General features: G+C 41.9%; 3 protein-coding genes across 8 annotated transcripts; all 3 read left to right on the forward strand.

Annotated features, from left to right (window-relative positions):
* The first annotated feature begins 5790 nt into the window (after window positions 1-5790).
* On the forward strand, window positions 5791-36045 carry tp53i11b (tumor protein p53 inducible protein 11b). 4 transcript variants are annotated; one of them, XM_068603965.1, is made up of 8 exons: window positions 5791-5922; window positions 9292-9405; window positions 25329-25472; window positions 29991-30049; window positions 30217-30265; window positions 31064-31160; window positions 32637-32738; window positions 33437-36045. In XM_068603965.1, the coding sequence occupies exons 3-8, from the start codon at window positions 25344-25346 to the stop codon at window positions 33568-33570; spliced, it is 570 nt and encodes a 189-aa protein (XP_068460066.1). In that variant the 5' UTR covers window positions 5791-5922; window positions 9292-9405; window positions 25329-25343; the 3' UTR covers window positions 33571-36045. The 4 variants fall into 4 exon arrangements, with proteins under 4 accessions (XP_068460066.1, XP_068460067.1, XP_068460069.1 ...); XM_068603966.1 differs by having other exon boundaries at window positions 9292-9401; XM_068603968.1 differs by having other exon boundaries at window positions 9292-9355.
* A 1399-nt stretch (window positions 36046-37444) lies between these two features.
* Window positions 37445-57101, forward strand: cd82b (CD82 molecule b). Its single transcript, XM_068603016.1, has 9 exons — window positions 37445-37515; window positions 42579-42651; window positions 43707-43779; window positions 49043-49167; window positions 50124-50198; window positions 51808-51906; window positions 52963-53136; window positions 54190-54273; window positions 55045-57101. The coding sequence occupies exons 2-9, from the start codon at window positions 42589-42591 to the stop codon at window positions 55120-55122; spliced, it is 771 nt and encodes a 256-aa protein (XP_068459117.1). The 5' UTR covers window positions 37445-37515; window positions 42579-42588; the 3' UTR covers window positions 55123-57101.
* A 28125-nt stretch (window positions 57102-85226) lies between these two features.
* On the forward strand, window positions 85227-116813 carry tspan18b (tetraspanin 18b). 3 transcript variants are annotated; one of them, XM_068603162.1, is made up of 10 exons: window positions 85227-85312; window positions 86120-86301; window positions 104054-104137; window positions 111849-111944; window positions 113067-113261; window positions 113554-113628; window positions 113763-113861; window positions 114119-114292; window positions 114994-115077; window positions 115962-116813. In XM_068603162.1, the coding sequence occupies exons 3-10, from the start codon at window positions 104135-104137 to the stop codon at window positions 116007-116009; spliced, it is 774 nt and encodes a 257-aa protein (XP_068459263.1). In that variant the 5' UTR covers window positions 85227-85312; window positions 86120-86301; window positions 104054-104134; the 3' UTR covers window positions 116010-116813. The 3 variants fall into 3 exon arrangements, with proteins under 3 accessions (XP_068459263.1, XP_068459262.1, XP_068459264.1); XM_068603161.1 differs by lacking the exon at window positions 85227-85312 and having other exon boundaries at window positions 86075-86301; XM_068603163.1 differs by lacking the exons at window positions 85227-85312; window positions 86120-86301 and adding an exon at window positions 87479-87576.
* The last annotated feature ends 9200 nt before the right edge of the window (window positions 116814-126013 follow it).

The following is a 126013-nucleotide window of genomic DNA, read 5'->3' on the forward strand; positions in this document are numbered from 1 at the left end:
TGCCAGCAAATGTTATATGTCGAGGGCTTTAGAGTGAAAGGTAAGAATGGAAGGAGTGGATCCGATTCGGCTGACAGGAATTATTAAGTTTGCTGTCTTGGCTCAGACGAGAGCCTCTGTGTTTAGGAGCAACTCAACGCCTTCCTCATTAGTGACTTGCGAGTTAAGAGTGAATCGTTGGAAACAAACAACTGTTCCGAGTTGTTTGTCACAGGTCTTTGCTGAACTTGTGACTTGTGTTGAACTTGTGACTTGTCACAAGCCCTCATTGAAGAGCAATGGCTCTCTCAATGACGACTCGACCCTCCTACCTGCTGCTCGCCCTGCTGTGAGAAAAGCCATCACTTTGCACCTGTTTTCAATTCAATACACGGGTTGCACAAATCACATCTATGAATTCAAATTTGTCCTTTTATAGTCCTTTATTCAGATCAATCATGATATGTTAAAAAAAACATGTTCTTTTCTTTACATCATAGTTGGTTTAAGTTGTTCCTGTGTGTTGGTCAGTCGGTATCTATCTACTAGGCTTTCATAGCAAAGCTCACCCAACTTTTGGTGCGGATCAGCATATATTGATAACAAAATGATACTAGTGTGAAAGTAATAGCACCAGCTTGTTTGCTTGTTGACAGCTCAACCTTTTGATTAGTTTGCTCTTAAAATGATGTATTGATGGAGTGTGCAGCTATAAAGGCCGGGTCAAACCATCGAGTATCTGCTCTTTGCCAGGTGAGCATAGAGGCTCAAGGCAGCTGAAGGGTAAGTTAACTCACTGGTGCTTTGAACTAAATGCTAACATCTGATTGCTGACATGCTCACAATATGCTGCCAGCATGACTAAAAAGGTTGATATAATGACTAATAATTTAGCCATTTAAAATTAAGGCCTTTTTTTATTGTGAGGTATTACATATAATTGTCACTGTAGTGATACAGTCAATTCAAGCCAATTACTATGATCTACCCTGTAATTCTCTTGAGTAAACCTTGGCAGTACATGTAGTTCTATAAAAGGTTTCCTGCTACTTTACATAATAAATATCTCAATATATGCTCCAAGTCTGTGTTGCACCAGCAAAATAAAAGTGTTCCTGTATAAAATATTTAAACAGTGTTCAGTTTCGGTGCTTGCTGCAGTGCTCAAATCAGCGATGAAATGATTTACCTCTTACACTGAGCAGTTGTATTCCTTAAAGATGTATAATTATGTGCATTGCGCAACTGTGTGCAAGAAGTCCTATATCTATCCTAGAGGGGGAAGAATAATTTGATCCCAAGGGAAATATTGAACAGACCTGGCTTCATACCATTCGTGGTATGTAACACAACGACGTTGGTGTAATATAAAAAGGCTTTGAGCAAATATACTTGCATTTATTGATTTCATTTTTTTTTAAAGGAGGATTGGTGTTTTCCAAGAGCACAGTGTGTGTCAAGTCAGCAAAAGCTATACGTTCCACACCTCCTTTAATTTAAAACTTGTTTTAATAAAGTTATTAGCAACTACTCAAGATCAGACCAGTTGGCACTTTATATTACACTTCCATTTTCCTTTATGTTTGTATTTATTCTATAATACCCATGGGAAATCCTTCAACTTATGAAAAATGTCAATCTTGTACATCTCACTAAAACTGATTTTGCTTCTTTTAAATGAACATTTCATCCTCTGTTGTCAAACCTGGGAGGTAAATTGCACCCAAATCTGATTTAAGACTATGTTTGGGTTAATGATTTTCTCCTGCATGGAACAAATAAGGTCCATGTTCCTAAAATAGCTCTTGGCTGAGGCAGAGAGGAAATTGAATTATACTGGAAAGAAGGTGCACACCATTGTTTCCATTAGAGGAACAGCTTAGGTGCTAAATATTTACATGGATCCGACGTAAAAGCACAATGTGTCACAAAGCCTTGAAGAGCCCCTTCATATCAAAAGACTATTTCAATTTGCTTAATTATTTTTAATTTACACATTTATGCAATCTGTAGGCAGTGTTTAGGATGCAGATCTCCCGTGCTTTTCTTACAGACAACACCTCCTTGTTGTGGACCACAAAGACTTTGCTCTGCTCCTGTTTTCTTGTCTCTCATCATTCACTTTTTGTATAAGTTCTTCAGCGGGAAGTTAATTTTGTTTGTGTCGTGATAATTATTAGATTAATGGATCTACTAATTCACTCCAGGATTGGTCAGAGAAAATAAAGATTAATCTCAAAGTAAAGGATGGGCCAAGGAAATGATTAACTGACTTGGCATTTGTCCGGTCTGGTGGAGGCCAGGTCAATAAAACCTTCACGCATACAGAGTTGAGGTCAGAAAAAGACTGCATTTAGCTAATACTTGACCTTTGCCTCATTTTGAGCAACTGTTGTGCTAAAGCTGAGCCTCGTGGGAGATTCTCTGATAAATAAACAGCCAAACCACAGCTGGGTGCAACTCATAGTGCACCCTTCACCCTGCTTCACCCTGCTCCACCTCTCCAACCCCCATCTTTGTGTTTTCACCAGGACAGTTGTACTTTATGCATAGCTGCCATTTTGGACGATGTTTGGTGATGGAAAGCTTTAACCCCCGGGGTAGTATACACCCAACCTCGCTCTCCATTTGCTCCAAAAACTCAACACTCTGCAAAAAACACCCCTCTTCTTCCTGCTGTACAGTGCCCGCTTCAACAAACCCTTTCACCTGGCATTATTGGCTGTGCTCATTATCAGCTGATTCTTTGGCATTTCCAGGAAGCCACTGTCCTCTTTGACTTCCCACAGCCTTCCTGTTGTGATGACTGGTTCCAGTTTGCTCTGCCTGCTGGCAACAAGCCTAAATAATCCATTCCTTCAAATTAAAGAAATATCACAATCTTACTCACAAACAGCATATCCTGCTAAAGTAAGGGAGGATTACGAGGATATGATTTCTTAATAAATTTCTAAGGCCATGTGATTCCCATATGCCAGAGATATCTCAGAAACATCCTGGAATCTCAGGATGTGAAGTGAGATGATGCACAGCGGGAGAATTTAAGACTAATGCCTGAAGGGCTGTCTAACACGATTAGCTGAAGTGGTGGGATGTCTGTAAGAAAGCTGATAAGACCATGGTGTCAGCACGGTTCAATGAGGTGTTTAGTATGAAGAATTGATCTGAGGCTTCTCTTAACTGATATGAACAAAAGCTTTGTATCCTTCTGGAAAAGATCAAGCAGGCATGACTAATTTGGATCTTAGTCAAGCTGTTGAAATGATTGGCCAGGAAACCTTGATTTCCCTGCATTACGGGGCAATTTTGTGTTTTGTATCACATGGAGGAAACGCATTTGTTGCACTTTCATATTGCCTTGTCGACATGACACCTTACATAACAATCCCATGATAGTAGAGAAGATGTTCTAGTACTTCCCTCCATCCACAATAATCAAACACTCGGTCGGTTGCTGCAGGTTGTGGGTGTAAGAAGAGTGTTGTTTGTTTGACAGGTTTGAGTGTGGGTGAAGACAATATGCCTCCCACATACGAGCCCCTTTCGAGCCCATTTTTTCTTGCTCATTTCTCAAATCATACAGCACATGTGAATGTCTCTGTGTCTGCAGGCTGAAAATGGTACACACTGTAAAATTGTATAATAAACTAAATGAAGACATGACTTCCTCTATCCCTCAATGCAGTCTACAATCTTGTCAGTACTGGATGTTGGCGATATGATTTACAGGCACCGCACGCCACCATCTACACTTCACATGTTTTGCAGCGCAGCGCTCTGAGATTCAGATCAGGAGAAGAACTCATCACTGGGACTTGTACAGGAATAGAGGTCTGTCAGTCAGAAAATGCCTGCAATCCTCAGAATACATTTAAAAAGCACTGCCCAAAAAAAACAGGCCATTTATATTCTACAGCAGGCGTGTCTCACTCTGGGCACCCATGTGCACACTGGGCACATCGTTACATCGTTATCTTTTTGTGATACTAGAGATCATCTTAGATTTTGGATCCCGTTATATAGCATAAGTGATACCTTTTCCTGGTTTTAAAGGCTGCATTGCGGTAAAGGGGTTTCATTTTCTGAAAATAAAATCTCTGCTCAACACTATATCATTGCAATTTTTAAATTGAGGCATTTGGTCGAAACATTGTTATATTTGATTGTTTTTCCATATTTGCCCAGTCATACATTAAAAAGGTAAAAAATAAAAATAAATCGTACTTGGATTGGGCTTTGGTAATGTTTAGTAACACTACACCTATTATCTGGTCAAACACAGAATATTGATTTACACTAAGGCTACATTCTAAATCACTGCTCAGTTACATTTTTATTGAGTATAACTGGACTTTGTGTGAAACATATTGTCTAAGTCAATATGAAATACACATTTAATCCAGCCACTTAGGTCTTTCAAGTCTTGATATACAACATATAAGTGTCCCTCCACTGATAACCTTCATCACAGTTGCCCTCTGAGTAAAGAGTCGTATCAAAATTCTGACATGCAAATTAGAAATGTGACGCTATCGCTGTCTGACAGTCTCAATGCATAGGACCATTGGAAAGAAGCCTACACCAGAACATAAAATTACGATTTGGCCATGGTGTCAAAATAGATCAAAGTCACACAGTGGAGGAAAACATTCAGTTTGACCCTTCAGTTTGAATATCCAATGCTTTTCAGAGAACTGTGAGTTACAGTAAAGCTGTGTGCTGCTCCATGCTGCTAACCTCTGTGCACCTTTACTCTCCCACACCTTTCATTTTGCTTCTGCCAGCAAACCCCCGGAGGTCTTATTCTTCAACACCAACTCATCCTCTCTGTTCAAAGCTGGGGAGCTTGTTTTATTAGCACCTACATGAACATCCTTGATGCTGTTACAAAAGCAATTAAAGACAAATAACCCTGCCATATCCACTTGCACTCTAAATACAAAGTGTGAAAATAAATCAGAAGGCTGTTAAATTGTAACTGTTTTGCAGTATTAAGGCTTGATGTTGCATTACCAGGAATACAGAATAAGGAATATAAAATTATGAGTACAGAATAAGGAATACAAAATACGGACTCAGGATCAGCTTATTCCACAAACTGTTAATTCCACGAACTGTTCATTTCAGAAAAGGCAGATAGATGGAAAACAAATGAACAAGGACCATCTCTAACTCTATACATCATAATAGCACCTGCCAGGTAATAATGCATACATTTTGCTGTAAAGGCGCTTAATTGGAATGGCTTAACTGAGGAACGTTAATATGTAACTAATATGTAACTAATCCAACTATACAGGTATGCAAAGGCATCTATATTGAGAAAAAGAGTGAGTACAGATTTAAGCCATTATCTTTGAGTAGAAGCAACTTGCTTAGTGATTGAGGCCTGAAGCGAATCCTATAGAGTTTTTCTTAGTTGCTTTGTCAAAATCGAACGAAGCTCAGGATTCTCAAAACACTGATGAATTCTTAAATACACCTTATTTTCTCACTCTACTTTTTCATCACGTTTATTAAGTTACTGCTCATCAAAAAATGTCACTAAGGTGGTATTGCCTGAAAAGTAATGATAACAGATGGATCTAAAATTCTGTTTTTGAAATAAATCTTAAATTTTTACTGTAATCTGGTGTCAGTTTTAATTTCCAGGTGCAAAATGTGAGTACTTCTTCCATCGCTGCTAGTGAATCTAGACTTTTTGGTAAATTCAAAATCAGATTATTTTTTTTTACGGCTTCGTGCCAGTTCATGTATTACGGTAAAGTCCATATGCGCTCCGGTGAGAGCGCCGGTCATTACGGTAATGTCCAGCTCCTTAAATTGTTTGCTGCTCTGAGCTCTGCGAAAGCACGGAGCGCTGAGACGAGACGCCACACTGTCCACGCGGCTCAATCACGGTTCACGCTGACGCAAACTCTGGAGACCCCTCCACGTCCACCTGTAAGTTACACACGTATTGTGTGCTTTAAAAATATACATACCGTTGTCTTGAACTAAAACAACAATTTCACTTTAACTCGCTTCGAGCTGTTTTGTGACTGTCAACGTCTTGGGAGAGTGGGCTTGAAAAGAAGTCACGTCGCGCTTCGTTCTTCAAGATTTATCTTTTCTTTTTTTTTTCTCCATCAAATCCGGCGGTGAAGTTTCTTTGTTGTATTTAATTGTCGGTCACGTTCACAAAAGCTGGAGAAGGGAAGTTGACAACGGTTAACAGCTCTGTCAAACACGCAAAGAAAAGAACATACAAATATGTATTTTCGTGGCATTCAACGTTAAAATGTTTCTATCTTCAATAGAAGCCCCTTCATTTATCAAAAACACACAAAAAAAACCCGTTTAGCTCAATAACCGTATTAACGGCTGAGCTGCTCCGCCCCACCCTGGAACTGTGAAGTTATTTAGCAGTAAACGGTTAACATTAACTCCCAACGTTACCTTGATTTTTAAGTATTCAAAATAACAGGGCTGAGCTAATTTTATATTTCATTGATACGTCTGTAGTTTGACAACTACCTCACAAAATGAGGTAAACACGTTGAATAAATGTTAAGTTTCCAGAAGGAGGTGGCAGAGTGGACTGGCTTATAGGTGAAAGTGGATTAACCAGCGTGGTAGAACTGAGAGCCAGCATGTCTGTGTATTTCAGCCCATTAGCACTTGATGATGATTTCTTTGGAAAGATAAATGCACCAAACTTACCTGCGGTGTTTATCAAAAGAACGAGAGGAGACATGCACAGCAGTGTGCTGTGATGTTTCTATAAATATGACAGGAGCTTATGTTGGCATACACAGTTCAAATTTCTACTTTCCTTTTTGAAATTGTAATGGAGATCAAGCACAATGGTCAAAGCTGTGGACTGTTTTTTCCCTGAGAGAGATGGGGCTGCAGGGTGTGTGTTGGCGGTGTCGCCATACCTCACGGTTCATGCTGGTGTTTGTGTTAAGACTTGTCCCAAGAGCCTTTCAGCAATGCTGCTGCTGCACTGCCATGTTGTCAGTGTTGTGAGCGACCTATATCTCAATATGGAGCAGTCAGCAGGGAAAGTCTCAATCCAATGGCCTGTGATTCACTGGATTATTTGAATGTAAGCTTCATGTTAACTTCATTTTTTGCCCTCCTACTGAATTTGTTGAATGAAGGCATGAAGAACCGACAGACGACTAATAGTTGTGTTTTTCCTTCTAAATGACACTCGGCTGCACAACGCGTGACCACGTTTGTAAAGCTTAAAACATTTCAACATAAAACAAAAGCCAGTCAAGAAATGCTGGCTTGGGTCAAACAGAAGCCCGCAACATGAGGGATGAGACATCGTGGCTATTACATTCCTTGTAGTTCAAAAATGAAGGGAAAAAAAACAGCAGGAGACCGGTGAGCACTATTATTACCCCTCAGCATGAAGCCTTCTGAATGTCTTATTTAGTCTTTTTCATGAATCAAGCCATATTCCCATGCCAGCACTAGCACCTTTTTTTTTTCTTTTTTTCTTCTAATCGCCTCGCATTCAGGAATCAACATGTCATCCAGGCTCTGTGGGCAGGCGGGGGATTCTAATTGGCCGAGGAAAACAGGAGAGATGAAACAAGGCTTCCTTCTCTTTGTGCACACAGTGACAAAGTTTTCAGCTTTGTGGAGAATAAATAAAATGAATGTGGTTTGGGCTGCGGGTCATGTCTGTTGAAGATTGCTGTGCTGAGGTCGCCATCTTTTGCATTCACATACCAAAGGCATTTGTTCATCATTGCTAACATAAAATAACTCTACTTTCTGGCTGTCGAAGTGGCTCTGGTAAATGGGTCAGATCTGGTCTGATAATGACCTTTTAAGACTGCTTCCTTGCTTGTGACTGCAGGATATTGTCACCTAAGTCGCCTCTAAAGCGGCATGTTTTTCTCACTACACAAAACAGCACGACTCTGTGTTGCCTAGAGGTGGAACAAATTGTCTTACAACTGTCTGACCGATGGAAACATTACATAATGACCTTCCTATTCAAGGGCACAGATTCACTACAGGGCCCTTAGTGGTGGAAATAGTAATGCTATAATTACTACAAAAATGATTGTCATGAAATAATTTGTCTTTTGCACGTGTCCCTCTGCGCACAACCAGACCTGAATGAGAGTTAACCTGGTCTCAATAGAGCTGGTCTGTGAAGCTGAAATGATCCTTGGGGAGTTAAGCTGGAGCGTAATGTTGATGGTTGTGTGTTTCCTAAAGAGGCACCGAGGCAGGCAGCATCACAGAGTACAGCCCCGGGCAGTCCCACAGGTCCTTTACACACTATTGGCATGCTGTGTAGCCAAAGCAGATGGTGATTTTCCCCCCCAACCCCCAACCCCACCACCACCTCCCTCTCCCCATTTTTGTTTTGTTTTAACCCCCTTAGTGATTCATTAACGCTTCCAGTCACAATGCAGTCACCAATTATACAACAAACTGTAAGTATTGTACAGTTGTATGTGCTAAAAATAAAAAGTGTGAGGATAGTATTTATACCGCCTGAGGCACTTGTCCATGACTGATCAGATGGTTTATCTCTGAAGGAAGACTTACAAAAAAAAAAGAATTACCGCTTCCAATGTAGATCTCTTCTAGTGTTGTCTTGGTAGCGGTCACTTGTATGTATTCTTAAAATAGCAAAACATATGAATGTGCTTTTCCTCAGCAAAACGGTGAGAGCTATATTTAGTTTTGTATTTCAATGACTTCTGGTCCGTCTCCAGGGACCGCAGTGAGCCAGCAATACTCTCCTGACAATGAGGATGGCTTTCTTCTTGGCATCTTTGCTTTTCATTTCCTACTGCCTTGTGTGACAGTGGCTATGGCTTTGCCATAGGGTTCAATAATGAGACCCCGGCAGATGCGCCTCCTGTTTATTTCCAGTGGACAAGATTAGGGAAGCCAAGAAGACCATATGTTGCTTTTCAGACCTCAGTGTTAGGCTGCTCAAGTCATTGATTACATCTGCGGAAGACAGAAAAGCAATTCAGTTGTTGAGTGGTGTCAAAAGACAATCTCTGTGTATATTTGGCGAGTCATTTTCCTTAGGCGCTTCCAGCTGTCTGCATAAACTGAGCAAAATCTCATTTTGGATTCATTATCTTCTTTAATGTCTCTGCTTAATATTGTAATGTCTGACGTGTGCTATCTTTTGTTTGACTTGCGTGCATCGTCTATTTTCTGTTCAGAATTATTTCTGTGTCTTATATGGGACTTCTTTGGTCTTTGTAATCTGTGGTTATTTTCAAGAAGAGAAACATTTTTTTCTTTTTTTAAACATGTGCTACTATTTTCAATTGACAGGTACGTTGTAGTGGAGCCTGCAGGACACTTGACAGAGCCAGCAGCATCATCTTCACCACTCGGGGTGAGCAGCAAGGTTTGAACTCCCCATCGAATAGTGTCTGTTTTCAGTAAGTAATAGTTTGTTTCACTGATTTATATTCATTTTTGTTTAGTAATTTTAGTAGTTTGTGGCAAAAGGCCTGCAGTCACCTGAAATGAGGATTATACCAGTCTGTGCTGGTGAGCTCTCCAGAGAGCCATACTGTGTAGACTTGTTGTTTGGCCTGTATGTATTCACGCTCACAGTAGAGCTTTGTGATTATTTTGGGCTGCGTGTGTTTGTTTGTGCACGTGCGCAATTTCATTTCTTTTTATTTTTTATATATGGCTTCACATTTCCCTGTTGACATTTGGACAAAGTCACCTTTCAGTTCTTCTCAGCAGTGCTCGTACATCACGACCAACATGTCCATCCCTTGCATAGTATGTCTGCGTCACTGACCTCCGGGCAACCTCTTACTGCGAGGACTCAACTCTTAGTATGATGAGTGAAATGGAAATGTTTCAGCTGCTTAATGTTGAGCGTTGAGGCGGCAGCATTATCTTTCCATAGCTTCACATAATCTTCTCACAGCCCTCCATATGCAGGTTGATTAATTGTTGTCTAGTAGAAGAACGAGACACAAAGCACAGCCTTATTTTCATCATCAACCAAATAAACACATTTTGCTATCAAATATTTTTCAACAACCATGCAATTACAAAAACTAGTCATATTAAAGTTGTCAGGAAAAAAACATGCTCCTCTTCTAATCCTACAGACGCTTCACTCACTGATTTTTAAAAAAAACAAAAATAAACAGCAGCAGTTCATCGCTGAACTTTTGGTTCACTGTGTGTGCTGCTCGTGCGCTGCAACATTAATCATTTAAGGTTCATCCAGAGATTGCTTCACAAGTCATATTTTCTCTGTGAATTTAATGGAAACTACTGATTTTGGTCTTATCCTATATCTTTAAAAAATATATTTAAATGATCTTGAGCTACAACAAATTTATGATCGTGTTGATTATTTGCTTGGTTAATCATTTGGTCTACAAAATGTCAGCAAAATGGTGAATAATGTCTTCCGGCAAAGCCTAAGTAGATGTATTCAAATTGCTTCTTTTGGCCGATTAACAGTCAACATTGAAACATAATCAATTTGCTGTCATGGAAGACAAAAAAAACGGACAGACAAGTTGAAGCCTGTAGGATGTTGCTATTATGCTGGAAAAAATGACATGATGGCTGATTTATTTAATTTATTTTTTTTGTCAATAAAATAGCTGAATTTCAGATGAGACGTGTAAAGAAGCAGACCAAAAGCAAAATCAGAACTTGTTGTAAACTGTCAAATATTGTTGAATAATACATTCAGTAGCAGCTGTGTTTGTTCAACATTCTGCAGCAATATTTTTACATGGTTTCCCAAAACGATATATAATGGAGGAGCCACAAAGGCCACTTGTTTAATGAGTTTAATGAGTCTAATTTGTCTGACTCATCTCAGCATGTTATTGATCTCTCGCATTGCGTGTGTGCGTTCCTGCAGTGAAAATAAGACACCAGGCTGAAGTTTGCTCACCATCTCTGCAAATCAATTTCCTGTGGGAAACTCTGCTGTCAGACATTTGAGGCATTACAGGGTCCATCACATCCCTTTTTTTCCTACTTATTGGGAATGTAATGGCAGGCCAAGGGACACAGTTTGTACATTTTAGTTTAGAACTGGGCAATAAGTCCATTTTATGTTATGATGTTTTACAAAACTCGGTTGTTCAAATGAATAATTCTTAGTAGTTAATTGCAATTTTAAAAACTCAGAACTTGATTTATTTGTAATCGATAGATAGATAGATATAAAAAGTAAAACAAATAGTTTCACTTGTAATACATTTACAATGCAGTGGAGATAATTAACTAATGAACATGCAGTATATTTGCTAACAGTTGCCAAATGAGTAAATATTTTTGTAGAAATGTTTTTTTTTTAATGTTTTTATTTGGAGGATTTTTTTTTACTTCTGACAGGATGTCTGACATTGAGGCAGGGAACTTAAATTTAAAAAAGTAAAATTTTCTTGTACATAAAGAAAGCGACGCAAACACATTGGGCTCTTGCTGAGCGAATAAACTGACACCAATAGGACCATAAAGACAAACGCAACCTTTTCCCCCCTGATTAGAGATTTACCTCATCATGCTTGATCATCAGCCATCCTTTGCAGCCATTGATCTGCTACTGGCGACGGTTGATTCCCTCATTTGTTTCTGTGTAAACTCGGCTGAGCCCTCATGGCATTTATGGTGCTTGGTTAAAAACCTGATTAGCAAGCTGTGTGGGTGTTTTCACATTTACCAAGTGAGGTAGCTTTGGCATATGTGACGATTAGTTAACAATATAGAGTGTGACATAAATTTGCACTAATGGGCCTTGTAGAAGGAAAAACCTTTTGACGTAAAGTTGGAAATGTCAGTTTTACCTGTGAAAATATCAGCACATGCATACAAACTCATTATTTGCCAACTCTTTTGCTGGCCATGACCTTTCTTTTTATCTATTTTTGTCTCTCTGTAAAAAAAAGAAGATCCAATTAGCTTCAGGCAGGACTTCACAGATTGCTGCTGCTGTGGGCTGTTGAGCAAACTCGGCGCACACTTTATTTATTTTTTTAGTGACAAGCTGTCTGGCTTTTTTTTCTGGTATTCTAACATGGTTTGAATGCGTTTGCGGCAAAAATGTCCTGACATGGAAATCCTTGACAAACCAAGACTTTACTTCCGCCTGTCTGGCTCCTTGATAAGTGGCAAAGTGGTGTGTGTCTACTACTGAGCTGCATGTCACGTCCCGCCCTCTGAACCAGGACATAACGTTTCTAGAAGGGATGTGATGACCTGTCAAAGGAAATGACTGGAATTTTGTTGTTATTTCTGCACAATATGTTGCTGTCCAGCAACAAACTATCGACTACAACTGCTGTGTAACTTGCACAATGTTGAATGGCATGCTGTTTAGATGTACATTGCAATTTTAAAGAATGAATGCTTTGTATTTTCTGGACACCAGAAGAAGGTTTACCTTTTAGTCAGCTTCTACCATGCAATGCTCCACTTCGTGATCTTCTGTGACAGAACCTTTTATTATTTACAGTGCACTTTGTCTGCGGTTTAGGGAAATAAAGGACAAACCAATCCTAGTCTGAATAGTAACAAGACTGCGACGTGCCTGTGTTGTATAGGCAGCTGTGTGTATTGCACTGTTTGTGGAAGGTGCTCTGCTTACTGATGGTGGGTGGGGGGGGGGGGAGAATTGATTCAAATGTCTCTGTCATTGTCATCGTTTGTGAGCTCAACTCTGACCCAGTCTGTCTAAATCAGTGAATCCAATTTCATCGGAGTTGGCTATGAGCTGGAAGACGAGGGTTGCCTCTGATAGACTAGAACTCATGAGAGAAAGGGACGGGATATCAGCAAGAGAGTGCCTGCCTTTCAAAATGATCCAACCGAAAACCCAGCTCAGTGCTACCGACTCTTTTCCAATGAAAGCAGCGCTCGCGCCAACACTAACAGCCCATCCCTTCAGGCCTCCCTACAAAGAGACGCTGCCTGAAAGATTATCATTCTGAACATAAACATAATGACCGTAAACAACAAATGGCTGTTATTGGTACTCACAGCTGTCAACTGAGCAGCTTGTGGAAGACTGTGGTGACTGGCCCAAACAAAATGACTGTACGGGCAAAAAATATATCTAAAATAAATCTACCTACTTTGCACAATGTGAAAGCATTCAATAGAGTAGCTACCGATTTTAGCGATTATCTCTGGCTATGTGATCAGTTTGAACATGATCTAATGCTGGTTTACTTTTTTAATTTTAAGACAATATTTTAGTTCGGCGTTGGTTCTATATTTGACAATGCATTGCACACCTTGGCATATTTTGATCAACAAAGAAAATGATTTTATTCAGTATCGGCACTGATAGACACCTTTCATCCGATACCGAGCTCCAGGTCGTGTGTGTGGAGGGGGCTGGGGGGATTGTCAAAGGGGGTAAAAACAGTTGAGCAATTATGAAGCATTGAGCAAACCTCTGATGTCCAAAGTAGAAGATCATAAACTATCGGCACAACACACCTGCTGCACCAACTGAGGCATAACACCTGCAGAAGGGAGGTGTTATGTTGCTGCTGCAGCACTATTGTCAGCAAAATGATGGCCAAATAGCTTTATTCTGTTTCTCTGCTCGGTGTTCTACACCCTTCTGTCTCTTAAGCTATTAACGTTAAGAACAAAAATATGGCAGATAATTTAGTTGACTCAACCAAAGTCATTACTAACTTTGCTGCTTGGACTGTGTGATGGAGTTAACTCGTCCATGCTAACTATTGTCCCATTTGCTTTATTTTAGCTTTCCTTTTATTGCTCTTCTAGTGTGAGCCGTAGAAGAAAGTGATTTGTCACACTGGCCAACCAGCAAATGAAATGTCAACATCATCAATCCATGTAGCTCTTAAAACTAACAACTTTTTAAATTTATGTAGGTGGAAAAAAGTGTTCGCTGGCTCAATAACGGCAGCCCTGTGAAAATGCCTCTCTGTGACTGTATAAGTTATTGCTACAAGATTACAATAATAATGAAAATATTCCCCCGAGTGAAAATCCTTTGTGTATACACAGTCACTTATCATGAAAAACGGGCAACAATGTGAGCTCACGCTCAAAGTGTGCGACAACAAGATGGAAGTTGTTCTCGGTGTGGTGTACATCTGGCCTAATACCCCTTTTTTTTTTTTTTTTTTTTTTTTAAAACCTGACCGGCACTGACGCACACTAATGTTTTCTGACGTTATCTTGTAACCCTCTTGTTGGCTCATTTGCACTTTATAGCCAGTAGAAGTGTGCTTATTGCTCTGTGATCCCTGTGTGTACGTCTGTGTGCATGATTACCACCGTGCCTGGAATAAAGAGCGTATGATTAGCGGTATACGACAAGCTCTCTTACACGTGTTCAAGGGTGGATGTGAGATAACGGAAAATTAAAATGCAAATACTTAATGAAACTCCATTTCACAAGCTGGCATTACTAATGACATCCTGTAGGCTTTTAAAGACTCTCTTTTTGACCTTTTTTCCTCTAGAATTTCTTCAGGTGAAAGTAATTGCTAAAGAGACACAGATTGAGTACTCTTCGTCATCTGGCTGGGCTGCCTAGCAACCAGGTGGCGCTTCAACAAGAAAGATGAGCTGTGCAAGCAGGAAACGAGTGGAAGGCTTGAAATGGTGTCTTTATGATACCTCTCGAATCAATAATCTGTGCAATCACAATCCGTGCCATTAACATCGCTTAGTTTATTGTGGAAGAGACAAAGATATTTTTCCTTAGTTGCACATATTGAAGTATTAGCTTAAGTATTGCATTATTTTCTAAATGTGTTAATAGAAGGTATTTCTCCTCTGTTGTGGTTTGGCTGGGGGGGCTTCAGGTGGTGGGCAGCCTGAAAGCCGTTTAGCCTGATTAAACACTCACTCATTGACGGGGAGGCAATGTAATTGTCCCCAGCCGTGTGGGTTTCTCAAAGAACACAAAAACATGTCTGCTCCACTCTCCATTGTGCACTACAAATAGCAGATTATCGCACTTTGTTTCTAGTTCAACGCAATGGTTGACAAGATCAGAGAAGCGGAAGAATACAAACAGAAAAGTGAAGATAATGACAGTTTAAGATAATGAGCTTGATGCAGAACTACGATGGTTTTGCATACATTGACTGCTTTAAAACAAAATGTTTAGTGGTTTAAAATGGTGCTGGAGTATTGACATGCATCAAACCCAGAGGTCCACGTTTTAAGATCAGAAACTTGGACCAAGTGTGCAGCTCTTCCCGTAATGTTTCAATCTAAACCTAGTTTACCCATCTGCAGCCCCAATATGTATGCAGGGCTTTCTTTATGCACTTCTTTCATTCATTCTTGGAAAAAAGACTGTCAAAACTGAACTTGATAAGTGTATGATCTCCAAACAGTTTAGTTTCAAAATTAACCATTTTGTACAATCATGGTTTGAGTTTTTCATTTTCGAATCTTGTGTCCTCTGTCTCTACACTTCCTGCCCTGGTGATTGTCTGAGATTGTCTGTTTGTCTACCTGGTGCCTGATTGTGGATTCCCTGCACCTGTGCTGCCCTCATTGTGTCCACCTGTTGCTCGTTACCTCCTCTTGTATTTAAACCCCATTTGTCTCCTTGTTGGTTCGTACTGTGTGGTCCTGTCCCTGTTTTTTTTTTTTCTTCTGTTCTGGTCGGTTTTTGAGAACCCTTTTCCTTTTTGTTGGAATTCAATATTATTTGAACTGTTCAACAGCATTTGGGTCCCATTTCCTCCATCCCATGATCTACACTAATCTTATTTTTGATTTCCCCATTTTTAGGCTCCAATCTACCGCTTGCTTTGTAGTGTTTCCACAAGGAGTTTTGTCAAGCAGCTGTGCATTTTGTCTCTGAGGTATTTAGCACGTTTCACGGACATGAGAAGGGCCCAGTTGTAGATGTTATGTTTGACTAAATGAGCCTTCTTGACTCTCCATCTCCCTCCTGTCCTATTCTGCATCTCTTGCCATAATTTCCTGTCACTCCCGTTTACCGTGTCCTATCTAATGACGTAAAATACTTTCGCAACTTACAAAAAATAACATGACTCAGGTTTGTCATTTTTACATACAGCTGGAAAAAATCCCTGCCTCCCCTAATCCAACTAATCTCAGATTCATCATGACATCCTCTGCCAGCTGCAGATTTACCGAACTCATCCGAGGATTCCAAAAAGTAAAATTTGACTGAGCTCAATGTTCAGAGATTTCAGTGACCGCATTGTTAAAAAAAAATAAATGTTACGTTGGTCTGTCGACATCGGCCTTAAATGACATTCAAATAAACATTGTAAAATAAACACAAGTTGTGTAATTAACTTTATTGTAAAATATAATTTAATATGTATAGGAAATTGAGGAAGTTTAATTGATAACCCTAATGTTAGTTAGTTGATGATCTGAAAAACACTATTTAGAAATGCACCGACACGAGTATTGGGTTAATAAACCATGAATTTGATCCGATCCGCCAACTGCCCTTCTCTATCCATCAATAACGTGCTGCTGGATGGTGTCGAGGGTTTTCTATCTATATCCCGGCTCGTCGACTCTGGCTGCTGAAAGTGGAGATGGCAAGTTTATTTTTGGGGATACATTTTTATTTAGCAGCTGTGCTGTTTAATGCATGTAGGGAAAACATTGCGGTGGCTTCAAAATGTCGTCATTACTGATAATTACCAGTCACAAATTGAACAACTACTTAGATTGTAGACCCAAAATAAACTCATAACCATGATTATAATTCTGTTTGAAGCAAAACATATTTCTCGGCACTATAAAAAAGTTTCACTTTGTCTTTTACACATTTTAAGCAAGTAATGATGCTTATTCTTCGCACAAGTAAAAAAGAACCTTATTATAGCAATATACAATGATTTCTGTAGTTGAATATAATTTGCCTTCAGCAAAGTGCAGTAGAACAACCTGTGGTTGTGTGGTCAAGGGTCTCTGGTTGCCTTTGAGTAGTGCTAAAACAGCTCCTGGATATGCCAGCAGTCTCGGTGGAGAAAATAATTGGGTGCACAATAACTATTTATTCTACATCATTAAAGCCTGCATCAATGATTATTGAACTAGTCTTGGCTAAAAAAAAAAAAAAGACCTGGCACAACAAGTGTTTGACATCTTGTGTTTTCCAGCCACCTGTGACTCTGCTTCTCCATTTCCTCTGACTTGTAACTGTCGATTCTTCTCTACGGTCATTTAAGAGGTTGCCGTTTGTGACGCTGTTGACTTGATGTGCAATATACTGACTGGTGTTTCTATTTCGTCCATCCAATTTATATTGATTTGTATAAAGCAATCCTGCTCACTCCAGCCTCTAGAGTGAGCATGACATTCATGATTTTTTTTACAGCTTGCCTTTAAATATTTATTCAATGTGTCATAATGATGACAACAATGCCTCTGCAGACATATTGACTGCAATAATATGCTGCTGCACAGGTCTTTACAGCAACCTCAATTGGTAGTCACTGCATAGCTGTAATGATTATATATAAGTAGTCATGATTACTTTGTGCACTGCAAGACAAAAGACAGAGACAAACCTTCACGTCACCTTTTGTTGGTCTGTACGTGTGCAAGCGAGACCTCATCTTAGTCCTTTCTTTATTTGTGATAGAGCCCTGCTGAGCTCTGATGGTTTTGCCTCTTTGAGGAGCTTGATTGCTGCGCGTGTGCACTAAGTGTCAGCGCTGCGTTCCCTCACCACTGCTTTGCTGCGTCGGCTTCAGTTGGCCTGCCGCGTCAATATGGCTCTAAAGAAAGAAAAAACAATCACTGGCAGGCTTTATTCTTCATACTACTAAAGCCCCCTGCACCTTCAACACGATGCCCCACACAACATCAATAGAACAGATGGTAAATGTAAGCCACCTGTCATTGTTACATGCCAGTAAGCTATACATTGTCGTCTTGGGATTGAGTACAAATCTGTCAACTCTAGTGTAAGTTGTATTATATTGGATGGCTGGACAGTTCATATTCACAACACTTGATGTGAGTGTGGGCTCCTACTGACGCTGGTGACTGAATCTGTGATTTTAGAGTGTTGCATTATCAGGTTTTGGTATTAAGGGATTAAATACACTGGAGGTAAAAACATGATTGATCATGTACAGGACAATTGTTTTTAATTGAGCGTTGATAACATGTTCTTTTGAAAACACATTGGTGCGATTAACTACTCTATTTGTTCCTTTTTTTTATTTTTATTTTTTTTAGTCTAAATTCAACAAATTAACGTAAGGTAATGCCTCTTTCCTAGTTAAATGTAGAAAAAAATAGTTGCTCAAAAAATGTAATCCTAATGCACACCGAACTTTCCAGGTTCATTCGTTCGAAAGGTTTTTATGTAATGTTTGATCATGTATCAATTGTTTTGATTTATATAACTTTTCTCATTCCTTAAAACATGGCCAAAATTAACAATATTTGTTTTATTTATGGAGTGACGTTCCCTCTGTCAAAACCTTTGACTCTAATATGTTAATGAAATGAAACTAGGATTTTTAACCTGGCTTCATCCTATGTTACAATTTCTGTTCAGGAAATGTATTTGTGGTACGATTTTGCATATTCAAGCATGCATCTCTAGAAACCCTTCTAATACACACTAACAGTGCTCAGACCAGACGCTGCAAATATAATGTATTGGGAGTCCTTTGATTTCTTGTAATTGATTCATGAAGGAGTAGTTGTAGTGCTGTAATTTGAACTGTCGTTATCCACCATCCCTACAGCTGAGTTCATAGGACAATGCTTGAAATTGTTCTTCAGAAATGCACTTTCTTAAGCGGTATCATACTTTTAAAGACTGTAGCTCCAATTCTGATTTGTATATGTAGAAACAGTTTTTCAGTTTAGCCTTGTTGGAGCTTATCCTAACAGATGTAGTCTTGACATCTTTGTACAGTGAGTGACTACTGGGATACTTGGCTTTGTATGTAATTTCAATAAACAAACAAGGATAACTCTTACATAATCACGTTGGAGTCGGTCAACAAGAAGGACATCTTCTTTGCTGCAGTGTAATAACCAAATATTAGGCAGGTAAACTCCAAATCCCAGGGATTCCTTTGGATAAGTTCATTCCACGGTGACTGTGCCCCGATTTTTAAAAGAGCATTAATCTCGTTGATTTTGCACAATAATCCATTGTTGGTAGCTGGCTGAGGAGCTGTTCTCCCCTTTGACTGCATACACAGCTTCTCTAAGTTGTATAGAGTACAGTTTCCAGGGTATGCATTGGAGGCCTGTTCTGACTCAAGATAGGAATTCACTGCCTCCTCCATTGTCCTTTGTTTATCACCAGCTGTCATGAGTAACGCTTTCTGTTTTCGCTGCCCTTTTGCCACAACGGAACCTCATTTGTAATTTCCACCGCATCCGAGCCAGCATCTGTTTGGCAGGGAAACCATTACTTTAGTTGATTTGAAGAAAATTATGAGTTCCAACAACCCTGGATGGCTGGGTACTTCTACAAGATCAATATGTCCACTTAGCCAAATGTAATGTACAGATTGCTGGAAGCGGTGACGATGTCACGGTCAACTAAATGTGTGACTGTGCAGGCCACACGGAGAGAAAAGACACAATCTAAGACTTGTCGTGTGGCAGTTGTTTTGTTTTTTGTTGCCGTGCATAATTTCCTGAGTTTCTATTTCTGGTCTTACAATTCACATCTCCGACACAAGAGGCTGTCACAATATTTTGAACAGTCTCTCAATCTAATGTTCATTAAAATACAATTGGTGACTTTACATTGGAATACTTGCAATTCTCATTTTCATTCTGATTCATCAAATTTGAGGTTGCACTTGCAGACATATTGTAAATTGTGTTATCTCATCCACTCTGGCAGGTAGAAGTTCAATTAAATGTTAACTAATACAAGCTACTCGTACAGACTATTATACACCAGCATTAGGGTTGTCAGGATATAACAGACCAGATGTCAACACCTTGTATTTTCCATGCAGTGTTTTAATCTACTCTCCATAGCAGTGTTTGTTTGGAGCTGCAATGACTCTCTTGTAATGAGGTCGCCATCTAAATTGACTGTTTATTCACACCAGCACACAATAAAAGCCTTCTATTAGCGCTTGTGTAGTGTGTATCAATCTACTGAGTCATTAACTTGGAACCAAAATTCACAATTGAGTTTGGCTTGCATTCACAAACGGGCAACATATCTTGAGGTTAGTGCAACAAGCCAGTTGCCGTGCCAGTCATTCACACTTTAGCGGGTGCAAATGAGCCGCCGGAGCTTGAAGATGCGCCTGCAGGGGCCCGGTCATCTGTAAAAGCAATTGAGAAGGTTATGTGAAGGTGATGTTGGCATTTTGGTGTTGCTCCTCTGCTGCAGGAAAGATGACTAGAAAGTCATCCAACATGTTAATGCTCATGTGAGGGCATCACCCTGATGTGCAGATCACCCAAACATTTAATCTTGCGGTAATCTGCACGTTTTAAATGTAGCCAAGGTGGAGCTAATTGAAAACGCACCTTATTTTGTTGTATGTATTTTCTGTTTTATATCATAACCAGCGTAATAACTCAACCGTGACTTTTTTTTGTACTGTCAAGCTCCTAGTCTCCTGCTCAAATAGGTGAAGAAAGAAAATGATGTAAAACTTTTATCCAAGTGTAGATTGTTTTGGACAATCCTCTAATGCTCAACACAATACCAAAAAAAAAACACTCTAGTTTCTTACGCTGTTCTCGTTCTAGCTAAACACTGACACACTTTTGGTTCTGATCACATTTGGTAATGGTGCTGCGCAACAGAGCTTTCCTGGAGGCTTCAATGGGAGTAAATCCTTTTACTGTAGGTATCCAAGGTTGTTGTGGAAATGCTGAGTACCCACAGGCTTCAAAGGGATGTCCTGCAGTTCCCAACTCTCTTTCCCTCAGCATGAGCTGGTCATTTTGGCCTGCGTCACGGAAAACATGTGCCTAAGTCTTCCCCAGTAATTGGATGTGGTCGCACATAATCAGAGATGCACCAAGACGGCCACAAAAGGTTCTTCAGTTACAAACGCAATAAACGAAAGCTAAACACAAGTTAAAGTACAGGTGTGAAGTACAGAAGTTTTAGTCACTGCATATTAATCAGACATTGGCAATGATAAGGACCATGCATGTTAACCTCAAATGTCAATTTCACGGTGACACTAAATGAAAAGTCAGAGCGTCATCAAAGCCAGCATTGTGCAACGCACTGTGAACCAGGAAGGTCTGCGGCAACATCTGTGCCATTCCTTCGTGCAGATGGCGTGAAATTTGACTGTATAAGTGTGAGGGAATTAACCTGATTGTGAGGAAATATCAAAGAACATCCTCTACGCACCATGGATTATTGTATCAAATTACATGGCAAAATGCTGCGACAAGTAGTTCTTCAGCAGCAGTTGGGGAGCCTTCGTCCGTTTCAGCAGTAAGACAACACAAACAATGGACTTTTGACATCTGGAATACATAACGTTAAATGATCTTCCTGTCTTCCGCTTAAAGTTCTACTATGCTGAAGAGCCAGTATTCCTCAGGGCAATGAGATCCATACCATTAATGCTAACCGTGGGTGGTAATACATTTACGAAGGTCAGTTTTGTTAAGCGTGGGCTCGAGGGACCGGCTTTTCATTGAGCATGAACTGCTCGCACTCGTTTCTACATTCTGGTAGAAGTGTTTTGTGCGATATACATAACCTTTTACGATGCTGTTATATACCCCAAAAAAGGAGTGAGGGATTAAAGAAATGAGTTGAGGCAGCTGTAGTGGCTGCTTTCTTTTGAGTAACATTTGTTCATGGTCGCTCCTCTGGTGTGATAAGATAGATAGATAGATAGATAGATAGATAGATAGATAGATAGATAGATAGATAGATTGATTGATTTCCCACAAGCTCAACAATGATGTTTTTTGTTCATATTGCTCTCGGGCTATGATTCCTTCTTCCCTCCAGGTGGACTAACACGTCCCCACACTTTATTTTATTTTATATTTTCTAATGTGACACGGCCATATTCCATCTTTCTCTGGCTGGGAAGTGAATGCATTGATATTCTGCAAAGACGAGCACAATCACAGAAGGTGGGGACAAATAACCCCCATCTCTTCAGACTGCATCAATAGCAGGCTGTCTAGAGTACATCCCTGATGCCCCTTCCACTTGAGGGCATGTCATTATCAGACATGCAATGCTTTTCGAGGACTCTGCCAATATAGCTTTGTATGTTATTGTAGTCTTGCCATCCTCATATTTTGTTTTTGCATTGTGTGTGTTCATTTTTAGGTAAGTATATCTTAAATAGTTTCAACTAATATAGCATATCTTCATTAAACAAATACTTCAGACCATGTATACTAAAGTATCTTTACTAACATGGCACTGATGCTGAGAAGTCTTCTGGCAGTATATTTGGGATTCTGGCAAAGTTTTAAATGCTTAGTACTTTTCATATAATTGAAGTAGAGCGAGAACACTGTTTTAACAGAAAGCTCTGCTCTGTAATGTATAAAAACAACCTTACTGAGCTCTCGTTGGGTGGAAAAAACACCTTTCCAGGTTTCAGTGGAGAGACAAAACTCCTAGTCCTTTGCTAATCTGCACATATCTATGTACATTGTATTCTTAAGTGACTATAGCTCATACTTCATGTAATCGCTCACTCTTATACTGAAAAGAAGCCACTCATTAGGAAAGCATGTCTTATCTCCAGTTACACCGATCAGACTCTTCCATTACCAAAAAAATGGCACTTCCAGCTGTGAGGAAAATGGCTGCGGAATCACACTGGTGGCTCTGTCAGCAGACACCTCATCATCAAAGGTGGCTTCAATTGTAAAGGTGCTTTCAACAATTAGGAAATGATTGGTCCATCAGTTACTAGGCAACTGCATCCGCATTATCTGGCAAGTCAAAGAGCTGCTATGTAATTTTATGTGTGGAGAATTGTGTGATCTACCATTGCATGCAGTGTGCCGTGTCTTATTTATGGCTTCATCACAGATACAATTGGTACACCAAGATCAACATTCAGGGACCAAAATACTATTGCTGCTAGTTTTTTACATTTACAGTGATATTTTTGTTTTTTGGCAACTAGCTCTATTCTGTGGTTGCAAAAGCAGGAAGGATGATTAACCGGTTTACTTATCTGAGAGTGGAGAGGTTGTAGAAGTGGTGGCTTTCATAGCCATGAAATGAGAAAAGATATGAAGGTGGACAATAGGGCTGAAGAAACCATAGAAGTCTTTTTATATGGAAATGCATGCATAGGCAATGAATAGTTGCATCAAAGGATACCTTTTACATAGCCAAACAAAGCAAGTTTGTGTTTTAATGACTTCTCATCTAGCGTCTTATAACTTTTTTTTTTGTTCCTGTAAGGTTGTTCCACAAGCAAATCAACATGGACTTATTTCTCACAACTAGGAGAGTGCCTGTCTGCATGAGTGCCAAAGATCCCTTTTTACTTTCTTTCCTCTTGCTGCTGGCTAGATAAAAGGGAAAGTCTAGTGCCTCTAATGCATTGTGTGGGAGTGAAAGGTTTGACATTACATGTTTAACCTTTTACGGACCACTCACACGTATGTATGCCACGACTGGGGATGTTGTTGAGCCTTTCTTTACGTACAATAGACATAAATGTGCTCGGATAAGCACACTTTCTAGTCCCATCTTTCTGTTCCAGCCAAAGCAATGTAATGTTGTTCAAGTCTCACTGCAGCATGTCTTTACGTTATAAATTAAGCCAATTTTCACTTCATGATTTAGCTAAGTGATGTCTTCATGTTGCCCAAAGAGAAGCAGCTAATTACATTTGAGACACTTGAAGCATGAAGTGCTTTGTATTTTTTTTTACTTAGTAATTTACTGTATTGAATACTCAGTCAGTTTGATTCATCGTCATATTTCCTACTAATATCGAATCAACAGATTTGCCCAACAGAAGTTCCAAGTGAGCATCCAATGAAACTGCAGCTTCAAAAATTATATTTTTTTTTTTATCAAAACCTCTGACTGAGCCATCACTAAAATGGAATATAGCCCACATAATTTTGTATTGGAGAGCTTTAGCATGTTATACGTGATCTCTGTCGAGCTTGGCCTCTGCAATCAAACCAACGTTTTGTTTATTTACTTGATGCCTAATATGTACCTCTGTGGTGACACACTTTTTGTTGGTGGAAAACTGAGCACTTTGTGTTTTCCTGTTGGTACTGATGTGTTCTTTTTTTTTTACCCCTTTCATGGAGACAACGCTCTGTTCAGTGGTGCCTGCTTCCTTGAAAGACTGATTCAGTTATTATTATAGATGTTTTTACTTCTTTACAGAATTGCCCTTTTAGAGTGACCATGAATATTTTGAAAATCCGCTACATTGTGTGTGTGTGCTCGAGGTTACACTATTTTGTCGATTATTCTCTCTTGATTTGACTTGCTTGTCCCCATTGACTCCACAGGCACTATTCATTAACGCAGATCAATAGGACCACATGCAGCAGCAGATCCTGCCATCTCTGTTGGCAACCAACAAGGGCAGAAAAATAAATGGCATGTTAATGGTCGTCATTTACAGTTCTGTGCATTGAATGGGTTGTCTGACATGTATAGATCAGAAATTTAATGATGATGAGCTGTATTCATTATAAAGCCCTAATGTATTCTGTTAACAGCATTTCTACTATAACGGATTAAGGAGACTTTGTTTTATTGTTACATTTTGTGAACTACATTATATATTGAAAAACTAACAAAGCTAGCTGGCTGTGCAGCAGTGTAGCCTTAGTCCGCTTTAATCATGGCAGCATGCAGGGATAAAAATGAGTCATGCTGAGGGCTTATTGCACAAAACTGCCAAATCAACTTGATTAGATTCTTGGAATAAATGCCATGAAGTATTCATTTCAAATGAAACCTGAATGTATCTAGCAAAGGTTAGTGCATTTAGCCGTGTCAACGACACAAGCCAATATGGAAACGGGGGCACTGGGGCCTAAAAGTCCAGCTCGATATACCCGCGTGAGTGTACGTATCATTGGCCTTTGAGAGGGCACTTGCGTCCTGGTGGGTCGAGGCTGTCTGGCTCCTGCCTCCAGTCTGACTTAAGAGGAAGGCTTCATGGGTTGCCTGTATTTGCTTGACTCATGTTATGTAATTGTGTTGCATAAATCAAGTCCTCAGGGGATTATTGGTAGATGTCTCTTCCAGCCTGTGCTGTAGAGATAATAACAGAGAAAAAGCTCCACTAATTATTCTTTTTTATAAAAGAATAATATTTCTTTTCATATTCCATTTTTTTTTCATATTCACTCAACAATGCTACCATAAACTGTGTGTCTCTCCTTCTCAGGTGTGTGTGTGTACCATGTCGTCTAAGCCTCACCCTCCGCTGATGAAGAAGCACAGCCAGACAGACCTGATAAGCCGCCTGAAGAGCCGGAAGATTCTTGGAGTCGGTGGCGAGGATGACGATGGCGAAGTGCACCGCTCAAAGGTTAGATCCACGTCACAGGATTTTCTAATGTCATTTTTATTCAATATGGGCAGTGATTGTCGACAAAGGCAAATAGCCAGTGCTTTAGCGTGACAATCAACTCGGTCATAAATGTAGCACACATGTCAAACCATCAGTGAAATGGATAATGTTGCAGCAGGGCACAAACACAAATGACACTCAACCCTCGATGCTTTTATCAAGCCTGAGCAGAGCTATGGATTCATTTTTAAAAGCCACTATGTGCTGCTAATTGTCTCATCACTCTCTTGTGTATTTGCTCCGTACGCTTCATTGAATCTAGATCACGTTATCTCATAAGCTGCTGCAGCTCCATTGAGATGTGACTGGCTCCCCTGAGAGATTCATATTGTGTATTATATTCCTGCCTTGCATGTATTTGCACATTTTATATAGACAGTGCCCAATGATGTGTAAACCAAAGCACAACGGCACACATGCAGCAGGATCATGCCAGGAGACACAAAAGCACTTGTAGCTCTACATTCATGCATGTTGAGCTGCACAGTTGCAGACCGACTGTAATGTCTGGTTTTGTTTCAGAGGACTCTGATAAAAAAGAATCACTGAAATCTTTATTAGATTGCGTTTGAATGAGCTCAGGCAGAGCTGACTGTTCCTCACTGAAATATTAATCAGGCAAGTGGGAGAAGGGAACCGAACAGTAGGGAGCAGGCATACGGTGGTGGCTCATAACTTGCGATGAGATCTCGCCCCCCACCCCCTCCTTTTCTCAGTCCTTCTGAGTGTTTGTTTTCTCTCTCAATGTTTTAGCAGGGAGCCTAACCCAGACATCTGCCACTCAGATGTCGTTCAAAAAGCGTACTGATGAACAACATCAAAGGCAATAAAACTCATCTTATTTGAGAAGGATTATCTCGGTTAAATACAAGTTGTAATGATTGCAAGGTGAGCCAGCAAAAGTGTCCTTAACTGTGGAATTGACCCCAATTTAGAGCATTTTACAATGTGCTGCATTGAGTTGTTGTATTTATCCTTGCCACAAGTGTTTGTGGCCAGAGACCCATGGGATCCAACATGTAGCTGTATAGCAGGAGTTGGTTTCAAAGGGAAACGGTTGACTTTATCGCTGGGCTCCCAGTAAACAAAGGAGGGAAATGCTCCTTTCGTCCACTGGCTGTCTCTTCCTGTCTCTTTTACTGCTTGGCGATAAGACTACCGTTCCTATTACTTATCCTTAAGTGAGTGCAACTGTGCCAAGAAATATTATCCATTCTGCCGCGTTAACCCACTGGTTCACTATCCGAGCACCGGAGCCATGAATCAACAACCGAGCGTGAGCCCAGGCCTTCATGGATGAGACCAACAACATTGTTTTGTGTCACAATTGTGATACATTTTGTTGTGTCCCAGAGGATTACCGCTGAGACGTGTGCATTGGTGATCACAATCTAATGTGACTGCATCAACTGTCAACATATTTTGTTTGGTGTATATGTGATTCTTCTTCCTCTTCTAATATATTTTTCACGCTCTCTAGCTGATAAGTTGCCTTTTTTTTCTTCTTTTTTTACTGATTTGTAGCTGCCTGTGTGACTCAAGAGGCCAGACCTTAGCAGCTGTGGAGAGAGATGCTCAATCACAAACTGCATTGTGTATTTCTTCCTTTTCCTGTTTCTCCCTCTCTCCCAAACTCCCTTCCGCTGTATTCCACCCCCTAAGCCAACTCCTTGCCTTCAGTTGATGCTCATTTCCCTCTTGAGTATTTCTCATGCCAGTCATGAATATTTATGTGTTCCTGTCAAAAACGGGCCCTGAAACCGTGGCACAGGAAGGCTGATTCACCTGGTCACGTGATCACAGCTGGCAGAGACTGATCCATGTACAGGCACCTCAATTCAGCGCAAGAGGACTCTAGCTATTTTTTTTTTTTTTTTACTCCTACAGTGTCTTTTCTTAAGGGCTCTGCTCTAAAATCAAAGCAGCATTCATGAGAGACCATGTCTAAGAAAAATGCGGAACAGAGATTCCTTTATTTCCCTCATTCCATATTCGGCACAATGAACTTTTTCATATCTTCTATTTTTGATATCATGGAATGCAAAAATTAGTCTCATTTAATCTGATTGTCACATTTCTGTTAGCCACATTACATATACCAAACGATAACATTGCAACTAACTTATGAAAGTTGTTACAGATATCCAACCTATTTTAGACCTTGAACTCATAAGGATATTTCTCAGGATTTGATGGAGTAACTGAATGCAACAGTCCTGAGTAATACTTTCATTGCCTTGTGAAAGTATTTACACCCTTTGGCATTTTTCCTATTTTGTTGCAATACAACTCCAGAAAAATGAAAATCTGTTTTTGTTTGAATTTTATGCAATGGACTTTTACAAAATAAAAATAAAAATGTTCAAAATAAATGAATGTGGGACTTCTGAATGTAATGGCACCAGGGCATCAAAGTTAAGGGGTAAATACATATGCATACGTCACTTTATTTTTTTTTTTCTTTTTATTATTTCCCTTCATTTTGACTTGTCTGACCATTTCATGAAAATCCAAATAAAAAGCCATTTTAATTCTGGGTGGTTAAGACCTTTGCAAAGCACTGTACAGTGCGTGGTGGGCGAACAGCAGAAGGTAAAGCCATTAAACCTGTGACTGGAGCTTTCTGGTTTGTCATGAATCATAGTTACATTTCATCCTGGCATCAACCAGAAAAATACTTCCCAATTGATTGTAAACAATGCTAGCCAGAAAATAATTCATCTTCTCTGCTTTAGTGGGTTTAGAGGTTCAGTGGCTCACTGAAACACAAGAGCAGGTTTTGAGGGATAAGATGTTTAATGACTAAGGGAACTCATTGATCTTATGAGGGTGATGAGACCTGAAGGCTTTGGATGAAGGAATACAACGATTTAACGAACAATTGTAATTTCTCTGTGGGTTACGGTCTGTTAGTGCCCTCGGTGTGGTTTATCTGAAACTGTTTGTTTACCTCCAGGTCCTTGTGTATTTTAAGAAAAAACAATCTGAATTTGTCAACATTTGAGCGAATAACCACCTCGCGTGCAAAAAGTATCAGTGCTCCTGCTCTCCAAACTACCTTTTTTTTTTTTTCCTTTTTAAAAAATAAATAAATTTACAGACGTATAAACCTTAACCTTTTTAACTTTTTATTATTTGCAGTTATGTGTAGCTGTAACCGACTGATTTTCACTGTCTAGAGCTCACTAGCATACGGCGCAAAATCAAATCGATTACTTCACAATATCTAAAAATTGTGAAACTGGCCATAATGTCCCAGAGCCTCAAGCTGTGTTTACAAATTGCTTGTTTTGTCTAACTGAAGTTGACAAAGCAAGCATGCAGGAAAATCTACAATTTTAGTGTCTGGAACTGGCAAATGTTTTTGATGATTGAAGTCATTTTGTCACAAGAAGTGTCTGTGATTATCTATTTTTTGGTGTATCCACTGACTACGAATTGAAAAAAAAGTCATCACTTAATTATTACAACTCGTAGTAAATGATATGTCAATGATCAGAATGCTGGTAATATCAGACTAAACTGAAAATGAGCCACAGATTATGCCTGAATGTTTCTAGCATCTGTGAGACGTTTCTGCTCACGCAGCAACAGGGAAACACTCGGCTGTGTCTCCTCTAGAATAAATCTCATCATGCAGCAATATTAAAGGGCAGTCATACAAAATATGCATTGTTTTTCGATTCAACATAGTAAACTATTGCTTTCAGTTTGTCAAATTCTTCCACTAAATGCTTCACACTTTTTAGGATTTTTTAATTTATTTAGTTTTGCGTGGTTCTTCATCCAGAATTCACATCAAGATGCTGTGATGACTTGCGTTATGTTTGACTTGCCCTTGTGAAGCTGGCACGAGGTTCACCCACCTGCACGTTGGGTGCTTTGTTGGCTGTACCAACAAAATCTACTGCGAGGAAACAAGAAGTCAACAAGTGTTTCTGTCAACACAACATAAACAGGATGCGTTGGTGGAATTGTAAATAAGCGTAAACTCATATCTGTTATTCATGGTCATACTTCATCGCATTCATCCAAGAAATTAGTCTATTAAATAATTCATACTAAAACAAAGGATGAATAACCTCTAAATGATTCAATTTGACTGGCAGAATATTCTCCCCCCCTCCCGTTTCATTTGAAAATTAATTGGCCAGCTTTGTATACTCAGACATGTTAATTTTGCTCTTAAGGAAGTGAAAAAATGTACAGTCTAATTAACATATGAATAGGTGTTTATTAGTACTAAGCCGCTCTTCCTTTTCGCTCCACTTTGTTTAATGTGCTTCTTTGCAACGGCCAGCTACAGATGTGTTGGCAACATAAATTGCACCTGAATGGAGAGCACTTTGTTCTTGGTTTTGTGGTGCTGCTGTCACATTATGGATCTGTTAAGATGACATGATTTTATATTCAGGTTTTTATATTTCCCTTCTCATGACTGATTTCCTCTCTTTGTTTTGCTTCGTTCGCTCACAGATCAGTCAGATGCTCGGAAATGAGATAAAGTTTGCAGTGCGAGAGCCTATTGGGCTGAGGTGAGATTTCATCTGCTCGGACCAGCTCAGTTAACACAGCAGGCTGTGTCGGGGCATCTGTGTGTCATTTCAAGTAACATTCAACATCTTGTAAAAACAAATGCACAATCCAAATTGCTTTCATAAAGCATACCATAATAGTAGTCATGTAATGTGTTTCTCCTTAGGGTGTGGCTATTTATCTCTGCATTGGGGTTCACTGCTATGGCCTTGATGGTAAGTATCAAATCTTTAGTGTGTGTGTGTTTGCAAGAGAAAAAGAGAATGAGAAACCCTCGTCTATATTGCTGTATTGCTTCTTTTACTTAGCAACACAGAGGAATGCCACATGTCATGCCAATAAATACCAAAGTGTACGAATTTAGGCGGACATGGAGGAATACAGTGAAGTTGCAAAGCAGGAGGAGTCATCCAACCAAGAATAGGAAGCACTCAGGTTACATGATTACCAGACATCTGTTCACTAGTTTATTTAGTGATATGATGTGCAATTTGGAAATGAAGGATTGGCAAATCTGCAGAGAAGTTAGTCCATTATGCTTTTGGGAATAATCAAACGTGATGAAGTAGATTATGGCTATTTCAAACTTATCAATAGAATTTACAGAACAATTACTGTAATGTGTTTATATACTGTTAACATTGTGTAAAATTACATATACCACAATAGATGATTTTAGCCATCGCACCTACCCTATTTCTATAAATAAAGAGACTTCTGTATAATTATTAAAGGAGAAAAAGGCTCTCCTGTCAAAGTACAAGACATAACTTGTGAACCCAGCAGTGCTTCTTTCCCAACTTATCATTGAGAGACATCTGGAGAAACAGCTCCATCTTTGTCGGCTACAGCACCTAAATGCTCAATGTCCTCACTGTTGAGGTCATTCACAGTGACTCTAACTCTCAGACAGGGAGACTTTGTCAATGCTGCTGCATTTTTGGTGCTTTCGGGAAGGACAGACTGCTGTGGATGTGACAGAGTTGTATTGTGCTTGTACTTTTCCTACACAGGCCCTAGTGTTCCCCAACCAGCTATATGAGGTCGTTTTTGAGGAACAGCTCTCCACGACTAGCATCTCTGTTCGCCTTTTTGGAGGAGCACTGCTTAGTAAGTCTTATTCCTATTCATGCTCCCTCATGCATAGCTGCAGTACTGTGAATGTACTGCAGCTATGCACGTGGGTGTTTATTCATTGTGCTGCAATGATGCTGACATCATCTTTTAAGATTTATTTATACGCTCCATTCAAATGAAGTACAAAAAGCTCTGTTCTTGCTGCAATATCCTCCCTGAAGGCTGTATATTTTGATTCGGTTACAGTTAACTATGAGGACTTGACGGGAGTACAGAGTCTAATTCTCCAGACTGCTCATAGCAAAGCCTCCAGTGGCCTCATCAGATGTAGACACAGTGGGAACAAAGTGAGGGATGATGGTGGGGTGGGAGGCCCTGTTTAAAAAGTCAATCATTCCAAAATTAATGAAAAATGTCCACATACGCACACGTGGGAGTTTGCCATGAAAAGTTCAAACAAAAATAAACTTTGGCTGCGCAAGAAACCCTCAGATACATAACTAAGGGTTCATTGTCCATTAATGAGGCAGCATCCTGTCATGCGTCTATTTGTGTAAACAATATCAGAGGGTACTGAAGGCCTGGGTGGAAAATGTACGGCCCACCACTGGTATTGAGCCAAATGGTGATTTTGATAGCTTGCACCATTTTCCTGAAATCAAAGTTTAAGCTTTAAGGAAAAATACTCCTGGTGATATTGGCATATTACAACTTTTTCAAGCAATCACACGATCAGAATAACCTGCAGAATGTTTTTTCCAGGTTGTTACTTTGAGCTAAGTCAGGCCATAACATGGGACCTTTTTATAGACCTAGTATTAGAAGATGCATCATCTCATGTGTTCCCTCGTGCTCCTTCAGATGATTATGTAAATACTAAGCAGACGTCTCATGCTGCACTCAACACATTGTACACATCTTGATAAATCTGATCAAAGGCACATCTGAACAAAAAATGGCTCTGGATGATTACATCGCCTGAGGAGAGATGTAACCTTTAACACAAGGCAGTGGAGGAAGATATGAATGAACCAGCTCGCAATCTCGTAGAGCCAACAAAAGGAGGGCAGTTGAGATTAGCGAAGAAAGAGAGTGACGTCTTCCAAGTCGCGGAGCGGTGAGGAACGATCGGGTCTCATCTGCCACACAGATGGAACCTGGCAGGGAGAGGACACAGTCCATCAGCCCTCCTACTTCTCTGCCCACCCCTGTTGCTTCCATTTCCTCACTAGTGTGGGTGGGAGGAAAATTAACTGGAGGAATGGCAAAGAATGAATTGATTGAGCTCTGAGTCAATGAGTCGGCACATTCAATGGATCATCAAAAGGCCAATTATCACAGTGTGCACATTGCCTCACGGATTACACTTTCAATACTGCTTTGAGTGAAGTGTCCTCATGCGTTGTAGTTTTAGTTGAATCACTCGTACATGTTTAGGAGTCTTTTCTTCAGTTTTACGTTCCCATTCACGTTAACCTATAAATTCCTTTTTCTCGCATCCTTTTCCAGGTCTGTCCCTTATCATGTGGAATGGGCTCTACACAGCAGAGAAGATCATCATCCAGTGGACTCTGCTCAGTGAAGCCTGCTACTTTGCTGTCCAGTTTATTGGTGATTTGATTCCTCCAATACAATATTTTACAGTTTGGTTTATGTCGTTTTGTCACTACCTGTTCATGAGCTTGCTGTGAGTTTTGACCCAATATGCATGTGTGGATACTGCCCTCTTGTGGTTAGAGTGTGGGGTCACAGCCTTGCAATATTTTGAATCATAGCTTCATACATTTTCAAGTCTTAATAATCACATATATGTACAGTCTCTAGAGCCACTGCTCTGGTCTATACTGGGGCTGAAGAGATCCCTTAAGAAAACAATTTTAATGCCAGTAATGGGTGATAAATTCCTTTGTGTAGTTAAATTTTTTTTCGGAAGGTCAGCTGACGCAAATGTGACGCTTCAGCAGTCGGTAACACAAATGAAGTTGGTTTATTTCATAGTTATAGCACTAAAATCCCTCTTTGTGTGACAATCCTTCCAACCCAGCTGTGCATGGAAGCACAGCCCAGGGAAACACAACAAGACAAACTTTGTATTGTAAGAATTCATTTGAAATGATACCCACTTAATTTGTCTTAACACAGACAATTACAGAAACATAACTATTGTACATATGGGCATGTGATTAAACTTGAAATTAAATGGGAACCTACCCTCCTCCTTAAAATCCATTTACCAGAGCCTAATATCAGAAAATCATGTGACGGTGCCTATAGCTTTTAAAGTACTAAATATGGCTCTGTGGTTTCAGTGACATCCATCACCCTAATGGAGATTGGCATCCTGCCCAACGCTGCCATCCTCCTGCTCCTCAGCCGGGTGCTCTTCCTGGTGGTCACCATGGGGTTCTACTACAACCTGGGCCGTAAGGCGAAGAAGATCTGAGCTGACTGGTTGATACTTCCAGGGAGGGGGACAGCTGAGCACAAACAAGGGGTCAGACGGTTGGGAATATTATTTGATTGGGGCTTGGAGCATTGCTTTGCCAGTGGATGCCCCATGCCCTCTTCCACAGGACCTAGCCTACTGTAACCCCCAGTATTCAACAGATGAGCACAGTCTCACATTCCAGACTCTGCAACAAGAACGAGATATCTCATAGTGAATTACTTTCACTGGGCTGTGAGGTCGAGCCCCTAAAGACACACATCCCTCCTTGGCGCCGTTTTAAGAGTGGTTATAAAGGAGCTAGCAGTTTGTTGTGCATTGCTTTCTTGTGTCATGATATGATTTAATTTGTATAGTGCGCCTAAGTTTGTGTACAGCCACGTGATTTCCTGATTCAGTATTTTGTATAAGTGCAGTACAGTTGCATCTTGACACAGCTTTCTAATCGCACTCGAGGACCAAAATGTGTTCTCTGATTTGTTTCCTGGTTTAAGCTGTTTATGTTAACTCGTGCTGTATATTTGCTAAAGCTTGAATATCTTTGCTCTTGCATGCTTCTCTGACAACTCTTCATTGAACCACATTGAAAGGGAAAAGCATCAACTGCTCAGTGTACATTCAAGTGCAGTTATAAGCTAAATGCTGGAAGAGTGGCAATGAACCTTTTCTGATACTGCTGACGGCTTTCTTGGTCAGCACCTAAAGGTCAGTTTTTACTCTCAATCAACCAACCAAATTCAGATTTAGACTACCCAAAAGAAAATGCTGAATCTAAACATTTTTCAGGGACAAAGTGTTTTTTTTTTTTGTATTCCTTGAAGTTCTACCAAAGTAAAAAGGAACTGTATTGGAAGCTTTATGTACATGTCTGAGGTTAACAGAACATTTTTTGCGATGTTGAGAAACAGTCCTGTGAACTGACTGGTAGAAGAGAAATTGTGTAGTTCTCTCCTTGTGTGTGTGTGTGTGTGTGTGTGTGTGTGTGTGTGTGCACTGGTAGGCAGGACTTTAGCCTGAGCGGTCTTACAGAAAGTACTTTAACATGCTGACCTGTAATGTCACAAGCCAAGCATGTCTGTGTGCAGAGCGAACAAACCCACGCTGGTTCCTCTTCGGTAATGTAGCACAGTTTTTTTTTTTAATTTTATTTTTTACATACACCTTATTCTTAGCCTTAAAACTACAACAGTCGTCAACACTGCATCCTACCTGTATATATGTAAATTTAGATATTGGCTATAATGTGGTGTTGTGAACAGGAAACTTGTTCAGTATTGGTTAAATGACTTTCAAACATTGCGCTTTCTTTTGGTGGGTCTTTTCTACCTATTTTTGTGACTTTTTTATTTGTATTTTTTACATCATGCATGCGTTATAATCCAACAAAAGAAATGGCTCAAACTGTAGCAAGTGGCCACCAATTGGAACGCAAAGCTGATGACTGGAGATGTTAATGGCGGTGAATGAATGGATGCATTAGCTAAATATAGACCACGAAGCCTAAAAAAACATTTGTGCATTAAAGCGGATATAACGCAACACATGACAGTTTCCACCCGATCAATATCTCCAATGTGTTTCTACCTCCTACTAGTTGGCTCGCCCTCAGGTACAACCTCCCCAGCTCTGTGTTTCAGAGCCGTGCCAGCAGTGCTAATTTGTCAACTCAATAAGGCCAGTCAAAAAGACGCACTCTCTGGAATGGGGGACTTATTTTGAAATGTATTTCTAGTCGAACAAGAAACCTTCTGTCGGCCTCCTCCCAAAGGTGGTCCATATTGTTGCAAATGACCACATTGAGTCTTGCCCTCGAAGGGAGTGGTCCTGAGGTCGAGGTGATTGTGGGTTTGCAGTTGCGAGTCTGAAGGCAAATGTGCTTGTTACTTGGGTGAGCTTTCAGTTCAGATAGGGCAAACATGAAACATGGGTGAGGTCTCCCGTACTCCTAAAAAGTTATAATTATAGTTTTTCCCAGTGTTTAATTAGATGCAGCGCTCCCGAGTGACATTGTGTGCCCCAACCTACTGCTCTGTCCTGACGAGCATGGTAATTATGGCGTTTGAGAAGAAAAATGTCATTCCATTTCCGGCGATACTACAGGCCTCAAATCATCAGCCCTGTGAAACGTTCAAAGTCCTGAAAAGCAGTTTATTTTAGGAGAGAAGGGCCGATTCGGCGAGACGGGCAGAACGTGTCTCTTTCATCCTCCTGGTTCTTTGACGTAAATTAGTCAAAATATTACATTAGCTTGTTGTGTCAGACGTTTTGAGGAATGGTAAATTAAACTATTCATTCCCTCTGTTGATCATACATGCAGTATATTGTACTTTTTGTGAATAGCAGGTCAAATTGTTTCAAGTTGTAGCATTGTGTTCCTATGTATATATGTGCTATATTATACCTCAAATGAATTGTTAAGGATTTCCACAATTTTAGTTTCAAATAAAGGACACTGGTGTCTATTTTATGAAATCCTCTTTGTTCCCTGGCTTTTCTGATTGAAATATATGTACATGACAAACTATTAGAAATCTCTCCATTAGTCAATAATATTATGACACTTTTGTCTGTCTGAAATGTGGTTTGTTTCTTTCTTCTTACCAATGGTCTAAAACCCAAAGCGATATGATAAAGGATGGAATTGTTTTAGAATATTGAGCCAGAAATTGTTTACCATTTTTGTTTGAATATGAACAAAATACCTTATTTACACATTGGAAATCTTGAGGTTTAGAAACACAAAGTAAAATCATCCTGTGTGACTCCATGTTTTGAGATGATTCTGAGTATGATTCCTTTTAACTTGTGTTATCCTGATGAGCAGCAAGGATGAGACTTTAATTTAAAGGGACACGGATACACAAACTGTACAATCACTAATTTCATAGCCGGCTGTCTCAAACCGGATGGATATCTTCTAGTTTACCTTAAGTAGAGAGCCTTCAACAAAAAGCATCCAAAACACGGCAAACAACTTTGTTCTGACATGTCTCAACAAAGAAAACTCAAGCTGTTGTGTTTTTTACTTGGAAGGTCAAACCTGTTATAACATGATCCACTTCAGGTCTGCATAAAGATCTTCTGTGAATGAATGAATATAACTGGCTGTCCACATACTCCTATTTAACCTCCTCCACAGGGCTCGCTCTTCTTTACCTTGGGCAAAAGGTGAAAAGAGGTATTGTGTCGCACAGAGAGTGTGTGTGTGGGGGGTTGTAGCAAAAAGCTACCATGTCTTCCTGTGTATGCATTCTGACATACCTTACACTTAAAATGGTGAGTCCTGGTTTATTTCTTAGGACATGGTAGTAAATGTTAATTGAGAGTAGCTGGCAATGGATCATTTAAAGGTGGTTTGAAACCATTTTTGTTGGGTTTCACAGCAACCGCTTATTAACAGCACATATATAAAACTTGTTTATCATCTTCTGGTATGATTTGCGTTTTGTTGTGAATGCTACAGCCATTGGGGTCAATTATATTGTATTCACAGGGGAGCTTGTGAATTTACCCGATGGCAATACAGTTTTAACTTGATCTGTAATATGGCGTTGTTTGCCTTACAAATATGATAATTCAAAATAACTAAACAAAAAGTACATTATATATTAGCAGAAAATGTAAATGCTCTCAAGCGTTCCACTTCAGAATGAAACTTTCATGAATGAGAGGATGCTTATTATAGTTTTATAATAGTTTTGTAAAAGTTGCAAATTTGTCATTAGAAAACGCACGTGCGCTTCTCTGGCTTCGCAGGGCAGCACAGGGTTAATGAAACCGCACGGGAGGGGTGTGAACACTTTCCCACGCACACACACACACACACACACACACACGGATAGACACAAGTCTTGTTGCTCACAGGAGACGGTTTAGTCACCCAGCAAGCCAGACAGAAGACGGTCGTCCCGACGTGTGCAACCTTTTGGAGAAGAAGTCAAAGTAAGTTTTAGCTTTGACGTTTTTCCACGTTACGTGTAACGTGTGCAGTCATAATACAACTAAGAGTAACTCTGTCTACCTCTCCTTTTTTAGAAAACTTCGTCTCGCGCCTGCAAAGCCCTTACTGACACACTGTCTTCTGAACGAACAACAAGTTGTGTCAATGTTTAACATGTTGCGGCTGTTAGCTGCGCTAGCTTTGAGGAGACATTCACGGACCTTAACGTTTAGTTTGCCGTCAGAGACTCGCGGACGACGCGCGTGAGACACATGCAAGTAATGTGTCTCACGCAAGTAATGTTCTACAACTTCTACAACTTGTAGAAGTTGTTGCTTTGTCAGTCACGGAGGGAGCGACCTGCCTGGCCTGCCACGGTCGCTACGTTTTGTGACATTAAAGTGAATTATATTGAGATGTTTATTGGTCGTTTTTAAGGAATCTCAGGTAAACCGCTGACGTCACAGCAGGTGTCGCGTGGTCATGACCTCGGAGGATCTCCAGGACGCGCTTTACTTCCACGGGGAAGCTGTGAAACGGTGTTTTTAACTAATTAAGGCCAGTTTTAACCCACGCAGGGACCACAGTTCGTCAGGATAACTCCACGGGGACAGTTGATTCAGATCTGACGTGTATTTAAGCCTCCATACAAAGTGTTTTACTTTCACATTTACTTGATGGAGGCATCAACTTAGATAACGTGTACTGTCCAAATAGTGTCTGCTTCAAATGTTGATAATGTCCTAGTTATGTACAAGGATATATGTATCTTCAGTGACAGTGTAGTTGTATTATTTGTTTACGTCAAAGCTGTCGAAATCAGATGTACAAAGTAACTTTTGTTTATTTATTTTGTGTCTGTATATTAGAGGGGTTGACAAGAAAAAGGTTGTTAGCTGTAGGGAGGCATTACTGAAGCTAAAGAAGCACAGAGTAAGAGGCCTACCCACCACATGCGAGGCAACATCCAGTTGCAACACTGCTCTTGCATTATGTGTAGATATATTTTTGCAATATTGTGGTTCACGATCAGAAATCCATATCTCAGGGGGCACACCTACTGTAGTGGAGCAAATGAATTCCCAACTCTGTTACTGTCTGCTCTTATGCTCTATCCAACCTTCATGTTGTTTTACTTTTTCCTTCAGGAATGTCCATTCTTTAGTTGCCAAGTTTTAAATAGTTAGTTTGTTTTTGACAACTGTGTGCCACGTTTATAAACCGCGGTCTACACTAAATTACAAAGTCTTTAGCAGCTCATATATCCACATGATGCATCTTTAAAAACCACAGTCGAGCAGAGGTGAGTTGTTTGATGCTGTGTAGGACACATTTCCATCACATTTGAAGCTGGCTGTGAAATAAGCCAAACGATTCCCCCTATTGATAGTCTTATTAAGCCACATCGGCATTCTTCATCTCTTTTTTGTGCTCAAATAAATGTGCATTTGCTTGGTTTTAGCTGGTCATACCAAGAAAGCAATTTTCAATAGTTTTGAAAATAGTTTTGTAATTAGCAGATAAGCAGTTGTTTTATTTTGGTCTTCATTGTTTCCACTGGTTCCACTTGGTTTTTGTTTCCACTGGATAGCGGGACATTACCTGGTGCTGAAACCCTGTGATTCAAGTAACTACACATAATTTAGATTGCAGATTTAAAATGAGCCAGAAGAATACAAGCCTTCCCAAAAACAAGATTTTGATCATGAAAAGTCATTGCCACCTCGTAACCACAGAACTGAACCTATGCCACTAATCTCTTTATAGAGATGTATGAATGGGTAGGAGCCGTTTCCTCTTACTCTTTCCTCTTATGCAAATGTTTCTGTCACCAAAATGCTGCAGAGATAATGAGCAACATCCTGTGTGTACTGTGGGACAAACAACGTTGTTGCAGATGTTAAAGCAGGATTTTGGCCTGGTATTAAAGGCTTAATACCAGGCAAGTTCATGCCAGATTGATGGTCTCAGAGATGTGTTAATGGGTCAAATATGAATACAGTAAGGGTAGGTGGTGGATGGAGGTCGGCACGTTGGCTTGTTTTTGGGCTGTAGTTGATCCGTGCTGGGTCCATTACTGACACAGTCGATGCCATCTGTCCCTAATGCTGCCTTCATAATCTTCTCTGGATCCCATGCTTTATTTAAATTTAGTGCACACCAAGCACTGTTAGATGATCACACCTTATGCCGACCCAGTGGGAGCAAAATCTGTGCTACTATAGGGAAAGAAATGTCTGTATGAGGTCACAGAGTTTGAAAAGGTCAGGTCTCTCATTTGCAGCTTTCTTTGAAAGACATTTCTTTCCTGCGTATTGTTTTTGCACCGTAAACTCAAGCTTTAGGGGGTTTCACAGTCGACTTTCAAAACCCCTATAGTTGACACTTTGGCTTGTTACAAACCGATAGTTCATCTGTGGCTTTACCACGGCACAGTAATAAAGTAGTGCCAACACATCTAGTACAGCACTTATGCAGCTGTGGTTAGTCGTTGTCATGTTCATAGCCTCTTTAACACTGTGCAATGTGTTAATTGCCTAATCGACTACTTTTTGGGAGTTGTTGATGACTACAGACTACACTGTCTTGTGATTTGTGCAGCATAACGAATACAAGCCGTTGTTAAGGTTACTGTTTCTTGGAATTGCCGCTTGGCTCTGCTTTGTATTTCCATTGCACTTTCCAGTCCTTATTTTCACCTTGGAACAGATTTGTCATTCACTTTCAGGGAGTCCAGCGTGATTGGTTTTGTCTCAGGCAGGTTCAGCAAAAATAAACCTTCAAAATTGCCACAAAGTTTACAGTATCTACTGCTAATGTGTGTCCTTGCATGTAAGTTCTGCAAAAGAGTGCATTGATGGTTTGGCTTTGCTGCTAACCTCAATATGCTCAGTCAGCCGCTTCAGCATGAAGGTCCTGTTAGCCTATTTAATTTGTTTGAAAAATATAATAAGTAGCATTTAGGCATTGTTGGGAATTGTTTTCAGATGGACAGGGTTCAGTCAACAAACAACGGTTGTCATAACTAAGCCTTTTTTAATCTGCACTGCTGCTCACCATCTAGACATAAAGACCAGCAATCTCCTTTAAGGATTAACTACTTTGCACTCTGCTTTGGGCTTTGTGCTGTGTACGGTTTTGTAAACATGAATTGTGTTATTTAGGTTATCAAGTACATTAATAGTCTAGTATGTGTGGTTAGTAATAGCGAGATCAACCCCAGCCATTTTTTGACAGGCCTTCTCTCCAGATTGTGTCCTTCAGCCAAGCGTGCTGGATCAGAGAGATATACATACATTTTTTAGTTATCCTAAATATCTAGTGCTTTTGTGATGGTTCTCAGCAGCTCAAATTGTATTGCTTAGTGAAACTCAACTTTCTGTCTTTTATTCATCCTACTAACCCCTGAATCTTGAAGATTAGATCAGACAAATCATTTTGTCCCAATGTCTTTTAATTAATAATACTAAAACTGTCATTTGAATCAGCAGACAAAGATAAAAGGAAGACGGTAGTTTTAGAAATAAATAAGGAAACTAACAGTCGTATTTGATAATGTGAGTGATAGATGTCAGCAAAGTTAATATTCTCCAATGTAACTCAAAAGTAATTGAACAGGTAAAAGAGATTATTTGCATCATGAGACATTGCAATATACACTTACCCGGCCAAACTGGTTTTGCATTGATTTTCAGTAGAGATGCGCTGATACGATCGAGTATAGGAAACCAATATTTATATACAAATTTAGTACATTTACGTGTATGTATTTATTTGTTCCATGTTGTTGTACAAAGGGTTTGGTAAGGCAAGCCTGATGTTGCTTTAAACAGAAAGAATGGACCTCGTCTCATCCGCACAAATCCAAGTCATTTCATTGGGACTTAAAAAGGCAAATTCGTGCCTCTTTAATTTTCAGTGCCTATACTTGTCTTTAATCGAATTTCTAAATCTACATCATTACGAAAGCTTTTGGACCAATCAAAAACTAAAGAGTGCAAAACATGGGATATTTTTAAACGATTGTAAGTATACCATATACATATATGTACTACACTCTACACAATAAACTTTAGGTTTTTTTAAGTACACTGTTTAAAATAAAACTAAGTACACACTATTATAGTCCCAGGCATAGGAAAGAACCGACAGGATTGATGTAAAAGAGAGAGTTAGAAGAGGACAGCTTGTCATCCGATACACGGGGAGTTGTCTCTGTATGATATTTTCAGACTCCTCAAATAACCACAATGGCCGGTTATATTTTCGGTGCTCCCAGGGAAGGAGAAGGCCTGGTTGTGGTAAATATATTTTCTTTTGACTCATGTGACCCAGGCTGAATGGTGTTGCTCCAGAGATTCATAAAGTATCCCTATACTGTGCCATATGTGGGGGGCTTTCCCTGGCCCACAGGTGTTTCCTCATAGGAAAATGTTACTCGCTGAAAAGTCACTGAAAGCAGTCATATGTGTAGGTTGTGTACATCGGAAACACAAATAGAGTTGAATGAGAGAATACGGCTGGATAGGGTGTTACAGGCTGCTCTTGTTGGCCCGTAATGGTTGTATGTACTGTTGTAAAACAATGTTTCTAATCAAGCCTGTTGGCTATTGAACACAGTCGCGGATTGGCCAGGTTCCTCTTTGCTTGAAATGACGGTAGCACGTCTAACCACGATACTGTCATGGTCTCCACACAGTCATCCTGACTTTGGTCTTTCCTCACCAGGGTACAAAAACTATATTCTTGAATAAATGTTGCTTTCAAAAGCGTCCGACATTGTCGTAAATATAAGAAAACATTTGTCTTATAGAAAATAGCTGGTTTAAAACCGGAGAAACATCGCTGTTGAAAGGGAATTAGATCCAATGTTGTTGTTTTGAACATCAAACTGTGTTTAACCAGGAATTTACAAGTCTTTGTTTTGGTGCAAGGCTATCTCCAGGCTGTCTTTGTTTTTTTATTCATATCTTTTCTTCCATTTTTTTGTATTTTACCCTTGAACGCAACAATTCTTTCTGATGTTTAACTTCACTCACACATTTTTTGTATTCCTCTCTTCTAGAAGCACAGCCATGGGGAAAGGATGCATCACAGTCACCAAGTACTTTCTATTTCTCTTCAACCTCCTCTTCTTTGTAAGTAATCACATTTCTTCATCACTGCTCGGTGGCATTGCTGCAACAACTGCAAATGCATCGCGTGCACTGTCACATGACTCCACTTTGTCAGCAGCTCTATTTACCTAAACAGAAAGGTGTGCTACAGCTGAATCACACACTCATGACACATTTGAAGCTGTCTAATGCCTTTTAAGTAGAACCTTTTATTTGAATAAGCCTCCTTATCCCAACAGCACCGAAGATTAGTGGAGATACATTGGAAAGTTTCACTAAAACTCTGGCTGGAGCGAGAGACTTTCCAGAGTACCTCAGCACAGCCAGGTCTAAAAAACCAGCAGATGGTTTTTGTTTGTTTCCTCCTCTCTCACACACAGGCCACAACATAAAGTCCAGAGGTTGATAAAACTCCAGACTCCTAAAACTGACTCTGCAAGGATGTCCAGGCCTTTCCAATGAAACTGTGCCTGTAAACCTGCCTTTGATGTGAACACTCGGCTGGTGTCTAATGGGAAGCGTGTGTGTGTTTGTCCATGTAGACAGACTAGTGCAGGCGAGGGGAAGCCAGGAAGTGGTGGGCTAATGATGGCTGCCGGGAGCTCACCAGTACCTATTTAAATGAACAGCTCTTAGGCAGGGCTCTAATGACTGTTGTGTGGGGGTGGGGGGTGGGGGTTTTCTGAGGCCTTCAGTCGCCAGTGACAACATGTTCTTGTCTTCTGGTGATGATTTCTCTCTCTTCTGCATGTCTTGACCCTTTTAGCCTTACTTTACAGTTTGCAGTTCTAATATGGGTGACTATGATTGTTAGATTTGTGACTGGCTTCCTGTTAAATGTGAGAACAATCATCAGAGTGGGTCTCTTGATGCTCTCCATATCCTCTTTCTCTCTGCACATTACTGTGAGAGAAAGACACAAGCAGACGGAGTGAAGCGTTAGGTCATGATGACTTCCAGATGTGACAGACTGAGGAAGCATAATTGTAGCACTCACTTGAAGACACACTAGCACAGATGCTGTGTATTCTCAGATAAGATTTAGTGCCTGATTCTTTTCTCTTTCCTCTCCACAGATCTTTGGAGGGTTGATCATGGGCTTTGGGCTGTGGGTCCTCTTTGATAACCAAAGCTTCATTGCTGTTCTACGTAAGTGTTGTAACACACACACACACACACACACACACACACACGTTGCCACATGCCAGTCCTGCTGCCACGTCCTTAAGTGTAGTGATAACCCTCACATAAGCAAACACTCAGCCCTTTTGACCCATGTCAGTTCAGCTGGTCTGAACTCTGTATACTTGGATATGGAGATTGTGAAATCCTAAAAATTCTGTTCCTACTCTGCAAAGCTTATTGTGAATTTATCCCAAAGGACTCCCAAGGAACAATGTTATTTCATAAAACAAACCAAAAACATGACTCACAAATGAAACTTTATCACTTCCTCTGTGATACAAAAGCTTCTCTGTAGACTAACACTGATAGACACATCTGCGGGGAGTAGGTTAGTCAGGGGAGGTGACAGGCTCACAATTACCATGGCATTTGAAGTTGTTTAATCATATGTCAGTAAATAGCAGGTTCATTTTCCCCACAGTTTCCACAGTTGTTCTTTGAACTTACCCCCAGATAGCAGGGGAGATAGAATGTCCCACCTTCACAGATGTTGTCACAGATCTATTTGTAGACACTGCATAGTGAAAAAGAAACCAAGTCTCTGAATGGCATTCTCCTAAGATGCAAAGTTATCCGTTTTGTCATAGACACCAATATGTTTAATTTAGTTAATCTGCTGTGAAGACAATGAAGAAAGCACAATGGAACCCAGTTCCAGCTGAAAAGAACAAGAAACCACGGATGGAAATTCTTAGTGGCCATAAATCTTGTTATAAATGCTTTCAGTGTGTTCATCCTGGATGGAGCATTGCAGAGAGCAGCGTCGAGGTTTTCTCCCAACATCAGTCTATAAAAAGCAATACAATGTATTATCTGGAACCTTCCTGTGTGTTGGAAGTTAAAATGTTGTGTTTCTTCTAAAGCCACTGATACCCTTTTCCTATTGGAAAGCTACAGGGAATCTGATGATGCGCGTTAGCCCATTCAGATCATCCTCAGATGTGGCATGTGCACTGGGCCAATCTAACAGAACTAGGAGATTGGTTAGATACAGGACAACATTACTAGCTAGACGATAGATATTAGACTCAATATTATGGTACAATTTTCCAACATTTCATCAGCATCAATGGTGAGAATAATGAGTTGCAACCATAACCTTTTTTTTGTTTCGGTTCACAGTCCATAACTATGTGAAGTTGTACGATGAGAAACGCCAATCTCTGAGGATCGAGCAGAGCTGGAGAATGCTATATGTAGGCAGGAGGTCTGTGCTGCTTTGACTAATGAGTTATGAAAAGGCTGAAGTTATGACGAAGACCAGCCGGAACTGACCTTCTGTCCTGAGCCAGTCAGACAGACTCTTGTCTGCCTCCGGCTCATTTTTCAGCTGTTGAGGTCACTCCTGGAGGTATCAATCTAAGGTTATTATTGAGCTGAGTTTGCTTATCTCCAGTGAGACGGCCAGAATATAAAGGCAGTACAGTATCCATCGTCCCTGCCAACCCAAGGCCTATTGTTCTGATATTCCAGCTGTTCCTCTTGCGATAGCAGGAATTTTGCTCCACTGATACCCTGAGGATATCCCTTCCTATGTGGGGCTTGATGATCTTCTCTGCTCCATGTATTTTTGTTCCATGTACCCAGGAGGGGTCGACTTCAACTCCTAACGAGAGGATTTCTAACCTCACTGGAAATCTCTTCCCACTCTGTAGAGGAAAAAACCCCAAGCTGCAGGCAACTCTGTTTATTGACTCTGTGTGTTCTTTTCAGAAGTTGTACCATTGCCTGACCATAAACAGGATCTCTGTGTTTTCAGTTTCCATTCTTTATGAGTTATATTAATAGAGGCCTCTGCAGCTGCCCCAATGGCTTCGGGGAGGGGAACTTTGGGAATGTTTTAGTTTCAGGACCCTCAGTTAAAAGGGCATCTTCCCTCAGTGTACACCCCTCTTTATCAATACAGTGCTGTTAATGGTTTACCTCAGGTACATGATGCCTTTAGTTTATCTTGCTGGCACTTGCCAAAATACAGCTTGCCTTATGTTTAAACAAAAGTCAGCCTTGGAAATTAGGTCTGTGAGCCAGAGACTGTGCCAAAGCACCGTTTGGCAATATGCTGCAGATTATTCAAAAACGTTCCAGTCATGAACATAAAAAAAGAGAACTTGGTTGGAAAATATTTTTTCTTTGGGCTGCTTAAACTCTTGAAAATCAGGCACAGAGGTGATCTACTTCTGTTTACATTTTGAATCCATACATAAAGTCAACCAAGATGTTCTTCACCTCTATACAAGCTGAATTTGTGGCCCTGGTCATGTTTACAGAGTACAGAGAGATGTACAATATCAAGCAGTCTCACATCCTCTTTGCAGCTTTCTCGAAGGGCATCGCAGTTCTGCCTCTTCGAATGGAAAGTTCCATGGAAACTGCCTGAGTAACTATTTCAGAATATCTAGCAGGGTCCTACATGGAAATGTGCCATAGCACACGACAGAACAGGGAGGCCAACACATGCCGACTGCAGAAAAGTAAATGTGAAGTTAACACAGTACACAGATGCTAGCTTCTCAGCAGGAAGTTATACAAAGTACTTTGACACACTTTGACACACCTGACAGAGGCTCAGACTGGAAACACTGTTTTAAACGTTTTGAAACGTTAAGTTTTAAGACTTGGGAATAACAAGTGAAATATGAAGGGCAGCCTGAATATGTTTATACATGATTCTACATGATGTTGGAGGAGAAAGTAAATCCAAAGATTAGATGTATTGCCATAACATGCCAAATATGACAAAACGGCTTCAATTAAAACTTTAGATGTGGTCATGGGGAGAGTCGTTTTTGAGGTTGCATTAGTGTTGCATGACGTTTCCACTAACTCCAGGGTGTATGTTTTTACTGGAACAAGTGTTCGTTTAATCACTGGGCTGCAGGGAAACTACACACAGCATCTTTCGTTTCATCTTTCAATTATAGTTCCCACTTTTAATAACCATAGAAAACTGGCTTATGAGCTACATGAAAAAAACATTTTGAACGTCCACTGACTAAATCTCTATTATGTAAATGTTATGTGCTACTGTGAAATTGTTCTGCTCCACATTGAGGCTAATAACCATCAAAGAAATCATAGTGTCTGGCAGAAACACTCATGGTCATGTATTATGCAGCACCAGTTCAGCACAGAAAGTTGTGTTCCTACTTCCTCTTCCCTATCTCTGCACTAGAGATCAATCTGTTAAATACTCAGTAGTCGCTTGCATGCTTTGTTTTGGCAACGCTCATGTTTCGTGTATCTCAATGGTGTTCTCTCGACATTTGTCGAGGCCTACACTTAAACCTTTTTGTGTCTGTGTTTCTGTGTTCTTGAGAGAGATTGAAATAACATGCTTCAACAGAGTGCTGAATATAGAACATGCAGCATGCTGGTCTCCCTCCCTTTAAATGCTACACTGTAGCCACATAAACAGTCTGCATGCGTTGACTGATGTACTTTTAGCTTTTAATTATTCTTTAACCACCAAGACATGTGTTGCTCTGGTAACCCATGTAAGGTCAGCAATGTACGGGCATGTAATAACATCCATGTGCCAATGTCTGTATTGTAATCTGGGAAAAAATAATAACCTCGTGCTTCAGTATTCTGCACCGTCTATGTACAATTTGTATGTTTGTACATTGGACCTGCAACTAGCAATTGTTGATTGATTGCCATTGTTAATTATTCTCCTGATTATTTTCCTGATTATTTATTCATATTTTGGTCGATAAATTGTAAAAATAAATGCATAAAATAAATGCATAAAAGTAATTTTTTTAATTTATAATTTCGCAAGGTCCAAAGTGACATCCTCGGGTGTCTTGTTTTTGTCTATCAGTACAAAACTCAAAGATAATTAGTAGATATACAACAGAAAAACAATATTCACCAAAGGCAAAAATACTTTAGAAAACACGTATCAACTAGCATGTAAAATATATTACTGTTTTGGGGAATGAGCGGTTAAAAGCAAAAAGTTGAAGCCTGTATTAAAACAATAGGTTTCAAGTCATGATTTGATGTTTACGTCTGTGGTCTAATGTTGCGGTTTATTTCTAAGAATTGGAGCATGTTAGAAAAATGCACTACCGCCCGACTGATTGCTTATTTATCTTTTGTAAGAATGACACATTGTGCATCCTGTGGTAATGAGTATGTGATGAAATATAGAGACTGAGCATGTCTGCAAAATACGGTGGTGCTATTATCATGAAGCAACGCAAGTCTGACCTGGATGCTTGTGAGGACAAGTCTTGGCTCAGTGGATTACGTTCTATATCGTGGAGTTGTACTTGGAAAGACAATTTGTTTTTACAGTCTGTGGGATAATTCAGATTTATATTTATTATGCATGAGTGCATAGTGTACATGGTGATTGCTGCATAAAGCATCAGCAGCTAATGTGCTCAGGGAAGCCAAGAAGCAACATTACTTTTATTCATTGAACAATGGTGGAGGAGCAGCTGTATCTATCAGCTTTTTCACCAAATGGATGGGAGTGAGTTATCTGATAACTCTTTCTAGTTTGCTTGGCCCAGGAATCTATTGGAGTTGAAGCCATTTTACAGAGCTCAGATTCTGGCTTCATCTGCGGACCGAGCTCTGACTCTCTGGAGTACCTCCAGCCCAGATAACAAACGGCCACATGGCTCCAGTTTATCTCCTCTCCAACCTTCCAATCTTCCATTTTTCGTCTCCCCCTTCCTCCTGGAGCTCTCCCGCTCTACATACCAGAGAGGGAAATCAATTAATCTCGCTACGCATTGGTCAGACGCTCTCTGGTGGCCTATTAAAATAATATGTGGGAGAAACGGACCAGGATGCTCTGAATTCAGAAAACTAGAGGGTTTTTTCATTGTGAATATTTTTTGGCTTTGGCTGGTGAACGCGGCCTTCCTCTGAGCTCCATTTGTATGCAGACACGCTGTGGTTAAAGTAGGAAAACAAGAGCGGCGATCTGGGCCCTGTTGCCGTTATTCAATCAAGAAAGAAAACGTGTGCGAGTGCATTTTGTGTGCTAACTGATTCAGTTTTTAGTCAACACAGCTCTTTGTTTGTTTTTATGCTAACCCTAACCCTTAGCACACAAACAAACAAAGAGCTGAGTTGATTAAAAACTGAATTTGTTGCTGTGTAAATATTGTAGCAGGTGTTTAGTTTCTAGCACCCATATAGGTTTCTGTGGTTCTCTGTAAGTTGAACTCTTTCTGTGGTTTCTGTCTGTTTGCATCCGTTTCTACAGAGGAATCATCACACACCGTGAAAGTGGCTTCCTACATTCTCATTGGAGTGGGTTCCTTGTCAATGGCCATGGGCTTCTTCGGCTGCATTGGAGCGATCTATGAAGTCCGCTGTCTGCTCGGTCTGGTGAGGAAAGATATTCCCTTAGCATTAATGCTAATGTGCTACAGCTTGGTCTTGTTTCCTCAGAGGCACTCCCTCCCACCATGGCAGTTTAAAATGAATTGTGCATGTGAAAGTTATGTAAGAATTTACACCTGACCACAGTAATGTTACTATAGTCAGTTACTGTACACATTCAATATTTACCTAAATGCACCTGCTTAAGATCTCAGGTTTGGCTAAGAACCAATGACAGATTCCTGCTGACAGTAAAGCCCTTTCACATTTGTGCTTATGTGTGGGCCGGGGGCCTCGCAGCATGTGTGGATTTACAGAGGGGAGAAGAGTGACAGGGATAAAGCCCGTGAGATGTAGGGGGTACAACCGACGTGGGGATGGGTGCACAACCTCTACAGCGTTAAACCTGCTCGGGGTTAACTGAAGAACTGCTGTGACCTACATATCCCAGAGACCAGCTGGCAATGGATCCCCCCACTCAGGATCTTTAATGGCTTACATTATTCTTGCAGAAGGCTTTGTAGATTAGAGACTCTAAACACAGATTAACAACAGTTTAAATGAAAGGTAAAAAAAAAAGGAGTTTTTTGCTTATTTTGTAATATAATGTTTTTTTTTTAACTGCAATAAAAAATAATCTAGGCCAGAAACTATTTCTGAACTTCATGAATTGTTTTAGATGTGCAACAATAACCAGTTACGGTTTAACATTATAATTTGGGGTTATTTTAGGCCACCTGATGAATGCTAGTCCAATATTCAGTCTCCTTTTAGCTCTCTTTTTGTTCTCTACCTACTCCTATGGAAAATGTCTCTTTAGCTTTTATTATAGTCACTTAGGATGTTTGTTTTTCATGTTCCATAATTTGTAAAAGGAGATTATTGATTTCCTGCAGTATTGACAGTGTTTTAAAAGTTTTGATCATAAATGTTATACTGACATAGCCCGTTATCCCCCACAGTACTTCACCTGCCTCCTACTCATCCTCATCGCTCAGATCACTGCTGGAGTTCTCATCTACTTCCAGAGAGATCGGGTAAGACACTCTAACCATAACCATAACCCTCTTTAAGCACCCCAATCCTCCTCTTACTGATGAAACTAGGTATTACCTGTGACTGGCTGCATGATAGTCTTAGCTCTGTTAGGGAACCCGCCCCCCCGGCCCCAACACACACTCCTTCCTCTTCTGCATCCTGTGATGAAACACAGAGTTTTGTACCTCAACAAATGGAAAGTGATCTAGTATCGGTTCGTGACTAATGTGATGTAGAAAGTGAGATGAAGCAGGTGGAGTCGAGGAAATCTGTGGACAAAAGTACCCAGCAGGCTTTCAAACTGAATCTTTCCATTGTCGTCGTTCTTGGTTTTCCCTCTGGGTATTTTAGTTTTTTGTGTTCGAGGAAGAAGGCAAACAAGTTCATAGTGTGTATTGTTGCTAAAGCTGCTGTCATATATTGATGCTTTAATTGGTATGTCTGACACTACCTCATCTATAACGGCAATTATAAACCCAAGGACAGAAACCACTTACTCCTGAGCTATTTGATAAAACAATGCCCTCTACAGGCGGGATCAGCAAAAAAAAAAAAAAAATCCTCTGATAGACAGATATAAAAGCCCAGGGAGAAAACTTACTTCAATAAAACTCGGGAAAAGCATTTTAGTTTAAAGTGTGAGGAACTTTTAACTTGTTTTGAAACAGTTAATTCATTATGAATCCCAATAAGACCGACATAAATAAAAAAGACTATCATCAAGAAGATTATTATTCTGTTTCTATACAGTTATTCTTAAATTAATCGGTGCCAAGTCTGATTCTGGCAAAATGGGATAAGGGAGATCGGCACCTGAGAACCAGAACTGAGAGGGCAGACTGTCTGATCCTGCAACAGATTGAGTTCTTGTGCATTTTTGTCCACAGGGACAATATTGAATGTGTGTTCCACTCTACATGAAACCAACATTTCAGCCGGACGCACTAGCCTTCATAATAGAACCTGAACCAGCGTGTTTGCATTGTGCACATGAAGGCAGTGTTTTGTCTGAACAAACAGAGCGGCTTCATGCTCTGAGCTTGGCCATTCCTTCCCAGGACACAAGTCTTTCCTCTGATAAGTCTCACATCGGGAGGACTCTGCATAGACGCAGGCTGTTGTAGCCCTTTCATCTGTTCGCCCTCCAGCATGCATGTATGTGTGTGCGCGCACATGTGTGTTTCTGTGTATCTCCGAGAGCACGTGCGTGTCTGCAGCCGTTGGACGCGCTCCCTGTGTTTAAGGCTTACCACAAGGCAGGGTGGTGCCATTTCCCAGAATAGGGAGAGGCCTTCACTCGTCTCCTGTAGCGCTCTGAAGATGCATCGCTGGCCACGCTCTGTGGTCCTTCACATAAACACAGACTTGTGCAACTACCATTTGCACAATGTTTCAGTCCAGCATGGGACTTCACAGGAAAATGCCACCCGAGGTGTTGCCTAAAGAAACATTAAGTTCAGATGTATTTTTAAAAAGATTTAGCGTGGGTGTGTTTGTTTTCTTTTCTTCAACACTGTCTCTCTACTCTGCACCAAAGATTGTTGTTTTTATGTAGTACTAATGGATAGCATGAATCTTGTTGATCGTGTTTTCTTATCTCCTCTCCAGTTAAAGTATGAAATGTCCAACATCATAAATGGCATGATTGTCAACTACAATGGCCAGAATAGGACCACCGAGCACACCTGGGACTACATTCAGAAGACGGTGAGTTAACTCTTGAAAAAGACACACCCGAAAGTCTGAAGTAACAATGAACTAGATGCAGCAAACAATATATATATATATATATATATATATATATATATATATATATATATATATATATATATATATATAGATAGATAGATAGATAGATAGATAGATAGATAGATAGATATATAGATATATAGATATTTCGAGAAGCTGTGTTTCCTCTGTGAATAGAACTCTTTACCCTTCAGTACTCGTCTCCTGTTCTTCTCATTGTAATGCTGTGTCCACACATTGTATGCAAAATGGAAAGACAGGAAACACATAGACACATAGCTTATTTCAGCCCTCGACATATCAACGGTGGACCAGCTGAACTTAACTCCAATATCTTTACATAACAAATAGCTATTTGCTGCTTTATTAATACTCTGACTGTTAAATACAGCTCTTATAAGGTCTTGTTTGTGTGCCACTTACTTTAGAGAACCTACACACCTGCAGTGAACAGTTTTAATTAGATTATGACAATTATTTTTTTACTACAATATTATTTGTGGTTTTTAAGGAGAACAAACCAAATTCCATCCACTTATATTGTTTTGGGCCGGCAATCAAAGTTTCACATCAGCACATAAAACTTAAACAAAAAAACAAAACACTCACGGGAAATGAGTAATGTTTTGTACATTTTTTTTGTTCTTCGGATGAAATGAGTCATTAAACTAATCTGCACATTGCAAATGAAAAACAGGTTTAAATGAAGCTGAGGTCAGAAGGTTTTCCAAGCTCTGATAAAGTTTAGGCATTCTCTTCACTATCTCCCTGCTCTCTTTCTCCTGCCAAGCCTCTTTTTTCCGGATCTTTCTGAAAACAGCAGCCAAGAACAGATTAGTCTCAAACACAACAATAGAAATGCTCAATCACTGAACGGATGCATTTGTTAGTTTTTCTCTTCATCTTATTTATTCGAACATTATTTTCCTTCTCTCCTCATTTTATTTCGCACAATTTCCATCCTTCTGCTTTATCTGCTCATCATTTCCATCGTATCTTCCCCTTTCCCACCAGATGGAGTGCTGTGGATGGACTGGTCCAGGCAACTGGTCTGAGAACATTTTGATCAAGAACAGCTCCCAGAACCTCTACTCATGTTCCTGTCGCAATGCTACCATGCCTGGCACGGACATCAAGGACGTAGGCCTGTGTGAGCAACTGTCTGCAAAAGCACCCATCTATGAAACGGTACATAACACTCACATCTGCAACAGTGTTGAAGCACATGAGGTTGGTTGCAACAATTGTTTAGAAATTGTGAATTTACTAATGAAAACTAACAGTTGTATGTCCGATTTTCAATGTGTCCGGGTCCGGAAAATGTGACGAAACAGGTGAAGTGAATATGTTTTTGTTATCGATGAGCTCAACTCTGTAATTAATTGTAAAATTTTTCCAACTGTATCTCCTTGTTCATTGTTGTAGTCACTCACTCACTCACTCACTCACTCACTCACTCACTCACTCACTCACTCACTCACTCACCGTGTGAAACTTCTGTTTCGAGCAGCTGCGACTCCGGCCGGCAGTCTGCAGGACTTTTTCACTACACATACATGTTGGATTTCACTTAGTTCAGCTGTTTTTGCTTTGATTCTCAATTCACAAATTCAGTGAGGCCTCGATGGTGAATATAACATTCATTTGAATGTATTTTAATGTTTTCCCATTTAATCGGCATGATTACGTCTTAATGTGGGGTTTGCAACTTGGGTTTGCAACAGCACGCCGCCCTGCATTGTTCTGACAGACCTTACACCTTCACTCATTACGGAAGTCGCTTTCACTGGTGTTGTGTAACTCACGGTGGTCGCACTTAATCAGCACAGTGAACTTCAACAGCCGAGGCATGTTGTTTGTGCTCTGTGATTTGATCAAACACAGAGAAACCTCTACTGTTCTGTTGTTTGGTCTGCATGTTCTCAGAAACATTTCTCTCTCTCTCTCTCTCTCTCTCTCTCTCTCTGTCTCTCTCTCTCTCTCTCTCTCTCTCTCTCTCTCTGTCTCTCTCTCTGTCTCTCTGTCTCTCAGCTAAGCCGTGTTATTCTTCCCCTCACTGACTCAGTCCAAAGACAACAGTTGTGCTTTGTAAAGGCTCTGTTCATGTCCGGCTCAGATCACGTAGCCATTAATCTCTCCTCCACACTTTGGCCTGCAACCCCCCTCTTTCCATGTCTTTTTTAACCGTTGCTCTGTCTCTCTCTCTCTCTCTCTCTCTCTCTCTTTCGTTCTCTCCTGTAGGGCTGTGGTACCAGTGTGGAGAAATGGCTCTTGGACAACTGTGGTGTTATTCTGGGATTCTGTGTCACTGTGGCAGTCATTGAGGTATCTATCGCTCCCCCAGACTAACCTTATAGAATAAGTTCTGATCTTAATACCATACTCGCACGCCATGTGCACCATTTGTTGAACCAGTATGTTCATTGTGATCATTCATCTTGCCCACAATCCCTCCATAAAGCAACTCCATCGTAAACAAAAACAAGGCTAAATCTAAAACTTAAGTCAGTAGTTACACGCTCTTCATAATAATAACGTGTTCATTAGTCATCTATAGAAGTGCTGGTGGACAGATTCCAGTCTTTATGCTAAGCTAAGCTAACCTCAGCTAAGGAGACTGGTGGTCTTGGGTTTTAAGTCTCATCAAGAAATTTTATAGACGGATTTCCCACAATGTCTATTTATTCTTCAACAAAACCAAGAGGGTGTTTTCCAGAGTGTAATGTGATGAAGCTTCCTCCCCACTGACGATAAAACGTTTTGCAAATAAAAACATCAAATCTGTGTGGAGCAATAAGGAGCAAATGTATTCACAAAACAAGCATAAATTCCAAATATACATTATATTTTCTAGATGGCTTTCCATCCTTCAATGTTCAACTGATGCTACATAATCTTGTTGCGCCCTCCTGCTCATGGTTAACAGCACTTGTCTGGATCTTCACCTGCTGTTTATCTTCTAATACTCGGACAATGATAGTGAATAGAAACCCACATTAATTCCAATTTTCGTAGCTCATTTTCTTAAAGTTTGGTTCAAATTTGCCCTCGATTTGGATGAAAACCTTGCTGCTCTGTTTTAATTCTTTCCTCCAGCTCCTCGGGATGATCCTCTCCATGTGTCTTTGCAAGAGCGTCGTCCAGGAGGATTATACCAAAGTACCAAAGTACTGAGCTGAAGACAGAGCCAGCTTCACACCACACACAGATGGATGGACTCTTTCCCCTTTTCTCTCTCTCTCTCTCTCTCTCTCTCTCTCTCTCTCTCTCTCTCTCTCTCTCTCTCTCTCTCTCTCTCTCTCTCTCTCTCTCTCTCTCTCTCTCCCCTAGTCTCACATTCTCATGAACACACATAAATTAAGACAGCTGTCTCCAACATTTCAGCTTCTCCTGCTTTGACAGCTGTTTAAAATTCTCACACTTTTTATGTCATACAGAGACACACACACACACACACACCTCTCCATCGAGTTTTGACTCACTTGTCGGACATGCGTCCACAAGTTACCGTGCTTGTCTTATCAATGTAAGTTTTTTTAAGGAGACGTTTATGATGTGATGTTGGTAATATGTTTTGCTGGAAACCTGATCATTTTTCAGTTTGATACGACGCAAATGTTCATTCATGAGTTGTTTTTGTTTTCCTTGACTGACCTCAAAGAATCGCTTAACATAGTTAGTAGAGAGAGCACTTTAGTGACATTTGGTGAGCTGAGAGCCTCTGGGGCATGGAGATGAGAGGGACACCGGGAGGGTGTGGGTGGGTGCGCTGTGGACGTTCTCAAAGGATTAATGCCGCTGTGCGACTGTGCAGATGGTATTTTTGGTGCAGAGGGTGGAGCAGGGCTGCTGTGGTGGAGGTTTTGGCTTCTGTCATGAGCTCCTTGTACCCAGAAGCCCTGATATTAACCTCCATTTACACCCACCACCACTACCAGCGCCTCCTTCCTTCCACCCGTCATCCGTTAGCCTCTCTGTCCTTTACTCGGGTGTGTCTGACTGGTAACCAGTAGCTTTCCAAAATGATTAGTTTTGCATGAAGTAAGTGTGTGTGCATGTTGAGTGAGTATTTTTCTTTTCTAAATGTTATAGTCTCATGTCATCATGTTTTTTTTACAACTGTGTATATATGACTGGTAAAGTATGATTTGTCAGCGTTTCATATGAGAACGCTGTCACCCACATGCTCTTGTTTTAAGAGTCCTATTGTTCTTTATTTCTTCACTATTGTTTATGATGTACAGAATGTCGCTGCCGCAGCGGCTCGTCAGCATTCTTTTGTTCTGAATCTGAGAAATTGGACCCCTCGGAGTGAATCTGCCATCGCTCTTGAAGCTGTATTTTCATTCCTGTATCGCGTGAGTTTGTGAACAGACGACGTAGCTTCCCGTGTCCATCAGCTCATGCTCTTTGAAAAAGTAATATTTTTCACCAATGTTGCTTTGAGTTTCTCCACCCAACTTCTCGTCATCTCAATTCCTCCACTTTGTTTTAAACATGCTGTTATTGCTGAATTTAGGAGATGGATTGCACTTTTCCGTGGTTTATTTCCAACATGAGACATTTTAAATCATGTTCATGATGCAGCAATGACACAAGGGCAGAAAATGTTACAAAACAAGGTCAGAATTACAGTGCACCTCTATTTTATGACCTGCCAAATTGAAACGTTAATTTATCTTAATAATGGATGAAGGCTTTTTATTGTGTGTTTAAGATATTTTTACACTTTTACAAAGAAATGTTTAGTAGAATAAATATAGTAAGACATGTTTAAAAAGAAATGTTTTTTATTATTATTGAGGATTATTAATAAACCTGAACCCACTAGAATCCATTGTACATTTCTTTCATTTTGTGTTTTTTAAAACCAAGTTATTAGTCGCTAACAGAACTTGACTGGTTTATTTTCTCAGGCAGCTTTCTCTTGGCAGATGCTGTGCCTAAACCAACCACACGGTGGCAGTATATATCAATCAGGGCCACAAGATCAGACAGAAATGCATTTTAAAAGAGCTGAGCAAAATTAGTATGTTGTAGTGTTTGAAGTGTAAAGGGTTATTCTTGATCAGTGGATGGATTATGTTTATAAAAGCTTGATTTGTGGAAGCTGCAGGTTTAATTATGCGCTTCATTCAAAAGAAACTACTTATTTCACTACCTTCCCAATTTTACACCATCGGCCTATTAATTTCTTTCATTTGTAGATTATTTCCCAGTGTAGTCTTGTCTTGATTGTATTTTCTTGTTCATTTCGTTTGATCACCCTCTGGCTGAGCAGAACAAAGAGCTCCACATCCGTTCATGTCTCTACGCTAACAGTATTTTATTTTTTATGGTTTTACAAAGGAGCTCCTCCTGTGAGATGTAAGTTCAATGACTCTTATCAAGGAACAGGAAGCCTCATGATGTCATGCCAGAAGCTATAGCTCACCACTGTCCCATCAGTACTGCTTTTAAGCAGAATCACACAATCACGGCACCGACCTTGCTGCTCTGACCCTCTATTGTCTCAGACACTTAACCTCCGTGTAATAAGTACAGCTTAGTATTCTCTCAGGGGACGCTTTCAAATAACTCAACAGAGCCACATCTTATTATGGAGCTTTGGCCCTGCCGAGGGCTCCAAGCGCCAAATATCAACTTCTCATTTAAACGCAATATTGGACTTTAGAACAACAATTGTGGGCTCAATGAAGAGAGTATCCACAGTCTGGATTAAAGAAAGGATCTTCAAATGGACAACTTGAAGAAGAACAAGGTTTATTTGTGATCGGTATTTTGTTTAGATATATTCCATTTTTTTTATTTCTGGAAAATTTACAAAATTGGTAAATTGGGATGGGCAATTAACTCTTTTATTTTACCATTCAGATGTTATATTGTATGCTTCCTCTGTCTATTCACGCAAGTAATAGGAGGAAAAAAAAGTTGCTGCCCCAGTGCACGCCATATATTTGAATGCAAGCTGTGGAAAACTATGTGGGACCACAGGCAGGATGGTGTGCTGTTGAACTCGACACACACACACACACACACACACACACACACATCCAGTCCAAACGCAATGAGGAAGAAACTCTTCCTCTGTTTCTTTCCACCCAACTGTCAGTCGGTGAGTCCAGGCCAGAGGAAGATGATAATCCCTTGGAGATGCAATGAAATAAAAGGATGAATAATAAAGATGTCAGATGTCAGTGAAAATAATATGCTGATTTGGAAAATGTCTCTCTCTTTTGTAGACTTTCTTTCCAACTACTGAGCATTTTATACCACTGCACAGAGCTCATGCATACAGATGAGATGTATGTTTACCAGGATGTCCTCTGTAACTATTTGTCTCTCCACCAGTGTGTTTTTTTTGTTGTTCTCTGCTCCATTGGTGCTCATCCAACACCGATGGTGGTGGTGATGAGGGGGTGGGGGGGGGGGGGGTCTCTCTTCTCCTCCGCTTCCTGTTCACATTGTCTCCTAAACGTGTTCAGGCAGCACCCCCACATTCCCCTCAGTCACCCCACAATGGACGCCACCTCCACCTGCGGACTGACCCGTCTGCCTGGTCCCTTCCTCCCGCTCTGGCTTTTCCTGTTTTGAATCTCTCTCAGGGATCACACAAAAACAAACTGCGTGCACTGCACTCTCACACAAATCTGCTTGATAGATATGTATAACAACATAACTTTCTGGGTCCATCCCTTGTCTGCTGCAGATTGCCTCAAGCCTGAGGAGCTCTAATCAGAAATGAGCAGTATGAGTCACAGTGCCCCTGTATGAGATGGAAAGACAATCAGCCTAGTTCCATTAGCTGTTTAAATTGTTTCTGTGATAGGCTGAGCGGCAGCAAGTGGCTGCAGGTCAGTGGGTGTCCTCCGCCTCATTTCCTGCCCAGCGGCTTGTGGGCTCCAGACAAGAATTATACCCTGACTCTTACTCAGACCCACCTTCCTTTCTCTCTCTTCCTCTTTATACCTCGCTCTCCCTCTCTTTCCTCCTGTGGGCTACTCCAGTATGATAAGCACAAGCTCTTCTCTCCATGTGGCCTCTTTGGCCTGCAGAGTGCAAAGACCTCTGAAATCACTCTGCTGCAGCTGCACTGCCCGGTCAAACGCCGGTGAACATCAGCAATATGAGTTTGTGAAAACATACTGTTTCCACTCCAGCCTGGAGAAATGGAGGGAGAGAGAGAGGGAGGGAGGGAGAGAGAGAGATAGAGACTATATTGGTGCCAAGTGTGTACTGAAAGAGCAAACTATGGACTGCTGGTCTTATGAAAAAAAGACATTTAAATTCGTCACTATTAGTTCTTGGAAACTGTGACGGACGTTTTTCACTACTTTATGACACATTACTGAAATATAAATGAGGAATAATTGGCAGATTAATTGATAATGAAAGACCTTATTAGTTGCAGCTGAAGAATTTAGAAAAAAAAACATAGTAAGTTAATTAAAACCTCGGCTACCAACTCATCCGGACTGAGTGGATGTGGCTTGATCAGATTTGATTGACAGTTGTCCGTCAACTTCTCAGGCGATCGCAGTCTCTGTACCCGCTGTAGTTAAGATACTCTGCAGATCACACCTGAGGGCTGTGCTTCAGGTGCTAATCATCTGTCGTGTCCATAATACCTCATAATCGCTGTAATCTTTTGTACCAAATGGAGACCATGATATTGTATCGGTGTACTCCCATGAGCCATGATGAGCTATCTCTGCATTGATTACTGCGGGGTGTTTGTGTGTGTGTGTGTTGGTGCAGTGTCTACTGTACCTTGGTGCTTGAGTGTGAGTTCATGATCTGATTGATGGGGGTGGTATTGGAGGCGGGGCTGCCCTGATTGGAGCTGCGAGCGGCGCGAGGCTTCTCATTAACCTATGATAATGCACCTGTCACCTTGATACGAAAGCCTCGCAGCACATTTGTTGCGGATGGCAGCTTTTGCCTCTTCCTCACTTTATTTCTTCTTCTTCTTCTTCCTTCGCCTCCCTGCTCCATCATGTCCTTCGGGTTCTGTCTTCTCTCTCAATGTCTTCGGCACTCTTGTACACGAGCACGCACGTAAAGTAAGCTCTATCGTTCGGAGAGTCTTGCTGACACCGTGCCAAAGCTGCCCATGGCAGATGGAGGTTTGTGCTGGTGTGTTTCTCCCCCTACCTCTCCTCGCAGCAGCAGCAGCAGCTTCAGCATTTAATAGGATCTGTGTTCTCTAATGCACCGGGACCTCAACTGTTCCACATTTCATGGGTGTGTTTGTGTGTGGACTACAAATGCGAGTGCCTCCGCAACAGCATTTCAATACCCGTACCTCACAAACATCATGCCAAACGGTTCTGTGTGTGTCCCACGACATAGTAAGTCACTACCAGGATGTCCACACTGACCGACTTTGAGCTGAGACTGTCCCGCTGCCATCGAGTGTTTGAGGGCTCTTTCGGAGACATTTTGAGCTCGTTATGAACCTTTTTTGTCTGTCCACATTTTTTAAGGTTTAGCTCAAGGGAATTGCTCAAAATTCATAGCTGATAAACACAGAGTTACCAAAGATAGTAAAGAAAAAAGATGGCACATGGGTGTTCAGCTTGAGAAATTACATTTACTTTGAAACCTTATAAAAGATGGAACATTAAAACACAGACGTATTCATCAAACGCAAAATGTTGTCATTGAAGCCTTTTTGACAAAAACAAGTAATGGATCATTTGAAATGACCTCTCATCTTGTGAGGAAAGAGCCTGGAAGACATTCAAATCAGGGAGGTAATATAAATACTCACAATGGTTCAAAATATTTTTTGGGCCGTTGCCATAGTAACGTGATATGTTGCAGCAAAGTGCTGTCCCATTTGAATGTACACCACTTGAAGCCCTTACAGCCTCTCGCAGTCCACACACCATTTATTTAGCAGGTGACGTCAGAGGTCCCTGAGGGTTCAGGGTTTAGGGGGGGCGTTGGGTTCATGAAGGCCAGCATGCTTTCTGGCTGTTCTGACCAACAATCCTTTGCACAGCAGATGTACCAGGGTCAAAGTTCAAGGTGTCCCCTTGTCCCGAATGATTGCATGCAACAGGACGTACTTTGTAAAGCCAGCTGCTGTATGTGGAAAAAGTATGCGACACGTACCGCAGCTAGTATCACACAACGTAGACAGAGTTGACTCGTTTGCTGGCTGACAGATGTGTGATGTCGCCGTGTTGAAGAATAAGCCTCATGTGACCTTATGAAATGTGTGCAGAGCCAGTACAATAATAAGTTATTAGGAACCGCACATGGGAAAAGTCAATAGAAATAATGTCCTGTTCTATCTCACAACGAGAAGACTAAACTCCAGTTGCAGCAGCAGTTATTAGTGTGTAAAGTCCTCGCTCGCTTAAGTATTGTTTGTGTAGCTCATAGAGGCTAGTCATTGCTAAATTGATTGCTCACATACATTTGTAGCTTGCCGCCATCTAATCAGAAGCTATGAACTGTGCCGATATGCAGTAACTGTTTTGCCCATCATTTTATTTAAAAAAGCTGTCTATAGTCAGTTGTGTTCAAGCAGTTTAGTGTAAGTGTGAGATATCTGATCCTGCTAACGCAGCTGATGTTTGTGGGTGGGGCATCAAGCAAAAATAGTTTCCTCATCATTTAACACCATTCTAGTGTTTCATATTATATATTTTACTCCAGTATCAAATCTAATCCTAACATTAGCTAAATCTGGGATCAGTTTGCTAACAGTTAGCCTATGTCTGTCCATTACTGTAATTTACTCAAAAGTAGCAGTTGTGACAATGTGGTTAGGTAAATATTATAAGGAAAAGGTACTTATGTATAAACATTTTTACTCATAATGCAGAAAAATCACGTATCTTGTTATATACAATACATATTATACTACTACTATTAACTTTACATCGTTGGAGTGTTGTTCTGCTGATGCTTTAATGTGTAAATAGCGTTTAACTGCTGTAGCTGGTCTAGATTGAGCTAAATTTAACTATTGTATATACTGCTGGATTCAATTTCCCTTAAGTACAGTACTTGAGTGAATGTATTTTCACCCCTGGCAGTTACTTGGTGTAAATATTTAGTAACAGCTAATCTTAGCAAACACATTTGAAAGGTTGAACTTTTGAAGAGCTGGTGCTATTGGCTCCAGTAGTCTGCGTCCTTTCATAATATCTTTCTATAAGTCATTTTCTCCTCACTAGAAAGGCTCCACTTCTTCCACCAGATGTCTTCTTTATTCCCCGTAGCTCGTTCCAGTCGGTTTCTCTGCTCTCCAGAGAGCCTGTGTGTGATTTATTTATCCTATCTGCACATTCAGTGCCAGGAACACACCCCGAGAGCACATAGGACTATGGGAACGCTGCCGCGAGCCGCTGGAGAGTGTCGAGTAAGGGAGAGGACTTGGGGGACAGATAGATAGTAAATCAGTCTGGACCCAAAGATGTGTGTCAGAACTGTCGCATGTTAGGTCAAGACTGCTTCAGAGGACGTAAAGAGAGAGGCTGAGAGTCTATGAGGGTGCTTAGTTTGGGGTTTTTTGGGGTGGGGAAGTGGACTGGGGGCGATACTCCAGTAGCTGCCATTAGTCACTCTGTCAGACGTTAGTGAGAAAGACGAGACTGCAGTCGTCCCATTTGGTGCTGAACAGCCTTTGGAATTCAGATTTCCAAATATTGGCAGGGCTTGATCATGATTAAAGAATGAGCCTGTGTGGTGTTGGGAATGTCTCCTGGCACAACGCTCCGCCTCCAACCTCGACTCTAATCTTATGCCACGCAGAATTCTCCAAGGAGAATCAACGGTTACTGTTTTGATGTCTCTGGACAATAGCTGCAGCTTGTTTGCTTTGGATACCAGCTGCTCTCATTAAGGAACAGCACAGGACAAATAAAAGAGAGGAACACCCCTTCATGGGGTCAGACCTTCCTGTTTAACAACCAGCCAGCTTCCTGTTGGGGCCCCATGATGTGACACATGCGACTGACACACCGTTGACACCTCTTTGTCTCTGGGCGTTCATCCTCGACCTTCACAGGGAAAATGCACCACATATTGGACGTGAAAACATCCTGCCACCTTTTTCCCTCTAATCCACACATATATAGATCACATGATGGGAAATAGGTCACAATTAAATTAAATGATGTCCACAAGTCTTGAGGAGTCTTGTCAGCGTCTTTGAAGTTACTGTCACTATCTTCCAGCTACCTTCAGTTATTTACTTCCACCGTGACCGGCGATTGGAAGTAATTCAGCTGTATTTAATGAGCTGTCAGTCGGAAAGGACTGGCTTTCAGCATGAGTGCCCATTTATTTCCACTGCTTATTGAGCGGGACTAAAATGGTGGAAAACAAGCCTCTGCTGATGTGACGGGCACAGAGTGGATATCCCTAACATGGCAGCCTGCTGGGTTTCACATGGAAGGAGAGACCAATGGACGTAATGGGAGCACAGAACAGCAGACGCCTCTTTGTTGGGCAGTTGGAAATGGGCTCCTTTTTAAATAAAAAAAAAAAAAAGTAGATTTATGCATCAGTGTAATCAAAACGAGAGGATGGATGTGGGGAGCAGAGCGGATGGCCTGCAGTGGAATATTCTCGAATGCTGATTAGGGAAGCCCTGTTAATGAGATTCATTGACAGTCTGATACGGAGAACAGCATGCCCCCTGCTGTGTCTGTCTGCGCCGTCCCTTTCTCTCGCTCGCCTTCCTCGTCTCATCTTCTGCTCTTTTTCGCACTCGCCCCTTCCAGTCCCTTCTCCGCAGAGGGATCCATGTTCACACAGCAGGATATCTCGCCCTTTTCCACCAAACTCCGTGACGATCACCGTTGTGGAGTCGTGCCTCTCAACACCACGTGCTTTGCACGGCCGTGCTGCCTCTTCTTCTTGGGGGGGATTTTCAGCAGGAGGAGAGGCCACACTTGCACACAAAGCACCTTGGGATCCAGGGACGGGTGGCGCCACGTGACAGGCAGGCAGCTGGCCCGCATTACCAGCGGTAATGACAAACGGGCCACTGCTGTTGTTTTTCTCGCCTATAAGCAGTGCATCATATCCTGTCAGGTGCTGTCACTCAACACAGTGCTTCGGTATGTGTGTGTGTGTGAGGACACTGTGTATGTGTGTTGACCACTAACCAAGTCCTGAAGGATCCATCGCTGGGCTCAGTGGAGAGCTGTGTATGGCAAGTAGGGGGCCCAGATGTTTCAGCTCAATAAGCTTAAGGATGAGTTCATGGGAAGAACATTTGAGGCTTTCAGCTCTGTTGACCCTAGAAATAAACTCTTAATCCAGCCAGTTTCAGGACACATGTGTACATATCCTTTTCTCAAGAGAGAACACTAGAGATGCAACTATTGCGCAAGTGCTTTTGTTCAGATAAACTGTGACCTAATTACCTTTTTTTGGAATAAGAATATTTACGAACCGAGAGTAAAACATTGTCCAGATGCAGAAACCGAAACAAATGTGTCGCAATGCCTCTTAGTGTGTGTGCACAAGATTATGAGAAAGAGGAGGAGATAAAGAGGAAGAATCGGGGCGAGAGGTTTTTGAGGAAATAGTTAAGACGGTGATTGTGGACAGCAGGAAGGGGGGCGAGAGGTGTTTGCAGCCAGACTAAAGTGGCCCCTATTAAGTAGAAGTGTGTGTGTGTGTGTGTGTGTGTGTGTGTGTGTGTGTGTGTGTGTGTGTGTGTGTGTGTGTGTAGTTGATCCTGTTTCAGAAAGACTGCAAAAAAAGGTCCCCCAGGCCACACACTTCTTCTGCCCTGTTAGATGAGCGGCTGCAGCCTCAGCGCCGTGACAAAAAGGGAGAGGTCGGCAGAGGTCAGATGGAGGGATGGATCCCAGGGTGCTGCGTCTGCACTCTGGTCACAACACACAACGTCCCCCATCAGAGGAGAAACAAAGCCAAACCACAAATATCCAGAGGAGTGGACCCCATATGTTGCTTCTGTCCAGACTGCCCTGCTCCAGACTCAGTGGCCACACTTTGATTATTCTATAAACATTTGATATGCACCATGATTTAGCCCTTTGTAACTGTGTTAACTTTTCTACAACTGTCTTTTTAGATGCACATGTTTTTGCAATGCTGCATGCCAAATGTCCCACTTGGAACGAACAAGAACTGAACTTGACTGAACTGAAATGCTCTCAAGAGTAGCTCAGCTCAAAATACAGTATGCAATTGTTTGTTGTTCCCAGATGGGTGACTGAGGGTTTGTCTATAAGCATACCTAGCTGTGACACTACTGCATAAGACTAAGTTCATTAAACATGTTTTGTCAGCAGCAGAACCTCATCCTTATGTCCACTGCCTGTGTCTTCACTCAGATCACAGTGTCAGGTACTGGCAGCACAGTGGATTGAATTAAAGGGCCTGTACTCGTCTTCAAACATCTCTCTGGGGATATGTATCTCACTGCATATGTGGGGAAAAATTCATAAAACGTTTTGTTCTTCAAGGCAGTGGCTGTTGGCTCTGAAGAGAAAATGTAAAAGAAATCTGGAGGAGAGCAGTCAGAAAGAAGTGATCTTACAGACCCCTGTGGCTTGCTCCTCATCTACATTATTTAGTTTAGCAGTTAATTGTGAGACCAACATGTGTTTTATCATAGGAGTAAAATGTTAAATGTGTGCAGTAATGCTTTTAATATTTTTGAGACTGTATTTTAAACTCATCTTTTTACGTAATAGTCACCCTCCCATGGCTCAGGCCCAGTTAATGTTTGTCATCACGCAGCGTTTCCTCTTCAGACTGACCAGACAGCAGCAGGACAGGATGAGCGCAGCAGTGGTCCACCTTGTCCTTTCCAGTCCTAATCCGTCCAATCACGACGCCATGCTTCTGATGATCCAGCCAATCACTACAGCAGGGGACAGAGGGGCCATGTGAGACCAGTTAAGTCTTTTATGAGGCCATGCCAGACAGACGGGGGACTGGGGCAGAGGAACACGGTCTTTTATGGGCTACTGGGGATAGTGTGCTCCCATCTCAAGGCTAATAAAGGTCTCCCCAGCACGGACACTCTCACAGCCCGGGGGGGGGGGGGGGGGGGACATGCTGCACCTGGGCTCTGGATGGAGACCACAGCTTAACCCCTTCTCTCCTCAACCCTGCTTTTTCCATATATGTTTCCATCTCACCACTTATCCCAGTAATCTTTCACGATGCCCAGAGACCCCGGTATTCCTGAGGACCAAAGGTTTTCAAACTGTGAGGCCGGAGGGGTGAACGGAGGGGCCTTTGCCTTGAGTCACAACTGATAGAAGTAATACTTAGTTTTAGATTCAGAGTGGCTTACATTTGTAATATGTGCAGAGTTAATACACTTTCCGAAACCTGCAAAGAAATGACAGAAAAAAAGACTCTCGTACTCTGAAGCTAAAGTTCATCTTTTGGGTTCATAGTATTCAGACCCTGGCTGAAAAACAGGGCTTGGTTGTAGCCCACAGCTAACTAACCGACGCCGTGGCATCGTTATAATTTCTGTTTACATCCCCCAAAGCCTCAGAGTTGTCTTTATTGTGTCTGCCTTAACGCTCGCGATAGTTCATCCAGTGGCAGAGGAACTCACCAGTGAAGGCGAGCAGTATATATAGACTATACTGTACCCTCTTGAGGTTAGCTTGTGGCTCTGGTTAGTTTTATACTCAACAGCCGGCTGCGGGGAAAAGTGAACTCACTCGACTTTTACTGACCTTCCCTTCTGTGCTGACAGGCCTTCACGATACACATGTGCGCCCACAAGAAGCGAAAGCCTGTATCACTGGGGGGAATACCAGTCCCATAATCCAGGATGCGATTAACTCCACCGCCTCGAAAGAGAGGTGGGGTTGTCGAAGCTGCACAGCTAAATTAATTTTATTTCTTAAACCGAACTCACAATTTTCCTCGCCTGCACTCCTGTACCCACCCATCCAGGGAGTCGAGCAGTTTACTGCCAGCAAGAAAAAATGTTTCGCTAGATTGCCTTTGTCATTTTGATTCATGTGGGGCTCGCTAGCGGGTGCGTTATTGTGCGATCCTGCGCCTGTCCTCCTGCCGCGGCATGCTCTCCTCCTGGTGTTATTAACTTAGCATCTTCTGCGCCCTGTAAGAGACGAGTAGTCACAGGGCGTGACTTGGAAAATGATCAATTGTTCGAGGAAAGTTTCTTTTTGCTGATTGAAATCTCACCATCTTCTCTGCTATTGCACTCTCTGCCGTGAACTGGTGAGTGGGTGAAGGGGCCAACACAAGGGAGGAGAAAGAAGAAAGCGTGCGAGGGAGAAGGTAGAAGGGAAGATATCGAAAAGGCTGGATTTGGTTTGCTGTGCGAGACGGTCGTGAGCAGCCATGATTGTAGATGCAACAGCCTCTTTTTCACCTCTCGCCTTCTCTAAAGTTCCATCATCGGCTGACACATGGGTCCCTCTCACCCAACGCAGAGTTCACACAAAACCAGCTGAGAAATCTGCTTTCTGATTCATCAGCAACATTGTTTTCTCACATGGCGGATGTGCAACTGTAAAGCACGTCGTACAACAACATTCAAAGCGACCGAAGACAACACGTGAAGATATAAGAACAGTTTTGTTGTTTGACCAGACAATATTGAAACATAACTGATAATGAATTGGTTCACGGTTATATTTGTCAAATAAAGCATTTTCAGACAGCAATCCAGCATATTTCGTTAAAAGGAACAGTAACTGCCGGTTAACGTAGCTTAGCATAAAACCCTAGCCTTGCAAATAAATCAGATAAATGTTGAGTCAAAACATCTGCAGCTACCTCCAGCCTTCTGCCAGGTGTCCTGCTTATCTCCCCCCCCCCCCCCACCCCTCCCCTCTTTCCCTCACTGCAGTCTGCACTTGTATGCCATGAGCTTTTCTGGCCTGTGGATCAGAGAGTAAAAGTGACAGGGCGGGACGGTAACTGTCCCTCGAGGGACGTGATGTCCTTCTGCCTCAGCAGTGGGCGAGAGCCAGCCAGTCCTAAATGAAAGCCTCGGCCCAAATTCACCGTGACAGAGAGGATGGAGCCTCCGCTCAGCCCTGATGGCGACTGGACACGCCGTCCGGTCTGATTGGGAGCCACGTTTACACACTGCATCCATGTGTTTAGAAAAAGTACCGAATATACTGGCAGTCCTAATCCACCCTCAAAAAGGGAACGTTATGTCGAACTGCTTTGATACCGCCGCGTGCACAACAGGTGCCGCAAGTCTGGCTTTGAGCCACTGGCCAATAGTCTGTGGTGAGGAGATAGAAGATGGCAGCAGCCATGGAGTGTCACTGTAAATCACTCATAAAGGAGTTTTACTGGCTCGTCCGCTGTAGTGCATATGCAGACGTGCTGGTAAACCTCAGAAGTCTACTCTGTGATTGGAGAGAGAAATGATGGGCCTCTTGGTTAATGGGGAAAGCAACCGGCGGAGGAAGCCTGTGTTTTTCTAGCTCATCTGGCTTAGATTAGAGCACGCCTGCACTCCACTGTCACAGTGCGAGTGGAGAGGAGATAGAGGCATTATGAGACGACGCGAGCAGAGAGAGAGGGAGAGAGGAGGAGAGAGAGAGAGGAGAAAAAAAAACAATAATAAAGACAGAAAGCAGCCAGCGAGGGGAAAACGCATTTGCAGAGGGTTTAAGGATTTGTGATGAGCTCTGACTCTGTCACCCCGAGTGCTTAGCACAAGTCAGAGGCATAAACCCTTTCGATAGGCTTTGTGGAACAATGCAGGAGGAAAAAGCTCTTAAGATGAGAGCATGAATGAAAGCAGAGGGCCTGGGCTCAGGGAACAGAGCCAGCACGCGACTGCTCGCCCCTGGCACGCTGTTGCCCGCTAACTGAGAGGCTGGCACACGGAGGACAACTCTCACCCTCTTCGCGCTCAGAACACCCCACTGCCTCAACGAGCGCCACCACCTCCTCCTCTTCCTCCTCCTCCTCCTCCTCCTCCTTCTCCTCCTCTGCTAATGCACTCGTGACCCCGAAGACTCAGTTCCTCCCTGCACTTAAAATGAAGTTAGGTAAAACACGGAGGCTAAAAGTTGCAGGTATCAGATCCCTCTCTGCGGGTCAATGTGCTTTACGTGGGTTGCCAGCGTCCTCGCAGCATGCAGCACCTGCAGAGACACAGAAACAGGTTACAGACATGCTGGAACTAATTGCCTCTTCTGCTGCTGACAGCTGCGCAGAAATCATTTTCAGAGGCATTACATTAGTAATTGTGTTGGAACTCCTCCGTGTCTGTTTTTTTTTGTTTTTTTGCCCTGCAACCTGCAGTCTGTATGAGCCTCTCTGCAAGTTACTGCGTCTGTAAATCAGTTGTGGGGTGTTTCTTTTTTAAAGTGGCATTTCATGTTTGGGTGTGTGTGTGTGAGTTAATCCAGGCTTCTAGACAGTGAGCTGAGTGGAGGGATTTGGAGTGTTTTGATTCTGTTCCAGCTTGTTGTGTAGCCTTCGTGCAGACAGGCTTTCTGGGTCAGGCCTAATTGACGACCTGTATTAATAACAGTGAGAGGCGTCTGCGTGTGTGTGTGTGTGTGTTCCTGCCCTGGATTTTGCTGTATCACTGTCCTTAGGCACAACGGAGAGCCCCTCCACCCGGCAGACCCCACCCCTTCCCAAAGAAACACACCCTCCTTTCACGCACTCTGGGGTTCCTGCCGCTTTGGGGGATATCTGTGTGTGTGTGTGTGTGTGTGTGTGTGTGTGTGTGTGTGTGTCTGTGTGTGTGCGTGCATATGTGAACGCCCTGCTGTCACTGCAGGCAGGCCAGTCTTCGCACCTCTACATGGGGTCTCTCTCTCTTTCTCTCTCTCTTTCTCTCAGATAGGAGTGGGGGATGTTGTGCCTTCATCTCCAGTATGGTGGACAAGCGCAACTGCATTGAAGTTTGCAGTGGAAAAAACAACGTTAGACCATTTCACATTAAGAAAAGTGCTGCGGCAGATTGAACGAGAACCAGCAGAATTGAGCGCATCTTTCCGGACCGTAGTAATAAAACATTTCTCACCATCTGAAAAAGAAGTCTGATTAACTCTCAGGTTTAAACAATCTGCGTGGTTGCCCAGATTTATTCATAAGACAAAACAAAGGCCAACTGTGACATTATCAACCGAAGCTGCCTGTAATGAACAGCCCCGGCTTCAGCTAACACATCCTGCGATTGTGTGTGCACACACTGTTAAAGACATCACAAGTGAGATGCCCTTTGAGTTCACTTCTCAAATAAAGTGGTTTAGATAATCTGTCCGTGTGTTTACAGTCTGACTGCATGTGTTACTTCCCCCGGTGGACTGTATGTAACCCTGATCTCAACAATTACAAGCTTCACATGACACGAGAAAAGATGGCCAAAACTGTGAAAATAAAGCCCAATTAGTGTTCTTGTAACCTTTGGTTGCTGCTTTCTGAATGTGTTGCAGCTGCCTGATGGTCATTTCACTGATGAGCGGTTTGGGGAAGCTCTACGCTGGCTTCCAGGTAGTTTAGAGAACAACTTTGAACAAACTGCTGCTCATTTATAAACCCCTCTGTTAGTCTTAAATGCAGAATATAAACCGTGTGTAGTCACTTTAAATGTTGAGGAAGCAGTTAAGTAGAAGAGCTTTGAGTTTAAACCAAACACACAACAAATCTGCATTTAGTTACACCACCACGTACAAATGGAATAAACATCCTTATAATATGAAATACACCCAGATTTAACCACTTTAAAATGTAAATAAAAAATGTTTCCTGTATGTTTGATTGACTGGTTTATCCATCCTTTTTGTTGTGTTTTTCAATTCCTCTTCTACTCTGCACATTCTGCTCCCTCTGTGTATGAAAGGTGCTATACAAATAAACTTGCTTTGAATCCCTCACAAGGTCATCAATGTGCTGGAAAGTGAAAGCCTTTGAGGACAGCCTGAGGGACAGACCCGTGTCATCACAAAGGAACTCTCTCATCGTGGGGAAAATGACTAACCGTATGATGCAAGCCTTCAACCTCACCAGCTTTGCTTTTATATGAAACGCAATTTTTCCAGCTCCGTCTTCTGGTGGAAGACATCATGTCTTTTCTCCACACACAATGACCGAATGTCTTTATCATCAGGAACTTTGAGCCGCCTGCGTGTGCGTGCATGCTGATTCTGGAAAGTGAATGCTGTTTCACCTCAGAAGCTGAGACTCAGTAAGTTGTACCCTCTGGAGCTGCTGCTCGTCCTCCTAATCCCTCATGGAGCCGCTGCGTTCAACACACATTCTAATAACCCTCCGCTTCTGTTTTCTGACACACGCCTGGGCTTTATGTGCTTCCTGTCTGTCATTTGTTTCTCATCCACCAGCTGGAGCTGAAAAAAGACCCCCCCCCCTTTCATTCTACATCTACATCCATCTTCCATCCCAGAACCGTCGCTGCTCCCAGAAGAGATGTCAGTGCAAAGAGAAATCATGTCCGTGATCACAAAACCTCAACTCTCTGACAGGCTTTCAGAGCCCAGAGCACCACAAACAGCATGTGTGGGACAGAAACAAATGAGTTAAGGGGGGAATAATTGTTTGTGATAGTGTTCATATGTATAATAATTATTTAAAAAGCCCTCCCTTTAATAGCATCTGACAGCAGGAGGACGATAAATCTTCTGCTCCTTGTTAAGACAATGTTTTGGACTTGGGCTCCGGTGCTCATTGACTGTGGAATGTGAACGTGATAGCTTGTAATTCCTCACATCTGCTTTCCTCATAAGCCGCCACATCTTTATATGGTCAAAGTATTCTGTGACTGCTGCTATTCGGTACCAGCGTCTTGAAATGGCCTGAGATCATCTAATCATGTCCATATCCACAGTCTGACATCTGTGGCGTCAGCCTGTTTGCATATGTAACGTTGAAGCGCGTGGCGCTCGCTCGCTCTCGCTGGAAACTTGTGTCCTTGTGGTGTTTAAGTAACTACAAGTTAACATTAACATGCATGGTGCTGCCGGAGCACTTAACAAGCACATTGTTTCCCCCTCTCTATGAGAATCATGCTACTTTTGTCTCGGCAGACTGATGGGGGGGGGGGAGTCCTGCATGACTCGCTCGCTGAACTCTGTTGTCATGGCGACAGAGACATCATGGCAGTTGGAGTGCATCTCCTTGGAAAGATAAGACCAGTAGAGCATTATGCATCCTCTCGTGCTGCCTCTTTACTATTAATGGGCATAAATATTTATATGGTATGGCAGATATTTTCTCGGTGGAGGCGAGCCGGTGGCCTGTGGTGAGCGGAGACATGAGCTGATGAAGTGCTCCGTGTCACACATCTGTGACTTTGTGCTGGTGTGTGTGGATGCACGAGTGCGTCTCCCTGCAGCCTTTGATCTCAAAATGGTTATAAAAATAATAGCGGAAGCTTTTTATTGTGTCGTATGTTTAAATCTTACTCCTCTCCAGCGAGCCTCTAAATTAGAATCATTAATCTCTTTTACAGAGCCCTGATGCTGCAGGGTACTTACAGCATTGTGTGTGTGTGTGTGTGTGTGCGTGTGTGTGTGTGTGTGTGTGTGTCTGTGTGTGTGTGTGTCTCCATGCTATAGTGCTGTGACGTGTGTTGATTTTAAGTCAACCAAGATTCTTTTTTTGTGACAATAACATGTATAATTTTGGAAGAAGTGAGTTTCAGGGTCGATGCCCAGGATAAAAGAAGCAGAGTCCAAAGTGTTCTCGTAACTTTTGGTTGCTGCTTTCTGGATGTGCTGCAGCCGTCTGATGGTCATTTCAATGAAGAGCGTTTTGGGGAAGCTTTACGCTGGCTTTCAGGTCGTTTATAGAACAATTTGAACAAACTGCTGTTCATTTATGAACCCCTCTGTTAGTCTTGATTGCAGAATATAAACCGTATAGTCACTATAATAGTCATTACATTTTTAGGAAGAAGTTAAGTAGAAGAGCTTTCAGTTACAAAACCCAACAAAGCTGCATTTAGTTACACCCCCACATGCAAATAGAATTATAATAAATCAACAAATAGTAGTTTTTTTTTGGCAATCATTTGAATAATTTTTGAAGAAGTGAGTTTCAGGGTTGATACTCCGGATAAAAAGGGACTGCACCCAAATGCAGACAGTTGGAGGCAGCTGGTGGATGCAGGTTTGATTTGGGCAACTACAAATATGTCTAGAGAGGAGGGGCAGAAAGACAAAGTCTGACAGTTACGTAACGTGTTCGGGAAGAATAAAAAATAGCCAATGACTCAGTCTTCTCAAATGTAATGATTTGCTGTTTTTCTTTTTCTCTTTTAGTGTAAATGTAATATTTGAAAATGTTATTTTACTCTCTTTTTTTTGGATGCAAACAAAACAAGTTTGAATAAAGCATGTTAATCACTGAGTTTTAGAGATGCGTGTTATTTGTTAATTGTTTCTTACCTTTGGACAGAGCCGTAGCTGTTTCCCCTAACTTCCAGTCGTTATGCTAAGCTAAGCTAATCGCCGGCTGGCTCTAGCTGCATATGCATGGCTTATCGCTTACATCTGAGTCTTGGCAAAAGTAAAGCTTATTTCCCAAAACGTTGATCTATTCCTTTAACAAAACCCTGGATGATACAGTTCAGACGTTACTCACTGACACGAAAAGCCGACATTCAAAACCAGACGGGAAAGTCATTTTGCTCTAATTCACCAACTTGCAAAATGCTAAAACCAAACAATGTAAAGACAAACAGAGAGAGAGCAGGATGAGTATTACAGGCTGACATTAAATAAATAGTCTAAACTGACTGCATTGCTCTTCCTTTTCTTAGTTTTACATGAATGGCACTCTCGATTCAAGGTCATCCTGTCACTTCAATGTGAAGTTTGAGATCTATATTTTATTGGCTTCTGTGCCGCCTGTTTCTAATGCTCTGTGCTCCGCTCCTCCATTTTACTCTTCCAAGCTTTGTTCTCTAACACACACATCTTCTTTTGTCTCCGCTCTTTTCTCTTAAGATTCTCTTGAATTTGTAACATTATTTCTGGTAAAAGTGTAGGATCGGGGCTCCTCCTCGAGGGCTCGGCACAGTGGGCTCAGCTTTATAGCAGATTAAATCTGAAGTAGAGAGAGAAGGAAAATCATCCTTTTCTGTATTTCATTTGCATGCTTTCCTCATCTTTCCTCCAGGCCTTTTGGTTAACATGACCCACCTCCCATGGCTGTCTCACAATCTATCCTCTGCATAATGACTGATTTAAATAGCTTTGTTAATCCGTTAGTAGTATGAATTAAATAGCCATTAGACGAGGGTTCACAGGGAATGAGGTGAATGGAGGATGCGGCCTGAGACTCGCCTCTCACTCTGGAGAGATTTTATATATATATATATATATATATATATATATATATATATATATATATATATATATATATATATATATATATATGGAGCTTTGCAAAATGCTCAACTATTGTTTTATCGTTTTATCATTCAAAGCTGAACTCATCCTGAAGTTTATTTTCTATTTTTGAAGACAAAGATAAGACATTAATCAGTGTGAGTTACCACAATCATTGTGTGGACTCCTTCTAGTCTCTAAGAGTACTTTCATTCACTTCACAATTAAAAATGTTTCTGTTGTTTAACAACCAGTAAGAGGACCAGTAAGAGTACTTAATATATATATATATATATATATATATATATATATATATATATATATATATATATATATATATATTATCTGCATTGTTTATACATGATTATTATTATTTATTCCTTAAGTTGGATTTTCATTATTTTTCGCTTCCTCCTTCCCTCATAACTGCACAACCTTTGTAAATATAAGATAAGAAAAGTCTCTTGTCATTCCACACTTCCGCTAACATGCATCTGCTCTAAAACCCTTATTGAATGTAAAATATAAAAAAGCTGTATTTTCAACTTCCAATCAAATTCATTTCATAAACAATGTTCAAGCCTTTGGAGTAACATGCAGATAAATATTATCCTCAATAATTATATCCAATTACAGTTCCCACTTTTCATTCACGGGGATGGCATGAATACAAGGTTAATAATTATGTAACTTTCATTTCTCAATCATTTTTAAGTATAGATGTTCTTCAACCTTGAAGCTGTACGCAATTAAAAAAATGTGGCTATTTTATTTTCTTTGTTTTCAAGAGTTCAATAAGACAATCATCACCACATGACGCTCACTCTCGTCCAGTTACATAAAAGCAAAAAAAACTAATAATGCCCCTAAACATAACTGAGTTGTTTCCTGTGGAGACAGAAGTTTATTTTAAAAAAGACTGCATGCATGTAACGAGAAGAAATTCACACATTCATACACTTTCATAGGCAAACCCACAAAGAAATTAGGCATAACTTCTCCGAATACTGCTATGAAAGTTGCAAGGTGACTGTGATGGTTTAAAGAAGTACTAACAAGCCAAAGTGTATTTCCCCTCACAGCTGAACGTTCAGAGATCATTCTTTAGAGCTCACACTGCTGTGGAGCTGCATATGCATCTACTCTGGTCATAATATTTATTTTCACTCCTGAGTTTGACGTGTGGGTGGTATCTTTCGACCAGCGTTGCCCTGCAAGAAGAAAACACGCAGTAATCTGTTCCATCTTATTACTGTTAGTGTGCAGTTCATCACATCGTTGCCAGGAGAGAGGAAAATGCCGTTATTATAAACAAGGCCCTCCGGCGCCGAACCTTTGTCTCGTTGGCCGTAATTAATGCACGATCCTCCAGGATGAAGCGTTTGTTAAAGAAACAGATAGCAGCTATAGAGTTGCAAACTCTTGACACAAGGTGAGTGGTCTGAGCAGATTCACAAGTCTTCCTGTAAAGCTCAAATGAGAAAAACTGATGGAGGCTTGCAATTTTATATTCGCTGTATTCCCTGAATCCACAGCTCACGTTAAAATTTCATGTATCTGTCACTTTTGGAGTGGTATCACGGAGTCAGAGCAAATTGAACATTCATCCTGAGGGAATATAAATATCACATCAAAGAATCCGATCTCTTTTATTAAGAAAATGTACATTGCCAACTGACAAAGGCATCAATTCTCCCCTGATGGACTTGGCTCATGGATTCATGATTTAAAAATGAGCTTTTGAAACTCGTCAGTCTGGTGTTTCCCCTGAAACCGCATGCTGAGTTTTGACACGAGGAGAAAAATAAGAGTCGACCTGTTCTGCTTTTGCTATTTGCTTTCTTTCCCCTGGTTGCTTTCCTTATTCATTAAGTCCTCTGTCTCATACGATACGTGGCATTTATTCTTTGAAGCTGCAACAAATGGATCTTGAAGTAGGACTTTGATATGGTGATGTTCCACTGCTCATCGGCTGATGGGGACCCATGGTTAAATATCCAATCAGACTCTCCACCTTCTCCCAGTCTTGTCCTTGAAATAATTACACCATTGTGCCTCCATTTCTCACAATAGGTCGATCCCATCCATCACCTGGATTACTCCTGGACACCAATCACATGTTCAAATAATGAGAGTGAGATCCATCAGTAGATTGATGTGTCAAATCACTCAGACATGATGGGGCTCATCTTTGCACTGGTGGACATCTAATTGTCCATTTCTTATCCATCACTCCACTTTCTTTGACAGACTTATGGAGACATGACCTTCCCATTCGAAGTAGATGACCAAACCCCAGTTTCTATCTTAAATTAATTTCAATAATCTTAGAATGATTATTTAGTACACATATATATGTTTTAATGTTTTATTTATTGGTCATAAAGAACGGTGTGGAGGATAAAATGTTCGAATCTTCCGGTGTAAAATAGTAAACCATTAAATTAACTTTATGTGCTTAAAGTTCTGGGTGCACATATTCAAACCTATGAATGTTTGGCCTATTGATTGCAGTGGAAACAAGCTGTAATTGTATATTATCACCTCTTAGCGCGTATATAGGATTTGTGGACTTGAGGTGTGGTTGCAGATTTCAACCAACTGAATATCCCTCACTCACTCCTCTCTTTCCAGGACTGCAGGAATGTGAGCAGCCTCGTGCAAAACTGTTCACTTGGCTCAGACGCCACTCTTACCACCATGACATTAAGTTGATGGCAACCATGCTAACAATCAGCTCATTTACACATCGAGCAAATTTAATGCAACCTCAGCCTCCAAGTCCAATATTCAGTTTCCAGTATTATCTGTTTTTCCGTTACAAGCGAGCCCTTTAGAATAAACCAATGAAAACATACAAAACAGAATCATTTGCTGGGAGGTTTTCTGCGTCTCCCTGTCTCGCTGATTCCAGATGGCCCCATATTAATGAAGGCTGCTATTGAATGCAGGGACTTTGAGGAGATAAAAGCTTGTGCTGCTGACCTTCTGTGACCATTAGGGGCTGGCAGTGGAGCCCACGCATAGGAAGCTCTGTATGGCGAGAGGGGATCAATAAAGAAATACAGTAATGATATTGATTTCTTCTTTTAGATCTCCAGTGACCTATAGACATCCTCTGATATGGAAGTACTGCACCTTGTTTCCTGTCGAACTGAGATATTCAACATGAAATGTCAAGTTGTCTTTTTAAGCATGACATCACCTTTACCCCAGCCTGAGGTGTTTATCGATCCATTCGTGGAAACTGGACCAAAATAAACATCCGTTCAGTGCAGTCGGTTTTGGACACTGATTTTGGGGTATTACCTGTCTTATGTGTTTGTCAATGGACGCGTGGCTGCAGCTTCTCTGCATGTAGAAACAGCTCAGCAAGCACTGCTGTGACAGTCGGAGCACCGGCTTCACCTTTTTATCGTCTCAAATGAAATTATGCATGCGAGTTCGGGCCCTTTGAACATGTTTGAACAATTTTCTTTTTTTTTTTATCCACGACTTGTGTTTACATCCATATCTGATGACATGTGGAGTGTGATGAGAAAGAGATCCCTTGCTGTATGCTCAGCTTTCTGTTCACAGGTGTTTCCAAGGAGCTCCTTATTGGCCACACTGTGCACACACACACACACACACACACACACGTTAGTCCCTGACGGTTGTCTCTGGGCCTGCTGAATCTCACTTGGAGCAGACAGTAATGAGAAAAGGGATAACTGTGTTCCATCAACAGCTGAGCCCCGCAGCTACTGTCAGCATTAAATGCATACATATAGCCACTGGCCATGCAGTTGCTAAGGAAGATGTTGGTATCCAAGCAGGAGTTGGCAGGGAAACATCCCCAAAGTTGATTCAAGAGATTGGATGCCGCTGGAGTTGATTTCGAGCTGCATCCATATTTCATTTATGTATAGCAGCTCCCGACAGGGAAAGAGGAAAATTACCTGGGCATCTGTAAAAAGGCTGCGGCGTGAAGTGTAGCAGGTCCAAAATAAACTCTGTTAACGTCATTATCTGCATGTGGACATAAAGGGAGAGAGAAAAAAAAGCATTCGTGGAGGAAGGGCACCGTAGACACAGCCACGGTTCTGTAAGTCCCCAGCTCAAATTGTAATAACAGGTTTCCACATTCATTTTGGTCAGCGGGTCTCCAGCAGGCCAGAGGTGGAAGAAAGCGTGACCACCGTGACAGCGTTTGTTTCCACACCTGGTTTCTGATCTCCGGTGAAAAGCTGTCAAAAGCATCCAGGCTTCTGCAGATGTGCCACAGATAGTCCGCTGTAAAACATCACGCAGGGACAAAAACTCCTCTTACTTGAGGTATTGTGACATTAAAGGATGTTTTGAATGAATGTACAGCTGAACAACTGAGGAATCATTTGCACATGAGCAGACTTCCCACTATGTTTTTTTTTTTTTTTATGGGTTAGCACTTCTGAGACAAATAGAAGTGATCCAATGCTGTAGATCAGATCTGTGAACTCAGCAGTACAGCAGATGACAGTTTGGAACCAAAAGCCTTTTATTAAGAGTATGCAACTCATAAAGTTTCCCTCAAGGATCTACTTTCTGACCAATTCAGTTGTTTTGGCTTTTCTTATGTTCCCCTTTAATTTGATCTATTTTTGAAATAAGACTGTCTGTCCTGAGGTTATAGTAAGGTATCTTGTTTTGAGGAAATTGTTTTCTTTTTCTTCTGTGTTGTGCTTTGTGTTTTATCTTGTTGTCGATTAGTTCTTGTGAGTGTGTATTTTTTCAGAGCGTCTCAGAAATCAGACGCTACATCTTCAGGGTTTTGTTCTGATTTAATACATTTCTCTGTTTGATGCCCTTCTTTCTTGTAATTTTATGAAAACATAATTGAGACTAGCTGTGTGTATCTCTTATTTATTTATAATGAAACCGATTATTCACTTCAGTCCCAACCTGCATGTACTTACTCAGGTAACAATCACACAGGGAGAAACCTCACATGTTGTTTTTATTCTAGCGCTGGTATAATAGTTTGCTCCAACAGCAACAGCTAAAGCTCTCAGGACTTTGTGTGAAATGAAGAACAGACATGATGTATACAGAGTAGTGGGCACAAAACAAATGTGGACCGAACCGAACAAAACATGTTGAGCTCATTGTAGTTTATTAAGCTTTCTGAACATGGAAATTATAAATCACTTTGCTGATTTGAAATGTTTTATTCAGCACGTTTATTCACTTTCTGTGCTGAGTGATTACATTTCCAAATGCACGTTGGTATGTGCGTGAGTAAGTGCGACTGCAGCGTTCAGTACTGACGCTGACTGTACTTATGTTCAGTTTGTTGCTGGTTCAAGCTGTTACGTTCAGTTCAGTGCAAAACTAGACCTATGAAAGCTGTTCATAGAGGGGTGGTTTCAGCCAGGGAGCAAATCTCAGCTGGTTGCCACAGCAGCTCACAGCTGCCTCTGATATCTGCTGCTCTCCACGTTGTATAATCTCATCACGGAGCTAAATGGAGCGGGTTGTAGCTCAAAATAGAGGACATGGCTAGCAACATGGTATGATTAAAATGCTAACTAATGAACATTGTGATTGGCTCTGACCAGATGAACTAACTCACTTTACTAGTCGGCCTAAGAATTTCCTGGACTATTTCTCTTTATTGCTCTGTTTGTTCTTGACTCTTGCTTTGTGTTGTTTGTGGTTGCCACTCACAGCAAGCCAGTTACTTCATCCACCAGTGAGGGAGCTCCACTGCTAAAAGCTCCTGATTCATTCAGTACTGATTCACTAAAGTCAGGTTGGTCTGAAAATGTGTTCAGTTAAACCTCACACAATATTTTACAGTGCACCAGACCACAACACCTCAATCCACAAATCATAATTCATTCTTTAAAATCTTTTAAATCCCACATTTCCACCTTCCAAGATTCCCAGACCAGAAAATGCATCTGGGCTGGACCAACAACCACAGACCTCCATACTTGTGCTGCACACACAACCACAGTCCTCCGACAGAAGAAGTGGCTAAAACCTGTTTGAATGAAACCAAACAGTGATGTCTTGTCAAAACACACACTGAATGGAAAGTACACCTACAGCAACTGAGTGCATGTGAGACAGAAAAGGGTAAACTAAATCCCTGAATGAAACAAAGAAAATAAATTGTGTGTGACAGACAAATGGATCTCTCCCTCTCGGTGAATCAGATTTCTGGAGGAGGAGGAGGGGATGCAGTGGTGACTCCCCTGGCCTACTTTCCTCCATTCACGAGTCAGTACATCCTCCTGGGAACACTGGAGGTACAATATATGGAGGGAGTTTAGCACGCTTGGCTTGTCACCGCAAGACAGCAAAGAAAAGGCTGCACTCAGGGCGTTGGGAGGAGTGGGGGGAGTCAGTCAGCACACTTACTGTACATAAAGAGGGAACAAGGGCAAAAATGGTCCAGTCAATCCTCATTTCCATCTTTGCACTCTCCGTTTCCTGTTGCTCCACAGCCTCGGTGCCTCCTGTGTGAGTTTCCTCTCTACTTGGTGAAGACCAGACCCAGCAGACGTTTCTGTTGTGTGCATTCCTGAAAGAAGAGGCGTATGAAATGACAGATTGACACACATCTCTTCCCTCTGCCTCCCTCCCACTCTTCCTCCCTCACTCTCTCTTGTCTCCTCAGGCTTCTGTCACTGACTGAGCTGCAGCAGGTAGACATCTGTAATTATTAAGGTGGTGGAAAGCCTCACACTAAAGTGCCTACAGGTGTTTTTCCATGCAGGGGAATGCACACAGCAACAGAGAAAAGGTCTAAATGTAAACCTGTACGGAGTGTTCCCGAAACTGAGAGCGTTAAAGATACTTCTAAAAGCTTTCTTCTTTCAGATTAAGCATGTTAATACTCTAATTTTCTACTTTACGCCTCTTCCTACGGATTTGTCCAATTATTCATCTAAACAGTCGAGGCTTGTTGCTAGGTTACAGCCAGGTAACACGCACCAATACCGAAGAAGTTTCTTAAGATGAAGACGCTTTCTAATAAATAAGATTTGGTATGCTCAAGCTTGAGAGTGGCATTTCTATTGTCACCTTCCTCTCCTCCGACTCCTCCAGCCTGGCAATGTGACAGATGCAGACTGGCTCACTAAGCCAGATGGAGACGCATGAATTCACAGAAGATTTCATGTGAAAGCACACTGGTTTTGCATGGTGTCTCAGACAAATCCTTCAGGGGGGAAATGTTTGCCACTTGACCAGTTCTGCTTAAATATTTACATTAAGGAGAGCATTTTTTTGAAAAGGTTTGCCACAAGACACACTTTAAGTTGCATTCTGGAAAACAGAATTATGACAGCGGCTTGTCAAAATGAAAGACAGAAAAGCCTATTCAGCGGTAGTGTGTGTGGTTCCCCTACAGGGAATCCAGAAGATGAGTCTTGCCCGTCAACACAATGTCTCACAGTTTAATCCTGGTCCTGGAGTGGAGTGGGCAAGAAGCCATGAGTCATGATGGCCCACTTCCCTGGGCGCTGGCTGATGCCCCCGACAGATTGAGGCTGCAATGGAGCGTTCGACGTCTTCTTGTGCACATCTCTGCTTGTGTATGTCTGTGTGCAGATTATGTTCCATTTATCAGAATATTGGCAGGCAAATCACACAGTTTTTAGTTGCCAACTCACTTTTGAATCGCTTTGGTGACTGTGAGCCTAATTGGAAAGCTTAATGTTCAAGCACAGAGTCGGTTTCTGAAGGCCGCAATCAATTTACGTCTCAACACGAGTTATCACTTTACCAGGGGTGTCGTGGTGGGACTATTTCTTGCCGAGTATTAGCGAGAACAAGTGTAGAGTCCAAGAGGTCCCTGCGTCTAGCCAATGACTTTTAAGCTAAACTAAGCTCGTCTTCTTCTGCCTCGATAGCTTCACATTTGACGCCTGAGCTGAAACAATTGATTGACAGAAAATGAATTGTCAACTATTTTGATAATATGTTAATAATTTAAGTGTAAGGCTTGAGCTGTGTGAATATTTACTGCTTTTCACTCTTTTATGATTATAAACTAAATATTTCAAGGTTTTGGGCTACTAGTCAGACCGAAAAAGGCCTCAGGGAAATTGTGAAAGGTATTTTCCACAATTTTCTAACTTTTACACATTACGCTTGTCAGTGTCAACGGAAAAGAAGCTGCACAGAGCTGCACAAAGCTTTCAAAACATGGAAAACATAAACATTTCAACAGGGAGAAGAGGCCGTTTTATTGTTGAGCAACAACCACAGAATGGTAAAATAACATCCTGTGTTTATAGGAATTCAAAATTTACATATTCAAAAAAACATTTGAAGACAAAACAATCCAGCATAAAATACAATATTAGATTACTCCTATGCTGTTGCCAGGGAAATTCCTTAAGACTACATCCCTTGTGTACATCTGTGTGTGCGTGTGTGTGTGTGTGTGTGTGTGTGTGTGTGTGTGTGTGTGTGTGTGTGTGTGTGTGCGTGCGTGTGCTCGACAATGAGGTCTACTTTGTGAGAGCTTGTGAAGCATGTCCACAGCCTGTTTAATGAGATAGCAAGCATGTGGTATGATGCTATGTGTGTGAAATTGAAGCGCGGGCTGTGTAAATTGAATTGAATGGGTTTGTGTGCGATAAGAATGTGTGCGTGAGTAAGCTTGCATAGTCTGCCTATCAGTGTGTGTGCGTATGTGTGTGTGTGTGTGTGTGTGTGTGTGTTATTTGATTAACATGGAAACAAGGGTACATTTTATTGCCGGCAACTTGGATGGAGGAGGAATAAGTAGACAAGTAGACACATTTGTACAACAAATCATGCTATTTTTGCGCATATAATGAAGACAACATTCAATCCAAATTCCTTGCGGTTCAACATCTGCATGGTCTCATTGGACACTTTCACTAAAACAACTGTTTGCTCGGCAAAAGCTTCCGTCACTTCATCTGAATCGCCTCAAATGAACTGAGTTTGAGGAGGGAATGACATCAAGAGATTTCTTATGCATCAATCTCCACTTTTGTAAAATCTTGAGTCGATTTGAAGTGCGTTTATTAAATTCTTGCAAAGTAACTTGGACCATCACTGAAAGGTCAAAACCAGAGACTGTAAACAGATTTTGGAGCTGTGTATATTGACTTGTGCACAACGTCCCGGGGTGCCACAAATCCCCTACATTTGTTGATCAGTCACTGATTAGCTAAGAAAAACAAATAATCTCTGAACTGAACTATTTCCCAGAGAGGACTTCTCCCCAACACCAGTGATCCATGTGAGTGCTCAAAGGGTGGGGGGGGGGGGGGCAGTTCAGTCAGTGATTCACCTCCGCCTTTCTTTCTTTACTCTCTAAGCCCTCTGAAAATACCCAAGGAGCCAAAAAGAAAATACCTCACAGCTGTTCTTTCGGCAGCCAAGCCATTCCTGTGTTACTTTTTTTACACGGGCGGAGGCCTCACGTCTGAACCGAGCTCCCGAGGAGTCTTTGAGTCCAACGTTTCAGTACGAACCTCTGCCTGGTTTTAAACTTTACTCTAAGCCGCTTGTTGTCATTCATTCTTGACTTCAGAAATGCTCTTATAATTGCAGACTTCCTCAGGGCCAATAAGAAAGGGATCAGGAGAAAACACAAGGAGACTGGGGGTTGGAAGTATCACGTATGCCACTGGGAATGTCAGTGTCGCGACCTTAGAGGAGAAGGCAAAAAGATCAGTCTCTGGAGCGTTTATCTTGCTCTCCATCTGTAGTAGATTTTGTGACACGAGGAGCACAGAGGGATAGAAAACACTTCAGCCCCCAACCCGAAACAAAAGCACTCCTCTTGTTCTCTAGCTGTGAGAGAAGCACACAGCATGAATAATTAACAGGGGACAAACAATAACTATCAGCTGCTTATCTGAGATTTGTCACTCATCTGTTGATGGAATCATAAAAAAACAGTGTTGAGCGGTACTCATTACTCCCACAAAGATGATATTAGGCTATTTTATGCTTTATGGTCCTCTCTGGAAGCAGTAAGTTATTGGACTCTAACTGTATAATTAGGCTAATTTCCACACGTGATGTCTCCTCTGTATAAATGAGATGTTGGCTTTCACCACGGCGCTCTGTGCGTTTAAAAGATCATCACGATAAACACAATGACGTGCGCGATTACTTTGTCATACTCTTCCAAAGAAAAGGCATTTCACCACTGAGACTAAATACAATCGGTAGGAAAAGATAAGAGCCACACGAAAAAAAAATGACTGAGATTGTTATCTAAGTCTGAATTCAAAGAAAGATTCAAATCTGCTCCAAAAAGCTATTTTTTTCTACAACTGAAGTGAGAATTTGAATTCTAACACTAACACATTCTGACTTTATTATTTAAGTTTAACTCAAACATAAGCACTCCTGCATTGAAGGGAGCAATATGTGGGATTAAGGGGGATTAATTAGCTGCAATGGAATATGTTGATAACTAGTGTATAAGTGCAGTAAGTATCGATGTGTTTTTGTTACCTTAGAATGAGCCCTCCACGTCTACAAGGGGAGTGGGTCATCTTTACGGAGCCCACCATGTTTCAATAGAACGAACAAACCCATCTTTAGTGCTTTCACGTTAGCTGAACACCATCGTTCTCGATGGAAAGGGATGGGTGAGCGCAGAGGTGTTCAGTTGGTTGCAATTTGAAATCTCCCCGCTAGATGCCACTAAATCTTTCACGCTGCTCATTTACGTCAACGGCTTAGTGAAGACGTATAAACCAGCCCTCGCACCCAGAGATGTCTGAGAGGGTCGACAGGCCACTGCCATGTGTCTGTTTTATATGAAGCTTCAGCGCGCAGCTGGTTAGCTTAGAACAAAAACTGGAAACAGATAGTTTGGCTCTGTGCCTACCAGCTTCTACAGCGCCCTACGTAACAAGTTATATCCTGTTTGTTTAATCCATGAGAAACCAGCAGGTTGTGTCGGCCTACAATTTTGAGTCCATGCAGATGCAGTGATTTACTGAAGTTTCAGCTGGCTGCCCGGCCACCTCTCATGTGAAGACTTGACAAGGGGACAAGACAGGAAGGTAATTAACCCTTCAGACCTGTTGGTAGACATGTTTGTTATTGTTGGATAGAGCTAACTGTTTCCCCTGATTTCAATATGTATGTCGGGTTAATAATACATTACATTACAGTTAGCTACACTTTTATCCAACGCGACTCAAGCGCAATCATCCATGAGCACAAACGCAGAACAACATGAATCAATTTCTTCATGAAAGTCAAATAATTAAGTGCCATTTAAGTGGTACTTTATTTATTCAAGGTATAGTCAAAAAGATGTGTTTTTAGTTTGACGTAGAGACTTTCTGCTGTCCTGATGTGGAGCTAACTCCACCATTGAGGAGCCAGGACAGCAAGCAGTCGTAACTTTGTTGAATGTTGAGCTGCAGTAGCTAATAATATCAATAATAATACATCAGGATAAGATAGCTGATCTTCAAGCATATTGTGCCAAAATGTTGTCCTCCATTATTTTTTTTCAACCCATTCAACGAGGCTCTAGAGTGAAGGAAACAAATCAACATGTTGACAACATTTGGGATAAATTAAAATCAGATTTACATGATCATTTTTTTGTTGCAACATTAATTCTTAATGTAAAACATCCAACGTGAATGCATTCTGTGCCGAGTGTGTGTTTATCATGTACTACTCCAACACCGGAGTGAGAAATAAAGTAAACCTGGTCGGCGTCACGTCGGAGCAGAGTCTCCGCCCTCCGGAGCAGAGCTGCTGCTGAGGAGCAGCGCTGCTTTCACACACTTCACTAACTGTTTGCATACCAATCCCCCCTCCACACTGCGCGCCTGTCCACATCGGGATCGCAGAGCCGTGGATTGTATCCGTTGGACGGCGCCGGGCACATTTCACCTCCGTGGACACTCCAGCTGCTCGGCTCAGTTGTGTTTTAAGACTATTGAAACCTCCAGCAGTCCTCTGCTTTCGTGACATTTCCGCAGGTGAACATCTCGCCACGGACTGAGGTTTCGGCACCGAGCTGCGCATTGAGGTAAGAAACGTGTCGCCGCTACACAACTCCAAGTCTCCAACTTAAACGGAAACTACATGATTAGCTGTTGAATCCGCCGCTTGTTTTCGTGACAGGATTGCAGGATTTACACCAGCGTGTCTGACGAGCGACGCTGTTTGCTGCTTACTTTGTCGCTGCAAATGATACTTGTGCCTTCAGACGAGCAGCAGAAACCAAAAGAACATCTTGAAAGAGAAATCAAATGAGGGATACAAAGCCCCCTGATCGTTTAAGTCGTGTATTAAGCTGTTAAGAGATTTCAACTTGAATTAACTTCTGGACAGACCGGTGTTTTTTCTTCTTCTTCTTCTTCTTCTTCTTCTTCTTCTTCCTTCTGAGAATAAATCAGACAAATGCACAAACTCGAAATCTCCTCGGGTCACCACTGACTGTGCCCTGAATCAGTCTGTGAAATGGGGTAAATGTGCAGTCTGCAGATAATAGTGGGTTAAGTATGAGAAAGCGGACATCGGGGGGGGGAGTCCGGGGTGATGTGTGTCAGTCTCCAAGCTGGCATCCTTCCCACGGGGCTCCAGCCTGAACCGAGGAGGAGGCTGTCTGCAGAGATGTATGGGGTCACCAGATGGATGCCTCTGCCGGCGCTACCTTAGCTGTAGGGCAGGAGTTCACTGTCAGTTTGCATTAATCAGAGGGATACTTCATCCAAAACCACCTCATCCCTAGCTGTCTCATCTCCACTGGAGCGAAAGTGACACATTTAAGAACTCTGAAAGAGAAAAGTCGATATGGGACATTGTAGACATGCCTCTTTTTCTTCTTCTTCTTCTCTTTTTTTTTTGCAGTATACTGAACATGTGATTTTTAAGTGAATTCAGGGTTCTTTCATGGTTGGTTCCCTAAAAAGTTTGGATGCTAACATCTAAAAAGTTGAAGTTCTGCTCACACTGGCGAGAATTTAACACTTCGTCAAGATACAGTTACGGCTGGAAATCCGGTTATAATCAGATTTTGCCCGAAGAGATTGGCTCCAAGGGACCCATTAACACACCATTTTTTTTTGCCTTGAGTTAAAGTCCCAACCATTCACTCTGGCTCTCTATCGCCCCGAGGCTGAAGCAGTGAGTCAGGAAAGAGGAGAGAAGAATCAAATCACGCCCAACAGCTTGGACAGACTGATGAACGAGCTGTGCTGAGATACCGCTGCATCATGTAAAGATCTCTCTTTCTCTGTCTCGTCTTCCTTTTCCTGCCACCCTCTTTTTTTTCCCCCCTCCCAAACCCTAGATGACTTGGGTGAGTTAACAATTTGTTGGGGGAAAAAAGCCCACAAACTGAAAACAGAGTCATGTTTGTTCACCATGTTGTGGGTGAACATTTGTCTTGTCAAAAAAAAAAAAGAAGGAAAGAAACAGTAGTATTGATGCTTTTGGACCAGCTGCCAACACAGATGACTACACTCAGCCTGAAGCTTGTTCTCTTCTCTGCTTGATTCACACGACTGTTGGGAAATAGTTTTGCTGGTCAGACACACAAGTGATGTACAGCAGGAGTACAAATGCAAACAACAGGGTTTGTAAACCTACAGTGTAATTTATACAGGGAATAAAGGTTGGCAGCAACACTGTGCAGAGTAACAATTAGAAGGGAGCATGTTTGAGTGCGTTCAAATCTCCTCTGAGCCAAGCTGCTATTTATTCCGCCTACAGACACAAAACACCTGGTGTGAGACTTGCCACTGGTGATCATCAGCGCACTCATTTTAATAGTCCCTCTGATAATGTGTTGCTCTTAATTACACGTGTACGTTGCCAGCGATGAAACGTATACAGCAAAAACAAGTGAATAGGAGAGGAAGTTTGAGACAGTGTGTGTGTGTGGGTGTGGGTGTGTGTGTGTGGGTGGGTGGTGGGTTCACTGCTCCTCGGCCACCCAGTTCATGGCAGAAATAGTAATGTGTGAATTTCAGTATATGGCAGCTCCTGCTGAGACGGACCGGGTGACTGACTTGATGCCGCCTGGCCTGGCAGAGCAGCGCTCATTAAAGGCTTGAAATTAATCAATCTAGGGATCGACATGGTTGGGTGCCTCTGATTTCTCTCCCTCGTCCCCTTCCCCTTTCACACTTTCCCTCTTTCTCTCTTTCCGTATTAGCGGCTGATGTGCCCGCTGCCTTTTTTTTGGCCGGTCATTTGATCACTGGCCCTGATTTCACGTCCTTGATTCCTCCTGCCTCACCCCAACCTCCTTCCACCTCCTCTCTCTGTCTCTCTTTGTATCGTCCCATCTATTATATTCCTCTCTCTTGTCCCCATCCTTTCTCATCAGCCCTATCTTCTTTCCCGCCTCATCCAGTCTGCGAAGCACGTCTGTATCCGTATCGATGGGTTCAGAGCAGCAAGGCGGAGGGAAAACGAGGCTGGGTCATCACTCTACACTCGCTTTCCCCTGTATCATCCCCACTACGGCAGCAGCGGTCTGTAGAGAGCCCGGAACTAAATGGAGTATCTATTGGCTCAATGAGAAAATTGCTTTTTTCGATTGCTAGAGGACCCTTCATTTAATGTGTGTGATGCAGAGGCCTCCGCTCGTAATGGGTTCAGCATCTTTGTTGTCGGGAGACATGAGAAAATGAAATTTGCTTTTCAGCTGGCAGAAATAATTTACTCTCCGAAAGGTGTGTTTTTCATCAGCTGTTTAAAAGCCATGAAGGTGTGTGTGTGTGTGTGTGTGTGTGTTACAATATGTGTCTGCACTCTACTTTTTCAGCACTGAACCTGTGGTTTGATGTCGTCTGCTGAAATCAGTTTGAGCGTCATATAACATCTACTTGCTTTGACGCTTCCCAAAGCTGGATTTGTATTTGTTTGTTCGGGAGTGATGGTGTACCTGCTGACATGCACTTCCTCAAAAATATGAAAGTTTATGCTTGGCTGGTGTGGACACGTAGGTTATATTGCTAAAAGCAAAATGTGATAATATTCATTAAAGTGGACTTTACGAATCAATCGATCATGATACTGTATTCTTTTCTGAGGAGTGAGAACATCTGATCTTGAGAGATGAGGGAGTCTGACCTCTAATGAATACATGAAACAAACATAAAAGCCATATTCACATTGTGTTTCCACATTGGTTTACCACACCTGAATTGAGATTTAGGTCTACCACTTTATCACGATGCAGCCGACTCCTAATATTTGCAAAGCCTTATTAACAAAGCCAATATTTCTTTTGCTGGTTGAAATTCGGGATCAATTTGAGGTCAAACTTGACTTAACTTAAATTTTCGCGTCCTTGCATGAGTACAAGAGAAAATGTTCAATAATCCAGTAATGTTCACACATTCAGGCATTCCTTTGCTCTTTGCGTGCCTCCATACGGGCCAGGAATTAGTGAATGACCGAAGCGAGTTCACCAAGAGCAGGAAGCTGGGGGGCCTCTCTCGGCTGACGCTTCCTTTTTATCAGGAGGAAGCAGGCCGGCTGTTTGTGCTCAACCCAAGAATTCTTTGTGCTTATCATGCGTTCACCCTATTTCCTTCAATAATGGCTGTGCTGAGCAGGTAATGAGGTAAAACGTATGTATTTGACAAGCTGGGCTCGGCAGATAGCGACTGGCTCACGGCTTGGTAGGCGCTTAGTTGAGGGTACACTCAGCCCCTTCTCGGGATGTTCAAATCACATCTATCTCCAAATCCCCCGAGCCATCTTTTCCTCTGCATAATGTTTTTCAGAACTAATAAACCGTGTCACTCAGGTGTCCATTAAAGGCTGCCGGTGAGAACCCGCTGGTCATTACACAGAGCGAGCACACTCGGTAAATCCCTGTGCGTTTGCCGGAGGGTTTCTCCATCACCTTGTGCTCTTTTCATCCCCACAGATGTAGTCAAAGCTCGGAGAGGGGTTTAGGCTGGCCGGGGAATCTGGCACTGTGAGGTTTTTGACACAGCGGTAACTTGTGGGGGGGATTACCTGCCTGGCTTTAGCACAACTTGGATTTAGTGAATGATGCTAAAAGTTTCGGCACACAGCTCGCCTGAGAGGATGAACAAAAGTTTTGGCAGAGCAGCAGACCGCGTTGTGCTTCATCTGCGGAGGTATTTGTTTTTTGTTTGTGAGATGAACAACCAGTTCTTTGCTAAGTTCACACAATAGTGCTGGGCTGAGTCACGTCGGGTTCAGTGTCGGCACAATGGGCCGGAGGAAGCTGGGTGCTAATCAAGTAGCACCAGGGAGGAAGAGCTCATTTTATGGATGTGTGATTGTTTCCCACACTCACTGACTAACACTGGAGCTTTTCACTAGATTGAACATTTTACAGAGAAAGAACTCTTGTGAGACTTCTTGTTAAATTGCTTGGTTGCTGGTACGGATCTATGCTCAGAGGCATCATTTATCAACTATAATAAATGAAGGATTGTATATTATTTTTGAATCACTGGAGAAAAGATCATGTGTGGGGCATGAAGACAATCACTGTTGTGTTGTGAATGGGTCTGGAACGTGTTGCACGTGTGTCATGTAAGGAGCTGTACTCGTTTATGCAGATTTAGGGTACAATGCTAATATGTCCATTTCTGTTTCAGTTTTCTGTTTTGAACTCGCATGTTATTGAGATTTAAGCCTACTATACACAGGGCTGAGGCAATTAAATAAATACTTGATGAAGATCTTATTTATTTATAGTGTTTTTTTAAATTGTAAATTGAATGTCTGCAGGACAAACCAAACAAGCAATTGGAAGATGTCAGCTTTGGCTTTCAGAAACTGTGATCACCAGTTTCTACTATTTTTCAACCTTTTTTTTTTATGTCAAACGACTAACTGAATAATTGTGAAAATAACCAGCAGATGCAAATATTAGGAAACTAATTATTTGCTGTATCCATCTGAAAACCTCTGTAACCTTTTCTGTGTAGATCTGCAGAGACGTTGAGGTGTACCGTTTCTAAAGATACGCATACCGACATCTAAACTGGCGTATCAGCCGATAACAAGTACAGATCTGAAACAATCTTTTCAAAAGCAAACATGTATTATTGATCTTTAGCTGTATTCTACAAACACTGTATGGATGCGATGCTTTTGCCATCATTGTTTTATGGCCTGGATCTGGTTAAACCTGCTGTAAAACATAAACAAATGCATACAGAGAATGATTGCCATAGAACTTCCTTTTATTATCGAGTTTGACAGTCTTTCCCGTGTTAAATATCTTTTGAAGTGCTGACATTTTAACATCACACTCTCCGCTAGCATCTGCCCGATCGATACTGCGCGTGTGCATCTCTCAATATAGATGAGAAAGAATTGAGACGGCTCCCCCGTCAGCTACTCCCATCATCCGTTTGGTATAGGAAGTAGCTAACGAGTACTTTCTCATCTCCGTTGAGAGTTGCACATGCGCAGCAGCGGTCAGGCGGGATGTACGGGCCAATAGTCATAGTCGAGCATTTTCGGCTGCATCGGAGGCCTTTCTGGGACTGATGTTGCAACAACTGTAGTGTCGGCAGAAATATTTCACATCAGTCTTCATTTTGGGCCACTGTTTCTGCTTCTCATTGGCCATCTTTCTGGGCTCAGCCCAGATCCATTTTTCAATCTCGCCATGTGACTCACTGGGCCTAATGCTTCTCTCGTCTCCTGACTCAGGCATTTTTTTCCTTGATTTAATGGGACTCTCTCCCAGCTTCTGGTCGTCCTCTTTTTCTGTCGCCACAACTGTGTCCCAGCTCTCCACGACTCCACCCCTCGCTCCTTCTCGACTCCCAGGTTCTCCTCCTCGAGTGTTCCTTCTCTTTCCAGCCACGTTTCTGGAATAAGAGAGTGTGGCTTTACGAGAATGCCCTCATTAGTAATCGTGGGCTTTTTTTTTACCGTGGTATTACATATTCAGCTCGTCATTTTTAATTCCTCTGCCTAAAGGAGCCCCTGTAAATATCCTGTTTATTTTTAATCACCGATGATGGGCTACACAGAATAATGTGATATGGTAATTGTTACTCGCGAAAACAAACACACACTTGCTCCCACCACAAATTGATTTGGTAATGTAGAGTGCACGCACGCGATCGTAGGGATGGACAGTAGGTTGATAATGATGACCCAGCTAATTAGCCTATTATCATGTTAAACTAATTAAATGCATGTCGGGCGTCGGAGCTGGATGTTAGCTCATTAACTCACTTTTGCTTGATTGGAAGTTGTGATACGAAGAGATGGTGCGGTTACATCAGATTTATGGACCGTTAGTTGGTCCATAATGACGTAGTCTTGTTTGCCGTCGTGGCTTTCCCAGCGTGGCTGAATTATAGAGTCCCTCCTAAGAGATTTATTTTGAGCGTGATTTGGGTTTGCGTCCCAGTCTGCTAATAACACTTTGCTGTTCCAGTCAGTGATAATCATACGAACCCCAAATACACAAATGTACATGAAGGATTCCCCCACACACACAGCCCTGCAGCCAGAACTCAACTGGAAATGGGGTTATTTCCTATTTACTGTTCACTGATCTCACATCTGCTTGAATCTAGGTTAAAAGTGTTGCGTTGTACTCGACATGGCACAAACCGACCTCAGCAGAAATGACTTAATTTCGGCCTGTAAGTGAAGGTGGTGAACTTCAATAGATATAACTGGGCTAATGTGATTCTCCTTCTTCCTTCTAATAATGATAATGTGCATTTGTACGAAAATACCATGCCAATATAAGACTGGAAGGTGATTACCTTTTTTAACAGCCCCAGTGTTTTTCTTTTCACTCGGTTGGCTGCTTTTTGCTGCCGTTTGAAGCCCACACACCTCGTCCACAGCGCTGCTCCCTGCTGCTCCGGGAGGATAACAGCAGTGTTACAGTCCCTCCCACAGGGCGAGACTCGCCACAGGTCTGTCAGACATATGGGCTCCTTGTCGGCCTCCGCAGCATCAGGGGGACGGATCAGCGTTTGATTAAAAAAAAAAATCCTCAGCAGGGTCCAACTTCTACCTGGGGAAACTTGGGGGATGGGCAGGCTAATGATGTGTCTCCTGCCAGGATCACAAGCCTACTGAGATAGACGCTTGTTTCATTTCAGCTTGTTAAAGAACAGGGAGTGAACAATCTGTAGAGCCGAGCTGTGTCGGCGAGGGCCATCTGTCTGTTTGCATTTAGAGCCTCCACTTGTGGTTTTCTTTGTTTGGGTGATAATGTTATCTCACCTGCAGTTAGGGCTCATTCAGCCATTTCGTGTTAAGAGTTTGACACAGGTGTTTCTTTCTTGGCAGGGTTTTCTGCTCGCGTTTCTTCTGTGTCATTCTATTTATTGCCGACAAGCACAGCGGTAGACCACATGTGGTTCAATAACGTGAAGCACAAAGGGATGCTGAACTGTTCCTGACAATGTAGGATATCCTCCTGTGAACATTAGCAGTTTGTGGGAAGATTGCAGTGATGGTTCTTGGACAACATCCCTGTATGCTTTTTACGATGATGAATTTACTTGTCTTGTCTACAGCCTCTGCATGTCTGACTGAGTAATAGCCTTTGCCTTTTAACAGCAGATGAAATGTACACGCTGTAGACAGTTATTTTTACTCCTCAAAGGGGAAACAATTAGACAGCAAAGACCGAGCGCCTGGCTGCCTCATGATTATTTGATGGTCCTTTATGAAATTTTTAGCCCACCACCACTTTAAAAGTGCGCTCCTCAAGACGGCATTCACGGGTCACTGCGCTGAAACACGCTCTCTGTCCTTTGGGCAAACAGTCGGTCAATTCCAACTGATGTGTTACGGCCACAAGCAAACCACGCTGCCATTACTGCAGCGCAAACTGCGTTTTATAAAAGCAGGCGCTCAACTTTACAAGGAATTCCTCAGAAGATATGCTTCTCTCAGAAGAGAAGAGCAGAACTAGATATGAGGTGGTATTTTCCTCGCTGTAGAATGTCTTTGCTAATAGTTATTAGGTTAAACACATGCACACCATGAAGCATAATTCCTTTTTTCCTTAATCCCCACATTGCTGCATCTTTTTTTCTTTGAAGCTTAGGGGAAAAAAGAGAATCCTCTGCATAGAAAAGCTCGCCACTGTTCAACCATTTGAAGTATATTAAAAGAGTTTGATATTTCCATGAGGATGTATTTAGGTCCTTATTTTTTTTGACAGTAGAATCAAGGGATCACCTTCACATGTGTTTCTCAGAGATAGCGCAGGCACAGCAGACGTCTCCGGTATGTGAAATTAAATTGGCTGCAGTGTTCATTGATTTAGGCGCTAAAAGAAAAACCCTATACAGGTGCTTCTGGGATTTTATTTTCAGTTGAACATCAGGTGATCTTGGATGGCGTCCCGCTGATTGGTCACCTGTCCCACGTCAAGACGATAAGTCTGCAGCAAAGTCATCCAACCTCATGTTGATCACCTGGGTGTGACGCTCTAAACTGTGAAGTGTTTGAGGAAAGAACAGAGCGCTCAGGCTTTTCTCCAAGAGTCTGCGCCCCGGAGGAACGGCCCAGATCATCGTTCCCGATAACACTTGGCAGGAGTCAGTTCCTATGTGAAATGCCTCAGCACCAGTGTTGAAGCCAAGGAGATTTTGAAGGTGTCTCTGAAAACCTGGGGATGTGTAAAGATTCTTGGTTTTATCTCTCATGCCATAACTTTGGTTAAAAAAAAAAAATTGAAAAAAAAAACATCCGTCTTCTTGAGTTAAATTGGACAGATGACAAAATAGGATTCAACACAGATAACACAGCTTTTAGACTAGTTTATTTAATATGTAAATACAATGTCGTCCCAGTCAATAACCAGACATGATGTCATGATGTCCTCTCGTTAAAATGATGCACAAAAGAAACAATGGAGGAGGAGGAAGCCAATGTTTTGAGCAATTACCTAAACCACTTTCGCTTATCTCTGCAGGCAGTTTGGAAACGGACAAGAGGCTTTTTTTTCCTTTTTACGTAATAAGGAACAGATGTCCAACCTTTTCTTGCTCACAACATCTCTGAATGAGCTTTCCATACATTTACCACAGCGAGAGCAACCCCCATCTCACATGATAACCCAGCCTTTTCTGGGAGCTTTCAAAACACCCCCTTCAAATATTTGGCCAGCTCTTCGTGTGTATATATTTATACTGTTGCTTTTGGCCCAAACCAAAGGTCTGTTGTGTTTCCAAGACGCTTGAGACTTTGCAGACTGTTGGAGATCATGCAAAGTTGAAAACAAAACCATTTAATATCTCCTACTGTAACTCTCTAAACATCTAGTGACTGGTATCAATGTGAAAACTAATGACTTGCATTTATTTTGTTTGTTCTGTAAGCTTCTATGTTGTTTGGACTATAACAGACATTCTGAATAGATGTCAGCTTTTTGCATCCTTCTTTTAACAATCTGCATCATTCATCTGTGGCAATTTGATAAGCGCCGCTTTATACAGCTTCAGGTGATTAGTACTTCAGTCACACGGAGGCTTGGCTTCAGCTCACAGGACTTCTGTACGTGCATCTCCTAGACAAGTGGAAGGAAGAAAGCATTATTTAGTTTCTCTTTTGCTTTTTAAACTCAAGCCACTTGCAAGTGTTTGAAATAAGCAGAAGAGCAGTAATGTGCTCCACTCTTACAACCCCAGCTGTGGTCACTCCTGTGGTCCTGTTACAGTAGTTGAGAGCACTAAATGCTCTGTTTATTTATAACTGTTAGGCCGCGGTGGGCTGATGGAGGTATGCCTCCCCGCTAGCGCTGCACTGCACGCCCGGGCGCATTACTCACAATTTCATCACTACACCCAATTAATACTCGAGGCAACATCAGCAACATCTGCTCGAGCAAGGCAGTTGTCACCAGTTCCCCAGAGTTGAGAAAATTGAAAGTACGCTCGGCAGTGGTGTTATTGCTATTCTAAACTTGTCACCTGCCGGTGCTCCACAAGCAGGTTCATCCAGAAGCTTCTCTGTTACAATTATGGCTTTTCTTCTGCTCAGGGTTTTCATAGTCTTGTGTGTTTTCAGTTCTAAATCAAAACCCATCATTTTAGATACATTTGACCTCACCGTGTTGCCGTTGTTACTTTGACCACATTCATCCCCACACAATTGTCTCAGATCCATCATGTTTTGTGGTGTAAACCTATCGACTTGTGTTTCTTCAGGGACCAGATCTTGGTCCGCCTCCAAGCAGCTCAGTTTCCATTCTCTCCCCATCTTTCCTTTGTCTCCCATAAATCAATGTGATGTAATTGCATAAACTCCCTTTCCCACAGCTCAGGCCTGGAGGCAGCGTATTCTCAGAGAGAAAGGGTTTCAGTAGGGCCAGTTAACCTTAACCCACTGACTCCCGCAACTGCAATGCCCTGGCTTTTGAAAGTTGCATTTCAGCCTTTAAATAGAACTGTTTGCCCAGTGTATTTCATTGGTATTGTTTGATGTTTCATTGTTTTTCCAAGCAGCAGGGCCCTAGAAGTTAACTTTCTCACAGCTGGTACTGGCTGTTTACATCTGGCTAATACACTCTAAGCTCAGCAGATTAAATCTCATTTCTCTGAGTGCTTTTTGTGTTGAGCCAAGCATGATTTCTCCTGACGTCTCCCCGCTTGTGGCTCCTTCAGCCTATTGAAGGAATGTTTCTTAAAGCACTCCTGCATTTTTACAAGATCGTACCATGGAAAATGTCCAATCCTCTCTTTTTTTTCCACATTTCAGTCCCTCCTTGTTTCCTCTTGGGACTCCCTCACAAGCAGGCTATCTCCTCAAAGGATATCTTTCAACTCCTTGTCCCAGGAGTGGAGCTTAGAGGGAACCCATGTAGAAAAGAGTACCTTAAGGTTTTTGGAGCAGGAAGTCTTATTCACACTGTTCAGAGTTCTTCTTTATCCTAGTTTCATCTTCGGCTGCTTCAGTAATCCTCCTGCCATCAGTTTCGCCCCGCTCTGCTGAAGAACAAGAGTGATAAAACCCTTTTTTTTTCGCCCATCGTGTAAAAACACATTTCGGGGTACTTGGCCACGAGCGACAGCATATTTTGCAGTGTGAGAAACAAAAAGCTTGAGACATTTCCACTGCTTGCTATGAGCTATCACTGCAACCATATCCAGGCGGACACAGTTGAAGGATATGCAGAGATTTGGGGTTCGTTGGCACATGTGCAGCTTTATGAGGAGGTCTCCGTGTGGAGCCCCTCTGGGGTTAGGAAACAATCCAGATGCAAAGCTTCTGGTGCTCATAACCCAGTGGGGCACCTGTCCTGCTGCTCCCGTACAGACCCCGGCAAAATCCACAAAGATGCAAGCTCCCATCTCTCTGTGGGCGGCAACTTGGTTATAAAGTGTGGTTTTAATCAGATTTTCTTTGCATCGTTTGTAATATATGTGTGTTGGATTTCAGTCTTCAATGTAAGATCAAGTCAAACAAGTTGCAAACTGACAATTTTTAACACAATACTTATTTTTCCCTTAGTTTATTGAAATTCAAATGAAACCTAATGTTTTTCCTTCTTTCTTTTTTTTTTTTTTTACTGCAAATGCCCACTCAACTCATTCGGTTAGTTACAGCATCAGTAAATACTACTGTTGTCTGTATTACTTACATAAATTAATTCATGCTTGTGTTTTTAGGTGGTCTGGAAAACCTTGTTTGTGTTGGATGACGTGTGCACTTGTTTCAATTGGTAATGTATTGATAATACATTAAACATACATTTTTTATGACCCAATACATTGGGGCACATTAAATATATTTTATAGTGTGCACATAATTGTGTTTGTAAGATCAAAACGTCATCGATTCATATTGTCAACCAGTTAGATGTGAGTCTGCAAGCAGGAGGGACCACCACAATTGTTTAGCAGAGGTGGCAAGCTTTAGATCTCAACACATTTCATCTTGTATTAAATTTAGGTAATCGTTGAGTGGCAAAAGAAATAGCTCATTTAATATACAGCGCTACTGCTCTAAAGGTTACTTCTTTATTTCCTTAAGTGTATTGATCTCAGGATGTTAGCAACGGTGGTCCGCTATAAAACACTTCAGGAAACTCCAAAGTAGTGTGTGTTTAATATGTTTCTGGTGCTTGTTGACCAAGTTGAGCGACAGGTTGCTTCCTGTCATTCCCTTATGCACTAACCTCAACATGGTTTTTATGGAGATGTTTTGGCTGGATTACAGCAACAGTGAACATTGCCATGACAAAGTTGTGAGATCCAAAATACCGCCAGACGTTATAAACTGGGCAGCAGACCTGCCGTCTTCCTCCATGTTTGTTTATACTTTTGTAATGTGAGCCACATGTTTGTACTCGTAAACAAAGGACGTCTATGTGTTGTTTCCGCTCAGGCTTTACGGTGTTGTTTCACCTTGTCCGTTGATGAAAACAACTCTGTGCCTCAAATACGGCAAAACTAAATATTTCTTTAGATTTAATCGATCACGATTATCCGCTACTATCTGAATTTCAGTGTGGTTCTTCTTGCTTGGTGTGCGCTTGATAATATGCCGTGAAACCCTTCAGCGATTATAACCGGACCCACTGCGCCCTGGATTTTAGGCCAAACTGATGTTACTCCCAGGCAGCGACCCAAGTGACCCACGGCCAATTTCGTGGTCATGTTGTCTTTTATTGGGGTTTACCGTCGACTTTATTCATACAAAGTTTTAGTTTATTCATTTCAATGTCGTGGAACAAATAGCAGATTAACAAAAGCAAAAATTCACTGGTTTGACATAGCTTTTCGGTTAATTTTAGCAAAATAGCTGTCTATGAGAGGTAAGTTTTGCTTGTGGAGGAGTCCAAACTTAAACTTCCAATGGGTTTAATTATGAAAATAAGTTGCATCTGGTCCCACTGAGCAAAGAATCTGTTTCTACTTGTTGCGTATTTTCTGCATTGGGATAGTTACCGCATTGTTTGTCAGCACACTAAACAGCTTCAACAGTCTAAAGCAGCCAGAAGGATGAAGATGAGGGCACATTAAGGTCAGATATTCATAATTAATGGGAACGCTACAGATACAGGGAAAGTTTCCTTGTGGTAATAATGATGGTGAAAGTGCTATGGAATCTGATTTCAACAAATATACACAACCTAGTGCTTTATGGTATTTTAGCAACATTTAAATGAGGCCTAGCAATGGTTACCAGATGTGTTTTTAACATATGTTCAAGTGGCTGGTTTGACAGTGGCCACACATTCAATGTCTTTTAGAAGTTTGAGTTTAGGCTGACGTGTGGGATCGGATTTACTGACTGTTGTTACTACAGCTGAACTGATCAGATATTGCATCGACCGAATGATGACAAAATAATCTGCACATTAATCTATAGTGAAGACAATCATTTGCTGACACTAGTCCAATCTTTTTTCATTAAAACATTTCATTGTCTGGTCTTCTAATCTGACTTGACTGCAAATCGGGTGTGTTGTCTTTAGTGCACTGTCTTAGCGGAGGAAAATATCCCGAGGGAAGACTTCCTCTTTGTGCTGGCAGCTTGGATCTTCATCTCAGCTCCTTTCTAAGTTTGAGGCTCTGTAAGCTGCGTGATTCTCAAGCTTTACTGGGCTTTAGGATTTAACTGCGATGGAAATGGTTATCGCGCGGCTGTTCGTCAGCTCGTCAGCTCGTAGGCCTGTTGGTGGTGGTGGGGGGGGTCGGCGAACAAACTGACGAAAGTTTAACAGCCCCAGCCCCCTCTGTGTATGTAATGAACTCTTACCTTGGCTTGGAAGGCTGCTTGGCTGGTATCTTTGGTGTGTTTTTGTAACCCTCACTAAAAAAGCCTTGCTCTTAATTGTATCCCACGGGGCCCTGAGCTCTCAGTATTCACAGCCTTTCCTGTCCCTCGTTCTGATCCTCCCCTTCTTCCAACCTTAGCCCCATCATCCAAATTCGACGGGTCTCTCCTCCTTTAATCGCTCGACTTCAAAGCACTGTTGTGCTACCCTTCAGGCCCCTGGCTCCTCAGAGACAGGGGGGGCTCGCCTTCGGGGCCTGGGAAGTAGGGTGAAAGTGTGGTGGTGTACAATGAGGCTCGTTAAGTTTGACAGGCACGGGTTACAGAAAACAACAACAAGTCGTCCTGGTGTCAGTGGAGAGAGAAGCAGGTTGCAGATGTGTGAGACACTTCTCACCGCTCTTTGACGAAGGCATCTATGAGGCAAAAAAAGATACAGGCGGGAGGAACCTGCCACAAAGAGTCCTGCCTAGTGTTTGCTGCCGACTTCCCAAAGAGGGTAGACACAGTGTCAGCTTTCATTAGCATCAAAATAGCACCCTCTAAACACGTCTGCAGGGACTGAATTCTTATCAGGTTTCCATTTAGCACAAAAGAATTACCACAGAGAAAACTGATGACTGTGTAATGAGTTCAAGCTGCATCTTTAGCTCGAAAAATTGTAGACTGCGAAGGAGGGAATGCACTGTCGCCGGGGCGCGTAACCCGAGAGCACCTACTGTAGTGCAGGGAACAAAGAAAACAGTAGGTTATCTGTGGACGGAGAGAAGAGAGTGAGAGATTAATTAAGCGATGCCCTCTGCTCAGAGTGGGGATTGTTTCTCCATCCTGGTGGTTTATCTTTATCTCTGGTAGTTGACTCACACTGTTAGATCAATAAATCCAGTTGAGGTGATAATTTTGCCTCAGTATTGCCCTCATTAAAGCACCCAGCCATTCAGGAGATATATGGCTGCCGGCAATTACCCTCTTACTCATTTCTTTAATATTATCCCATGATGTATATGGCTTTGGACATGGAGACCACCAGGAAGGGCTGACATCCAAAACTGTAGATTTGTCCTTTTTATTAAGTGTGTTTGTAAAGGCTTGATTAAAGACGCAAAAAAAAAGCCTCGTAGGTCATCGTGTCTCGAGGTGCAGCTGCCTCTGCAGCTCAAAGGTTTGCTTCTATCAACACTAGTGAAAAATTGAGGTTAAACGCAGCTGAGAGTTGTGAATGGAAGAATTGTCACTTCCTCCCTCGTCGTTCTGCCCACTTCCTGTCCCCAGAGGAAGTGCCGCTGATGAAGCTCCCCTGCTGTTCCACGACCTCTGACATTTCAGTCAAGGTTGCCCAGCTGAATGGCAAGATGAGAAGATTCATGGAGGCAAAGAGAAACCATGAAAGATGATTCCCACTGTATTTGGTGCATATATCCTAAAGGCCCGAAATGAACACGTTTGGGCAACGTTCGATAGCAAAAAGTGTGTTTGGCTGTTGCAAACGGCTGCACTCTAAGACGTGGTGCAGGGTTTCAGACAGTCCATTCTCCTCTTGGTGTTGCACTTGGATGTAAAACAGAAATAGTTGTTTGAAACAGAAAAATGTTGATTTAGAGAGGGAAGTTTAAATGCTTCGTTGACTCAGTACAGTCTTTATAAGGACAACTTGACCAAAAATCCAAACCAAACAGAGCCTAATACAGAGAGAGCACCAACACCGCGACAGATTAAGTCCTATTATCACCTCCCGCATCAACAACAAAACCTTCTGCTGCCAACGGGGCGAGAGTAAATGATTATCTCGCCTTATATAAATGAGTAATGGTCATTTATTTGACTAAATCATATTCACAGGCAACACATTTTCTTTAAAGCATGCTTTAATTATGATATACCATGTGATCAGAGCTAATGCTGAGCATGCTAGGATCTTACTGACGCACAGACTCGAGACCCGCGACATTAAAATGAGACCCAACCCAAACTGATTAGACTCAGTATAATTTGGATCTGGTCCCACTTTATTCCGCAGCCCCCAATATCAAGGTCGGACACTTTAAAAATCGAAGGAGCAATTCATTTGAAGCATACTGACTCCTTCATTGCTCTTATTATTTTACTGCCACTTCAGTTTCCTGTGCTATCTCTTTGTGAATGGGGCAGTAGGGGATGTAAAAGGAAGTCAAATTTATATTGTTCTACTGTCTTACACACTGGATAGATGGTGATGCAATATTATTGTCAGACCCTGAAATATCAGCAGAGGCTAATCAATTAGGCGCTGCCTTGATGTTTAAATTGCCAACAGTGCTCGTGAGCTTAAATGTCAATGACTAGTTGGTGAGAGCTTTGTATGAAAGGAAAGCCATTGAGCGGATGCAGATGAAACCTTTTCTCCAATGTTGAGTCGTTCCCCGCTTTGTTGGACCCTCAGCAGCTCGGCCTTTCTGGTCTCCCTCGAGGGTTCGTCCTATTGTTGTGCTTTCTCAGCCGTCTGCGCTCGTCTCTCTTCTCACCCCCATAACCGATTCAATGAGGCGCTGCGATCCTATTGGTGCTCCACTTTCCAGTGAAACGGGTTTCCATGGAAACCAAAAAATAATGCAGACCCTCACCACTGTTGCTCTTCAACAGCTAATAGCTCTCTAAACAGGGGTGCAGGAGAGACACATCTGCAACAGGCTTCAGGGTAAAATGTCTCTGATGCCCAGCAGAAGATTGCATACATGATGAACATATGGGCATATCTGCTGCTGTTGTAGTAGACTAAAACTAGATGGAAAGGGTTTACAGTGTTCTATTGCCTCATGGTTATGCTTTTTAAGCCATATGGTGAATATTTTGTAAATGGCTGGCTCCATCCTTTGGCTCCCCATTCATGTGTAGCCACTGTGGAGATGTCATTGATTCCCTCAGCTTGTGCTTTGTAGTGTCTGTGATAAGGGAGTGTATCATTCCAGCGCATCTCAACACTTCTCGGGTTTGTCCGTTTTCCTCACTCTGGCTTTGATTGCCTTTTTCTAGATGCAATCCGAGCCCCTGCATTGTGTATGGGGGAGGGAGTGCTGCAGCCACTGTCAGTCGGGTTCAGCGTTCTGGTGAATCTGATGTCTGCTGGCAATATGGTGTGTCGGCAGGATGGCGTGGCTGGCTCCATCAGCCAGAACACTCCTGGGATATTCTCCATCCCTCAGACTGAGAATACCAAGCCTGTATTTCACCATCTAATGGCAAGAGCTGCATGCTGTTCATGCCTCCGTAGGCAGCTCACACCATATTTGATGCTGTAGTTGTCTGTGCCAGGGCTTTGAAACCGGCTCCAAAGTATTGTCAGTCAAAACCACACTGCTGACTATTTTTGCACATTGAGCCTGGAATACCAGCAGTTTAATTGGCTCTCATTGCAATATCATTATTTTCAGCTGGGAGACACTTGTGGCAAAGCAGCTTAGACGCAGGAGAAAGTTTAAAGCATTTATGCTCATTAGACACAGTTGGTAGGAAACATATTATACATTGACAGTTAAAGCTGGAAAGTAAGAAAGCGAGGTATTCTTCTTCTTTCTGTGAATAATGCAGGAGTTCAGATGCTCATCAAGGTCACGGCAGAAGCTGTATGAGGAGACTGTGGCGAGTTGGGTCTTCTAATAAAGGATAATTAACTAAGTAAGAAGATACACACATTTGAATACCTCAGGGAAGATATTAATATTTTACCTGCCCAGAACACAAGCTGGGACTGCTACTATAGTGTTTTTTTTATTCTTTCCTTGTTAATTTTGCCTTCCAGCTGAGTGAAACATTCACACGTAAAGCACTGATGCAGTCTTAAATTAGCCCACTGCTGGGAGCGAGTGCTTCATACATAATAAATGCAAACGCTGTCATTTTAAGTGTCCTAGAATTTTATTTTCTGTGGGGTTTTTTTTTTAAAGCTCACAGTCCTATTCTGCTTAAATGAATTGCACATACCAAGAGAAATGTGCCGCTTCTTTCTGCCTCCTGGCCTCACTGTTTATTCATCTTATTAGCTCCGTCCTGACCTCTGCTTCTACCATTGTGCTTCTGTCCAACAGCCCATGAAAACAGGAGAGGAGAGAGAACCGAGAGAAGTCATCAGCTGCACCTGAACAAAGAAGAGGCAAAAGAGGATACCCATGGTATGGTACCGTTTTATCTATAAATAAAGCACACATGGCATTGAAGAAAGGCCACTACTTTCATCTTCAGTGTGAAACATGTTTCTGCCCTTAGTTCTCCCTTAGTACGCATGTTGAATCAGTAAGAGAAACTGCAGAAAGAGCTTGTAGACGGGCTCTTTTCAGTAAGATGCTGACAGCACAGGCGCAAAGCCATTGTTGCCGTCAACAGGAGGCGCGGCTTTGGCGAGAGCCGGTGTGTGAAGCTGGTCCTGCGAAGAGCCAGACAAGTGCTTTTGTCCTTTACCCACCACAGCAGGTCAACGCTGGTCTTTGTTAGACTCTGATTTGCATTGGCATTTGTAATATTAGTATTCCAGGCACGGCTGAGCAGCAGACATGTATAGATTGCGAGGTTAAAGGGGAGTTTAGACCCAGACACATCAGCTGTAATCAGTCAGAGCGCAGAACCAGAGAAGCAGACAAACATGTGCAAGTGACATGTTGGATTATAAACAAATTCTTTCTTTATTTTGTAAGAACTGACTTTAGGGATTTTTTTTGGGGGGGGGGCTCTTGTTTTCTGTGTTGTGGATAGCTTTTGTATCGGTAAAAATAAGATTGCTGAGATTGCTGTGAACAGAGCAAAATTGCTGGAAAAAGGAGGTCAGACAGGAAAAGAAACACAAGCAGTCAGATGACCATACTCAGATAAACAAACTTGTTTGAAGGACAAAAAAACGCCTAATGTTCAAAAGTATGACCTACAATACAAGGTATAAACATCCAGTATAGTTTACAGGCTGACATTTCTCCAACAATGTGGGTGCTCCTCCACATAATTTGGTTTAGGTCATCTGGCTAAACTTTTGGCTTATTGGCTGAAGTTGGCTGCCACTTCCTCCCCGTTGTACGAAGTTGCAGCACCGGATAATTTATTGTGGGAGTGAGTCAAAGTCATTGTGGGCTCCATGGTAACGTTAACTCTGACTAATGGAGTATCAGCAGGATACTGGGCTTAGCAAAGGGTCAATTGAAATAACCTCAAATGGTCCTTTTAATCCTTAAAGTACACACATTCTCAACCAATTGTTCCATAATCACAGTCACAGAGTTACACTAATAACCACCCACCCCGTCATACACACACACACACACACACACACACACACACATACACACACACACACACACACTAGGTGTCTCTGTTACAGCAAATTACAAGAAAAGATCAAAGAATCATGAATGTTCTGCCACACTCTTCATGCTCAGGCTTTAACACACTTTTGGTTTATTTCTATGAAGTTGTTATTTGCAATGAGGCCTGCGATATATGTGGATATCTGTTTCATCTGAGGCACAAACACTACCGCGCTTCATCCTCCAGGCGTGTGTTTTAATCTGTGCATTGCGCTGAAACTCCGGTCTGTAACACAAATTAGGTTACACTGTTCCTTTTGCTGTTTGTTGCTTTTTTTTCCCTTTCATTGAACTTTAGCTGAGTGTATGGAGGTTCAGGTGTGTGTGTGTGTGTGCTACACGGAGTCATCAGTAAGAGATGAAACAGCGTCTGGGCCTTGTGCAGAGGGGAACTGGCTGTATTCAAACCAACACATGGCCTTGCAACAGGGTGTGAGTGATCGCTCATTACACAAATGGCTGGCCAAGCTGTCCCCCTGTCGTAAAGTGCTCGGCTCTGCTCCCCTTTGTTTTCTAACAGGAACTAGTGCTAAGTGGAGATGCCAAACACTGCTCTGCAGACAAAGGCCACTCTCGCCACATATCCGGGTTGCCGTGGAGACCGGTGTCCGTATTGGAGGGCTGGAAGTATTCCAACATGTGCTAAAAACAACCCCGGCAGATTTCACTACATTGTGTATTAGAGCCGTAAGATGGCCACAGTTATTATTAGTTTCATCGCAAAGTTCATATTTCTGTTATTGTCAGGATTTGGTGACGGACGGGCACTTGTGTGTGTGTGTGAGTTGGTGTGTATTTTGGGCTTCTGCGCATGTTTACCCATCGAGGTTTCCTTTTGTGTTTCGTCCCCTGAGGCTGAAAGCGTCGTCTTTCCTTCAATCCCCCATTGTGTATTTCTGCCAAGGCCATCTGTGTTAACTTTTTATACGGAGATTTGGCGAAGACAACATCCTCAACTTGAACTGTTTACGCCGTAAACAAGGTCCAGAGAGAACATCCCAAACGTTTGAGTTGTCTCTTGCCTGAGGGGTCAAACACTGGTCAAAGTTGGTGAGTTATTGATTGGATTTTTTTTACTTTTTATCAAACGCATATTCCGTCCCCTCCACATGATTTTGGCGAAGAATGTGGAAACTTGCACAAACAAAGTAGTATTGCAGGGAAATAATACCCACTGTTGTTGTGTGAGTAATTTCTAAGCATTTAATTTTTCATTGAGTCATAACTCACTTCTGTGGAAAGCCCCAACGGCATTGTGTCATCCTCCCAAAGCACCTCGTGGGAAAGGCCCGGGCTGAGTCCTATCAGGCGGTATGGTGCAGAAGTGTTTATGTGTTCATTGTGTTCTGCTACCACATGCCTTCACTGCCAGACAAGTAGCGGACTAAGAGCTGGAACTCCAGAGGATCAATGCATCATTGACCATGTGCCTGGGCCTGGTATTGATCCAGCCCAGTCCAGCCAGCTTGTATCTTCACTCAGGCAGATAGAGGTGCCGACACAATTAAGTGAGAATCTCTGCTTCGAGAGAGTGAAGAACACACACACACACACACACACACACACACACACACAGACTAGTGTTCAGTAGAAGCTAAAATCTGCTCATCCCAATCACATGTCCTCTGCTCGAGTTAACCAAGAAGCTATCAATGCCCTTCCCCCTTCCAATCGTTCTTATCTAAGGAGCTGCAGAATCGATTTCACTGTAAGAGTATGAGCAACTGTTCGCACTGAACTAACAGCTGGATGTGCACCCGTTTGGGATGTCAAGAATTTGGCCTGCAGTGCTGTTGACAACACATGGTCAGTGAGTTTCTGGCTCTGCATTTGTTCAATTTAGTTTATCAGCCTTTTGTTCAGGAATGTGTCAGCTGCCTGGTCAGAGGACTTCTGCCCTTGGGGGTTCACACAATCTCATTGCTAAACTGAATGGGTCAGGAGAGCGCCACTCACAGGCTCGGATAAGAACAGCTTTAGATTCACTGCACGTAACGCAACAATGGACTGAAATGATGAATGGCTTTGTAGGCAGAGCAAATTCATCAGAGACTGCCGACTTTGTTTTGTGGAGGACTCGCAATGCACTTAATGTGCAGAAGCTGATAATGTTCACCGATCGTGTATATTTGTACTGTGAGAACTCATTAAGCTAAGCTCGCCTGAGGCTGGAGCATTTGTACGTCTCCACCTGTGCATTTAACCAACATGAGGACATTTGCGACAAGTCGAGCCGTTTCTCCAACTTCCCGACCTGGCTGACTTTCTGCATGGCGCTCTCCGTGTGAGCTGCTCCCACACACACTGTGTGCTCTGTTGCCTTTGAGCGACTTCTGTACACTTTCTCTCTGTGGTTGTTCACTGTTGTCTGCAAGCGGCATGCCCTCTAAAGCAGCATACAGTGCTATAGCTGCTTAGCATTCAGCACACTTCAAAGCTCCTCCGTGTGACAGCACAGCCCAGGGCTCATTCTCTTCTAATTGGAGGTTCATTAAGGGACATGGTGCGCCTCAAGGGAGCCCTGCTCACTGCCAGAGGAAACTGTCTTTATTCGGATTTTGGGGTGTTTACTTGCTGCGGCTGATTTAGGGAGCCACAGAGAAATATGAAAATGGGTTTTTAATTGAGACAAAGGCTGATGTGGCATGCGTGTGGTCCCTCGGTGTCATTGTCAGAGGCTATTAGTGCTATCGAGAGAGAGCTTTAGAGTGGCATACATCGATGGATGAAACACACCTGCTCCAGCTCAGCTCAGCCCAGGGAGCCGGAGGACGTAATGTGCCGTCCCCAGGGTTCAACTACAGGTGATCATTTAGAGGGTCAATGACATTTAAAGGGGTCAAGCTCCAACCCTTATCGTCTCGACGGGGTTTCAGTATTAATGCTGGTTTGTTATGCAGGCTCACGCTCACAATGGAGTGAACTGGTTATCAGAGGTGGGTGGAGGGTGAGGACAGTTTGGCGAGCAGCAGACGCGGTGTCCTTGTCGCGCTGATCCATTTGTCCGGGGCGGTGGCCAGCGAAGCAGGGGAATATGCACTCACTTCATTAATCGTGCCAAAAGTGTCAACTTCAAGGAGAACCACCGAAGGGTTTACTATTTATACATGGAGCACTTTAAATGCAGGTCTATGTCTTCCTTATCTTTCAACCACAGTCAGTTAGCGCGACCATCATGGCTGATAGTGCAGACACTGGCCAAACATGCCTTGAGGTTTTCCGAGTTGAGCGTGAAAACAGGCCTGTCGAAATGTGTCAGAATTCCTCATCTTCATACTAGGAAGAATGTAGGTCACATGGGTTTGCCCTCATTACTGAGCTGTGGCTTCTGTCGGCTCTGGGAAGCTGATTTGGGATCACTTCTCATTAATCCACTATCAAACTCAACCATGCCAGGTTCCACAGCCCAAGACGGCTGTGGATCGGTCTTTGCCGAGAATAAACAACGGGATCGTCTTGCCGTGTGGCATTTCATGATGTCAGTAACAGGAGAAGGAGTTGGCATTTACTGGATACCTCAGGGCAAAGACCTGCCACTTAGATTGTCAGATTGAGGACATACATACAGTATTTCCAGCAAACACATTGTCTCCAAATAAAGCTGTGAGTGTGTGTGCGCGGTGTCTCTTTTCAACGGGTGTTTTTTTGTTTTGTTTTGCTGGTGTATACAGACACAACGCAACACAACTCTTTATCTTGACACGTTGTTGGTTTAGCGGAGCAGCAAACCTGAGGAAGATCTGCCTCTAATCTAGTATTCATTTGTTGATGATGTTGATTTGTCGTAAGGCTGCAGCGCCCTCGTCTCCGTAATGCACTCTACAGAATATGCAGACTATGCCAAAGGGACTTAGTGGTCTGATCGCTACAGCTGTGCTGTGATCGATGAGGACCTGCGATCCCATGTGAGTCATGGGAGAGATCAGTTTGTTTACTCTGCACTTTCTCCAGGGTCTCTGTGGCAGTTTGATTTATCCTCTGCTGGTTTGCACCATAGGCATATTATGTGGATCCTGGCGAAGCCCATACAGTCCACTTCATTCTTAAGCATCCAATGTTTTTTAATGCATAAAAGAAAATTGGCTCCAGATCCGACAGCTGGTTTGACCCTTAGATGGGAGCGAAGAGCTAAAGGGTAAAGCTGGAAGAGAAATCAGACATTTTGTTTGGGGAATGAGATGTGGGCTGAGCCCTGAGAGTTTTTCCATCCTCCCCTTTCCTCCCCTTCTTCCCCCTCCTTGTTCCGCCTCTTCATCCCCTGCGCCAATAAATACAGTTTGCACACTTCACAGGGATCCAGGACTAACAGTGGAGAGCAGGAGGGATGAGAAAGGCCCTTCTTTTTGTCGCTTCTTTCTGTGAGACTGTAATGTATGTAAATCTCAATTAAGACCTCCTGTGCCCTCATTAGGCTTTTCAGTGGGGCTTAGGAAAGTGGGTGTGTGTGCCTCTGTGTCTCTGTGTCTGTGTGTGTGTGTGTGTGTGTGTGAGAGAGAGTGTGTGTGTGGGAGGGGTTAATTAAAACCCATCTCAGGCTATGAGGCTGTTGGTTGCTCTCAGAGTACCACTAGGAGAGTGATCAATACCTAAGCATATCATTATGATTTAGAGGAGGTGTTAAACCATAGCTTTAAATCAATTTCCCTGAGTCTGGGGAAGGAAAAATAATAAGCCCTCGGGCTGGTGAGGGGCGGAAATGTTCTCTTTCTAGCTCGCTCCCAGAACAGACAAAGACCGCCTTCACATCTTTAGTATTGTTCAATTTTATTGTCAAGGTAACTTAAACAAGCCTACAATGGAGCGAGTAGCACATTGCAATTATAAGCAGAGAGAAAAAAACAAACCAGTGCAAGCACACCACAAAAGAAAAACCAACTAGAAAAAGATATGAGTGCTGAATTTCTGATTTGCACAACTGCCATACTTCTGTGTTGAATAATAATTTGCAGCAATCAGTTGAGTACTCCTTGTTTGAGCGATTTTTATGGAGAGATTATGGTTTATTTCACATAAAAATTGTGAATTTCCGAGTAGGAGAGGCGCAATGGTTCAGGCTGAATTACATTGGAGCGACAGCAGATCCTCATCAAAGACGGGTAGCACTCAAAGCTGGCGTCGATCATAACCCGAGCTTCACCGCTGCCTCAGAGAAGCAGACACATCACCCAGAGGAGGCATTTGACAGCACATGAGGCATTGGGAGAGACTTTGTGAATATTATGACATTGCATATAACGAACATGCTGCAAAGTACAGACATAAGAAGTGAAAAGAAGGCATGTTAATGCTTTTTTTTGTTTTTTTTTCAATTAGTGGTGACAGTGTCTGGCTGCCTAGTTGTGTAAACCTATTTACAATTCCTCAGAGAAGTTTCTTTTTAATCCGCTTGTTACCCCGCCTCAGTCCTATCCTCGATCCTGGCTATCACTATGGGAGAGCAAATTAATAATCACAACTACAAAGCAAAGAGTGCCGCTTCGTTTCTGCCAAATAATTAATTTTTCTCCTTCACTGAGACTGCAATTACAACTACCCACAGATTTTCTTTCTACTTCAATTTTTGCAGAATATGTAGAGATAATTCCCTTGACAATTCCTATCCTCCCTGAGGGGGGAAATCTTTTTCATTTCTACTTTTGTAGGTTAAACAAATGTTTGTGTGTGTGTGTATATATATATATATATATATATATATATATATATATATATATATATATATATATATATATATATATATATATATATATATATATATTAGTGTGTGTCTTTATACAGGGTCAACTATACAGAGACACATGTTGTGTCCTAATGCAGGAGAGGCGTTATTCATTAACCAGGAGTGCCTCCAGGAAGGACCCTCATCAGGGAAAGTGTGTTTATGTCAGATAGAAGGTTGACTGGTGGGAGCACAGGGCTCCTGCCTCTCATTACATTAAGTAGAAGAGGCTTCATAGTAAAGGCCATACGTTGACGGTTAATGCGCACGGAGCCCCCGTCAGGACTCATATCCTTAAAATGCCCTGAGACAGACGGATAGACAGCCCCTTGAGTCCCACTGAACCCAGAGACCCATCTGTCCAGAGATGGGAAGTGCTGAGAGGGAATCGGGCCACCTGACCGTGAAAGCACATTTTATAATGACTTAAGTTGTCACGATGTGTGGTGAGATGAGTTGTGTCAGGTTGGGTTGACGTCGCGGAGCACAAACCTGTAGTTACTTACGGGCTGAGAGACTATAGCATCGTACCGTGTGCCTGAGGGGATAATACAAGGATTTCCAGCAGGAACTGGACCAAATGAATTGGTGTGTGCGTGTGTGTGTGTGTGTGTGTGTGTGTTTGTGTATGTGTGCGTGTTTTTGAGTGGCAGAACTCATTAGAAATGTGAGCAGGTTTTTGCAGAGTTTTATTTTCTTGGCAATTTCATCCGAATGTCTATCGAGAGAGCAGGATAACGGAAGTGCTGTGAGCATTTGGCAGGATTCATTAAGTGGCACATCTGAATGTTTATGTTAAATGTTGTTTTCTTTCAGGGGCAGGGAGAGGCTTCAGCACGGGGGACAGCCATGGAGGGCGACTGTCTCAGCTGCATCAAGTACCTCATGTTTGTCTTCAATTTCCTCATCTTTGTAAGTATTTTTCTTCTCTTTCTCCAAGACACTTATTCTGCCTATCTCTGAAGTCATTGTCAATCTAATGATTTGAGATGGGTTTCCGGCTGCCCCCTGCTCGACTGACTAATGGAGCCACATTTGCATTTCATTAGATAGAGGCAATCTAGATTCTATCAAATTCTCTTTTGATTAGATTTTAGTGTGCTGACACAAATCGGAGGCACACTGTGGCATGGAGTTTGTGACTGGCACCTGAGTTTATCAGTTTTGATCAGACAATCAAGGGTAATCCTGTTAGTCTGAGCCGGTAGAGAGGGGGGAGGGTCTGAGTAAGAAGGTTTGTCTCTTTTCCTGCTTTATTAAGCGCAACCAAACCATTTAGAGACTCTACTCCGGCGGGGTTGTTCAAGGCCGAGGTAATAATGCAACCAGCAGAGCAACAAATGATCTTGAATGTTAGAATCACTCAATAGCAGCCATTGTTTGTCACTGGCATCCCTTTGTTTCTTTCTATGGCCATTTCACACTCATGTAGCACACAACAGCATTTGTCCACCCCAATGAGCTTTCAAGATGGCTACATCCTCTCCTCAGTCTATAACCTCTGCCTCCGACAGGACGTGGCGTCCATTTGCAGAGGCCCAGGTCTCTCCCTGTGACGGGAAGAAAGGGATTGTGGTAGAAGTGTGTAAGGCTCAGATCTCGTTCACCCCATACCTTCTTTTCTTAATCACATGAGTCACCCCACGCTGGCCGCAGATAGGGGTTTGATGAAAGGGAGGTTGGGAGAGGATGAAGGATGGAGGCTGCAGTGCTGTACGTTTCTTTAGCAGGTTGGGGGGTTAGTTGAAGCAGGATAGATATCCCCCCCTCCTCACCCCCCACCAATGCATTATGACTATATATCCAGCTTTCTATCTGCCCTCGACTCTCACCCCAACCTTTTTAGAGGTTTGCTTTACCAGCATGTTTTCATGAGAACGAAAACATAAACCTATGTTCCATTATGTGACATCTTGTTGAATGTTTTGTGTGCCACTGGGGATACCAATTATCCCCCGACTTCCCATTAGTTTTCAAAATGCAGCCAATTTCTGTTTTGACTAACTGGTGTCTTCACTCCTTTTTCTCCATCAGCTGGGAGGCTCGTTCCTCCTGGGAGTGGGAGTGTGGGTACTAGTGGACCCAACAGGGTTCAGAGAAATTGTAGCAGCCAACCCTCTGCTATTCACTGGCGTCTACATCATCCTGGGCATGGGAGGCATGCTCTTCCTTCTGGGCTTCCTCGGCTGCTGTGGAGCCATCCGCGAAAACAAGTGTCTGCTCCTCTTTGTGAGTCCACTGACAAATCTGAAATATAGTTCTGTTACTGATCTTGTTTGTGTGCATATGTGTTGATTATTCTGGCTGTCAGTTTTTGGACTGTCATGCTTGAAACGGAAAACCAAAAGAGCAAAATACCCTTCTATATGCCTTCGTGTCTCGAGCCTCATGCATAGTTAATGCTGTGAGTGAAGCGGGCACAGCCAGAATGTGATTTTTACTGAGTGACGTGCACTTTTTCTGCCACTCAGCCACCTCGTCCTACTCTCTCTCACGCTCTTTTTCTGTTATCTTATTGCAGTTCTTCATGCTCATCCTGCTCATCTTCTTAGCAGAGCTGGCTGCTGCCATCCTGGCCTTCATATTCCGGGAGCATGTGAGTTCCCTTAGTGTTCCCTTCAACGACGCAGTTCCCAATTAAAACAATACCCAGCACTTGTGTCCGGTGACCTTCTCTGATGATCCAAAGGCTGACGCTAACCTTTGTTCTCGTGGCTAATCCTTTTTCAGCTGACCAGGGAGTACTTCACCAAGGAGCTGAAGAGACATTATCAAGGCTACAACAACACTGACGTCTTCACCTCCACATGGAATGCCATCATGAATACAGTAAGGCCGCAGCACACATGGCAAAGAGCTCACGTACTGTAGCTTCTACCAACTCATTGCTTCCACCAACAGTCTGTGGAAATAAGAAGGTTTGCAGCCTGGCGTCAGGGGGATATATTTTATAGATAAAATCCTAGACATTTAGGTCAATATTCATGCTGAATTGGTGCTCGCATACAGTGGACTACAGGCCAGTGCACAAATAGGCACTCAGGAATGATCGCTTCTTCTCTTATTCTTTTCTCTCTTGCCACCAGTTTGACTGCTGTGGGGTGAACAGCCCAGAGGATTTTAAAGACAGCCTGTTCAGGATGATCAACCAAAATCATATGGTGCCAGAAGCCTGCTGCCAGCGAGCCAGTCAGGAGGAGTTGGCCTATATCAACCAGGAGCAGTGCTTATTAGGAAATATGATGTTCCGCAATAACAAGGTAACTTCTGACATCTACCATGACACCTTCTCCCTCCCTTGCCCTCTCGCTTTCTCCCTCCTTCCAAACCACCTCCAGGTTTAATTAGAGCAGGAGACAGTTGAGGGTTGACGTCCAAGCACTCGTGACTCCTCCTCCATGGCTGATTAGGACTTTTGGATGTCATGGGAGATCATCTTACTATGTGTTATATGGTGGAGGCACACCAGTGTTCATCCGCATTTCAGCTTGTGTGTACATGTGCATACATCGTTGAATTGGAATATTTGTGGAGCATAAATGAAAAAGAAGAGACTAATAAGTGCATGCATATGTGAAAATTAGGTGAGCTTCACAGTTAAACATATGCACACCCACATCTCTGCTTCTCTGTTTGTGTAAAGAAAGCCTTTGAGTGAAATGTAATTACAGTGAAAGCTGATAGGAAGAGGTTTATTCCATACTCTCCACCTGCTGTTTTTCAACCCACTAGAACAATGCGAGATGTCCACAATGTGTGTCTCTTTCCCTGTTCATTCTCACAAAGAACCCTCATTAAAAGGCAGTGAAGCTGGAGGCCCTGCTTCCCACTCATTCAGCCAAGCCTTTGTTCGAAACGCCACCCGATTAAAGCTGTGATGTTACTTTAATTGTCTCTGTAATTCCGCAAGTTTATAGCCCATTGATTGTCTGCTGAGCGTCATGTCTTTGTGTGTCCTCAGGGCTGTTACTCTGCAGTAGTTGACTACTTTGAACTGTACATCTATGTGGCTGGAGCCCTGGCCATTGTGGTGCTGACCATTGAGGTATGAAGGTTTTTTTTTAACTTTTGATTTTTTTTTAAATTTTTAGTCATTACATAGGCAGCATTTTCTTTGTCTCTTTTGTGACGTGACTATTCATATCAGGAATGAGTAATTCTGCATCGAGCAGAGAATATTTGCCTGAATGTGTTTCGCGTCGTTTATCTGCAAGGTCTTTGTATGGGAAGAGCGCCATCTAGTGGCAGGGCTCAGCGCTACAGCAACATGGAGCAGACTTTACAACGAGTTACACGCACAGCTCAGTTTAGATCACGTCCACAATTCACAAATGAAACCAAAAGACTTGTGCACATCTCACTGAACGCTGACAACATTTGTCTAACAAAAAGAAAACTCTGTCACTCATAATGCAATGACCTAGAAAATACAGCAACAGAGGGCATTGCAACAGATTACTTCTCTTGGCTTTTTGAAATGTATTTAAAAAATATATATATATCTATTTTAAATGTGCATAAACCAAGATTTTATATTATAATAAAATTAATAACATTTGTTGACTGCATGGATTTTTGTACCTTCATATGTGTGTATGTGTATGTGTCACAGAACGAGATGCAGTGTGCTTCAATTGGCTTTAATTCCCTAAACCAAAGTCATTTCAGTGATGCAATACAAAACAGCGTATATTATACGCTAACTATACATGTGTAATATAGCTACATACATAGATAAAATACTGTACAAGCAAATTAGTGATTTATATTTTTGTTTTACAGTAGTTAATTATTGGACTGCAATCAGTCAAAATGTGGTGTGTGAGTTGGGAGTAATACACAGATGTTCTAGCTGCACATGCATCTCATAATTTTGTAACTGTAACTTTGTCTGTGTGCTAATCATTTATTTGCTCTTATTCTCCTCAGCTCTTCGCCATGGTATTCGCGATGTGTCTCTTCAGGGGAATCCAATAGAGCTGCTCCAGTGAACTTCTTTTTTTTTTAAGAAAAAAGGGAATTCAGGAGAAAAGAACAAAAAGGACACTTGTAAATTTGTTGACCTCTTTTTCTATTTGCTAATTGGTAGAAAAAACAAACTCTCAAACTCTTGTACTTCACAGCTGGACTTTTGAGGTACTGGATGGCAAAAAAAATAACAACAACATGTGCACACACACACACATATAAACCATAGAGAATGTGGGAGATCAGAGACAAAACTGATGTAAAAAGATTTGTGTGTAAAGTGGAAACAGTAATCTTTTGGACCAGGTCTAGCACAGACTGGGTGTAAAGTGGACCAGGTGAAGCCTGAGCATGTGGACCAGGTGAAGCCTGAGCAGAAGGCACTGCACTGACTTTTGGATGAAGAATATTTATATTAAGTGACGTTGGCTTAACTGTAAAGAAAAATGTGTGTTATGTACACTTTGGCTGTTACTCTTTACCAGCGCATACTGTATACTGTAACACTCCCTCCATACGCTTTTTTTTTTACAGCCACTTTTCTTTAATGCTGTATTATATAAGGTGTGTGCGTGTGCGCTCCTGCACATACTGGATGCTCCTTTTGAATGTGTATAAAATAGTTTGTGAGCATGTGAGCTCGAGGCTCTTCATGACCCCTCCCAAGCTTGAAAGCCAACTTCCTGATTCTTTTTCTATTTGTATGGTGATGTTTATTGCAGTAGTGGTTATAATGTGGTTTTAGGTGGTGAATATGTATGCATTTGTATTAGATTCTTGAAAAGTCAATGACATAAATGGCATTCTAAATGACTGTCCTTGTGGTTTGTGTTGTCTTTGTTTGCTTGCTTGCACCATTCCAGGTCATATTTATAAATATAATTAACCTTATATGGTGTGTTGCGCGAATAACTCTCATAATGCATCCGAGCATAATGGAAACACATACAGCACATGAGGGTTTTTTAAAAAGAAACAAGCCATGCTCATTTTATCAAAATAATAAAAAAAAAATCTATATTCTAGTTAAAGTGTGAAACTAATATATTATTTCTCAATAGATAGTTTTCCACTGTAGCCTTTAAATAACCCATCATTAATCTCTGCTAAACCTTTTGAAGTGTAGAAACACAAAAGATGGATGTTGCAATTATCGATGGATAATAAATTACAGTTAGGGCCCACATATGGCTCCTGGTGTTATTTTTATAATGAACTCAAATTTACCTCAAAGCCATTAGCGTATTGATTTTCTTCCCCTGCGAGACAATTCCATGATTAATGTTGACAACATACAGTAAGAACCAACAATGTAAGATACATCCTGTGTGGATGTGCCAGAACGTAATATGATGTATTCACAGCTAAGTAGAAAGTGTGAGTGGTTTCACATAAGACACTCTTTCACTACATCCAATAAATATATAAGACTTCAGAAAAAAAAAAAACCTGAATATTTTATGTTACAATAATGTTGTACATTTTCTCTAAACTACACAGAGCTCCACCTTTGTTCACTTAAGCAAAGACATTTGTGCTTTCTGAAATAATGTTTCACAAAGATATTAAGACCAGTGAGGAGGACACTATGGAGGAAAGGTAAATATTGGCCTCTGCAGTCTGATTTGGTCGGCAACAACAACTTATTCAGCTGTTTTTTTCAGGTGCCAACCAGTGGTGTTGATTGCTTCAACACTCTCGGCTCAGAAATGGCCAATTAGCATTAAATGAAGTCTTTTTTGTGTAGCAGAAAATGCAAATAACATTTTGGCTTAACTCCAATGAGCAGTGTTACAAAATATGAAACCCAGCACAGGTAAACAAATCTCCATATGAATGTAAACTATGGTTCAGGTGCCCACCGTAAAACACTGACACTGCGACCCAAATTGCATCCGTACGTACTGTTGCATGCAGTTTGAATTCGATTGAAACATACTACTCCATAACATTTCACATTGAACTATGACCCTCTTGCTCAGTTGCATCATATGCAGAACTTCCTGGTAGTTTTGTATTGTTCCATAAGTCTGCTAAATAGTGTAGTGGTATGGTTACTGGAAGTTCTTTGTGCATAAGTGCCTCACACAACCACACGACACACAACTATTCCGTTGATGCTAATGGCTCTGTAGGCCCCTAGGAGGCAAACATTAAAACAAGATGGATGCTGCACAATCTTCACCTGTCCATCAGCACATGTTGTTTGGCTCACATGTTAACTTGTTAACGCCAACTAACGTTATGTTTTCTACTGCTGGACAAAGAGCAACGTAAATATGATGAATCATGAATCAGCCATGTGACCGAGTACAATGTTCACTCTGTTGTGATTCCTCTTGGTCAGTGTGATGTGTTCAAGGACCCTGACTCGTTAAACAAAACAAATAAATTAAAAGATCTAAAGATTGAAATGAACCAAAAACTCCAGAGTTTTCAGATTCGGGATTTCATACAAAGTATTACGCATTTGATGAATGACCAGCGCTGTCTACTTGGTTATCATGTTAATATGCATAACCTCACAGCAATGTATCAGACATGAATACATATGACTTCTAGCTGCTCTTGTGGAGCAGGTTAAATTACATAAAGCACTAGACAGTATGAATGGGAGTTTGAGAACTAGTTTAAGTTTTTTATTTTATGAACAATTCATCTTTTCCTTTGTGGCGATGTGCTGCTCACCTTGTTAGAATTGTAAATTATATATCTTCTCTGGTCTATGCAGCCATAGCTTCTTTAATGTGCCACATCCCAGTGAGGGCATCAGGTGACATAATGAGTTGAAGATGTGCTGAAGAACCCTTTGCAAGCAGACTGCTGCATGCTCTCTGCTCTTAAGTTTAAAGCTCAGCCTCTCCAGCTCTCTTTTCACGTTGGAGAAACAGACCTACGGTTTAGGGTGAGTGAAGTAGTGAGTGTGAAGTGCACTATAGGCCTGGGGGGGTGGACATATCTGGACTGAGGTTGCCCAGTCGAGCCAAACAGGTGTAACTCTTTCCTTTTTGCCCTCCATCATTTGTCCTGGCTGGTCTCAGGCGGATATTTTTTCTCCATGTTTTTCCCTCACCCCTCTCACACTGTTCTGTTTGAGTCTGCTGTCACTCATCTCTCCGAAGTTGTTCTTTCCATTTTGTTTTTTTATTTAGTTCCCTCGGTTTCTCAACAGCACACATTGAGTCTGGCTTAAATCCAACAAATAGTCAGATGGTCCGACAGTCGCAAAACACTGCTAAATCCTTGGCCATCCTCTGAATAGGACTTGTTTGCTTTGCATTCTGGGTAAATTGGGAATATTTTCAAACCAAAAAAACAGCGGAGCGAGCTGCAGCTTCAAGCTGCTCAGTATGTTGATGGGCGAAGGAATAGCAGGCGCACTTGTGTTTTTTGCCAACGGGTGACTGGTTGAACGGAAACCCTGCGGTTATTTCTGGCAAATGTTTGCACAGGACCGGCTAAACTTTTTAGGTTTATAAATTATTCATCTTAACTGGCACAGTCAGACTATTCTGAGGGCAACCATTTCTATCTTTGTAGGTATATTTATGTGAAACTTGACTGGGGAAGACACTGCTTTATCTATTTATTATCATCGTAGTTATTTTGTTTCCACTTTGTTTGTACATATCAGAGAACTAAAGAAGCTAAACATGTTGTTTGGTTTGACCCTGTGAAAGAGTGTAAATGAAAACATAGTGCGCTAACGTCTCTTTAACTTTAAAAAATTTCTCCAGCAACGAACCCAGAGGAAGTACAGTAATATGATTTGCAATCAAGACCAGAATAAAATTATGTATATATTCAGCAGGCATGACTGCAGAGATGCCCAGTGTTTGTATTATAATCATATTACTTGTATTATATTGGGCATTCAAATCAAATATACCCATTTTCTTTGTTTGACCTAAAACTTGTAAAACACATTAAACAGTTATAACTGTACATTCAAAGCAGACTATTCAATAAGTCACAGTAATTGTTTTGTGTTTCTCTAAGATGTTTTTTTTTTTTTAAATGGACACAAATTAAAAGCAATAGTTACAAAAAAAATATTTCTACTAACTACTATATTACTAACAGGCTTTTTAAGAATCTTTTAGCCGATTGGGAATATGTGACTACTTGTTAAGGGGAACTGAACAACAGCCAGCTGACTTCTTTTATTCAAACACTGTTATTGTTGTCTTCACTTTGGCTCACTGAGGATTAAAAAAATTACATTTGTCCTTGCTGCTGGAAATGTAAAGCTTTTCATACAGTATACCTCCCCCAGAAGTCTGAAATATACAAACGATGGATGATGAATGCAGCCCAGTTTGCATCTTTTAGTGTTTAGGAACCGACACTGAATGTAATAATTCATTCACCACACGAGGGCAGTAGCATTCCTACTGCTGCTCCTCCATCTGCAGCTTGTAAAAGTACATTTTAGCAACAACAAAAAGGTACCCTTATATAGAGACTGTTTATACTTGTAAATATTTGTCACTATTTAACATACCTGTAGTTTTTAGAAAGTGATATGAACTGTATGTGTGTTCTTTTAATATTTAAAACTAAATACATTCAGGTTCATTTTCATAGGTTAAAAAGGATAAATTAATGTTGCTGTTTGCCGCACACAAACATAATTTAACACACTCTGAATGCAAATGCTCCATGGTGCCCTTTCACTGACTTTGTAAACATGAGTTCCAGTTTGAAGTGGGCTAAAAATCTTTTTACCCTACAAACTAAAACTGTTGACAAAAGCAAATCTGACATGACTATAAGGCCGGACCCTCAAATTCAAACAGTGGTGTCTTTGGTGTTTTAGGCACGTTTTCTGTTTGACCTGCTGATCAGAAAGTTAGCACCAGTAGCAGTCAATGTGCCAGAGTGCCATTTGAAGCGTCTGCACTGGTTCAGGTCAGGATCTCACTGAGCATTCAACAGCTGCTACGTGTTATTGGTGGTCAGCACGAGGAGCTCCTGACTCTTTCCAAGACGCTCACACATCACATACAAGTGATCTAAAGCCTCCTGGTGGCATCACAGCAGACATATACTGAGCCAGCTATTATGTAATACACCTGTTATAGCTCAGCCTCCGTGATGATAATGCTTAAATCAAATTTAGAACCGGAACGGAAAGTATTTGAATTTCAAAATCTGTCAAACATCATCCTGTGTTGACAGACTGTAGATTTTATTTTGTTTGTTAAAGTCATTCTACCAAAATAAAGGATATACTCTGTTCTGATTGTTTATATAGATTGACAGTTTTTGGCCAAGCGTCTCCATTTTCCATCTTATTTGTGGCCGCCAGAACATCCTTGCAAAGGCTTTTGGATTGTAACAAATGTGAGCGGAAGAGAATAAACTGGTCATATAATGAACAACGCTCCTTTGCTTTCATTTTGTTAGCGGTTGCAGGGGTAGGATTTGTAGCCGACTGCTGTTAGAGGAGCTTGTGTAAAAGCCCTTAAAATAATGTAGAATTTTTATTGTAGTTTTGGGTCACTGCAGAGGATGGAAGTTGTAGTATTTACCTCTTTGCTCTAGTGTAGCATTGCACCTCGACATCTCTTCTTTCCTCATAAAAATTCCTTCAAGGAAAAAGGGAGACGAGAGAGAGTGGGACGGGGGAGTGGTGAGGCTGAGGGGCTCCGTCCGTGTTCAGTTGGTTTTAGCCCCCTGTTTGGAGAGCAGACTTTCATTGCTTGATGATTTATGAGTGGTGAGACTCCCAGAGGAATTAAAGAGTTCTTTTTCCTGCATGTAATAACCCAACCCTCTAACATAAAACTTACGTTTCTCCTTTATGTTGTGTTTATCCAGTGTGAAAGGTGTTAGGTCCGGTGGGGAGTTGAAAGGCCCGGAGAAGCCCCCGAGGACCCTTCAGCCCAAACCATTACTGGGGGGCAGACGATTCACATCTGCTGCGATGTGACTGCAAAACCCATTGTGAAAATATTTAAATAGATAAAAAGTACAAGTACAACCAAAAAATCCTGCATCCCACACGAATAACAACTGCATTGTCCCACATGAGTCCCACAGAAGCATAGGCCTTAGGCTCAATAGGGTAGTCTTTGTGACGCACGTTATGGTGCCCATGACCCAGCATGAAACAGGAAGTGAGCTGGACAGGCCAGGAAATGAGTCTGTAGGGATGGGTCTTGGGTCGTTTCTCAGGCCGAGCACCAATACTGTCTTGAGAGATCTCTTGTGCTCTGTGACTCACTTTTGGAGCATGTGTTTTCAGTCCACAGGACTTGGATTTAGATGATGACTACAAATAGATGGCCCGAGCTATCCCATGTGAGAAGACCACAAAGTGCTCTGCGGTTACAAAGGAGAAGAGTAATGTTTCGTGGCCGGCCGTCAGTGATAGTGACTGTATGAGGCCACTTCATTTTTCCTCATTAGTTATCTCGGTGTTTTTCCACTTTCTCTGCCCCCCCCCCCCCCCCTGTGTTTCTGTTACAAAGTTTCCTCGCGGTTGGAGGCTAATGCAGCTCTTCGCTCCTCATTGCTCGCCAGCTTTTCTCACCCTGTGGCCTTCGCTCTCGAACCATCATCTCGGCCTGTCAATCAGGTCCGGAGTGACCCTGTTGCACATGCGACTGCGAGAGGTCAACTGTTGTGTATGTTTGACCTTTGAGCCATGCAGCAGGAGGGTTTCTTGAGCAAATGCACCGAACAAGGCTGGCCTTAAGTGCACAATAAATCAGAATGATGCCTCGCCGCCCCCATATTCACAAGAATCATAATTGGAAGCATATTGCAGAGAGGAAAGACAAAATGCTGCTATGGAGCAAAGAGGTTGAGGGGGTTAGAAACACAGCCTGATAACCAACTTGAAGAGTGTTAGGAGGAAATCAGTGGACAGGCTGCCGATTCAGTGTGTTGACTTGAATTTTAAAGAGGTGCACACTGGCAGAGAAAAAAAGTAGAGGAATCAAAAGGGTGAGTCACTTCATTGCTGCAAGCTGACAGTTAAAGCATGCTTTATCAGTCTCATTATTTATGCTCTGCCATAAGCGTCTTGTGAATACAAAAAGTAAACTGCTTTCTTAAAGTTCGCCAAACTCGTCTCATATGCAATGCCTCTGCGAATGCGCGCTTTTATATGTGCCTGTTACTTTTAATAGTGCTGCTGCTTGACAACAATACACGACTGCTGATTTTAACCCACTAACACAGCGGTTAGATCCACGCCGTTCACCTCAGCCGGCCCAACCCTCCACCAATGTGTCGGGACCACTTTAATTCCTCTCCCTCTCTGTTTATGTTAGCATGTCAAAAAGCCACAGTAGACTTTTCACACTAATAAACTGGAGTTTTATTAGTGGGAGTCAATGAATGATGTGAGGCTGTCTCCATGGGCACAGACCACAGTGATGCCTGTCAGACAGCTGGCAGGGCATATTCTTTTTGGTGGCGAGCTGATGGGGAGAATGAAGACCGATCGCAGTTCAACAAAGCTAATATCCTCTCAAACATGTGTAGATGCTCGCTCTGATACACTCACTTGGGCTCGGTATGAGTTTTGATTCTCGTCCTGCAAAGTGCCCGTTAATTGTGACAGGACTTGTTTTACGCCAAGACTTCAAATCTCTTGTTGCACCGCAAACAGTTTTTTAAATGGACAACTTTGTTGCACGCAGTGGTAACACAAATAAGCCTGAAACCAAATGGAAAAGTAAACATTGTGGTTACTCGTTAAATGAAAAAATAAATGCAGATAAGAATTCTTTGGCAGCACTCACACAGTGGCCTTTACTGCTGGATGCTGTGAGGTGGTTCTGGTTTTCTTGTGTATCTGTTTAGGCTGATTGTGCCAAGTTAGAGGTAATTACCTAAAAAATATAACCTTTTGGTTATACAGCTACAGTTTGGTAGCAAATATACCTGAAGTCCAGGACTGGTCTGTGGCCCAGAGGTTTTAAAATTTGTCTTAAACATTATGCCCAAGCCACCTAGATTTTAAGTGAAAAAGGAGAGGACCATATCAAACATAATGTGGATCAGGTATGACAACTGTATTTGCAAATTTACAATACTACAGATGTGCTCCGCACTATGAGCATCATAACAGATGCAACTGATCTAGTTCGGTGACGTTGATGGGACAGGCTGGCCCAGAGCCAGAGACCCCATTAGAAGAGGTTTGGGGAAGTAAGATACTCATGCTCCTCTTTCAGTAAACCTCCACTCTGACCCTAAGTCCTCCTCCTACACTTAACTCCAACTGCAGTCACATTGACCTGTTGGATCCTGTGACATGGTGACATGGAAACACATATTTGGGGTTTACTTTATTTCTCATTCAAAGTTACATCCCAAAAAGCTATTGTGAGGATTGCTTATTAATTGCATCGGAAGGCTGTTTGGCATTGGTTTCTTTTGTATCAAAAGCTTTGTTAAATGTGAGCTGTTTGCCAGCATTTTCGGCTTGTCATGAGGGACGTTTTATTGGACAAAGTGATGTATGTGGTGTTCCTTCCTCCACTGCCGCCTGCTCCTCTCCACAGAGCTGTGCTGAGAGGCTGTAGTGCTGACTTATGAACACAGCAGGAGACTGCTCAGCCTTTTATGTCCCTTAGGACAGCATCAATATATCAAGCTTCTGCTGGCTCTCTTGAGGTAGGCTTCACGGTAGCAAAATGGCCTGTGTGAATTTACACGTATGACTCCAAAAATAAGTTTCTTTTTTTTCTTCTGGTCACCGTGCTTGTCATTTTCCTTTGGCTCTAGTCCTCGACAGTTTATAACAGTCCCTTTATTGGTACAAAAGTACCAAAAGTACTAAAAGTGGAAAAAAAATGTATTTACAGTGCAAGCTTTATTACAGTTTAATTTTCAAATGGGATCATTTAACAGTGTAAGCCAAAGTGTCAGCCCTAAAATATGACCTTTTTTTTGCTGAAAGCTGATATAAGCACTGATTTACAGCCTTGGCTTTGCTAACGATGTCTCGTAATGAGCAGCTCAAGGATCCACTTGTTTATGGAGCAGGCTGATTGACAGGCCGACCAATGGAAAAATGAAGGCATGGATGTGGAATTGGATCTGTCCCCTGTAATGCTGCCATATCAGCAGGCCACTAATGTAGTGGTGAACTTTGAAGTACCCTAATGGTCTTCATGGTCCCTTAACCTTACAGGCTTCAATTAAGGGTGTCAGTGGAGCCTGGCCGGAGCAGTGTGACCCATTAGATTTAATGAGTGCTGTTCAGGGCACAGTGGGCTGCTCTTCTTCCTCTCTGCGAGTGTTTATTTATCTAATCTAGCCACGTTTTGGACAGAATGGGAGTCTTGAGGGAGAGGGAATGTCTCCATAACTTGCAGCCTGTTTTGTCGTTTGAGTCTCTGATTGTATCGGTCCTGTGATGACCACTGAACTCTCTTGTGTGTCAGTTGGATTGTCTCACTGGGCTCATGAGCCAATGCCTTGGCCTTTTAATTGGTCTTTGTATTCATATATCACATCTTATCGTAGCTTAATAAAGGATACATCTGGTGATATTCTGTTGAGTTTAAAACTGAATTTGTCAAAACAAGTATGTCTCTAGCTAAAAGACCGCTTATTCTTCGGTGTTATAGACCTACTTTGTTGTCCAAAGCACATCAATACTTCACACAACAGCTTAAATGGTCTTTCATTACAATAAACACAAGGAGTGTAAATAAATAGTCACCAGTGGCCCAATTTAAACAACTGAGAAAAGTCTTGATGAATTGTTGTAAATTAGGACTGTGTTTAACGACAGCAAAACAATATCAAACCATTCACTTACACACACACACAACTCTGCAGTACCATCCAAGTCTCATTTATCCAGTTGTATGCTCACAACTTCCAAAACACATGATTCTTTGCTAAAATCACCTTTTTAAAACCCATCCGCATTCACATCTCACGTCTGGATGAGTTCAAAGTGTTTTTAATAGTCGAAGTTTATCACTTTATCATTTACCGTTTTACCAAAAGATGCACGTGATTGGGAAGCACTGGATGAATGA

The sequence above is a fragment of the Clinocottus analis genome, unplaced genomic scaffold (assembly GCF_023055335.1).
Source record: "Clinocottus analis isolate CAN_PGR_092001 unplaced genomic scaffold, fCliAna1.0.p SCAF_6, whole genome shotgun sequence".
Taxonomy (NCBI): Eukaryota; Metazoa; Chordata; class Actinopteri; order Perciformes; family Cottidae; genus Clinocottus; species Clinocottus analis.

What these genes read in the sequence shown, in the direction of transcription:
- tp53i11b (XM_068603965.1), top strand. Translation starts at nt 25,344, where the DNA reads ATGTCGTCTAAGCCTCACCCTCCGCTGATGAAGAAGCACAGCCAGACA. An exon ending in GCGAAGTGCACCGCTCAAAG is followed by an intron (nt 25,473 to 29,990) that starts GTTAGATCCACG and finishes GTTCGCTCACAG; the next exon opens with ATCAGTCAGATGCTCGGAAA. An exon ending in TCACTGCTATGGCCTTGATG is followed by an intron (nt 30,266 to 31,063) that starts GTAAGTATCAAA and finishes TTTCCTACACAG; the next exon opens with GCCCTAGTGTTCCCCAACCA.
- tspan18b (XM_068603162.1), top strand. An exon ending in TCTTCAATTTCCTCATCTTT is followed by an intron (nt 111,945 to 113,066) that starts GTAAGTATTTTT and finishes TTTCTCCATCAG; the next exon opens with CTGGGAGGCTCGTTCCTCCT. An exon ending in GGAATGCCATCATGAATACA is followed by an intron (nt 113,862 to 114,118) that starts GTAAGGCCGCAG and finishes TCTTGCCACCAG; the next exon opens with TTTGACTGCTGTGGGGTGAA.
- cd82b (XM_068603016.1), top strand. Translation starts at nt 42,589, where the DNA reads ATGGGGAAAGGATGCATCACAGTCACCAAGTACTTTCTATTTCTCTTC. An exon ending in TCTTCAACCTCCTCTTCTTT is followed by an intron (nt 42,652 to 43,706) that starts GTAAGTAATCAC and finishes TCCTCTCCACAG; the next exon opens with ATCTTTGGAGGGTTGATCAT. An exon ending in AAGCACCCATCTATGAAACG is followed by an intron (nt 53,137 to 54,189) that starts GTACATAACACT and finishes TCTCTCCTGTAG; the next exon opens with GGCTGTGGTACCAGTGTGGA.